Source organism: Calliphora vicina, chromosome 5 (genome assembly GCF_958450345.1).
Source record: "Calliphora vicina chromosome 5, idCalVici1.1, whole genome shotgun sequence".
In the NCBI taxonomy this organism is placed as follows: domain Eukaryota; kingdom Metazoa; phylum Arthropoda; class Insecta; order Diptera; family Calliphoridae; genus Calliphora; species Calliphora vicina.
This window is the reverse complement of record NC_088784.1, coordinates 112,298,205-112,442,383: the sequence shown is the minus strand read 5'-3', so window position 1 is coordinate 112,442,383 and position 144,179 is coordinate 112,298,205. Positions and strand designations below refer to the sequence as shown.

Below are 144,179 nucleotides of genomic sequence, written 5' to 3'. Positions count from 1 at the left end.
AAATGAATCATATCTGAATGTCGATGTCTCAAAGAAATCGCTATTTCAAAATTGAAATCCCCAATTTTGTCCCTAAAGGTTTGTATTTAAAACTTAAATTATATTTGGTCAATTCACAAGGTCTCTTATCATGTAATATTGTCATAATGTCCTAATATTTCACAATTGGTTTTATTGCTTTTCAAGCAAAACATTTCCTAAAATAATACTATTCTGTATGCTATGTTTATTGTGTTATCGTAACCAACTAGCTGAGACCTGTGCCGAATGCCTAAGAGTCGGTTAAACCGAGCTGCCGAGTCATGATATATTAGGACATTATGACATTAATACCGAATGTTACTATGTTGAGTTTAACAAGAAATGCATTTAATTATACCCTACACCACCATGGTGGGGAGGGTATTATGCGTTTGTGCAGATGTTTGTAACGCCCAAAAATATTAGTCTAACACCCACCTTAAAGTATACCGATCGACTTAGAATCACTTTCTGAGTCGATTAAACGATGTCCGTCCGTCCGTCCGTCTGGCTGGCTGGCTGTCCATGTAAACCTTGTGCGCAGAGTACAGGTCGCAATTTTGAAGATATTTCGACCAAATTTGGTACATATTACTTTTTCGGCCCAAGGACCAAGCCTATTGAAACTGGCTGAAATCGGTCCATTATTTCACCTAGCCCCCATACAAATGTCCCCTCGAAATTGGACTTTATCGGTCATAAACGTTTAATTTATCTATGTATCTACACAAATTTCGCTCCAAATAAGTTTTATATATACGAAATTCATGTCACCAAATTTTGTCACGATCGGTCCATAATTAGTCATAGCTCCCATATAGACCCGCTTCCGAAAATCACTTTAACGTGCATAAATCGCTTAAAAATGTTGGTATACACAAAATTCAACATAGTTAACTTTAATATAGACATAAATCACACGACCTAATTTTATGGTGATCGGTCCACAATTGGTCATAGCCCCCATATAAGGCCCACTTCCGAAAATCACTCAAAAATATAAATTATTGATATTTTAAAAGAAAATATTTTTACTCATTTACTTGGTGTTGGGTATTATATGGTCGGGCTTGACCGACCATACTTTCTTACTTGTTTTTTTTTTTGTTAAACACTTGCAACACACAATACCTGGCATAACCACGTACGACAAGCATTTTGCATATATTTACCTCATTGTCAATTTTACAAAAAGTTGATTCATCGATTCTGGAAAATGTTGGTCCTTAGTTAAAGATTTTAGAACATTTGTAATCATTTTGGATTTAAACGAGTCGGTTACATACAAATCAATATGGATCTAATTTTCACATATCGTTTATTTCAATCGAACAAGTTGTTTAGAAGATATTATTTACTTTGAAACCTGCCAAAGAATTCTTAATGTTTGTTTATTCGATTGTTTGTATGAATTACGGTTTATAACGCCTTGAGAAATCAAGAATCTATCTTGAATATCGAAGAAGAAGATTTAGTTATCACTTTAAGAGTTTTTAAGAGTTTTTTAATGCAAAGTTTCTTGTGATGATCCGTAGAACGAGATGTGCCTTTGTACATTATTTCGGTCCCCTACAATTTGTCTCACCCTAATATGTAGGTATTTATGTATGTGTAAGTGTTTACATATGTTCATACTTACATATGTATGTTAAGCGTGTACTATGTAAATATTTATGTTTTTAGTTTTTTTTTTGTCTAGTTTGTTGTAGTTTTTTTTTAATATAGTTTACCTTTATTTTAGATCGATTTTGTTGTAGTTGAGTAATATTGATTTATTTTTTCATTTTTATGACATTTAGTAGACAGTTGGATTTGTTTTAATCTCAATGGATGTATGTCTCTATATAATAAAATAAATCCATATAAGGTTTATACACTCATATACTTATAAATACATATGTATGTATGTATATGTATATAGGTATACATAATACAGTACATAACCATTCAATAAGTATTCAGTTCGGTAATAAATAAATGATTAATACCTTTCTTTCTTTTTTCTTATTTACTATGTAGTATTGTTTTATTTTATTACTGAATTGTTTCGGTTTTTTTTTCCTTTTCATATTATTTTCTATACTTTATACCAAGAAAATACACAATTTGTATGTTTCAAAGTTTCTCCAACTAAATGAAAATCTTCATTTGTATTGTAAAGAATGTTTTATTTTGCTATTGATTTATTAACTCGTACAACATTTTGTTTATCTCGGCTTTGTTAAATCTCAGCAAAGTTGAATAGAAGGCTTTCTTCAGTGAAAATTATAAAAATTAATTTGAAAATTAAAGCCATATTCACAATGCTAGCAATAGTCTTGTTAATTTTTGCACCGAATGACTTGATTTGACCAAATCGTTTGATTTGCTTTATGATTTCCCTTTCATATTTTTTACACATGAGCAAATAAAACGTTAAACTACTTAAAATCCTGCAAATTATGTCGAAGGTCTTCAATGAAAATTATATTTCGGTGAACTCGAATTTAGGTGAAAATTCAGAATTTGAACACATACAGAGTCGTATTATATGTGGAGCCGCAGAACAAAAGGTACTTTTTCGCATCTTGTCAAATATCGGTTTTTTGGTATTTTTATAATATTTGGATTGAAATCTTCTAGAAACAATCAAGTCAGCAAAATTTTGGGTTCTAAAAAAAATTGTGCTTACCAAAACGTACAATACTAGTATAAAACGAAAAAAAAAAATTATTTAATTTCAATGTGTAATTTGTTTATATATTAGATCAGGATTAAAAACATCCTTAACATTTAATATGGTGACTTATGACAGTTAGATGTATCTATTGATAAGTAAGAAACTTGTTAGCATTTCCAGGTTCATGCAGTTTTTAAGGGGGCGAAATAAATAATTCTCATTTTCCCAAAAATTTGAAATGTGCGAAAAAGTACCTTTTGTTCTGCGGCTCCTCATATGTATGTTAAATTAAAGCTTAATCTTGCTTAATCTAAAGCTTAAACTGGCTATATACTACCTTTTTCGAGATAGTTATTTACTTATATAGTTTTTTTTTCAATATTTTCTCCAAACATTCGCCTAAAAATTTGTTCACGTAATTAGCCCATTTTCGAACAATAAGCGATATGAAAACTTTCACTTGAACCGAGAAAGATGTAGTTTTTTAAAAGATAATTCAGAAAGTATTTGTGACAGATTTTAGTGTTTTCAGTTCAAGGGTTCGAAAGAATTAGTTTTTAATTCCATTTTCGAAATGAAAAAAAATTCTATCTCTTAAACATTACGCTAATGAATTAATTCATAGGCTTAATTCCTTTGTACTTCAAATGTATTTAATTCATTTATTTGTATCTCAAGTGGTTTCTAAAGTTATCTGGGTGCTCCCGAAATATTGTAATATATGGACATTAACTGCGATTTTCTTCATAATAAATAAATAAACAACTACTTTAGATATTTAAAATAGAAAACTTTGATATGACAATTTGTGAAAACTTTTGGCATTTTTATTTATAGTGAACTCAGGGACAAAATTGAACATTTTCTTCAATTTATTTCCAAAACAATTATCTGCTAATTCCATCATTTCAAATAAAAATGTTGATTACATTTTGAGCACCTGTCAAAAATGCAAATGTAATTTTATTATTACCCGTTTTCATTAAATGTATAAAGATTTAAAAAAAATGGAAAAGAGCTATTTAATCCTATACCAAAACAAATTTAGTTTGTAGGTGGAGGTTGTCTGTGGTGCTGAAAATAATATTTTATTTTGTATGGAGTACGAGCCGGTCTAATGTACACACACATTTCGACCAACATATGCGCTTGTGAATTTTGTTGTTATATCCTTTAACATAATTGGCAAAGGTATATGTAGTTTGTCATTCCGTTTGTAATTTCCACATTTCTCATTTAAGACCCAGTGGAGTCGATATAGCCATGTCCGTCTGTATGTTGAAATCAAATTTCCGAAGCCACCAAATAACTTACATACTCTAACGTGATTGATATATCAATATTATTTAAAATCAATTAATTTGTTTAAACAAAAATTTTTTCACAAAAATAATTTTTTTGTTTTAGTCTTCAATATTTGTCGCTACAGCCGAATATAGCACTCTTACTTGTTTTTAGTACAAGTTGTTAATCCCCAAGGACTTTTTGATAAAATACAAAGTTGAAATGTTCCGATGGTATTGGGGACACTTGTATTGAAGGTGTATTTTGTTGTTATTTATTTCTTTTAAATGCGTCGCGACATTAATTGTATGAATGACCTAAATAAAAATTACGTATTTATACATGCACACACTATAACACTCAATAACACACAAATAATAAAATATTTAGATTCTTGGGAAAACTGAAAACATATTACATTCATTAATACTCGCTTTGTATTGAACGTAAGAATCGAAGTGAATAAATGGATAATTGTAATGGATATAAAACATAATGAGACCAAAATAAATAAAATTCATTGACAGCCATCCATATAAGCACATACATACATACATATCTACTTCTTAAATACTATAAATGTCGACATCAATTTGCTCAAAATACATTGTACGTACATATGTATTATTTAAGCAAATTATTTTCCATTAGGCCATCATTTAAAGTCATTTCTGTAAGTTGGCAAAAGAAAAATAAAAGACAAACAAAATAAAGAAAAGTAGATTACGAGTATTTATTTTAAAAGTGTCAACACAACAAAACTTAAACAAGCAACAATTACGGTGCGAAACCCAACCAAACAGAAGCAATAAAAAGAAAACGCTCAACAGCCACAAAACATCGACAACCAACGCCATTACTAACACTTTAGTTGATAATTGTATTTAGCTTTATACTAGTGTGGTCATTCGAATAAAAATTATTCGAAGGAAACCGAGGAAAAAATTTAATTTTTATTCGATAGAATAAAATTTTTCTATTTTGAATAAACAATTAATTATTCAAACAATAATTGTCGATTAATCGAATAGTCGAATAAATGTATTTTCAAGTTAAAAAAAAATAGTTAATAATGTTATTACAAAATGATTTTCTAATATTCATTTTCCAATCGACATTGGACTAAAATAACAAGATCAGAACATTATGATATTTAATATTTAAAATTTAATATGAAATTATTATTTTTAGAAATTTTTTTTTTAAATTTCATTTGAGGGGATTCAAGTGACTAATGTTTAATAATGAGAAAAATGAGGTTAAAGTTAATTTACAATAAAAAATTTTAGATGCTATCTGGAATATTGCTTTTTAATTAATGGAGGTCCTGAGATATATTTTAATCTAACACGATAAAAAATACCATATTTTACATATACAAATACCCAAAAATTACCTTTGAAGTGAGGAAAGTGCTTTAATTTTTTTCAAAGTTCTGAATTACCTAGTAAGAAAACCACATAGACTCAATTTTTTTATTAACATTTTATTAAGAAAAGCTTTTATGGTTCTTTGTTACATTTTTTAGTCGTCATAATCAGATTCCATGACATCATCGGGGTCATCCTCACCTCGACTTTCTATTCTTTCCGGAATTTATTCCATTCCATCGTGAGGAAGTGCTTTAAACCATTCATGGTAAATTGGTGGTATATAGCAAAGATCCTGTAGGTTCTTGAATTTCTGGAATATTATTGTTTTGACGCTGTTTTTTGGAGGAAGTTGTGGTAGCAACTACACGACTCGGTCAACATTTCGAGCTTTCAGATTTAGTTTGGTGAAGTTTTCTTGCACATTCATTAGATCATCTTTGTATAATATGATCAGATTCAGAAAATTCGTCAATATTATTTTCAGATTCACTTATTTTTAATGATTTTACGTACTATAAACAATAAAAAATCAACAATTATTAATATACTCGATTCCATTATTTTATGTTACTTTTTCTTTTTTGGAAAATAATCCACAAAGATATTTGAAACAGGTGTTTTGAAAACAAGTGATGGAATTAATTGCTAGATTTTAGCTGATCACTCATCTGAATTCACTAAATCAGTACATGTGAAAAATGAGTTTTAATATTTGCTTAGAGTACAAGGGGTTTAAGTGCTCATGTACCCCTTGTTCTCCAACCGAAACAGGTATTTTAATGACAAGTGCTAGAATTGGTCGCCATATCTCGCTAACGGATGAGAATCCCACATTCAACTCTTGTGCTATGAACTTCTCTGAACTTCACCTACTAACTCCATATGTTAACTCAGTTTGAGAAAAAAGGCACTTGAACCCCTTGTGCTCTAAGCCCCTCATATTAAAAACTAAATTTTTTAAATTTATTAGTGAAAAAATTGTTAGACAAAAAAAATGTTTTTTGGTGAAATAAAATTCTGGTTCAAAAATATTTTTCCCGTTTTTGACCCATTGTAAGTCGGACCTTACTATAGCATTATATACGTCGTTGCAAAGGTCTTTGAAATATCTATCATTATATATCCATATTGTATCGATTTTAAATAGCAACCGATGTATGGGATATCTTGATGTTTTAATCATGTATGTAGGTTATATGGGGGCTACGAAAAATTGATTTCAAAATACAGGCGGTCATGGCTATATCTCTAACGATCCAGAATATATATACTTTATCGGGCGAAGGATATAATTCAATAAAATTTATTTAAAACCAGAAAATTTCTAAAAAAAAAATACAAAATTACCCCATGTTTTTATAAAACGTTTAGCTCATTCAAATCTGATTTCGACTTTATTAAAATAATTTTACAATTTTCTTTATGTCAATTGAAAATTATTAAATATATGAAAAAATTAAAAAATTTTGAGATTTTTAGAAACCTAATTTTTAACACATTCGCTTAGAAATTCGTCAATTTTATAAAAACAGCCTGTTAATACACGTAAATATTAAAGGCATTATTCATGAACAATGTTTAAATTTAAACCACGTTTTAACATCAAATTTTGTATGGAAATTTAGCTTTAAAACATTGTTCAAATTTGTTTATGAATATGGGGGGTGAAAAATTGTAACATGTTTAAACATTAAAAAAAAGTTTTTAGAATTTTGATGCCAAAATATGTTTATTTCGTTATCATAATTCCAAACGTATTGAATTTATTCCCTTAAGAATACATTCTTTATAGAATTAATTCCTTTATGAATTATTAAAGTTTTCTTTAACTCAAATCCATTAAAATGCTGAATGGTTCAAATTTTCTTCAATTTAAATCTGTTACAAAAAGGTTCAAGAACATTTTTCTTAATTCATTTTCAGAGGTTGAATGAATACTGTTATGAATAATTTTCTTTAAATAAAACATTTGAATGAAGATAAAGAAATAGATTTGAGGAGTGAATTAAGCTCAAATTCAATAGTCATATTTCATATTTTAGTAAAATTTGTTAATGTTGTAATCATAGGGTTTAATACAAAATCTATTGAAAAATAAATGTATACATTTATACAAAATCTCGATTATTCGAATTATTTTTATTCGCAAAATAATCCTAATAATAATGCTAGAAATATTTAGCTATTTCTAGCATTATTATTATCAGATGTATATCTGAAGACTAATTAATATTTGCAACTATTTGTTGTTGTAGTTTTAATATAATAATTTTTCTTTCAATAAACTAAAAAAGAGAGTTTCAGTTCTTCTCAAAAATACAAAATGATCTTAAAAAAAAGTATTTCGATAGATTTTTAACTCAAATTAATCCATAACTAACGAACGCCAAAGAGGCGTACTTTCCATTTTATAACCCCAATATACAATCATACTATTTTAAAAGTAGGATAAACTAAATAATAAAAAAAACTCAAGGTAATTTATTCTAGCCTTAAAAATGTGTTGTTTTGTTTTTTACTTACTTTACAAAGAGACAATAAAATTTCAAGGAAATGCTCACATCCTTGTTCAAAAATTCTTGTGAACTTGTTTACAGTTGCAGACAAAACAATCATGGCCAACAAATATTTGAATAAACATTGTATTGAGTTGGATTTTAATTTATTTGAAACAAATGTCATTTATTTGACTAACTTTAGACGAACATTTTTGTGAATTAAGTAAGCATCAATTATAGTTTGGGGACAACGATAATTACCACCTAAACAGGAATAATAATAATAATAAAAAAGAAATGTGTTAATAAGTATATACTGTAATGAATTGTAAAGGAAATTTGTTGCTGTTGTTGTTTTAATGGCGATGTTTTATTGTTCCTAAAACAACAACAACTGTTAACATTTCGCTGATACATATTTATTTAAATACGAGAAAGAAAACAACAAAAGATTTTGGGAATTGCAATTGGATGGAAATTGCATTTCAATTAGAATTATTTTTATCAATCCAACACTTATCAGGCAAGTAGGTAAATCAACAATATAACAAACACCAAGCAGGTGGATAAGTTTATACAATAAATTAAACAATTAAAATCAAAACCCAAATTACGAGATTAAAGAGTAAATTTCAGTAAATTAAAATACTTGTAAGACAAAAACAATAAAAACACAAGAAAATATCAACAGTCGTGTATGTCAATCACTAACTTATTGTCCTTATCATGATAACGAACACCCACTTCGGTCTGTCTCCTGGAAATAAACCCTACTCCAGCCACTGCTACTTATGTATTTCTAAAAGTTTTTAAGCAAGTGACAATTTCTATTGTTTATTTTATTGATTAGATATTTAAATGCCTTCCACGTTTCATTCTTCTCCTATACACAGTTACCCAGCAGTTAAGCAAGTTGTCAATGTATCCCTTATACAATAGATAGTAACCTAACTTGTCTAGTTGGCTGATTCCAATTAATATATTCTGTGTCATTTCACACATATTTTATGCATCCCATGTAATTGACTTAAAATTGCCACTTAAGTGTCTTCAAATAACCGAGAGTGTAATCACTTAAACAGTTATTTTGTACTTCACTTTAAAAAGTAGTTATTTTAACCACAAGAAGTAATCTATTGGAGAGTTGTCGGAGGAAGGTTTGTTTACATGCAATCGGTTATTGGACTGTCAAAAGATAGGAATGTCATTTTAACTGACTATTTCAGTTTGAAATAACTAGATATGTAGCTGATCAAGTAACCAGTTAGATAGCTAGTAAAGGTAGAGTCACACATGTCAAATATTTGACGAAAAAGACGTAATATTTTAATTTTTTTATTTAATGTCAAAAACTCCTTTTAATTAGGACAATTCAAAACAAATATTTAGTTTAATTTTATTAGAGGCTGTTTGATCTTACAAAACACTTGTAAGAGTAAACAACGTCAAACAAATTTGTGCTAAAACTAAGTGATTTCGCTTTTTTAAGTAAATATTTGCCATGTGCGACCGTACCTTAAGGTAACTGACTCTACATAACGATTATGTGAATGCAATGCATCATTAACTACTTTGGACAAGCTACCAGACAGTCTCATTGTATCCCAAAAGGGTCAATTGACCGCCTGCTTAGGAAATGCAAGTCTTAAAATAACTAGTCACGTAGATAGTTATGCAACTAGCTGTCTCCTTAAATGATAGGTAAAATCACTAGTTCGGGACAGTCTCCTAGTACTGCTTGGTAGTTGTACTTTCATTTATTTTCCACTCTCTCTCCACGACCTCTGTGGCTAGTTAGACAGACGGTCAGGGAGTCAGTTGACGAATCTGTCTAACCGTCTGTCTGCCTGTCACTCATTTTATTATAAATATTTAATAAGGGGTTTCCTATCTTTATTTTCTTTTTGTTTTCTTATGTACTTATACACTCATACATATTATGTATAGATGTATGTATGTATGTATGTATGTATGTATGTATGTATGTATGTATGTATGTATGTGTGCATGTGTGCATGTTCATGTCTAGATATGTACATATATATGTGCGTTTGTATATGTATATATACCCTGCAGTTCAGTGAACTAGTTCCGCTACGTCGAATTAGTTAGCCACTGAGAACTACTACTAGTGAATTTTCAACCCAAGGGCAACATTGCTGACTGGTGAACTTATTATCATGGAGATGGCATTGCAGGTGTCCGATTTTCTCAATCTGAATAAAACTTCACTATTAAATTTATAACAAATACTCCAGCATTTGAGTAAAAAAGAAAAACAAATATAAAATAGCTCTTATTTGTTATTAAGAATTTCATGTGGGTCTATTCTCAATTTTTGCATTTACTGTATCATCAGTGAGTACCAAAATGCCAGCATTACATGTGGTCATCGAATTTAGCTAGTAGCTAGTGTAAGGTTTCCAATTGGCAATTTTCAAACTGCTGGGTACTTTTATTTAAAATTAATTGACCAATAATATTGTTAAACATAAATGTATCCTGTTAATGTTATAACTTTGTATTATAAGTTTATTTCATTTTTCCTTATGTTCTTTTTTGTGTTGTCTTTCTTCATTTTCTAGTTGTTGTTGTCACTGATACTGAATATTGATAAATTGAAGTAACTTAACATGTGCGACGTAATAAAACAAATTTTCACGTCACGTCATTAATTTAATATGTAGATTGTAGGGAGACATTTGTTGTTAGCACAAGTACAAATAAATATGGATGTACATATGTATGTATGTTGTACAATGTACATATGTATATTAGGTTGGCCACAAAAACTAAAATCAAAGTTTAATTCATTCTAAGATACCGTTTTTGAAATTGTTGGTTCTGGCGTTAATATTTGTTGAGCTGGATTCAAGAATAAAAATATTTGAACTTTTGTATTTTTTTGCAAAAATTTTATGGTTTTTAAATTTTGAAATATATTTAAAATAATTAGTTTAAATTAATACGTCTCATGGAATATGACCGAAACAAGGTTTTCCTTTTATCGAAATTATTCGAATTTTTCAAAACTTGCGAGTATTTATTCAAATAAAATTCGAACTAGATGGAATTTCGAAAAACTGAAAAATCGTTTCTTTTAATTTATAAAGGTGTCATATAATGTCAAAATTTAGGAAAACCTTAAAATTTTGTAAAAAAATTACAAAAGTTCGAATATTTTTGAAACTTATACGAACATTTTCGATACGGCGTTGGGAGCACCTCTCAAAGACCTTTCACATGATATCAATATTTCATATGTTTCCTTTGCGAGAAATATGAAGAAAAATCATTTAAAAGGATTATTTTATCCCAGGACAAACATTTTGAGAAAGGTCTCCTCAATCCAAATAAACATTGACAGCTTATTTTCCCTCAATACAAACGGGGGCACCCTAATGTATAATTGTTTATATATTTAGTTTGTTTGCTTATGTTTAACTTAAAACTATAGGTGTACATTAGATCGGCTAATGAAATGAAAGTATTTTTGAAAAATATTTGCAGATGAAAAAACACTAAAGTAGAATGGTAACCGTATCAAAACTGCCTTTACATAAAAAATTAAAAGCATCCAAAAATTATAATTTTTTTTTTCAAAATACCCATTAAAACTAACTTTTCGAAAAGGTACTTCATTTGAATTGGTGACCGGAGTATTGTTTTTGTGAGACACTCTAATCTAATATACAATATCATTATATAACTATAATAATGAATAAAGAAAAACTAATTGCTAATTATTTACAATTCTAAGACATGAATTATGCAATATAATTTAGACTAATTAATAGACATGTGTGGAGTCGTTTTCCACCTTAACACTTGACATTTAAAGAAATTTTTAATTACAAATAATTTGCTTAATTGAATTTTGTTTTTATGGTAAATAAAACAAATAAACGTTGTCTAAAGTACTGATTATAACTATTATTCACAAAAACTAACACTTACAATTTAAAGTTTTAAAAAGTGTAATATCTGTAATAGTATTTCGTTTTAAGGAGTTAAAAAGTTTGCTTTTCAAATCCGCGATTTTATTTTACAATTTATAAGCACAAATCGTTGTATTTTGTAAATTGTTTTTTTTTAATTTCTAAGCAAAATCGTATCCACAAAAATTTATATCTACATACATACATATATATTAAGTCTTGTGGTTCCTAAAATGATCAAAGGGCCACAACGAACTCTCTCCATTCTGTTCCTTTTGATGTTATGTGTATAATTTCTCTCCAGCTTAGGCCGCTTTGAGTTATTTCAGATCCCAGTTGACGTCTCCAGGTGTGTGAAGGGCGTCCAACTCTGCGGTTATTATCATTTACGATTGAGAATCTCGATATGGATTGGGCGATTGCGATTGTCCAAAATTGTTTAAGAATTCTTCGCAGACAACGGTTGACAAATAGCATTAATACCATGTGATGCCATGTTCCAAGAACTAATTTCACGTTGAAAATCGTAATCGTAGGTCATCTCAAGATTGCAGTACACTTCCACACTGGTCGTAAGATGCCAAATTCACCAAAAAAATGTAGTTAAATATTGCGGATTGAATAAACATTTTAGCTTAATTTCGATTATACATATCGTCACCTAAAATGCAAAACAACGCATCATCAACAAATTCGAAATTGATTTTATTACTGATTACGATTCTCTACATCGCACAGTGGATTATATAAGGTGTATGCATCTCATAAATGATTTTTGTAAATGATTGAAATTAACCATAAAACAAGAAACTATGGTCGGTCAAGCCCGTAACAGAATTTGGTGACATGAATTTTGTTTATATAGACTTATTTGGAGTGGAATTTGTGGAGATACATATATAAATTAAACATTTATGACCGATAATTTTATCGAAATATCTTCAAAATTGCGACCTGTACTCTGCTCACAAGGTTTACATGGACAGCCAGCCGACCAGCCAGACGGACGGACGGAAGGACGTCGTTTAATCGACTCAGAAAGTGATTCTAAGTCGATCGGTGCACAGAAAAAAATATTTCCTAAACCGTTTCAATTCAAATATATGTATATCATATATTGAATTTAAAGTTGTATTTAAAGTTCAACCAATAACGAAAATTGTATATTAAATTGTCAAAATTATCAAATTCAAAACTCAAAATTCAATACACAGAAAAAAGTTTCAACATAAATAGTATGATTTGATTTCATTGATTTCAATTCATAACATTTATAAATAATTTCTTAAATATTAAGATTTTTTCATATTTTATGTTTTAAAATTAAATCTAGAAGGCTTGAAAAATATAATTTCATTTTCATTTATATTTTTTTGTTTTTGAAAAATGTTTGAAATTTTCCTTGGAAAATATTTTATTTATTTTTATGATTTTCAGCCACAAAATGAGCAAATATGCGCGAAATTGATTAAATTTTTTTAAGGGGATGATATGCTTAATGTTTATGGATATTTTATTATGTTCAATGATATTTTTTAAGTTTCAGATATTGTTGATTCATCTTAAAATATTGGCCAATATATGGCTACTAAACAAATATTTTTACATTAATTCATTAGATAATCCAATTATAATGCAACTTATTATAAAATATTATTAAATTTATGAAAAAAAAGCAAAAATTTCCGTCATGAACAATTTTATAATATTTATGAACATGTTCTTAAACTGAATGAAAAAAGTTTGGGAAAAAAAAGTCAAGTTCGATTAATAATATTTATTACAAAATTCATTCCAATTATGAATTTTTTTTTTCTGTGTAGAAAATATTGTTTTTGAGCACATGAATACTTGATTCAATTACAGTACGGGCTCGATTTGTGCAACTACCTATTATTGCAACTGACCGATTAGCGCAACAGCCTATTTTTTAGTCTTTATAACTGCAACTTTTTTCAAAAAACAGACGCGATAAGTGCAACTTTATTTTTTTTCATATGTAATATTATTCAGAAGTTATTCTATTCTCTTCTCTATTTATTCTGGTTGTTTTTTTAATCAGAAGCGTAATACAAAACTATTTGCCAAATCATAGGCACTTAAAAAATACTTTCACGACGACACTGCTCTCATAAAGAATTTTGGCTGTTTATTCAGTTATTTTTTATTAAAAGATTTATTTACACCATTTATTTTTACTTTGTTTTGTTTAATATATGAATTAATTACTTTTTGTTAATTAAGTTGCATGTTTTTGTTAAAAAAGAATAAAAAATAATAGCGTATATAGTGGTTGCTTATTGCAACATTTCGAATATCGCAACAACCTCAATTTCCTTTCGGTTGCGCAAATCGAGCCCGTACTGTATATTGAAACCAGTTCAAAATGTGACAAATGTTTGAATTGAAATATAATTTTTTCTGTGTGGGTGTTAGACTAATATTTTTGGGCGTTACAAACATCTGCATAAACGCATTATACCCTCCCCACTATGGTGGTGTAGGGTATATCAACTTGTATCGTAAAGTTAAGATGTCAAGCAATTATATCAACAGAAGTATTCGAAAATGGCGACAGAATACACTACTTTCCACTTTAAACATTTGGGGAGTTAAAATTATACCATATTCAACGATGTATTTTTAATATTTATAATTATTTTTTTTAGAATTGTTATACCTAGATGGAAAGGGTATCTTGTCCAGATTCTATATTTTTAAAGAGTTTTGTAGATATTGTTAGCAGGTTTGAAATTTATTCATTTAAAATATATAATGTTGTTTTTTGGCTTACCTACGCAACTTTGACTAGGATTTTAATTATTAGCGCCGTTTGCCGCCTATCTAGTTTTAACATAGAATTAATGTTTAACTTATTATCTAAAATATTATATATCAAAATTAGCTGCTTTTTGCTGCCTATAAACAAAAATCAGAAATTTAAGAAAAAAATATGATAGGTTATATAAATTTATAACTATATATAAAGTAAATTTAGTTCCTAACAACACAGTGTTTTAACTTTTTTAACCGGATGAAAATTGTAAAAGTTATTCAACTTTTCATTAACACCTTTTATAGTATTTTCTCCCTCAGCGCATATGCATAAAAAAAAAACAAAAAAACTAATGGGTCAATTATGGATGGCAACTGGCAGCATTATTTTCTGTTGACAAATTGTAACCAGAAATTTGTGGTTGCCCTCTGGTCACGCAACTGAAGTTCGGTTGCCATCCATAATCGACAGATAAGTATAAAAAAATTGTTTGTACAATTTTTAATTTTTTTGAAAAAGTTTAATATCTTTCGCAAATATAAACCGATTTTAACAAGTAATGTCTCATTTTTGTCTATATATCATTATCTTTAAATTACTGTGCAAAAAAAAGGTTTTCATAGACAAAAAATTAAAATAATTATTATAGAATTTTAAATTAAACTTTTTATAAAAGCTTACATAATTTCATGAAATATTCAGACATTTATGAAAGATTAATTCAACGTCTCTCCATAATTGTTTAAAATGTTGAAATCGGTCTAAAAATATGTGAGTACTATTACTTTTATACAAAAACTAAAAAAAATTAAAATTTTTTTTTTTAATAATTCGATTTTTATGTTTAAAAATACATTTAAAGCCTAAAGTCCCATCTATTCAAAAAAAAAATCTTCATCCATTCTAATATTAAAGATTTTTGATCCGAAAATTACTAAAATTTTCCACTGTGCATCGTGTGTACAAAATTTGTTTACTATTTTTTTACTATCAAAAATAACCAAGTTTTAAAATAATGTGTCATTTTATTTATATTTTTATTTTTGGCATACAAATTTATATTGATTATACGTAATTTTGGTTATAGAAAACAACAATTCAAAATAACGTAAGACACATTGCATAAAGTGAGCTTTGAATAATTTTTTTCTTAGTAAATATATTTCTAGTGTCATTGTAATTCAGATTTGAAAGTTTTGTTTCAATATCTCAAGTAGTTTCCACATTTTATACCGTTTTTTGCTTCTCCTATAAACTTATGAAAAGTGCTGTTACGTTATTTTGCATTTTAGGTGACGATATGTATAAAATAAAATAAATCGAAAAAAAATTTAAATTAAAATGTTTTTATGTACAATGTATGTACATCACAATAATTTAGTTAGTCATGTTTAAATTAAATTTTACAAAAATAGTCTGTTAAAAATATGTATTAGTGTAAACAAAACATAAAAACAATTAAAATTTAAATTATATATGCATGTGTTGTATGTGTGTGTGTGTGTGTGTATGTGAGAGTCTATACATATAGATATTACATATACACATACATACTATTTATTTACCTAAACCAAAAATAAAATTAATTAAAAATGAGACAAGAAATTCATCAGTTGTTTTAATTTAAATACAAAAAATGTTGGTTTTCTTTTTAATGTTTGTTTGTTTTTAATTAAATTTTTAAATTAAATTATTTATATTTCAAGAATTTTATTGCTCATTGTCCCTACAAAATAATATCAGATGAGTATTCATGATAAAGATACCTGATACGATGTCAGAAAAGTTGACATTATTGTGACAACTTAACCTTATTATACGAGTAAACGAACAATGAATGGATGAAGCTCTTGTGGTAGAGGCTGACAATGCCAGACGCAACACTATTGACAGGAATGGAAACACTATTTTAAATATAAATGAAACGAAAATGTTGGAATATAAAGAGCATTCTGTCGACATTGCCATTCCTAACTAGTTGCATTCATGCCTAGGATGGAATTTCAATACGCAAAATATACTTCTTAGTACACGGGACGAAAAGATAATATAAAGTTCTCCAGAATTTCGAAATTAACTTAGTTACCGCTAAGCTATGGTTATTCCTAGAATACACATCGTTTTTTTAAACAAAATATTTGGAAAAATAAACAGCCACCAACCAACAAGTTTTGTAGTAAGAATAGTAATTGCCATGTTGATACTGCATGGGTCCGAATATCGTATCAACCAAACAGTTTATTCCTGTACACTTGTACATAATGAAAAACTATATTTTTACTATTAACAAATAATTGTTTTACTAACATACATATATTTAGAGTTAGGTACATGTTCACTAATACTTGTTAAGAGTTAGGTACTGTTGTAAAAGAGTAGGACTACTTGTGAATACTTTGTCTGTTACCAGGTTTAGTGGTCACTTTACTAACCACCTTTTCTTTTTTGGTGAATTTGGTGGTGAATATTTAGATTTTGAATTTTGTCAATTAAAATTTTTAGATTTTAAATCAATTTTTGTAAATAAATTACTGAAATAAAACGGAAAAATTCTAAAGCAACTGTGACTAAAATATGTAGGTTTTATATAATGTATTTATCTACATAAACTGTTATCTACGACTGTTTCGTACTACATAGATTAAAGATAAGATGCAAACTGTTTCTTTAATCTAGTACGAAACTGTCGTAGGCGTATGACGTTTACGCCAACCACGATAAGGGTGATTATGTTTATAAGGATGCCGAGTGTACTCAATGAACATTAAATTAAAGAAGGTTGGGAATGTGTCTGCAGTCTTGAACCCGGCGTAGAAGAGCATTATTAGGAGCAAGTCGATCTGATGATGGAGCACGTTAATGACTTATCTACCCAAACTGCTGTATTGGAACTAGGGTTTTATTTACTACCCGATTCCCGGGATTTTTAGTCGGGAATCCCGGAATTAAAAACTGACGAAAATACGTAGAAAACAAGTTAGATCTCTGTTTTTTTTTCACCAAAAAACAGTCAACAATTTTTTTACAGTTTTTTGCTTATATCTTGGCAAATGAAAATTTAAAAAGAGAATTCATTATTTATAGAATTTATTTCTTATTGAATCATTCTAATTTCTTTAAATTTCTTCTTTTAATCCATAACAAAATAGCTTCAAAAATTTATTAAATGATTAAATTTTTCTTCAATTAAAGGTTTAACACAATTTTTTTCAATTGATTTTGTAAATGATTTGATTTAACAAAAATTTATTCATTCAAAGTTTGAATAAATTCTGTTATTAATTAACTTTTAAATTAATTCAGTTTAAACAATGGCTTTGGAATGAATCTAAAAATTAAATATTAGGAATGGATTTATGGAATGAAAGGCTGACATTTTTTAATTAAGGATTAAGATTTTAGTGAATTAAGCTAAAATTTTATTAATTAATTCGAAGCTCTGATATTTAATAATTATAACACTAAGTTTTTATATAAAATTTGGCTATAATATTCCTAATTTACAGTATCATTATATATTTCGGGAATAGCCGGGTACCCGGGAATGTAAATAAAAATTTCCCGATTCCCGGGAATCAAAAAAGATAGGGAAATTAAAAACCCTAATTGGAACCAAAATGGTGAAAAAGTTGTCGATTGGAAGACAGATAATTATTTTTAATGCCAGCGGCCACACAGTGGAAAATGTTGGTAATTTTTGGATCAAAAATATGTATCTTTTGAATGAATGAGTATTTTTTCTCTGTTGAATAGGTGGGACTTTAAGCTTTAATTTGTATTTTCGAACATAAAATCGAATCATTATAAAACAAGTTATGAACGGTTAAAAATACATTTTTGATTTTTTTTTAATTTGGATATAAGAGAGGTGAATGTTTCAGAAAAATGGTAACGCACTATTTTTAGTGTCCGACCCGAAAGTATATTCGTCATTAAAATTGAAAATCAAATGCCGACTCGTTTCAACATACACATATTTATATCTACAAATCTAGACAAATTTTGCATTAGTACTTTTAATCTTAAAAAAGTACTTTTTTTTTTGAAAACCATGTATGTACTTCAATAAATATGCCTGCAAGTGATAACCGTCATTTAAGAGTGATACATTTCAAACGACAAAAAAAACTTGTTTACAAGTTCTCATTGAAAGAAAGTTGTTGAAAAACTAAAACTTTAGTATTAGAAAAATAAATAAAAAGTTCTATTGTTATAATGTCAAATAACTACATCCATATGTACATACGTATGTATATAGTATAGTATATAATATTTAATAAAAACAAAAACAAAAGTAATATCTAAAAATAATAATAATCTATCAAAATAAACAAACAAGTGAGTTGAATAAATGTCTGTATGTTATTCAATTTATTGTTTTTAGAGGGAATTTGAAATGTGACGTACGAGTTTTTTTCATAATTAATTCTATATGAAATACAAACATACAGATATTTCATACGCCATTACGATAATATTTCAATCATATACATATATAGTATGCATACCTGTACATTAGATCGTATCAACCTCCAAAATAAAAAAATTAAATCGCTTTTATAGTCACCTGCTTGAAATGTCGTGAATTGAAAATTTGGACCGATTTTTTACTGGTTTTTGGGTTATTTTACTATTAAAAACTTCCTGGGAATGAACAGATTTATTATTACACTATGAGACAAAAAAAAACTAAAGTAGAAATACCTGGAAAGTAATACTATTTTTCTGATAGGCTTTATCGAGTGCAATAAGAATATGTTTTTGAAATTTGCAAAACAAAACCGATTTTTCATACTTTTAAGCACTTATAAGCCATTAACTAGCTGATTCTTAATCAATTTTAATTTCTTAAACTGATTTAAAAAGAAGAAACTGTGGCCTTTCCAATGCTATATATGTATATTATTTAAGTATTTTGACAAAATTTGTGTGCATTTCTTTAGCAAACATATTTTTGTTTTTATTTTTTCACCATTTTTCAACTTTGAAGATGATTTTACATAGTATTTTGTAAAGGAATCGTACTATTTATGCATTGATTTAAAAAATAAGTTTATTTATGCGTAAAGTTTCTTCTTTTTAAATCCGTTTAAAAAATTCAAAACGATTGAGAATCAGCTTAGTTAATGGCTTATAAGTGCTTAAAGGTATGAAAACCCGATTTTTTACCCGTAACTCAAGATTTTGGAGGTGTTTTGCAAATTTCAAAGACAGATTATTATTATTATACTCGACAGCACCTTCCAGAAAACTTGTATCACTTTCCAGGTATTATTTTTTGTCGCATAGTGTTATTTATCAGAAATGGATATTTATTAATATCGAATTTTGGGCACATAAGAATATAAGAATATAGACGAATATGATTAGCTTAGATTAGATTAGTATAAAACTAATGAAGTTCTTAAATTTATTGTAAATGTGTCAAAGCTGTCATAATGTTTTAATAATATAATAAAAAACACTGACAAATCGTTTAATAATACTGGAAAAATGTCCATTTAATGAGTTTATATTTCTTAGTTTAACACGTTGCAAATTAGTGATGCAAGTTGTGAAATTTTTTGTTGCTTTATAATAAATAAATAGATAGAATAGGACAATTATACACAATTAAATAACATTATTATTTGTAGTTGAAAGCATTGAGTGGTAATTGAATTAATTTAAGTTACAGGGTTGTGCAGGATGTCGCCGGGAATAGTGAGGCTATAATACTGGATCGCTTAACGCCTGGAACACAATATTCAATCGCAGTTACAGCGGTATGGCTGGGTAAAAAATATCGCAGTCGTCAAGTTATATTCAGAACATTAGGTAAATAAATAAATCAATCTTCTCATATATTTAATTTATTCAAATATTAAAGCACAATTAATCGAACGCATATGTCAATGTAATAACGACACTTTAAACTAATTACATATGTGTAAATGACATAAATGAGTAGGAGAGAAAGAGAGAGAGAGGGCAATGGGACACAGCTGACACTTTAATTTCACGACGATACGTTCGAGTAGTTGTGCCTTAATTAATTGTTAATACTTTTATTTGTATTTTTGTTTTTGTTTATTTTTTTAACTAATAACAAACATATGGCTAGATTTGCCAAAAGCATTTACACAGGATTTAACAAATGTTGTTGGGACAGGCCTCAACAGTGGAATAGGCTTAGGAGGAGCAGCAAACTTTAGTGGTCGCTCGAGTGGGAATGGCAGTGAGGATGGTGTCACCTCCACCGCTACCAATTCATTGTCACATGGTACACACAGGGAATTGCCAACGGTATGTAAAAGTTACAATTCTATTTATTTATTTGTTTGTTTGTTCATTTGTTTATTTATTTATGGTTGTGGTGCTATTTAGAGTGCGTGTCGTTTTTATTTATTATAGACATACATACATATGTACTACATATATACATACATATATGTATATACACACTGTGCTGCAAAAATGAGTCAGTGTTTATAAAGGTTTTAGAAAGTTATCAATAAATTTTCGGCGCCTTTTATAAATTTAAAACAGTTTTTAGTTTCATACATCATTGAGTATGTACTCTTACCCCCATTTTCTCAATATCTGGGGGGTTACTCTCTATTGCGATGCGAAAGAAAATTGGTACAATTGGTACCCTTTATTGCGTTTTTGCATCCCACAAAAATTAGTTTAAAATGTTTTTATTTACAAGTTTTGACATTTCATTTGTCATTCTTCGATATTGTTTATTTTGTGGTGTCAGTATAGCTTCTTTTTGCGAAAGCGTTTGCGTAGACGATACAGAGTACAAAATTGTATTCTTAACGCATTTACCTTTCGCATCGCAATAGAGAGTAACCCCCTGGTTATCGTTTTTCGTAACGATAAATCTCCAATTAACATTTCTTTTGTATGAGAACTGTCAGTTTATAGTCACGATAAAAAATAACCAGAGATTGAGAAAATGGGGGTTAGATAACTAAGAACAAGACATCTATTTTCCATTTTCACAAAAGCTCTTGTTTTCGAGATATGCCGTTATTTATAAAATGGAGGAGGTTGCACAACATATATTCGCGTAACTCGAAAACGGGTTAGAAAATTTAATAAACTAAAAAAAATCCGAAATTCCGTAATAAAATTATCTATAAGTAAGACTAACACTTTTTTTATTCAGCGCAGTCGGTTTAGAAATACTAGGATCATCTGGTGGCCACTTTTAAAATGCATTTTACCACTTTTATGGAAAGAATTTTGTTAATATTTTGTTATATTGTGCACATCTAGAGAAAAAACCTTTTAAACCATATATGTTTCATCAATATTGGTGGACAATAACATACTTAAAAGTGTACCACAAAAAAACGTGTGCCTTATTATAAAAAGATATAATTTTTTAGCAAAATTTCGATTTTATTTTTTTAAACGGCACAGTATAATTAATCACAATTTAGAAGAAAGCCGTTGGAGACTTATAGGTTCTTTTTGGGACTTAGCATATTTTCTATTACTTTTTCTTTTAGTGAAGAAGTATATTTTCTTAAAACATTTCTTCGTTTTCTGTCTGTTTTGATTTTAAGTCTGCAAAGGAGCTACATTTTTGAAATCAATATTCGAGATTTTAAAAAATTTCAAAATCATCTTCAAAAATTTATAATTTTCTTTTTTTTTGATTGAAATATAATGAATAAACAACCAACAATTAAAACATGTTTGACGCCATTTGACTAGATAATAATGTTGCAAATTTGACAAAATCAAATGAACTTTGCATACCGCTGTATTGTAACGAAATAATTGTAAACTTTGTTTACGTAAATAGTGTATTTTTACAAATTTTTAATTTTTATCACCTCAATTATGCTAACGATTAAGGTAATTACCTTACTTTTGCATTAAAATCTAAATTTTTAGTAGATGTATGATTTTTAATTTTATAAATTATGATAAAAGTTTTAAAATTGGATTTTTTATTAGATGAGTCAATGCTAAGTATCTGAAACGATAAAAAATTAAGAAAAACTATTTGAATCTCAATAACAATCATGTTTCTATGTAAAAATGAAGGTATATTATAGTCGATTTAAATAATTCTTAAAAATGTTTCGTGGAAGGAAATTCCAAAAATAAGAAAAATTATAAAATGCTAGGGATTCTTTTACGTGTGACACATATTTATGGTTTTTCCACAAATTAACCGATGTAAAAAGTAGTTTCTTGTTTGAGACTATTGAATTGTCAAATAATGATTAACTTTTCCTTTATCTAATAGCAGACACTTAATGATTTATGAACTAAAAACTGTTATAAATGTCTAAAATGCACTTTCAAAATCGATTGACAATTTCCTAGAAATCTTGCCTCACTTTTGCACCACAGTGTACTTATTTACAATATACAGATGATATGTGACGGTTTAATAATATTTTCTTCACTGTTTGTTTTTTCCTTCTGTTTTGTTTTGTTGTGTTTGTTTTTTTTTTTTTTTAGATACGTGGTGTCGAAATTGGTATCGTACTGATAGTTTTAATGGTTTGGGCTGGAGCTATTGCCCTATTTTTCAATCGTTGGGGCAAAATACGCATGCTGTTGCCTTATCAACCAGACTACAAGCATGAACAGTTGAAAGTACCCGGTACGGGTGTCTGCAGTGGAGGTGTTTGTAATGGCCAACATTCTCATCAGGTATGAACGAAGTAAAAATTAGAAAATAAACAAAAACAAAACACATTCCATACATACATTTCACACATACATACATATACATATCCATATATACATTTAAACACATTTCAAAACTAACAAACAACTGCATACATATGTATGTATGTACGTACATATGTATTTATCTGACTACATATGTATGTACATCTACTTGCATATTTACATTCATCACTTCCATATAAATACATAAATATGAATCGTACGTAGTAGTTACATATGTACATCTACTCAAACACATTCTTCCTTAACCTTTTGTGAACTCATTCAGAAACATTGAGCAATCAGCAAAAATAATTGAAATGTCTAAAGGGGATTTGACAAAAACACACGAATATCTATAGCAAAAAAAAATAAAAAAATATAAAAAAAACTACAAACTAGAACCATAGCTGCCAGATTTGAAGATTTATCATAATTTGTATTTTTCCGATGACGATTTAATAATTTTTCTTGTGAATGTGAAGATTTTCTGCATATTCTTATAAAACTACTCGATAGCCAAAAAGAGCTATCGCACACAAATATGAGAAAAACTTTAAAATCGTACGGTCAGTTTTCGGAATATTTCCAGGAACGTCGAATGGTTATGGTTTTAAAATTTATGAAAGTTCTTATCTCTTATCATTGAATATCATTTCTTATTTTAATATGTAAGAATGTTTACAGGATTTTCTAATGTGCTGTGGAAATTTAACATGTGTTTTGTTATTGTAACAAAAACAAAATACATGAAAAACGTCCACTCAAAGCACTCGATCGCTATAGAAAAACAGCACATAATTCTTATTTTTCAGTTTAATGTTTTTACTACAGCTAATGTATTTAAGTTTTTGAACAATTTTTCCATTAAAGTTGGGAAAATATTAAATATTTCTTAAAACATTCAAATGAATTTTGAATTTATGACAAACAATTAGTTTTTAAAATTAACCCCTTTCGCTTCTGATGGGTTAAAAATGAAATTTGTATAAAATTCCACACTACGCCTTAAATGTGACTAAAGTTATGAATAATAATGAAATTAATAACTATTCGCTTTAAAATAAACATTAAACATTTTTAGCATATTGTGAATTTTTTTAAATTTGTTTCCAAAATTAAAATTATTTTTTAAATAAGCTTCGACAAAAGCTACAGGCATTTAACTGAAAAATTAAACATTTTATAAACATCCTAAAATATTAAAATAACAAACTTTCATAGATTTCAAATTCCTAAACTGTTTTTAAAATATTTAGTTAAATTCCATGTTCTTGAATCTGATCTGATGATCTATTATGTATTAGTTAGTCAATTTTTGTGCAAAATAAAATTTAGATTTTGTTTGCAAATGACTTAATAAATTTATGTAGATTTGTTTGCTATTTTCTAACAAATTATTCAAAATATAATGACAGTGGTAATATGTCACCAGAGAAGAATATAATTGTACATGTTTACTGTTACCATTTCAAAATGTTTACAAGTTCTTTAACAATGTTATGATAACTGTAATTACTTATACGATTCACATAATTGTCGCAATCATATATAAGATTGTAGTAAATAAATATATGTTTATAGCAATCATGTTCATGCATAAATTTATATTGTACAAATGTTTTAAAATAAAAGCTAAAGAAGATTTGAAAAAAATACCGTATTTTTAATTCATACACCCAATACAATATTTGTGAAAATTTCACAAGCGGTAATGTTTTTCATATTTCAGATGCCTTAAACTCTTACCTCCAAAGACAATATTCTAAAAGTTCAACTCCTCCTTTATTGACGATCCAAGTTTCAAAGGTTTCAAACACTTTACACGTTTTTTTTAACAATATTATGGTCAGTGTTATTTCGTACATGATTGCGGTAACCATAATATGTTTAATTAAGTATATGTTTGTGGCAACCATTTGTATGATATAATACTTCATCATATTGTGTTGTTCTCATACTCTGAGAACAACATACATATATAATGATTCATCATGAACATGATTGCCATAAACATATACTTATTTACTACAATCATATATATGATTGTTACAATCATGTGAATGGTAAATTCAAACATATTATTGTTACCGCAATCATATACATAATAACAGTGACCATAATATTGTTAAAAAAAAACTTGTAAAATGTTTGAATTCTTTGAAACTTCGTCAATAAAGGATGAGTTGAACTTTTTAAAAAAAACTTGTAAAAATATTTGAAATGGTCATGGTAAATCTGTATAACTATGTATATTATTTCTCTGGGTGCATGACTTAGGTTTTTTGTATCTCAGTAACGCTTCTATGCGTATTTTATTCCAATTTTTACGATTTTTTAAAACTAAAATGATTTTTATTGAATTTTTGATCGGGTAATTCACGATTTTCTTCTAAATTCATCTGGCAGCCTTAACTAAAATATTTCCTTAGAGTTTGTTCGTTGTTCTAGTGTTAAGGTACTTACTTCCCGTCCAAACATGTACATACATCCATACTTATATGTAAGTCTTGGAGAGAAACAACAAAATGCCAAAGAATTAATACGGTTACTTAACTCGGTTTGTTTGTTTTCTTTTTTTTTTTTTGGATTATTGTTGTTTGTTTTTCATTCAAGCTCTTATAATAATTTCTATCACATCATTCAATCACAAAGTTTTCTTTCGGTTTACACTCAGTTTCAGTTTCAATTTCAATATTTGATTTGTTAAACCAGCAATAAACAAACAACAAAATCTCTATACACAAAACAATATCCAAAGGAATAGGAAACAAATTTAACATAAACATTAAATCGATTGATTCTCCGCTACAAAATCCAGTTGAAAACAAAAAGAAACATATTTTCAAAATCCTTAAAAAATATTATGATTGGTGGCTTGATTTACTCTCTGCCATATTGCTACAGAAAAACTTTCGCAAAGTCTCTTACCTGCTACTTCTTGACTCTTCGGCTCTCAATTATGTCTTGAAGTCATAGATATATTTTTTTGTATTTGTACTTTGTATTTTACTAACTCAACTACTTAACATATCGTCACCAAAATACAAAAGCTTTAACTGACATTCAAACAATTTGGAAGTGTTTTAAAATGAAATAACTTTTGCGACTGTGATCATATAAAAGCCAGTACACTGTTAATGGAACTGACAAAATGTTTATCGATGACTTAATATAGAAAGGTCGTATCTCTTTTTTTTACAAAATCGAGTTTTTTACATATTCTGGTAGACAAAACTCAAATAGACCTCCCTTAAAAAATTCAGTTTCCTATGTTGACGAATAATAGATTTATAAAAATTATAAAATAGCGCTAACTCATTTAAAAAATCGTTTGAAAGAAAAACCCCTAACTCATTTAAAGTTGAATGCATATTTTATAGTTTTTATTAAAACAAACAACATTTCTAAAAATATTGTTTGATATATTACAAATTTTTAGTGGATTTTTTCAATTTCACTTTCTGATATTATTGTGTTTTATAAAATATCTTTATCAAAGGTTTTTCATACCTAATTTTTCATCCTTAAACTGTGATATATTTTATAGATTATATAAGGTTAAGCTAATTTGTTATTAATTTTTGAAATACTTATGTAAAATCTCATAATTTGTAAATTTTAAACTTGAAAAAGTAATTTGAATAAAGGAAAAAATATATAATAATAATAATAATAATAATAATATTATTGTGTTTTTTCCTTCTCCTGTTAAGTAACTAAAAGTTGAGATACGACCGTTCTATATTAAGCCATCGATATCATTTCTGTACTATTGCCAACGTACTGGTTGGTTTTAGGTGTTTGGGTTGTGATTTCTTCAAATATTTAAAAAATATTAGCTTAAAACACTTATTTTAATACAATTTTTGCAAGGTGTGTAAATTATTTGAAATGTTGTTTGGAGTTTTCAGCATTTTTGGTAACGTTATCTGAAGTGAAATTCAAGTACAATAAGATTTACTTACTATTATCTACTGCTACTGCTTACCTATTATTGCAACTACAAATACTAGAATTAAGTATTGAACAGTCAACTAAACCAAAACAAATACCTCTTCTCTTGTTTTCTTTTTTCCCCTTCTATTCCCTGCTCTTCTTTTTTTTTACTTCTAGAATTTACATCACGATTTGTTCGTTAAGGTACAGAAACAAATACTTAAAACGTCTTTTTTATAAGATACTTTTTTCTACCACTTAATTCTTTTTTATCTCTTCTTGTTAGTGTTCATTTTTTTTTTACTAGTCTCTTGAAACAAATTTATGTTGAACCAAAAAAAAAAGATTATGTTTTTTCTTTGGCTAAATTCCTCCATCTCATTATAAAACCTGAGCAAATTTTCGTAGTTTTTATATTTAGTTTGCATGATAGTATCTAGACGCCAAGGAATCATTAATTTTTTTTTTCAGCGTAACAAAAATTTGCAATTCTCCAAGTCAGCAAAGTACTCTCTATATTCGTGCAAATTGTCTACTTTAAAGACCATTAAGTAAAAGTCAAGCAAAACATTAAAATGGATGAAACGAAAACCCATAAAATTACATACTAAACTATGTATATCGAATTATGCATCTGTGATCTATGATTATCATATTGTTATGATCCCTGTTAGATTTTCATATATCGTATGGTTAGTGAAAAATGTTAGAATGAGTAAAAAATACACTGTTAGGTACATTCACATTGTCACAATATTTAATAAAAGTATGCTAAAGAAAAATTTAAGTTTGAGCTTATACCTAGCTACCTGCAAGCAAACATTAGGAATATATATTAATTCCTGTTGTTCCTATAAGGAGCATAGGGCCGTAACTACATTAGGAATAGCAGTAAGAAATTCAAAAATACATTACCAGTGTTAAAGTGAAAGTTTATTAAATATGAAGCTTTTGTTGAAATTAATTGAACTAATCCTTATTACAAACGGAAAAATATGTCGCGTGCTAAATCATAATACAGTTTGTAAAAATGAAATCAATGCAAACATTTCAATCGCTTTTTGAAATTATGGTCCAATTCGTTCATTTTTGCATTTTTCTAAAGGCTCGTTCGAGATCCCAATGCTTATTGCTAATACATACATTGAAAACAACTAAGGAACATACGTTTTTCCTTAAAACTTTTATCCCAAGTATTATTTGACTTTTTTTTATCAAGTTACCTTTGAAAAGTATTTCAGTTATTATGTTTAGTGTCAATTATGTTCATTGGTTGTTAGACGGATTAAAATGAGTGTCGAGAAAAACGTGCGTACCAAAATTATAAAATATTTTCAACAAAACCCAACAAAAAGTTGGTCAAACATTCAAAGGTCTCCCGTCAAACTGTTTCCAATGTTATTAAATAGTATCGGGAGAACTTGTCCGTTGATAGAAATCCTGATTCGGGTAGAAGGAATGGTCCATATGATGTTTCTAAAGTAAATAAATAGAAAGGATTTTCAAAAGAGCTCTCAACATATCCGGTATGAAATCAGCCCGGTTAGCTCAGTACTCGGACTATTTGATACGAAAAGTTAAAGCCAATGTAGGTTTAAAAACATACACGGTTCAAAAAGTTCCTGGCATGAACTCTGCTAAAAATTTAGAGGCCAAAGACAGAGCACTGAAATTGAAGTCAAGTTTTATAAAAATTTCTGTTCTGGCAAATTTTCGCAGAGGGAATGTTATAGAAAAGTTTAGGACCCAAAAGCAGAAAATTTTCCCAAAAAGTTCTTGATATGCCAAGCAATATGTAGTTGTGGCAAAATAGCCAAAGTAGCCAAACATTTGTTACAAAGGGCTCTATAAATACCGAAATTTACATCAAGGAATGTTTACAAAAGATGGTGCTTCCACTCATAAGACTTCTTATTATGTCCACTTATTTTTGGCCTGAACTGGCATCCTGTAACTATGGTAAGAAAGGGCTTGAGTGGTACAAGAGCAATAATATGGTATTTGTACCAAGAGAGGCAAATCCTCCAAACTGACTGGAGCTAAGGCCAATGGAGAGATATTGGGATCTTGATAAAAGAGAACTGAAGATCACAAAAAAGGTGTCCAAAAGTGTGGTAGATTTTAAATGGAAATGGGCTACCTGTTTGAACAAAGTGACAGAAAGCTCTATAAAAACTTTAATGGAAGGATTTCCGGAAAAGGTTCATATAAAAATAATATTTTTGTAAGTTGTAATAATAATTTCAATCAAATAAACTGTAAACTAAACTGTAAGTTTAGTGGTTTCTTTTTTTATTAACATTTACATATATGTTAAGATTTTTTCGATCTCACTCCTTTATCAACAAAATCTATCATTTGCTCTAAACATACTGCTACAAATGTGATATCGAAAAAATGTCAAAAAGAACAAAAATTTTAGATTTCTTTATTTTTTTCACTTCAAAGCCTTCACTTCCCCCCAAAACCGAAAAGTTTAATATAAAATGGATATGGTTTAATGATATTTAAAAATTTCGAAAATTAAAGACCATATCTTAGATAAATTAGAGAAATAAAATGTACAAATTACAAACTGGTGAACGACTTTGACACCCAGTATCTCAACTCGTGTGCTAACAGGGTATTCACAAATTTCATTTTCTGAAAGTCTATGTCCTCCTCTACGATTCATTTGTATATAATTTTCCAATTGGACGAATAGTTTAGCAGATACAGATGTATTAGCACTTTGTTTTGATAGACCCCACTGTGCTCTTCTTTTAAAGGTCGTAAACTTTTCATATATGTACATGCTTTCACTGTTAAGTATCTATTATAACTAAATATGTATTGTAATACAATTTAAATAATCAGAAATTAACCGGTTTTTATAAGATTTAAATCATCTTAAGATAGAATGAAAGAAACCTTTAAAATAATTGTTTGCCGACCTCCTTATTCTTCCTAAAGGTCATAAGTATTTATAATGTATGTATGTATGTATATTCGTGCATAATTAAATTTATAAAGATAAATATGTATGTATGTATATTAATCCCAGGGTTACAAATACATTTTGGATACCACCATACTTAATGCTATAACAAAGACTCATTCACCAGAGAAAATTCCTTTATGTAAAACGGCACAGTTTTTCTTTTGTCATAAATGTTTATACACCCTTTATCCGAGGGTAGGTCAATAAGTTAGCGACTTTATGAATTTCCCGGCTCATAATTGAAAGGGTAACACTGCTCCTCCTGCCAACAAGCTTCTGTAAGTTGACTCCTGTCAGAATTTGAATAAGCTGCATCACTTAGTTTGTGTTTGACAGCCATTCATAGCAGACTAGCTTGTGACTGCTTATCTTCTTATTAAACATTATTTTTAGCGGAAAAAAAGATCACTTAAACCAAGGCAAGGTTTGATACAATTAATACTATGGGAACTCTGCACCATAAATTTCCCATAGTAAAAGTGTTTTACTGCATTTCGTTGTGGCCCAATTGAGGTCTATACACACGAAAAGATTGAAAAAAAATCACAATATGGTGTTGGCTGATTGGAGATTGAAAGTGCGAGATTTAGTATGAGAATGCTTTCCGTATGATGCCTGCCTCACAAATGCGTACACACATGTGCAGTTTCCATGGCAAAAATCCATGAATGAGACTACGAAATGCTTACTCTTCTGCTTTATTCTCCGGATTTAGCCCCGAGTGATTATTTCCTGTTTCCAAACCTGAAAAAATGTCTCGGCGGAAAGAAATTTAACTCCAACGATGAAATCATCTCTCATAAAGTACCTATTTTGATTACCTCAACAAATTGGAGAAATTTTTTATCCAAAAACCTGTGTTTCACTCAAAAATTTACGGACTTTTTGACCCGCCCTCGTATACATAAAATAAGCCATTTCACTTGAAATGAAAATTCATGAAACGACAAAAAAAAATATACTCAAATGCAAAGAAACTTCACAGGCATAAATGTTTAAACTTGACGGTTGTATTTTTAATATTTAAAAAGAAAAAACGCGAGAAAGAAATCATATTTAGGTGGCCAATGCCAAACATATGGTACACACTACACCAATTCTCCTCACGGCCCTCAGAAATTCCTAATTATATTTTATGAAACCAAATCTAAAATGGTATATTCTATTCTATCTTTATTTATTTATTGGTTCAAAAAGGTAATTTATAGGATTTTCTATACAAAAATATAATTAATTAGAATTAATATATTTGTCCAATTCACAACCTAGTTGTATGTTGTACGTTGTATGTTACAACTATTGTGGCTGTGAACACAAATTTCGGCAAGTCGTAAGTTTACCCTACCGAGCCTTGACAATTCCAAACGAAAATGATAAAAAAAAACACTCCAAAATCTATTATATTATATAATAGCAAACTGATGTGTGCATTGTGCAAAAATGCAAACAATTGACAAATATTTAAAACAAATTATCGTTTTTCATAAATTAAATAAATCAACTGATTTCAGTGTTACTGTTTGGTTGTTATTTTACACTAAAATTAACAAATTTGTCTGTTAATGTATAAATATGAACTTTTGGTATTAACTCAAAATTTTAAAATTTTCAGTAGAGGGCAAAAACTGTTTGTGATTACATTTTAAGAGAATTTGAAAATCCGAATACATCATATTAAGCAAATTCCATTTGAAAATTGCTAAATAAATCTATTTTTTTAGTTAATACCATTTTTCTCAAAAACTCGATATTTTTTTGTATTATTTTATCAACAAAACAGTATCAACTCAAAATACAACCAAATTTAAATAAAACAATTTGATTATTTTTATCTTGAATAAAGGCTCAATTCAAAATAAAACATTTTTTATGAAAATATACGATGTATTTCTATTTAAATTTATGTATTAACTCAAAATAATACCTTTTTGTTGATACAAGGTAGTCACTAATTATCACGAAAATGGTATCAAATGTGGTTTTCGAGATGAAAGAGTAATCGCAATGCGTTGATTTACAGTAGATAGATATTGATGTTGTTAGTTGATTTTTTGCAAAAAGTGAATTTTTAAAAATTTTGAGTTAATACAGTATTGTTGAACGAGTGTGATATGTAAAAATATTGTAGTTGTTGTAGAAAACATTTATATAGAAATTATCAACAACATTTGTACAACTATTGTACATTCAGACGACTTACAACTCATACGACTGTACAACGTCAGTTGTGAATTGAACAATTGTATATAAAGTAATAACTTCTCACAGCCTACTGTCGTTCAGTTTCAGAACAAATGATATAAATGATGCCCAATGTAATAAAAAATTCCAGTTTTAGTACTTCTAGGAGCTACAAACGTAAAAACAAATTCTTAATAGTCTCATCAACACTCGTGTAGGGTATGAAAACAAAAAGAAAATAATTGTACAAAACTAAGATTTTACAGCAACTGAATGAAAATGGTTTTAGATGTTGATTAATTTTTGTTTATGCTTGGACTGTGGTTTTGTTTAACAAATTTACTTAATGGTCTTGCACTGCTCTCCTCTTTTTATTTCTTTAATTTGCATACATAATTTCTTCATATATAAATTTCTATAGAATTTAAAGTTACTATGATGTTTGTAGAATGAAAGTAATGGCATTTAGTATTTTGTTGAAATTATTTAAGTTAGTTAGTTTTGGGCTTAAAATTAATGTTTCATTAAAATCGCCAAGTATTGGAAAACTTTACTTTGACCTTCACGATTTAAAGGTTAACGTTTTCCGATTTTAGTTAAACTTTCAAACTTTGTATATTTAAAATTACCTGGACTATACTATTATAATAAGATTTACTTAAAATTCATAACAGTAAAGAAATTTGGCTCATTCGCCAAAATATGGGCAAAAAAAAAAAATTCTCGAAAATTGCAAAATTTAAATCACAGGTACGGAAAAACTGTAGGAGTTATTGACAAATTTTTTTCGTATTTTAATTCCCTATTATAATCACAATAAATTCTAATGAATGATTCTGAAATTTGTTTAACAAAATTTTTAAAAATTTGAATATGGAGATTTGAAACTGACGTTAAAAAAATTAAATTTTGCTGTTCATACCTGCGATTAGTTTAGCGGTATTATACGAAGACAAAAACTCATTTACAAATTAATACGGATATATTTTAGGTAAAAATTAGCTTTTATTTCAATATTTCTAAAAATATGTTAATTTTGTTCCTACATTTATTGTTCTAGTCGCCTGAGACACGTTAATGGTCTGGGGAATTTTTAATAACTTCAACACTTTTTATCCAATTTGTGTCATTTATATCTCATTACAACGACAATTACATACACATTTCGGTTCTTTTGCATTCAATTGCAAAAGTAAAAATTGTTTTTTCCCGAATTTTAGCGATAATACATTTTGTGGGTTATTTTGACCCAATGGAGATAGATATAGTGTTAATATCCAAAATATTTTTATTACTATAATTTTCATTAATATAAATAAATCTACATATTTCCGTAAAATAATGCAAAATGTTAAGGAGTTTCACAAAATTATTTCATATAAATAGTAAAATTTTGCATATATCTGAACTTTGACATAGTGTGCGTCCCGAAATCGTTGTCTGATTTGGCTCAAATTTTCAGTACTTAACTTTTAGACCTAGTGTCACTATATTCCATCTGGCACACTTTGAAATCTAAAAAAAAAAAACAAATCAGCTGTCATCCTAATAATACATGCATATGTCTCTTATCAGTCATATTTTCATGATATCCTAATATTTCACGACTGTTAGACGTTTGGGGCAGGTCTCTGCTGATTGGTTACGACAACACAATAAACACAGCATACAGAATAGTATTATTTTAGGCCATTTTTGGCTTGAAATGCAATAACAATATTTTTAATTTAATGTGAGGACATTATGACAATATTACATGATAAGAGACCTTGTGAATTGACCATATACATATGTATGTTTTTAAAAAGTTGTATTGGTTTACAGCTATAAATTTGTTTACATTTCCTGAGCTCACATAGTACCCGTATACATATGTGAGAGAGTAATTTGAAAAATGTGAGAGTCTGACTAATTGTTATACATATGTACTACTCTTTCAAAAACATTCATACAATATACAATGGGTGCTCACAAACTAATAAACAAAAAGTGTATTTAATACAATTTACACGATATAAATTGTTGTGAATTAAGCAAATATTTTGTTTATTTTATATGAACTAAAGAATTAACTTTTGTACACACTTTCTTAGCTTGGTATTTTATTATTTTACGAACATTAGTTTTGTTTCAAATCTCAAAACTTAAATCTTTTCTTTCGTCTGTGGTTTTATCAACAAAACTTAAAAAAAAAATCTTACAGAATTCTATTTTCTATTGCCAAAAAAGAACAATTGTTAGAACCTTTCTAAATTTGTGAGTATGTAGTTCATTTGCACGTTTTCTTTTAATATCCAAAACTGAAACATTCTTAATGTAGTAATCGTCAATAAAAAAAAATGATAGAATACTAAATGTCGCTGAAAATATCATTAGTACTCCTACCCAATCTTAATTTTTTAAATTTGCTAATTTAACGCTTTAAAAAAAGTATACATACATACACATATGTATGTATTTAAATTTAGATATGTAGTTAAACCAAATTTGTAATATTATTTAATAAAGCACAGTTTATTAAGCTTTTATTATAGTTTAGCTATTTAACTTAGCTTTAGTTAGCTCCTGAATGAAATGGTTAAAAAATATTTAGAATTAATTGAAATTTATTATTTGTTTTTGGTTTAATAATAAATAACTAGAAATCCACTACCTACTTATCGAGATTGAATTTCGTATACCTTCCACTAAGAGAGATATTTATTAAATATAGCATAATGTATTTGTTTATTAAATAATGAGTCAAAGTGAATATTGCAAGACAACATTTTAAGACACATTTTAAACATTTCGATTTATTTTGGGAACATATTAAAGAAAATCTAGTTGCATTAAAGAAACCAAAACTATTTTTAAATTTTGTGGCCCGGCTGGTGGAGGATATACGAAAAAATTAAAAGAAAAACTGAATGAAATTTTGTACAAACTTCGCGTTACACCAACCAAACGTGTACGTGGTGGGATTGATTTCGTTTATAGTGATTTTTTGTAGTGCATTTAGAAGCTTATTTTTTTTCTTTGTATTGATGTCCTACTTTTTGAATTTTTTTTAAAAAAAAACTTTCTTTATTCTATTGTATTGTTAAAATTTCCTTTCTGAGATGATATTACAACAATTACAACTTCTTCTTCTATTTTACTCGAATGTTTGTTTCTTTTTCTTTCTGTGGCTATTTCCTCTACTTTTTTTTTTTTGTTTTTTTTTTTTTGTTTTTGCTCATCTATTACTTGATGATTATTACGAAATCTGTAGTGTATACCACGGTGTGAAGGGTGTGGCATATTCGATCGCTGTTTTCAATATCCGAGGCGTGAGTTGGAACGCGATTGTGGATGTCAGTTTGCACTTTTACACAAGGCCGACGTAGAAAGCTAGCAACCAGCAATTACCGATGGGGAAGAAGTCTCGCCATCGGAGGGATATCGTCGTGTTGAGAGTATTGACAGTCAAGCAATGGCGAATAGTTCTGCATTGAACACACCTCATCACGTACACACAAGCAACATGAGTATAAACACAAACCGAGAGGAAACATTCGCTCTAAGCGATAGAGAAGCTGACGAGGTACTTAGGGAGGACGAAGATGAAGAAAAAGATCTAATAGAAGCCGACTATGGGCGAATGCCTGGTGGCAGAGGCAAGAGTGAGCATAGAATGCGCCAAAAGAAATATGCCACACAACGCAGTATACTGAAGAATTCCCAAGACAATACAACCACAACAACAGAAGATCTAGAACTGTTAGAGGCCAAAAAACAAATAATTTTACGCAGACGTAGACTTTTCAGTCACTATCGCCAATACCAAGAGTGGAGACGTAGACAATTTAGTTATGATCCCTGCTACTATCGTGCCATTCCACCACCAGTAGCACCCACCATTTGTGGTGGGATTGGTGGTGGCGTAAGTGGTCCGATTACTAGCGGCATTGGTGAATATTCCATACATGCTAGCAATCCGAATGCATTCCGTCGTCGCCGCCAGTATCGACGACAATATTCATGTGCTGAACGTTCGCGAGAAGATTCGCGTGAGAGTCGTGACTCTTCACATTTACCCAAGTGCCACAGCATGGGTGCCAGTGATACGATACGCACTGATTCAACTACATTAAATCATACGAATCCCACGACCGAACGTCACAGTGTAAGTCGCTTTTCGAGCAACCACCTATTTAAATTCTTTCTCTCTATGTAAATCACGCAAAATCAAGTCAATTCAAAATCAATTCATAACGTTTGGTCAATTGTGTCTGTGTTGTTTGGTCCCTAGAAAATCAATGCAAAATACCTACATATAATAATTGTAATCAAAATCAATAAAATAATGTGTGGATTATTAGCACAATTAATTAATCGTTACAGATAAACAGCACTTATCACATGTTTATAAGCACTGGAAATTGAAATGAATTCAAATTTTGTAATAAACTATTCGTTCGCTCGTTCTATCGATCGATCGTTCGTTTGTTCGTTTGTATATTAAATATATTCGTTATAGTATTTGTGTTTGTCTCCTTCCTGTAGTACATATTTTGTTTGTTTTGTTTTTCATTAGCCGAAACAGATGGAGCCAAAGTTCAAAATACATAGAACAATTCTATAAATACATATTCACATAAACTTTAGCATTTAATCCAACATTTATCAATTCAAATGTTTCGTACATAAAAATACTTGCTGCATATAAATAACACTTGTACTAACTATTCCATTGCGTATAAAATTTCGCTTGTTTAGTTTTCACGCACCCTCACACTCTCACTATCTCTCTGTCACACACACAAACTGTCACAATAACAACCAACACATATGCTTAAGTACACTACATGTATAAACAAAGCCACCCAATCGAACCACCTCCACCACCATCACCATCCACCTACACAAACAAATTGTGATTTGTCTTTTGCTAATGTACAATGAGCAGAATGTTTTTTTATTTCGTAATTTTTCCATTTTCATTTTATCTCTACTAAAAAGTTAGAGTCAATGAAATTAATTTTATTGCTTCTTTGAATTATCCAAAACAAAACTAAAAAAAAAACAACTTAACTACAACAACTACTGCTTTACACCAATCTTCCTGCACCATTCCAAATTATCTTTGCCTGTTTTCTTCTAATTATTTTTCTTTCAAATTCCCCTATAACTGAACACGACATTATCAATTTAACTAAACCTTTACTACAATATATAGAAAGATTCATTCATTCAAGACTTATTACACTCAGCAATTTACATCGTTGCTACACTGGCTACAAAAAAAAACAAAAACCGTAAAGGTTTATCCAGAAAATTTTAAATCAAAAACTCTGTACATATGTACTGTCATATACCAATAGATTCGTATTGACGTGCTCTTTCACAATCTATGGGTGATTTTAAAAATGATTATTTTTCAACCGGAAAATAAAAGTTCGCATGAAACACTTACAAAAAAGTTTTAAATTGCCATCATAAAAAAAACTCATTTGAGGAGTTTTACAACAACAACAATTTGATAATAGGAATCAAACAATAACAAATTAAAATCCCACTTGATTTTATTTTAACGACAATTTATTCAATTGCAATGTAAGGGGATTTACAAATTGTAATGATCTGACCAGCAGCAAGCTATAGGTGTCAATTTACATAAAATGAGTTTTATTTTCTGACGGGAAAAATAAAAATCCCAAAAAATTATTTTTTTTTTTTTTTTCTGACGGGAAAAATAAAACTCATCAAAGGATTTTTTTATGATGGCTTGAATATTAACTGTTTCAGGTGGATTTTTATTTTTAAAGTCACAAAATAACTGTTATAAAATATTTTTTTGCATATCACTTATAACAGTTACTGTCCCTGGTTTTATGATCGCGTAACGTATGTTTATTATTAAGTTATAATTAATATTACTCATACGTCCATCTGCTAAATGAGCAAAATAAGTATAAAGGAATACATAATACATATTTATCATTGATTTCCTTCTTTGCAATTGTATTTTGTCAATTGAGATCAAGATAAGAAGTTATCCTCGTATCGTAAGTCAATTTTTCTCCTCAATATGTAATTCGATTGCAGAAATTAATATGTTGCAATTTACACAAAAAGAACGTCTGTAATTTGTTCAAATAATAATATTCGTTTAGCTAGTTCAATTAGTTTTACTATTTTCGAATATTTTGTTTACTTTTTATATTGAAATATTCCAAAGCTAGTAAAAATATTAAAAACTAGCCAGTAAACAAACAATGAAATGACTTGCAACCTATTTTATGAAGTAACTTAAAAATTATGCGAGATAAGCCATTTGTTTATTATAACAAACGACAGCATATCGATAAGTATTGAAATAACTTCATGCCAGTCAAAGGTAATGCAGAAAAAAATTAATGAGTGTAAAAAGCAAAGAGCTAATTTGAGGTTAGCTGAAACTTATGCGGAGTGAGTACTGACTCACTCTGAGCTCACTACATTGAACAACTGAATAGCTTTATGTGCTGTTTTTCTATAGCGAACGAGTGCTTTGAGTGGACGTTTTGCATGTAATTTGTTTTTGTTACAATAACAAAACACATGTAAAATTTCTACTCAAAGTACTCGTTCACTATAGAAAAACAGCACATTAATTTCTGATTAAGTTGACTCAAAGTCCGACAGGGAAGCTACAGAATATTTAAATATAAATTCAACAAGACCACACACAGAGAAAAAATATAGTTGTACATACATATATGTTTACTGTAACCATTTCAACATTTTTACACCTTTATGTATATGATTGCGGTAACTATAATATTTTAAAGTTACGATTAACATGATTGTAGCAATCGTATACATGATTGTGACAACCATTTTTATGATGATGGATTTAACAAATTGTGTTGTTCTCCGCTTATAATCATAATCTGAGAACAATATATTATGATATATTGATTCATCATGAAGTTTAGTCGTAATTTTATTAATACAGTGAGGACTCGATTATCCGTGATTCGATTATCCGGCAACATCAATTATCCGTGAAAGAAAACGAAACAAATTTTGGATCGATTTCAACTTTTTTGCATCGATTAACGGAATTATAGCAACATTTTCTTTTCGATTATTTTTGAACAACAAACACAATGTGAATAAAACGAAAAAGGGGAATTCCCCATTCGACACTGAATATATTTGAAGACAGTTTATGAACTGTCAAAATATTCCACTTTTAACAAAAAAGCGACATGGAATTCACAAACTTAGGAGACAAATCTTCAGCTGATTATATATAGCTGCCACAATTTTTGTGGGGAAATTTAGATGAATTCATATTAATAGAAAAACTCAGCAATGAACAATTTATATAATTTTCCACAAAATGTGACGTCTTTGATGCAACCGATAGATCAGGGTGCAATATGGAGCTTTAAATGTCATTATTGAAAAACTATAGTGCAAAAACTATTCACGTCACGTCAGTCAATAGGAATTTAAGAAGACGTTTAATATCAAGAAAGCACTGTTGTAAATAAATAATGCTTGGAACGCTGTTAGTTCTGTAGTTTTGAAAAATGCGTGGACTAACTTACTCTGCCCATAAAATGAAGGCGTGTGGACATATGTACCAAATTTAATAAAATCCTTTAAAAAACTACTCAAAATTGGTACTCAATTAACCGGGAAAATTGATTATCCAGAATCCGACCAATACGGATAATAGAGGTCCCACTGTATTATAAAATGTGTAACGGGAAAAAAGACGTAAGCGACTAAAAAAACGGATATAGTGTATACATATATGAAGTTGAAACAAACTGCATCCTATATCTCAGATATAATAATACTTATTTATTAACGGAGTTTTAAAGAAATACCATGGCCTACTCCAAAGATATTTAAAAAAAAATGCTCTTCTGTAAAATTTAGTTTTTGTCGGTTACGTCTTTTGTGCGAAAACGACTTGATATAATTGCGATATCGAATAGTGATTTTTTTTTAGAATATTAGCAACATTTCGATTTCGGCCTTGGTCGATCGGTCGGCTTAAGAGACATTCAAATCATGGAATTTTGTAATCAATATAATCTATAAACAACAACAAACAACTTTATTCCAGCAATTTATTTATATTTTCGGGGCGGGAAAATAAAACGTTGTTCACATTCCTTGCCCTTGATATTATAAATACGAAAGTCTTTCGATGGCATATTGTTAGAATTGAAATACAAATTTTACTATTTGAATCAGAATGTTTGAGGATCTGAGAACATAGACATTGTTGTATACATAATTGAATTGATGTTTGTTTGTCTTTTATGAATCCTATTGTCTTCTGAAAATATGAATAAATAAAGGAAATAACAACAATGACAAATTGAAGAAAATTATCTAATTGTTGTGGGATTTATTGGTTGCATAAACCATAGGCTGATTTCTGTTGTACTTGTAGTGCTAATTTGTTCAGATTTCTGAAAAGCTTGACCTTGAATTTAAATATGAATACAAATATTGAAAAAGTAATTTTCTTAAATTTTCAGCATACAGATATAAAAGGTTGTTAAAACTTTTTTGATAAGCCAGAACGAACATACATATATATTTTTTAAAATATTAATTGCTATTAGTAAATACACATTTAACGCATTATAAATATTGAGCTTTTGACTTTTCTTTTACATCTTTTGTTAGTGGTATGTACAAATAAACTTTAATATTTTCATTATTTTATTTTTTTTTTAAATAAAATAAATACACTTCTGCTTATGTTGAAATTATCACTTTTAGGCTTTTATTATTTTGTGTTTGTTTAATTTTGCTCAATTTAACTAAAATCATCACACCGGAATTGAAAAAAATGGTTAAGAAAATAAAAAACAATTTTTAAGTAAAAAAACTACATAAATTGTACTTATTTTTTGGTATTAAGTTTTTGTTTATGTCCATAGATTCATTAAAATCTTGTCTCAATTTTTTGTCCTTCCATTGTTCTCTTCTTTTTTTTCTTTTCTCTTACAGTTTGATAGCAGCGATTGCGGAGCACTCGCCTATCAGCCTCTACATTGTAGTCGTGTAAGCAGCATTGTTTTCAATTACATACATACAAGCATACACTTATTTTACTTTACTTTATGTTTTGTTTTTTTTTTATTTATTTATTATTTTATTTTCTTTTAATGTTTTTATTTTTGTTTCTGTTATTGTAATTGTGTTTGTGTTTGTGGATTCGTTTATGTTTGTTTGTGTTACAACAGTTACAGTTATAATTGTAATTCAATGTTTGCCTTTTATTGTTTTTATTAAGTTGAATGTTTTGTTGATTTCATAGCTGTTAATTTTGGATTACGATTAGTAATCAATTAGATTATTTTTCAAAAATAATTTAATTGATTATATAATTCTCTTTAGCACAATTTCTGATTACTAATTGATTACGATTACAAATAATCAAAAAATAATCAAGATTACTTGCGATTACGAGAAAATAATCAAAAATAATCAAAAGTAATCTAAAAATAATCCGACTATTTTCAAAGACTACTTTTGATTATTTTAGATTTAGATTACTTTCCAAAAATTTTGCATTTACAGCGAATATGAGTAAAAAACAAATAGGGGAGCTATATATTTTTATGAAATATTGAAAATATAGACTTCAGGAAGTTATTTACAAAATTTTAATATTATGGAGGACCTGCAAGGAACTGAAAGGGACCTGGAACCGATTGGTCAGCATCAGCCAAAAGATAAAAAACTCATAGATTTTTGTTTAAAATTTATTAATGTGGCCATAGCCCCCATATAAAGTTCATTTCAGAAAATCACCTAAACATCCATAAATAACTTAAAAATATGGCTAGCAAGTTGAAATTCGAAACAAAAAATTTCAATATACATATATAAAAATCGCTATACCAAATTTTATGATGATCGGTCCATAATTGGTCATAGCCTCAATATAAGAATCACTTCCGGAATACACATTAACCTACACAAATATCAAAAAGAATATTTAATTTGTTAACATTACACGTTTCGCACAACATCTATATATAAATTACAAACTCGGTTGAAATGGTAACAATGGTGAGCCTATGGAGTGCTGATTTAAAAATATAAGCTAGTTTTGCTATAAAATTCTGAATAAAATCAAAATAACTTGCTAACGGAGGAGATAGAGATCTTCCACAAAAATTATCCCCATAAAATTTCACAATACACTGACAATACGAATTCTTTCAATAGGTCAAATGTATGTGTCTTGCTCTATCGCTTTAAAAATCCCGGTTCGTGTCCGAATGTAGGCGGCCTGTTATTGTTTTTATTTTTTCACGTTGTAAATGCAATTTTTGAAAATAAAATGATGTAAATGCAAAATTTTTGGAAAATAATCTAAAATAATCAGAAGTAATCTTTGAAAATAGTCGAATTATTTTTTGATTACTTTTGATCTTGATTATATGTAATCGTAATCAATTAGTAAACGTGCGAATCATTACTTCACCTTTCGAAAAAAAAAATAATCTAATTACTAATTATGATTAGTAATCATTATTTAACAGCTATGGTTGATTTTATTGAATGTCATCAGTGGGGGGGGCTTTTATTGTTTTACTTTGTGGGGTACTTGGAGCAAATTTAATTGATCATTATTATTGATTTGATTTGAAATTTTCAGCACTTCCACGTTTTTCAAGAGGAACACTCGACATCGATATCGGAGCGCATAACACGTAGTCGCATAAATTCAGCCATTTTTGTTTCATCAGAAGGCCGAGGATTTGATTCAATCGAATTTTTGCGACGACATGGTTCACAAAGTGTTTTGTGCCGCAAAGCAAAAAGTGCCGAGAATATAACGGACAATGGTAGAAAGGTATACAAATTAAATACAATTAACCGAGTAGGTTTTTGTTATTAATGCAACTGTGTTGATTTGTGTTTTACAGAAAAGTTTCGCTGAAAATCGCCAGTGGCACACGGATGACAGCAATGGCAACGATGCGCAACATGATAATGGCATCGAGATGCATGAATGTTCCAGAAGTGTGGAGAATCACCCGGTAGCATTGCTAAAGACAAATGTTGAAAAGTTATTGGCAGCTACAAGCGTGTTAGGTCATTCAGCAGCAGTTACCACTTCCAATAAAGTAGTGGGTAGTATATCAATAGAGACGCCACCATCTCACATAAGAGAGGAGCAACACAATGCCGTGGCAATATCTGTGCCACCAATACCGCCTCCATTACCCCCACCACTACCACATCCTACATTGAGTTCAGCCAAAACGGTTTCATTAAACTCAGCTTCCCATGATTCTGCCGACACTGTAGAAGAACTGGTTTCAATACCATTCGATATAGCAGCGACAATGTCACCAGCGATTCATTCAATTCCCAAGACATCTAAAGTCCTGGTGCGCCAACGTTCATCTACAGCCTCGCCGGTTCTATCATCTGCGCACAGTAGTCCCAAAGCATTAAAATTGAAATGCATCACACCCAAACTAAATAATCTACCGATGGTTTCGGTGTCAGGCCCCTCGCCATCGCCATCCGATGAAAAACCACCACCTGGTGAATGCTTGTAACAAATGGTGGCCGAAACATTTATTTAAAATTGATAAACATCCCTGCATCGACCAAGTAGATAGCAAATGTTTAAATAGAAATGGAATGGAATCGAATTGACAATTTGTTGAGTAATTAACAAAAAAAAAAATAAAACGAAAATAAAAATCCGGGAGGGTTATTATACATGCCATAGACAGAACTTTCAAAGCTTAGACTTTGTCTAAAATTCACAAAATTAAACCAATCCTAATTTGTTATTGTGAAAATTACTATGACAGTGTTGGGTTATTCAATATTTTGTCTATGGTATTGTAATATACACACACACACTTTTATAGATATTCTATATACAAATTATTTACAAATTTTAAATTCTTGATGTCTATTTATGTGTATTGAATTAATATGTGTTTTTATTTATTTATTAATATTATTAATTATAATAGATAACAATTAAATCTGAAATCTGCGAAAAATCAATTGAAAAGGATAATGATGGATCTATTGTGACAGCATTTTAATTGTATTGATTTCAAAATACACACATTTTAATATGTATTTCTGGACATTTGTGCACCTTAAAATTTGCATTGATTTATTTTGTTACATTTCAATACAAGATATGGAATAGTTTTTTGCAAAAATAACAGTAACTGAAAAATAATTTAGTCTTTATGGTCCATTCAGAGGAAAAAAAAAGTACATTCTAAACATTGTTGTCCAAATAAGGGTATATCGTACGTGACATAAAATAAAAGTGATTTAGAGGTACATACATGTAAAAATATGAGATCTTCTTTTAATTTCTTACTCTAAACTAAATATTTCTCATTTACAATCTGCCATATTTAAATAAAAGCAATCTTTGGATGATTTTATAATAAATTTTATTTAACATCGTTCGTGACATAGCGTACGTGACCGATTTTTTTCTTATAGTAATAAAGTATATATTCTATAAAAAAAAAACAAATAAAAAATATATTTTCGGTTTCAGAAAACAAGGTGATAATAGCAAAAAACAATCAGAGTATAAAATTCATATCTTAGTACATACTAAATATTAATTAAATTAAAAAATTAAATATAGACAGTTTATTTTTACTTTAAAAAATATTAATAAACACTAAATACTCATAGTCAAATTTGAGAATTGTTTTCCTATTCAACTCATCTTGAGTTTCAAGGGTTTTTATTTTACCGGTCGTGGTTGACACATTCATGAAATTGCCCATTACATACATATATGCATAAAGTGGTGAAAATATGCATTATTTTAGCTACCACTCAAATATGCAGTCTTCACTGACTTCTAATTACATACATACATATTTATATTCAAAAGAAATTTTCTTAAAATCACTTTTCAATTTAATTTGCAATTCTATTATACATACATACATTGAATAATTGGCAAGACATTTGTACATGTCTTGGACTTTACGTCATCCAGTTGAAGCTTTCTTTTAAAAACTTTTTTCATGTCCTCTTTTCATTGTTACAAAAATCTTGAATAATTCCAGACATTTTTCTATATAAATCAGAGGTAAATTTACAGAGATTAAAAATATCTTGAAATAAATACTTTTCAAAACAAAATGTGAAATGTCGTTGATGTTTCAAAAGAAATAACTTATTGGAAAACTTGATTTTTAAAATATCCGTTTCAGCCAATAGTTTTTCATTCGATGTTTTCAATTTCAATCCTCCTACTTCTTCTGTAAGTAGTGACAGGGGGGAAACAAAAATGTTCGACAAGGCATTGCTTCTTACCCTTGTTCAAAATTTTAAATTCGCCTTGTCTTTTATCGACGTTGAAATCTCATTCCGCCGAGACATTTGTTTGGAAACAAAAAGTAGTCACTCGGAGGTTAATCTGGGGAATAGGGCGGAAGAGGGCCATGGAAACTGCACATGTATGTACCCCCTTTTGTGCACCCGATTGTGAGCAAAAGCGGCATACATCTTGCGGAAAGCTTTCTCATACCCAAGCGACCATTTAAAATAAGCAAACACAAACTAAATGACGCAGCTTGTTCAAATTTTGACAGGAGTCAACTGAGAGATGCCTGTTGACAGGAGCAGTGTTGCCCTTTCAGTTAAGAGCCGAGAAATTCAAAAAGTCGCGGACTCGTATGTTTTTAATCGAGCATTAGCTCATATTTAAGGAAAATCTTTGGAAAATGTAAGATATCTATTGTTCAAGGACAATTTTCTATATCCTGTTTTATGAGAAACAGATTTCTGACATGTATACCAAATATTATTGAAATCAGAAGAAATTGTTCGTTTCGTCCCAACAATTAAAAGTGTAAATAGTCTGAATTAAATGTGTTTTTATTTGAATACGTTTATAAAACAAAAACAAATGGTCAATTACTTTTTTATTATATTATAAAAATAGTTGAATGCATAGATTCAAATTGTTTAAATAATACATTAATTTTTAATTTTATAGCCTGATAAATATACATACATATGTATATTAAAATAACAAAATAAATAAATGTTCCTTCCAATTTCTATTATCTACAATTTTAAATAAATGTTTCGGTTTATCTTGTCACATAAAGGAGATATTCCTAATATGACTCTAACTTAAGAAAGAATACAAGTTTCAAATATAAGAAAGAAAGCTTTAATGAAAAATAAAACTGAAAATCGATTTTAATTAAAAATTCAAAAATTTATAAAAAAAAAAAACATAAATTAGTTATAATAAAATTTATAAAATATACACACACCTTATTACATACACGATTTAACAATAAATTATTAAAATATGAACACAGGTACATATGTAGTATGTAGTATGTATGTTAGTGTACGTACATATCGCCTATTTGAGATAAGACCGTCATGACGCAAAAATTACTAAATTGCGGAATCAAAAATAAGAATTCAATAATAGAGATATGTCTATTCTAAATAAGCTTCTAAATTATCGCTTACATTTCTAATTTATTATTTTGAATTATGGCGGTATTGTCGTAATTAAGAGATACTATCTACGTTTTTATGGCCCAAATGTTGTTGTTAATGTTCCAACTGAAATGAAAGTACATAATTATTTTTTTGTTTAGTAATTTATTGCTCAATTTTTTTCAGAAGCATATCTATGTATTAACATAAAAATCCCTAAGAGTAAGTTTTCGCCAATGTTTAATTATTGAAATTTTGTATACAGATTTATTTGAAATTAAATTCACACAGTATTGCTGATACTACTCGAAAATTAGTTTAGTTCAAAGTTTAACTGAATTTTTCAAACTTTCATTTTAGTTGAGAATACTGAATAAATTGTTTGTCACCATACAAACGGGCCATCCTAATGTACATACATACATACATACTTAGTGTTACATACACATAACAACAGTGTCAGTCAAAACATTTTGAATAAAATTCAACATTATTCATTGTTTTAAGTTACAATCTCAACTCTTGCCAATGATGAAAGTTTTGAATCCAAGAATATTCCAATAGGATGTTCAGTCAAAACAGTAATAGATTAATGTCCTTCAACTACTACCTTAAAATAACAATCCCAGATGATATGACTTGAATAAAGTCAACAATTTCAGTATTTAGAACTTTCTAATTTGTTCCTACTGACAGATGATGTATGTCATCATGTATTTCATATGGCAATGGTTCAAAACTTAACAATTTCTCTAACAGGATTTATTTATCCTAGGTCTATATCTGAGCAATTTTTGTCATGATAAAAAATTATCAGGTATAGACAAAATTGTTAGTGATTTTGCTCACACTACTTTGTCTTGACAACAAACGTCATAAATTGAAATGATAAATATTTGTCAAGTATAGACTGGGGGTTATTTCAATATATGAAAGTCAAAAATTTATATACATATCTATTGAAAACGGGATTTTAGTTATAAACGAGATTAGATAATTAATTTCAAATATGCCTAAATTACTTGAGATTTAAAAAAGAATAAGAACTATGGAATTTGGTTTCTCATCAAAATGTTTTGACCCAAACTATATATGTAGATAAATAAAATTTAATTAAACGAATAGAAATGGGCCAAAATCTTAAAGTAAAAAGCATATCACACAGAGTTATTAACGAATATGGCACAAAAGCAAAGTACACTCTATTAAAAACCAAAATACTATAAGAATTATTATAAAGCTGATGGGAATAATTATATCAACTATTTTAATGTTAAAACTAAAGAAAGCAGAGACCAACCAAAACTTATGTAAGTAGGAATTAAAACAAAATATATCTATGTACTATATTAATTTATAATAAGAAAAGTAAATAAATAAATATAAAAAAACACATTAAAAAGTGTAAGAGAACTTTTAGTTTAGACATTATATTTTTTAATAATGTTTTACAATTATAATATGTAGACAGTGTAATAAATACAATTGTACTCGTATGAATCCTTTTAAACTCAAACAAACTCCCTTTATCAAGGAACAATGGTGTAAGCTTTACTTTAAAAAACTATTTACATACATACTTACATACATACATACATACATATATAAATACATATGTAAATACATATATACTACATGCAAAAACCAAAATGCTAAATTTACATTTGCATAACCGCAACAGGTTGGGACGATATGAACTTGATAATAATATTTTAAATTTTTTTATGGGAATTTATAAAATTTTTAGATTTTTGCGATAACTATTAATGGAGGGACTATTTATTATTTAGAAAACGCAGAATTTGTGATCATATTTTTCCAAAAACCTTTATTAATATTTATGATCAGTATACTCCGGAAAATCATCATGAATAGATTGACGATTGAACCCCAGAGTAAACAGGGGTGACAATTTTGAAGTTTCAAAAAGCCAAAATCCGTTTTCTAAGAAAGTTCTCATGGAATGAGTAAGATATAACAGGTTTTGGTACCTAATTTAATGTGTGTTAAAGTTAATCGCTATATGTTACATACAGCAAAAATATAAACAAGAGGCAGTTCTGAGAGAAAGAGAGAAATATAAAACTTGGTTATCTTCTGTCTCGTGACACATCTTTATACTTTGTGGATTGAACACGCTAACAATTATCCAAATAGACGATTCAGTGATATAGATAAAAAGAAAATAAATCTGTAACTTCTAAACAGTTCGTCTGATTTGAATGAATTTTGACAAAGAGTAAGTGTTGTCGAGTTTTAAATTTGGTCCTCATGGACACTCAAGGGGCGCGGCCAGGAGTCCACAAAGTAGGACACCACAAATATGTTAAAATTTTAAAATTAACTTTTTCTTCGTGTGTTCCTATTTCAAAAAAATTACTTATACAGAATCTCTTCGTCGAGCTCTATAAAAAATCTTGTCGTAGGTATCAATTATCTTCGTCAACAGCAGCCGCTGTGGTCATATGCCCGAAATCATTTTCAAATGTTAATGCCATCTTTCGAATAAAAAATAGTTTTGATTAAAATTTACCTTTTTGTGTTATTTATTACAATTTCAAGTTCTATCGGTCTTAAAAAAACGCCCTTTAGTTAGCAAAAAGTTGTTAAAAATTAAAACGGTTTCGGTTCTGTCTAGCCGTATGTTAAATTTGATATAATTATCACCAATATACAGAGAGCCTCAAAACTGGGTAAACACAAAAAAATTATTTGATTATTTTTAAGATAATCACAGAGAGCCTCAAATCTCTGTATGTATATGATCAATTAAAAAATAATTTGAATTATTTAAATACACTGCTGTCATTAAAATTCTCTTGCAATTGTATCACCCATATTTCCATTATTTTTTACTCGGAAAATAAAAAATAAGAACAACCTGGAGATAAAGTACTTAACCAGTACTTATAACCTTTAGTAATACCCTTGGCAAGTATAGAGGAAACAATAAAAAGCATAGCATTATTATCGTAAAAAAAATTAATTATTTTAATAATCCTCATTAAAGGGCCTCAGAATATTTCCATGGGCACACATAATTTGTGGTCAATCGTCTCACTCTTATGTACAAACCCAGCAAAAAACAAGAACTTCCATAGAATTGAAAAAGAAGTAAAATTCGAAAAAAAAACAAGAAGTACTTAAATTTTTGTCTGTGTATAGTATGTATGTTTTATATAAAATGTATATATAAATTTGATATAATAACAACTAATATGTAATCTAATTTATAAAAATATATGTATATTTGAATAATCTGTTGGAATAATGAATTTTAGATAATTATTGTTTATTTAAATTTGTATTATACACCGAAATAAAAATTCTACACTCAATGGAAACCTAAAGTACCAAATCTACTTATACATGCATACATACATAATCTACTCCATAATTATTCAAATAATTTCATATATACAAACATATAATCTTAAGTGGAATTGTAAATTATAAATTAGGGAAACAAGTATTTAAAAATAGAGAATTTCGATAAGGAACACAATCAAATTTCTTTAGGCATTTGAAGCGAATTTATCATTTGTTGAAAAGAAGAATAGATTTTAAATGTTTAATTTTCTTCAGTTTTCAAATAAGCGTAACTTAAAATTTATTTTCAAAAATGAACAAATATTTACTATTATAAAACCTTTTCCTGGCAATGAATTTGTTATTCAAAATTATTCTTTTAATTTACAGTATATATCAACAAAAGTATTTTGAATATATGTATATATTTTGTTATTAAAATTTAATAAGTTTATTTTTTCAAAACTATGCTCATTTTGAATTTTAGTTCCGCTACTGATAGAAGAATCCTTTAAGATCCAAATCCACAAAAGAATTACAACTTACAACAACTGTAACTGTACTAAAGTTAAAATAATTTAACAAAAAAAAAAAACGGGAAAAGTCCAAATCATAGATATGTACTAATTACTGCATACGAATCGAAGACAGTGCATAATAATATATCCTTAAAAACAACATACAATATTGAAATTATGCTTTTGACTTTGATATTGTAATGATGGTATTCTACGATCAATACCTTCTATAATTCATATATGTATGTTTAACGACATATCACCTAAAAATTCGGTTTCCAAATTTAGTCATACATAGTATGTATTACATACCACTATCATGTGGTTATGGTATCAGTGGATATTATAAAAAGTACAAACTTATGTCCTTTTAAAATAAATGATAATAACACGAATAAGTTTTCCTAAATTTCATTGATTTTATCGTATATAAAATATTTTTCTGATTATCATTGACAGTAGTCAATATGATAAATTGTACAAAAATTGCGAAAATGTCTGTCTTAAAGAAGATACGAGTGGATAAATTGCATAACTGTTTTTATATTATTTATAAATTACATGTTTTTTGAAAAACATTTTCTTAATTAAGTATTGTTTTATTTTATATACAAATAAATATTGTAATCATCTAAACTTTAATCTTTTCTAAATAGCTAAATTATCTACATATCTGAGAACTAATTTGAATATGCAAATTAATGTATCCTTTAGTAATTAGTTTTGACTTATTTGAAAATATTAAAAATATTTTTTTTTTTTTTTTTGTAACAATACATACATACATAATTATATATATACATGCATAAGTATCAGTATACATACTATATTAGATATATGTATATATTAGTACATACATATGTACATATGTAAGTAAATAAAAAAAAATATTTTGAAATGGAATTGTCAATTCATGGTCCAATTAAATTAACAATAAATGTTAAACATATAGTTTTAAAATTTTTATTAAAATTATTTGTTTTTGTTTGTATTAGTTAATAAGTTTTAAAATCAAATTTAAATCTTCTATAAATATTTGTGTCGCCTTCAAAAATAAAACAACAACCAAATCATAAAATACAAAAAGATGAGTGTTTTTCTTAAAAGTATCTACATATAACTAGCTGCCCCGGCAAACGTTGTTCTGCCATAGCTCACACAAAGTTTTAAGACTCCCACTATAATAGTACTCCACATATGCAATAATACATTTTTACTTTGTATGGGAGGTGCCATGCCCATTGTTCATATATAGGTCAATTGTGAATCTAAACCATCCAGGGACCCACTCAAACACACGCAACAAATATCATCGAAATCGGCCCAGCCGTTAAGGAGGAGTTCAGTTACTGACACACGTACAGAAGAATTATATACATATATGTATAAAGATTATCTTTCGAACAAACTTGTAAACAAGTATGTATTTGGGAGAAATCAAAAAAATTATGCACAGCCATGTAACCGTTTCATATCTAATTGATGGACAATATTTTTAAAGTATTTTTTAAATACCTTTGATGTTTACCATAAATTTTTTTAGCAACTTGTTTATAAAATAAATCACATCAACAAAAAAATAGTTTTTGCCCTGCAACATTTTCAAACTTACGAAATTAAAACAAAAATTTGTCCAAAAAAAAATATATTTTTTAAAAACAAATATGTATAACGTTTACAAGTGATCTTGGACAACTGCAGTTAATCCAGAGCTATAAATTTAATTCATATTAAAAATGAAAAGTTTAAATGAGATGCTATTTGTTTAATTAAAATTACAAATATATTATTACATAATTTAAAAACATCCATAAATCATTTTACAATTTATTTTTAATTAATATACTTACATTATAGTTATTATTTACTAGTAAATATGTAAATATACATTAATCAATTGTAAGTTTAACTTTTTCAAATATACAACAATGATTACCCTGATCGTAGTAACTGTTTAAAATTTGAACCTCTGGAATTCCATGTAACAAAACGTCCAATTCGTTCTCTTCAAAGACATGATAGTATCTGAGGAATGTTGGCTTTTCTCCATTTTGTTCATTTTGTGGCGCTTTAACTTTCCAAGGAACGAGAACATCTTGTTGTTGGAAAGTTGTGCGATTTGAGTGAACTGGTAGTGTTACCGGTGCTTCCTTAGCTTTTTCATCCATCTGCCGTTGGGTCTGTTGCCTTAGTTCATCCTCGGTTGTTTTATTTTTATTTATGGATTTATTTTGTCGTAAATACGACGATTTTTTATTGTCAGCAATTTGGTTTTTAGCCCAAACGTAAATTAGACCGCGGCCGGAAGGACGCAATATACGTACAAGTTCTTTAATAGCACTTAAGCGCCGATCTGCAGTAGCTAAATGGTGAATTACAGCTATACTTATGCATCCGTCAACGGAATTAGAACGCACAGGAACATGAAGGCAATCACAACGGAATATATTATATTGCAGCGATTTGCAAAGTTTAAGAAGACCATTACTGCGATCACATCCAATTTTTAACAAATCTGGAGTGGAATTAAGGTATTTACCATTACCACAACCAACATCCAGCAGAATGGATGATTGGTGGAAGCTTTTCAAAAACTCCGTAACTCGAGGCCATTGAGAATGACGTGTTTCACTAAAGTGCTCGGCTATGGTGTCATATACGTTATGAACATTCAGTTCCTCCAAAAGGGCGGCTTTATCGCTCCCAATGTGATCGGTTGTAGCTAAAGACTTCTTCATTAGTTGTGAATCACACAGTGTTGGGTATTTACACGAACATTGTCCATTTCGGAGTTTTCTAAATGTAAGTGATGTCCTTTTTGACCTCTTCTTAGTCGAAAGATTTCCATTTGTAGTCAGAACAACATCCATTATTCTGGGTGTTATGCCATGAGTCCAATCATACCTTGATTCTCCTGACATAATCAGCAATGATCTACGAGGCAGGAAGACAGAACAACGTTCTAAACCTTTTCGAAACTCCATAACTACATCGCCTTCCAGAGACAAAGATAGAATAGGATCTAGAAAGGCACTATGGGTATCAACATGTGGTGGTATTCCTTGACCAGCTTCATATGAATTTACCGTTAATTGATTCGGTTCTTTCCATTCAAACGATAGCCCATCCTTCTCACACATATTTTCTAATCTTTTCCACATAAAATTACATTCCGATGGTATATTTCTATCTAGTGGTTGTTGTGGATTAACATTATTTATGTCATAAAGAAATTCATAACCAAAATGTTTTACCCTTCGATGCTTTAAAGCCGCATCAATTGAAACATTGTCAATTTCTAAAGCATTTAACAGTTCACACTCCTCCATTTCTGTTACAAATTCATTTATCACTATTAGTCCACTGGGTAATTGTTTTACCCATGATGAATTTTCCTCCTCCGGCAGTTCTTTAAAATAACTTAAGTACACAACCGACTGGTTTTGTCCAATGGTAGCTAAACCATGCATATTATTTACTATGGAAACTGCATCACTAACATCGGCACATTCTAAAAAGCAGTAAGATTTACTTGGCAGCATAAGCAGCCTTTTGATATGGCCATATTTTTCCGCTGTTTCCAATACAAGTTCTTCGGTGAGACCTGTTGATAAACCTGCATTCAATAGTGCTACGTACTTCGTAGGCTCTTCTTTGGAAGCAACAATGTCACAATCTTTTTGTATAATGGCTTCACAACGTTTTTGTTTCTTGTCCAATTTGCGAATTTTATAATTTTGCGTCATTTTTCTAAAATTTCGGATTGTTTATATCTTCTTCTTTTTCCTTTGATAATGTGCTCTTCGGTGCTGCTCAATTGACATCCATATGATTGTGAAGATGCCACTCATAACATGATTTGACAAATAAAAAGCTACCAGATGTAGATTTGACAAATCCCAAAGTAGCAGAACATTTTTTTTATACATTTTTTAAACTTTTAAATACTATTTACCTTCGTAATTCAGCCACAAAGTATACAGAGGCGTCAAATTCGACAGTTCAAAAACACTAAAATCAGCGACATAAATCAAGATCATCGAAACAGCTTGCATTTGAATAATTTTTTTGGTGTTTATAGCTCTCATACTTATAAGCACAAAAATGTTAAAATTTTTGTCTGCTCTCTATTAGTTTAATAGTTATATGCATTTAAAGTCAATATATATAATAGTAAATTTCTCATCTATTTGGAATATAATCTGATCATAATGGCTATCATTGAATAGTGCTTCAAAATACCTTTAATATGATATATAATATGGAACTGTTTATTAATATTTTGAACCAAAAATTACTTTTTGAATTTTTATGACAGTACTTCAGAACATTTTGATATACAGAAAAAGTGATTTTAGCGAAGCCGGTGATCGATACACCCCAGAGTTTAAAGTCCCTTCGCACGGCCGAAGGCCGGCAATACGGAAAATATGAATATTAACAAAAAAAAAATTATAAAAATATAAACTGTTGCGGGGATCTTGATTTGTTCCTAAATACTATTTATTATATTTATATTAATACAATTTATTTAATTATTTGCTTTAATGGTTTTTAACTTATTAAAATCTAAAACAGAAAATTTCGTGTTTATAAATTTAAGATAATTTTTTTATTTAAGGTGGCGGCAAGAAATTACGTTTTGTCGCCATTCAAATTACTTTTTACGTGTTTTCGATAAAACTGAAATTGCACTACTCTTTTGTGGTTATTCCGAATTGGTAAGTAATAACAGGTTATTTTTTTATTGTTAGTTATGACGCAATATGAATAAACATTAAAGGACCACATAGATGAGTACTTCCATTATTTCAGACAATAAAGTAATTTTTAAATTTTACTGGTGCATAGATTAAAATAAATTATCTTTTAAATGCTTACCTTATTTTATATACATTCTTGCAAATGACATGCGTAAGAGTTTATCCTGTGAATTAGTACGAAGTATTGTTATATCATTTGTTTATTACTGCCCTACGCGTCGTCTCCAACTGCGATTAACTATAATTATTTCTGTCGACAACCATTTTGAAGTTTATCATGTCATACAATTTATGTCATTGGGAAATGTTTATTGGGAAGTCCAACAGATTCATCTGGCAATCTTTTCATTTGTTTACATTTTCCTTACAGCTGCTAAAAAAAAATTACAATGAGGCAAGTTTTTGTTTAGAAGTTTAAAATTGTTTTTTATAATTTGTAAATTTCTTTTTATAGTGATCCTCAAATGGAAGTTAATGAAATAGTCAATAGTATTTTACTAAAACAGCATGACACTTCTGCCAATTTAGATGACATTTTAAATAACTTAAGGATATTAAGGAATTTATGTGCACGTGGATGTAACATACAGTCCCAAATTGCATCAAATGAAGATTTCCAACAATTTCTTCAGAATCTATTATTTGCAAAAGCACCAAGTAACATCGATGAAAGTATTCCACAGTTACAAAAAATTGGTTGGCAATTAATGGCCAATATCATTGTAAATAACGAAGAAACACAAGCAATGGTGTGGCGAAATCATGGCAACAACATTTTGCAACAGTGTATGGACACTGAAAAAACATTGGACAGAAATGTAGATGTTATGTTAATGATAGTATACAATGTTATGAAGCCGACATCAGGAGAATCATTAGTTCAATTGCCACTTGTGTTGAAAACTATATTATTTGTTTGGCATTCAATATTGGAACAAAAATGTTCTCTTCAATTCGATTTTTTACATTTTATTTTTGAAGAATTTTTGGTTAAAGATGGTCGCAACACAATTAAATGTTATGCACAATTAACTACAACTGAAAGATTGACATTCCTTGATTACTTGTTAAATTACCTTCGCCAAGACAGTCCAAATGGAACAGTACACACTTTCATACTACAGCACATTTCTAAAGAGTTTAAAATCAAGTCCGATTGTATACTTCGCGTAGCATCACTACAGGAAGTTGATAAAATGAAACCTCAAGAAGCCTACGCTCTTCTACAGTGTATAGCATCAGCTTCAGGATCCGAATATTACTCGCAACTGTATGCTACCGACCACTCACTGTTCTTAAATGTTTCAAGTCTTTTACGCTGTTTAGTTTCAGCTAGCAAAGAAAGTTCAAATACTATTTTCTCACCTATGAACAAACTGGAGGAGGTGGCACCCACATCAACTGTTCCAGCAGATTACCAATCGGAAATATCATTCGAATTAAAAACATTACTTGTCCGCTGCATAGCCAATTTGCTCTACAACAATGATACAAACAAGGGATATTGTTTGGATACACAATTAATGCCAGCTCTATTCGAATGCACCAACATGGATGCACGAAATCCTTGTAAGTTATTAAAATACATATGTATACATAAAATACATACATACATATATTTATAACTAATTTTTTGTATGTTTAGTAATGAAGGAATGGAGCATACTGGCAATACGAAATGCTTGCATTGGATGTCCGGAAATTCAGCAAGTTATAGCTAATTTGACAAAACAGGGTCCTGCCCACAATGAAATACTCACCGAATTGAATTTAGATATGGGTTCGTTGCGAATTAATCCTGGTAAACAGTAAATTTAAATTGTATTATGGAAAACAATTAAATGATGAAAACTGAAGCCGCCGAATTTTTGTCTAACTGTCGTTTGCTCAAAAACAGGCTAACTCAAATAAATGAAAAACAAATTAAACAGCTAGAGTTGCCAAGCAATAATTTTATGAAAATAATATTTTGATCGGAAAAAAATCGAATAATCGATGACGTTATCTCAAAAATTCAAATAACTAAAAAAAAGTCGCTGAAAGTAGTCCTTCGATTTTAAAAAAAATATATTTAATTGCAACTAAGGCGAATTTATATAAACTAGGATCGCCTGCTGGCCGAAATTCGACCACTTTTATGGAAAGAATTCTTAAATATTTTTTTTTATTGTGCACATCTAGAGAAAAAACCTTTTAAACCATATATGTTTCATCTATATTGGTGGACAATAAAGTGCCCTGGTGACGATCAAATAAACACATCAATCACATAGTTGTGTGCGTGCAGTCGTTCTTTTTCGGCTACACGTACGCGTTGTCGGCAATGATTGATGAAAATCAAAAAGTTTTGATTTTTTAGTTGACGACTGATTATTTGATCGTCTCCTGTCGTGATTGACAATCAAATATCATTTGTGTTACGTCTCAGATTAACAAAAAAAAATTCAATTTCTCCGAGATTTTTGGTAATAATGAAAAAGTGCGGTGATTGACATATTTATTTGTACGTCTCCTTTAAAGCTTTAAGCATACGACACTCACACATATGCACTGATTGAAGGGTTTATTTGATCGTCTCCAGGGCACTTAACATACTTAAGAGTGTAGCACAAAAAAACTTGTGGCCTATTATAAGATTCGCCTTGATTGCAAAAGTATACTAAAACTAAACACATATGCACTTGCATTTTTTCTTGTGTATACAAAAATAAATAAAATATTTTTTTTTTAAATGGCCATGGTACTTCTTTAAAACTCCGTTAATAAATAAGTATTATTATATCTGAGATATAGGATGCAGTTTGTTTCAATTTCATATATGTATACACTATATCCGATTTTTTTGTAGCTTACGTCTTTTTTTCCCATTACACATTTTATAATATTAATAAAATTATGTTGGTTACGACTAAATTTTTTTATTAAAAAAGAGGAAATTTAAGTGTAATACATCCTAAGTTTTAATTAAGTTAATACATAATAAAGGCCTGCACAAGACAACATTTTGTAGAAAAACGTCTTACTTCAAAATTTGATGCTTTGTTTTGTTGTGTCGACGCGCACATCATGTTGTTCAATGTCATCGCGCCGCGAAAACCGTGTTGTACCATGTCATGCCTATAACTATTGATGATGCTGGTGTTATGTGTGGTAGCTTGAGTTGAATTGATGTTAACAAGTGTCGCATTGTTAGGCAGAATAAAATTGCATAGCAGAATGAAATTTTACACAACTGCTGAACAGTGAAAATCTGAGAACTATTATTATTTAGCATTATATTTTTTTTTTTTAAATATTTAGAACAAATAATAGGTATAAGGAAAAAAGTAATTCATAACCCAGCAAAAAATAAAGGAAGTGCATCTTTACATATGACATTTTAATCACATCTAAAGTTGCAAATGAATCTTTTCTACCTCTGAAGATGTGATTTTAAATATGGGTATTTGACACTGAATTATAAATATTTCGTTGATGTAATTGTTTCCTACATTTTTTGAATTTTATAAAATTTATTAAAACCTGTAAAAATTGTTATACAAACAATTTTTACATTTTTTAATCATTAAAATTAATCAACCATTGTTTCATAAATTTTATAACTAAATTAAAATCAGTTCATAAATGCTCAATTACATCTCTTTTTTTCTATTATTTATATTTCCATCCAAGATGCCAAAAAATATAGGTATCCACTACCTACATTAAAATAACACCTTAAAATCGAAATTTAATCGCATCGAAAGCATCGAATTTATTAAGTAAAAAGTTGTAAAAAATGAACAACATCCCTCCAATGACAAGCTAATGTAAAATTCATAGCTTTTTCACCAAAATTGGAAGTACATCAAGCATGCTATTTGTTGTGAAAATTCTGCATCTTCTTCCTCACTTTTTTTGCTGGGAATTGGAATGAATTTTTTAATAAATATTATTAATCGCACACGACTTTTTTTCCAAACTTTTTTCATTCAGAATAAGAACATGTTCATTAGAGTTCGTTTGTGACCATGTCACTTCATTTGTTCCAAAAACCCACATAAGAGGGCGCAAATCTCATTAAAAAAATTAAAGAAAAGGATTTTAGTTTTTCTAAACATGCACGACGAAAAGGCATTTTAAGCTTATCAAAACGGTACCAATATTTTCTTTCTATCATAACCCGTTAAAAAGTTGTCAGAAAAATTATGATACCCGCAATCAAATTTTTGAAATTAACTCTAATGTTCATAAAGATTATAAAATTGTACATGAAGGAAATTTTAGCTTTTTTTACACAAATTTGTTGCTATTTTATAATAAATTACATTACCCAATGATTTATGTAGTTCAAATATTTTTGTATAATATCCCAATATTGGCCAATATTTCTTGATGTATCGAAAAGTCTGAAACGTAAATAATATAATTAAAATGCAAAAATGCAGTAAATTTCGCCCATATTTTCTCATAAGAAAATTAAATATTTTCCAAGAAAAATTTCAAACATTTTTTAATAACATAAAAATATACTAATATGAAAATTTAAATAATTTTGTTCAAGCCTCCTAGATTTTATTTGAAAACAAAAAATAGGAAAAAAAATTCTGTTAAGTTACGCAATAAATGCATTAATAAATAGCCTCCTACACTTATTCTTCAAATCGTTGGGCAGTTGAATTTGTTCCATTGGAACATATTTATATTTTTGTAGCAATTATGCCGCGAAAGATTCAGAGACACTTCATTAAATTTAAACACGTTTGTACAACGAGTATAATAAACACATTTGTCTTTAATATCATTAAATTTGTTATAAACTTCACCGTTAACGATTTATACTTTAATTTCATTTGCTTTAATTAAACACCGTCTAATAGGCCAATTGGCTTTGTTCATGGAGTTTTATTTTATTTAGCAATGTAATTATTAAATGCCCCCTTAATAATATTCGAGCGATTGTACCTAAGTCAGAATATTTAAAATATGTATGTATGTGAAAAACATTACATTTTTAATTCCATTCCCTTTGCGTGTTGCTGTTAAGAAGGTATAAAGAACATAACATGACAAAAGCATCATGTGGCAATTGTCTTCATGTTAAACAATGCAGCTTGTGCAGGTCTTTAATACATAAGCAAACAAGCAAATTTAAGTAACATTTAATGTTTAATGGCAAAATAATTAAAAATTAAATAACATCTATTGTTTAGGCATCGTATTTTTATCACAAAGTAACTTCAAATCTTCAAACGGGCAAAATTCAAAATTTTCTTTTAAATTTCATATATTTTAAAAGAAAATTTAGACGTAACCGACACCTTGCTATTACAAAATTCATAAATAGAAAATAAATGTGTACTTACGTCTATTTTCTTTTTCTCGTAAAATTTAAACTACTATTACATATATCGTTACGAATGATGCTAATAGACCTAAATTATCCATTTCCATAAAAAATGAAAATCTAATAATCTCTCATAATTATAAGGACAAAAACGTTAAAATGTTTGCCCGGTCTGTCTTAGTTTAAGAATTATAGGAATTTAAAGTCAATATATACTAAATTTCTCATATATTTTTAAAAAATTCTGATCATTATGGGTATCATTGAATAGTACTTCAAAATACCTTTTATATGATATATAATATGGTACTATTTATTAACATTGTGAACCAAAAGTTCCCTTTTGAATTTATATGACAGTACTTCTGAAAATTTTGAAAAGTGAAATTTTGAAGCCGCGTTCGATACACCCAAGGGTTTAAAATCCCTTCGCCCGGCAATAAAGAAAATATTAACAGAAAAAAAATTATAAAAATATAGATCGTTTAGAATTTCATAAGGACACTGAATATATACATATGGGGGATTTCATGTCAAGTGAACCAACTTTTGAAATCGATGTCTTCCGATCGGGATGAAATTTGCACCAAGGTTAGCTCTATTGGATAGTAACTCAGACACAATTTTTCAACAACATCGGTCGAGAACTCTCTGAGTTATAGGGGGTAAAATTTTGACAATTTGGTCAAACAGGGGTTTTTTCTTATCCATGTAACTTATTACCTATTGTTCTTAGCAAAATGTGTTCCAAATAGTATAGATAGCTATTTCTTCGATCTTTCGAAAAAAAATATTTAAAAAAAAAAATAAAAAATTTTTAATATTTTTTTTTCCGAAATCAAAAACTTTTTTGACTTTTTTTAAAATAAGCTATTTTTTTTTATTTTTTTTTTTTTCTTAAAATAAAGTTTAGATATTTTCCTTGAACACCTACTTGGTCGCTTAGTGGGATGCGAGTGGGATATCTATCAAAATAAATATTTTGTAACTCAAAACATAAAATTTTTGACTTTTTTTGCAAAATCAAAAACTTTGTTGACTTTTTTTTTCAAAATGGACCCTTTTTTAATCTTTTTTTTTAGGTCAAACAAAAGCTTAGATATTATCCTTGAAGACCCTTTTGGTCGCTTAGTGGGATGCGAGTGGGATATCTATCAAAATAAATATTTTTTAACTCAAGACTTAAAATTTTTGACTTTTTTTTTTGCAAATACGATTTTTTTTCCAAATGGGCCCTTTTTTTAAAATTTTTTTTGTAGTCAAAAGAAAGCTTAGGTCCATTCCTTTAAGATATTTTTAGTCCCTTAGTGGGATGCGAGTGGGATATCTATCAAAATAAATATTTTGTAACGCAAGACATACAATTTTTTAATTTTTTTTTGCAAAATCAAAATTTTTTTCCAATATGGGCCCTTTTTTAAATTTTTTTTTTTGCTCAAAAGAAAGCCTAGGTCCATTCCTTTAAGATATTTTTAGTCCCTTAGTGGGATGCGAGTGGGATATCTATCAAAATAAATGTTTTAACACAAAAATTGTATGTCTTGAGTTACAAAACATTTATTTTGATATATATCCCACTCGCATCCCACTAAGCGATCAAAACCATCTTAAAGGAATAGGCCTAAGCTTTCTTTATAGCAAAAAAAAAAATTACAAAAAGGGCCCATTTTAAAAAAAAGTCAAAAAAGTTTTTGATTTTGCCAAAAAATCAAAAATTGTATATCTTGAGTTACAAAATATTTATTTTGATAGATATCCCACTCGTATCCCACTAAGGGACCTAAAATATCTTAAAGGAATGGACCTAAGCTTTCTTTTGACTAAAAAAAAATTTTTAAAAAAGGGCCCATTTTGAAAAAAAATTCGAATTTGCAAAAAAAAAAGTCAATAATTGAATGTCTTGAGTTACAACATTTTTATTTTAATAGATATCCTACTCACATCTTCCTAAGTGACAAAATAGGTCTTAAAGGAAAAGACCTAAGCTTTCTTTTGAGCAAAAAAAATTTTTAAAAAAAAGTCCCATATTGGAAAAAAATTTCGATTTTGCAAAAAAAAATTAAAAAATTGTATGTCTTGCGTTACAAAATATTTATTTTGATAGATATCCCACTCGCATCCCACTAAGGGACTAAAAATATCTTAAAGGAATGGACCTAGGCTTTCTTTTGAGCAAAAAAAAAAAAATTAAAAAAGGGCCCATATTGGAAAAAAATTTTGATTTTGCAAAAAAAAATTAAAAAATTGTATGTCTTGCGTTACAAAATATTTATTTTGATAGATATCCTACTCGCATCCCACTAAGGGACTAAAAATATCTTAAAGGAATGGACCTAAGCTTTCTTTTGACTACAAAAAAAATTTTAAAAAAAGGGCCCATTTGGAAAAAAAAATCGTATTTGCAAAAAAAAAAGTCAAAAATTGTAAGTCTTGAGTTAAAAAATATTTATTTTGATAGATATCCCACTCGCATCCCACTAAGCGACCAAAAGGGTCTTCAAGGATAATATCTAAGCTTTTGTTTGACCTAAAAAAAAAGATTAAAAAAGGGTCCATTTTGAAAAAAAAAAGTCAACAAAGTTTTTGATTTTGCAAAAAAAGTCAAAAATTTTATGTTTTGAGTTACAAAATATTTATTTTGATAGATATCCCACTCGCATCCCACTAAGCGACCAAGTAGGTGTTCAAGGAAAATATCTAAACTTTATTTTAAGAAAAAAAAAAAATAAAAAAAAATAGCGTATTTTAAAAAAAAGTCAAAAAAGTTTTTGATTTCGGAAAAAAAATATTAAAAATTTTTTATTTTTTTTTTTAAATATTTTTTTTCGAAAGATCGAAGAAATAGCTATCTATACTATTTGGAACACATTTTGCTAAGAACAATAGGTAATAAGTTACATGGATAAGAAAAAACCCCTGTTTGACCAAATTGTCAAAATTTTACCCCCTATAACTCAGAGAGTTCTCGACCGATGTTGTTGAAAAATTGTGTCTGAGTTACTATCCAATAGAGCTAACCTTGGTGCAAATTTCATCCCGATCGGAAGACATCGATTTCAAAAGTTGGTTCACTTGACATGAAATGCCCCATATATATACTTTTCTGCATTGTAAAAGGGGACTATGAGAACTGTCAGTTTATCGTCACGATAAAAAATAACCAGAGATTGAGAAAATGGGGGTTAGTAAAGAATAAAGTTTATTATTTATATTCAATAAACGCATAGAACGGAAGGAGAGAGTAAAATATTACTCTCTTTTCGCACATACGTGTGTTACAAAAACAAAATACATGCAATACATTCTCATGAATTAGGTTTCTGACAACAGACTTAGGTTTTTGGCTCTCAGTTACCTATCTAGTTGTTGTCTATGGTTAGTAATATAGATAGGTCAAAAATCGAGGTTATTCTATTCTTTTGCTTAGATCTAATCCATTTGTGAGCCGATTTTCTCGATTTTAAATAAGAACTGACTACCTATTTCAAATAGCAAAACTATCGGAAAGTTGACAGACGGACAGACATGGCTATATCGACTCCGCTATCTATAACAATCCAGAATACAAACACTTTATGGAATCGCAAATGAAAAATTTAGAAATTACAAATGAATGACAAACTTAGACCCGTTTCGCATTAGACAATTTACATAGATGCACAAGTATAAAACAACTTGCCGAGTACAAGCAAGTCTGTACACAAATTTGAAAAATTTTGTTCTCCTTAACACGACCTTACTACTGATATCAACAATTACATTAATTAATTTTAAACATGTAATCGAATTATACGAACAAGATGAAATCCCTTAAGCGAATTATTCATTATATTTAACAATGAAATAATTCCGACGATATGTTTTCTCATATCGCAATAAAATTATGAAATGTTTCTTTTGTTTTTAAGATATTATCATTTAATTCCACGAATTTTATTGTGAAAACTTTGCGAATATATTTACGAAATAAAATGTATTTTTGTATATCATTTACGTTTGATCTAGTAATTTTTACCTAGATATACATATACATATAAAATATAAAGATCTTTGATTTTTTAATTATGTACAGCTTGTAGCATTATGTACATACGTATAATGATAACTCATTATTTTAATTTATAAGCATTTTTTAGCATACAACCTTAAGTGTCCCACTTTTTAAAATTTAGTGGGCGTTAAACTCAAACACATAAAATACAACATACGCACCGAAATTGAAAAACTCTAAGATTTAGATATACATAACATGACTTATTTGTCATAAATTAAAATTATAGTATGTAATTATTTGCGTTAAAATATGTATTAAAAACATTTAGAAAACTCATCATAGATATTTATTATACAAACCTCCTTTCTAAATCACATTTCAATTTTATGTTTTAATTATAAATTTAAAAAAAAAAAATAAAAAAATCAAACAGATACGTTAATATACATATGCCTCATGTCTGGTTGCAAGACAGAAATGATATGAGCAAAAAATACTTGAACAACAACAGCCACTAGCTGTTCAATTTATGCGGCCACTTGTATTAACCTTAACAAGTGGTTCTAGTTTTGGTTTTTTTTTTTCAGTTGTACATGCCGCACTCAAATTTTGAACATTGAATGGCACGTAATGGTTCTTTCTCAATTAATTACAATAATTTTCTTAGTGATTTTTCTATAAAATTGTATTTATTGCATTTCGAAGAGAAAAGGTAAATTTGAAAAAAGGAATTAACAATCACTTAACAAGATCAAAACGAAACAACTTGTTAAGCGTACATACAAATTTGCAAAACACTATTTGTTTTGTTTAATCAAAAAAGGAATAAGAAAAATGTTTTGTGAAAAAGTATTTATAGCGAAATAAACAATTTGGCAATTAAATATTGTGATTTTATATTAGAAAATCACATTAGCATTCCATTAACGCCCACTACAAGTCAGAAAACCCCAACATGAGTGAATATTTTCAAAATATTGGACAGTGATGTGAAGAACAAAACAAAAAAATAATTCAGACATATGTCCACTTTATGACAAATGTGCACAAAAAAGTTTTTTAATTGTAGTCGTAGTAAAAAAAAACAAAAATATATATGTATATGTACATATCGAGGTACTATATTCAAAATCCCCTATCTTAGAAAATACCAGTTTTCAGGAGAGCAACAAAACTGTTTATTTATTTCGCTTATTAAGGAATATTGAAATCTTTCTTCTACTGTGTATTTTTAAATTCTAGATATAACAAATATTTAACAAATCGATAGTTATTTTATATTAATATACTTATAGAGAATTACATAAGCTAATGTTAAATTTAAACAATGTTTTAAAGTAAAATTTCCATATAAAATTTGATTTTGAAACGTTGTTTAAGTTTAGTTAAACTTTCCTGAATTTAGATTATCGTAAACAAATTTGTATTCCGGGGATATTACGCCTTTTAAATCTGTATTGAAAATGTATTGAAACCAAAATATAAGGTCTTCGGTTCAATATGACTTGTACATACATATGTACCTAACCTATATGATTTAATTCGAACAGCTGCATTACCGCAAACTATCAAAATGTACATTTTACATTATGCTACCACTTGGACGATAATTTTAATATGTATCTCGCAAACGATTTAGTCATTTTCATGATCAGCATGTCCAAATTAGTAGGAAAACGTATTTTGTAAGTGGAAAATATACAAAATATTTGAATTAAAAAGTAGGTCTTCGATAAGATATGGTTTTGCTTTCAGAAACATATTTTTTTTTTTACAAAAATGTCAATGAATTTGCAAAAAAATAATTTTCGTGAAAATCTAAGATAGTGGTTATTGAATATAGTCCCTCGATATATGAATGTGTAATTTTAGCTTTTTTCATATTCACACAATACTATTTTATGGTTTTATTATAGAAAATAGAATTGTATTTTTTAGGTTTCTTTACTTTTGCTTATTACACCTGCTGCTGGTATTGGATATTGCTTGCTGTATGGCACAGAAAGGTGTTGAGACATCCACATTGCGTGGGGCCTCGAAAACAAAGAAATAATATTATTGTTTGTTAAACGAACAAATCAAAGATCGTCGAAAAAAACATACAAACATTGGAGCATTTATAGCAGCAGCATTGTTTATGTAGCTAAAAGTAAAATCTATGCATGCTTTTTATTCTCATTCCCTCATTGAACTATGACGTTGTGCTCGCACAAACTATAAACATACCGATCGCCCGGCCGACCATCCGATAAGAACAAAAGAGATGTTCCTTAATTTCAGAGTAAGAAACCATTGTTGTTTTCATAAACATAACACATTTGGTATAGTATCTATGTATATTTGAATATTCATATGCATAAGTACAAGTATGGTTACACCTAAAGAAAATATACACCAAAATAAAAATATTAATATGTATCCGAAAGGGGCAGCAAGCAATATTGCTGAGATATTAGTCGATATTAGTTTCCAATCCATAACCATACTATTGTTAATTTTAATAGACATCTATCTGTACCGAATGTTTTCATTTACTAGCCTAACAATAAAATAAGTATGATCTAAGATCATAAAGTTTAGATTAAACTAGAACTATTCCGAAATGTGGTAATTGTTGCTGTGGAACGGACTAACTAGCGTATAAATATGAATTGCCCAAATTTTATTTATTTGTGTATTTATTTGTTTAAAATTAAACAAATAATTCAACATATTGTGTCTGCAAAAATTGTTCCTCGTCAAAGAAAATGTTCTGTGTACGACGAGTGTGTATCTGTCTGTGAATTTCGGTGGATATTACTTTGGCAAAATGAAATGTTTTCTCTTCTAAATATTGCGCCTAAATACTGCTGCTGGGGGTTTCTAGCCTATTAGCTAGTCTGACAGTAGCCTGTCATTCAGTACGATTTTGTTAGGCGACGTCTTCAAATAGTTAGAGCGTTATGTGAGTTTGTCAACAAACAACCAAAAACAAAGAAAATTAAATATGTACGAAACAAAAAAAGATTCGATCGCATTTCGAGATGTTAAAATTAAAATAAAATAAAGTTTTTACAATTAACAGAGCATCAAAATTAATCAAGCGCACGCACGGCAAAAACAAAACTAAAAAATCAAGAAGTGTGCTATTCCAAATTTATAACCGAAATATTCAAATTTGTGTTTATGTTTAATTAATTGCATAATAAAAATAGTTCTGTGAACTTTTTATGCTACTAAATACGAAAAGAAAAAAAAAACATAAATATAAAATTCATACTAAACATCATGATCTAAAGAAATAAATCATTTTCGAAATAAAAACTAAAGAACGTACGTATATGTACATACATATGTACATAAATACATATGTGCAATAATAAATGTTTTGTTTTTCTGCAAATATGTACCTACATACGGACGTTTGGATGAGGAAATATTAAACAAAAAGTTCTTTTTAAACATCAACTTAAATGTGTCAAGTTTATTTTTATGTACAATATTTCATCTACATCGTACATGCTTAAAACTATAAGTATTTGAAAATCTTTTAAATATTCAAAAGGCAAACATTCTTAAGTACTTTCATCTACAAAATTGTACATATTACATACCTACATACATATATACATATAGTAATTTCCAATAATTCCTAGAAATGAACCAAAACCACTCAATTAGTTTCAAATATGACATTTACTTAAAAAATAGAAAAGTGTTAAAGTATTTAGAATCTGAAAACTAAAAAAAAAAATCGTGGGATGTCATGAAAAAGAAACAATTCATTTTTAAAACAAAGCAAGGAATGATTGAGTATATCGTCACATAAAATTCAAAATAACGTAACATCACTTTTCATAACTTTATAGGAGAAGCAATAAACGATATAAAATGAAAACTACTTGAGATATTAAAACAAAATTTCCAAATCTGTATTACAGTGACTCTAGAAATATATTTTATGAAAAAAAACTAATTTTTTCAAAGCACTCTTTAAGTTATGTGGCTTACGTTTTTTGAATTGTTATTTTCTGAAACAAAAAAACCTATCATCAATATAAATTTTTATGAAAAAATAAAAACTTAAATAAAAATATTTTTTTTATTTTAAATAAAAGCAGTTTATAAATACATTTTTAATAGTATTATGTTTTTTTTTAATTTTAATTACTAACAACTACTTTTTTAAACTAAAAAAGGTTCTTAATTAAATTTTCATTAAGGCTGCTAAAAATATTCAATTGCAACAAATTTTTTAAAAAAAAATTAGGATACTACCTAAAATAAGGTAAAAACGATTTATTAATTATTTACTCAAAGCGTATACGTTATTTTGTTTAAGAAAATCATATACTTGATGATACTTTAGTTTGAATTTTGGTTATAACTTGGTTATTTTTGATAGTAAAAGTTTAAAATTTTGCACACATATGTAATATGATGTAATGAATCGTAATCAATAATAAAATCTCAATTCAATCAATTTCGAATTTTTTGAGGATACGCTGTTTTGCATTTTAGGTGACGATATGTATGTATGTAGATATACATATGTATGTAGGTATGACAGATTTAACCAAATGAAAATAAAGAAAATAGCAAAAATTCGAAAGGTATTTTTATAAATTCGAACAAACTGTGTAAATGAATAAATGGTTTGCAAGTGCACTCAATATGTTAAACAATTGTTTATGTAGGTAACCAGATCGTAATGCAAACATTTTTCAAATTGCATTTCTTATGTTTTTTTTTCTTATGTTTTTTTTTCTTCTACGGCACAATTTCCGTTCGAAACACGTATCGAATTCAAATAAAAAAAAATATTTTTGGTATTTTTATTACTACATACATATATTAATATGTACATCAATTAAAAAATCTGTTAATTGCAAATACATACATACTTAAATAATGATATACATTTGTAGTACATATCATTACATTACTTTTATTTTCGTTTAAACAACAATATTTGGATTGGATAGTTTGAGTTTTTAGTATTAATACAAACATTTTAAATTTAAACAATGTTTTAAAGCAAATTTTTATTTTTGATTTTAAAACGTTGTTTAAATTTAAAAATTGTTTATGAATACGGCCTTTAAAGTTCGTTTTACAGAAAATGCAGCGTGAGGTATCTACTTCGACCATTGGTCGAGATGAAGCTCGTAAGCCTTTAATGAAGGCGTATATGTTTCAAAGACGTATCTTGTTTTCATGTAGTTGTTTAATGGTTGTATCTTTAATATTGTGGATAATAGCAATTTCAACAGATCACTGGATTATCATAACCGGTGGTAAACAGGGTAAGTTAATATTATTTTATACTTAAATTTAATTCTTACTAAACTAAACCTCTTGCCTTTAGAAAAGGTAATATGCATAGGAAATGTTACCTATTTTCGGTCACGCATTAGATGAGCGATCTGTAGAGTGTTTAAAAATCATCCAAAATTTAAATAAGTATATAAATTGTTGACAATTTATAATAAATATACAATATATGTACATATAAGTATATACTGTACATACCAATATGGTTGTACGTACTCTGCCTATATGGATGTAGTATGAACAACAATGTATACATATATTTTTTGGATGGCAATATGCATAATGAAATTTTATTTGCAAAATTTCCCTGGGGTTTAGGAAAAATACAAAAAAAAGAAGAAACAATATATATTAGAGTGACAATCAGTTGTATGGAAAAAAGTTCTTGATAAAATTTTGAAGAAATTTTCCGATTTTTGTAAAACTTTCAGACCATATTTAAAATTACAAGGACTATATTATTATGAAAAGGTTTTACTTAAAATTTGTAACAGTATGGAAATTGGGCTCATTCGCCAAAATATGGACAAAAAAATAGTTTTTCTTGAAAATCGCAGGTACGGAAAAACTGTAACAGGTATTGACATAATTTTTTCATATTTTTATTCCCTATCATGATCTCAATAAATCCCAATGTGATGATCGAAAAATTCTGAAATTTGTTTAACAAAATTTTTAAAATTTGGAAAATGGAAATTCGAAACAGCCGTTAAAAAAAATATTTTTGTTGGTTATACCTGCGAATAGGTTAACGGTATCCTACGTATAACTCATACACAAGTAAATACGGATATATTTTAAATAAAAATTAGCTTTTATTTTAATTTTTCTCGAAATATTTTAATTTTTTTCCTAAATTTCTTGTTCAAGTGGCTTGAGGCACGACACGTTAATGGTCTGGCGAATTTGTAATAACTTTACCATTTTTTGCATTTTTCCCGAATTTTAGCGTTAATACAGTTTTTGGGTCATTTTGACCCAAAGGAGATACAGGGTCAATTTCCAAAAAGTTGTTTTTAATGAATATTAATTAATATAAATAAATCTACATATTTCTAGAAAACAATGCAGAAAGTTAACGAGATTTACCTATTTATTCCATATATATAGTAAAATTTAGCATATATCTGAACTTTGACCTCGATGCGCGTCCAGAAATCGTTGTCCGATTTGGCCCAAATTTTCAGCACTTAACTTTTAGGCCTAGTGTCACAATATTCCACCCGGCACTCTTTGAAATCTCTTGAAAATCTCTTGAATCTTGAAAAAATCAGCTGTCACTCTAATATATATTCATGTTAACGGTTAAAAATTGGTTGATTTACAAAATATAATATAATACATATGTATAACGACAAATTTCAGGCAAATTAAGGTTTATACAGTAATTTAGAATGTATGTACAATAGGGTACATACGATTCGAGACAAATCGGATAATATTAACACATGTAGAGAGGCTCCGACGTTTGGAAATGCGTGATACATATATGGGACATTTCATGTCAAGTGAAACAACTTTTCAAATCGATGTCTTCCGATCGGGATGAAGGTTAGTTCTATTGGATAGTAACTCAGACACAATTTTTCAACAAGATCGGTCGAGAACTCTCTGAGTTAGAGGTCAAAATTTGACATTTTGGCGAAGCACGTGTTTTTTCTTATCCATGTAACTTATTACCTATTTTTCTTAGCAAAATGTGTCCGAAAGTTGTAAGCAAACCTCACAATTGTATGAACAATTCGTCGCAACCTATTTAAGATAAAACCTGAAGGTCCAGATACCACCTCAAGACAATACAAAATCTGAGGCATTAAAAGAACAATCTCACCCTGATGCGTAAAGGTAAATACATATTAGTTGAGTAAATTCTTCGAAGTGTACCCCAGATCCTACCAGAAATCAAGTCAACATGACTCCCAAACAAAAGGCCACTATCAATAACAACACCCAGACACTTATGCCGGCAAACAAACTCAATAGCACTATCACCAAGATAAAAGTTTAAATTAGTAGAAAAATCTTCTCTAGAGGCAAACACAATCGCCTTAGTCTTAGAGGAGTTTATAAGCCTATTAGCAAAAGTCCATGTATTAGGATGATAGGAACACGTTAACTGGTGGCGCAATGAAGTTGCAGATTCGAGGTGCATTTAAAAGGGGAAAAAATATTTTTTTTTTTGGGTTTTTGTAAAAATTTTGCTATTAAATAATTTGCAATTTAATTTAAAATAATAGAAATGTATGCGTAATTGTCGTTCTAATGAGATATAAAAGACAAAAATTGGTTAACAAATTTTAAAGACATTAAAAATTCCGCAGGCCACTAGATATGTAGGAACAAAATTAATATATTTTTTTTGAAAAATATTAAATTAAAAGCTAATTTTTACTTAAAATGTATACATATTTACTTGTATTTGAGTTTTTGTCTTCGTAGGACACCGATAACTACACTACGACACTATTTTTTCAGAACCTGCGATTTAAATTTTGCGATTTTCAGGAAAAACTAATTATTTGGCCATATTTTGGCGAATGAGCCCAATGTCCTTACAGTTATGAATTTAAAATAAACCTATATTATAGTAGAGATAATTTTAAACATACTCTGAAAGTTTTACTAAAATCGGAAAATGTTAACCCTTAAATCGTGAAGGTCAAAAACTTATATATACCCTTGCCACTCATGGCGAAGGGTATAATAAAATACACAAAGCAATGAAACCAACACACATCCAAACATACGTATTGTTGCTTTTTTGTCAAAAACAAAATACGCAAAGCTTTTTTATCAAAGCTTGCAATAAATGTCTTTTTTTGATGAAATTTTCAGAGGTTGTCATATCTCCGTTATTTATGGACGGATTTTGTTGATTTTAAATAGCAAACTTCTCGAAAGCATGTCTGACAGAATTATTGAATATTTGGATCCCGAAGATATCTGGGGTCTTCAGAAAATTTATTTCAACTAACAGACGGACAGACAGACGGACATGGCTTAATCGACTCCGCTATCTATAAGGATTCAGAATATATATACTTTATAGGGTCGGAAAATTATATTGTGGAAATTACAAACGGAATGACAAACTTATATATACCCTTCTCACGATGGTGAAGGTTATAAAAACGAAATACAGTTAAATAGAGATATGTTTTATTTTTACTTCCAGTGATGGTATTTTGTTGTATGTAAAATTTTTTGTCCACGAGATAGTGCATTACAAGGCGAATTCATACAAGGTGGTATCAGTTCTACAAAAACAACAATTGGTCTTAAGAAATGTCAAAAAACCTAAATGAAAAATTAAACAAGTGATTAAACTTAATATAGTGTAGATAATTGAATAGTGAAGTCTTTACTTATTTATGTAAACAATAACGGCTATATGCATAAAAAAACCTTATTGTAGATTTAAAACACAATTTTGTTAACGAACACTTTAGCTTTAAAAACCATTTATAAAAGTATTGTATTCATAAAAGTTTGATAAAGGTACAATAACTAATGTACTGATTTTTGTCTAAGCTGGCAATGCTTCTCATTTATTTCCCCTTTTTTGTTGTTAGTGTTGCTTTCAATTAGGATAAAATATTCGTTAATTTTATTTTTTTCATTAATTGTTTTTAGTAATAATACATATTTGAAGATAACAACTAATTTTTAGATAAAAAAATGTATATCTGATTCTAGTAAATTTATATTAAGCTAAAATGTAATAATGTACAAACTTTTTATATAGTTTATTTCAATTATTATTTAAAGTATTCGAATGACGAATATTGTGAGATAAAATAAACATCACTGTTTTATAATTTGTTTTATTAATTTATTTTTATTGACATTTTGTTAAATTTTAACAAAATTTAATGAATTTCTATGTGGAAACACATAGTTTTAATTCCGGAGTGGGTATATTAGATTCTGTTGACCTTCATCCACAATGTTTACACATTTTATTACTATATGGCGTTGCAGGTTAAAAGTAAATACAAAAATGCCAATCAAACTCACTTGAGAACCTCATATAGTTTACTGCCGGAGGAATATCAAACAAATTCATATACTATTAAAATGGAACTTAATCGCCAGCGGAGTGAAAATTGTGTTTAGCAATTGCAATAGTATCATCTATTATTCCAAATTTATCTTTAAAATCCTCTTTTTTAAGATAAAAAGCAAAAAGAATTCCTTAAAGTAGGTTTAAAGTAGGGTCGAACCTACTATAAAATTTTTACATTTAACAATTGTTTATCAAAGGTATTTTAAGCTATTAATCGTTTATGAATACAACTTTATGAAAATTTTCCTGTAATTGGTTTATAAACCTTTTGTAAATGTTTATGCATATGGCTGTAAATATTTTGTTAAAAAAGCTTAGAATATGTAGATATTTAAATATAAAAACAAGCTTTGACAGTGGTTAGAACCAAAAACCAAAAAAAAATTATCAGCTGTTTGACTGACTCCACCTTGTATAAATTCGCCTTGGTGCAATTAGTTCATTGAGTTTCTATAAATGGGGGTTTTATAAATATAATTTTTAAAACTGTATTAAGTTTCGTTTAAATTTATTTGGTGGTGCTGTATATCGTCCCCTCAATAAAACAATAGTGTATAAGCATATACACCATTATTTTTTTATTGCATAATAAGAATCTACATAACTAATTCTACCTATATGTGGTTAAAATTTGATGAAATTCTACTTCCACAAAGTGGGTCAAAAGATCAATTGAAATATTACTTTTGTTCTAGATGTCTACTAACACAAAAACTTTAAACTCAATTATTTCGAAATGGCAAAAAAATTATACACTATTGCTTTATTAAGGGGACGATATTATCCATACTAATAAAATACTATAAATATTAATGACGATGAAAATTTTACAACTGACGGTCTTTTTTTAAAGGAATTTTTATACCAGAAACGAGGCGATTCTTCGTATCCTCTCATTCAGGACTTTGGAGATTTTGTCGAAATACAATAACTCCAACCGCTTTGCCGAATGCCAATGTTGTGCGCAACATTACTTCGATAGCATTTCAGAATCCCAGTGTTATAAGTGAAGCGAAAAATAATTGTTCCCACTTGGGTTTCATTAAAGATTTTAGAAATGAAATTGTCGATACTCCATTGGTTAATTTTTCGGAAGCGGCAAAGAGGCGTATGTTTGCACATTGGGTGCTAAAAGATGAAATGGAATTTCAGACATTTAAGAAAGCATTTCAGGAGTTAGAGCTGTCTACGCCGGAAGCTAAAAATGATATTGATCCAATAGATGCCGAGCCAATAGCAATTGATCCTTTAAATGTGCGCCATATAGAGGGAAATAAAATATTTGGAAAAGCTTTGCAAAAAGTCGTGATCAATGGAACCACCTATAACTTTGTAATTCCGGAAATGGCCCAGGCCGCCATATTCGAGGGATGGAGTGATAAACGTTACGTGCCACGTTTACTTTGGCCATATGCCAGAGACTTGGGAGTGCCCGCATTTGTGTTAAACGATAATAGAGTAATTTTGCAACTGATGCCTCCGTATCCTCCTAAAAAGGGGAAAATAGCCAGTGGCTATGAATATACATACCTAAGTAAGATATACATAAATATGTACTTGAATTTTTAAGATTTAATGTTAACTCGCCTTTTTCTTAACATCTATATTTAGGTCGTTGCAAATATATTGACATGTTCCCTAACGCCAATGAATTGCGCATGGATCCTGGATTCGATTGGACTTTAATGGGTGAATTATTAAATTTATATTTTACAAAGGCATTGAAAATAAAAATCTTTCGTTTTAGATTATATACGCTCTCAAGCTTCCTTCGCATGTATTACGGTATTTGTAATGTGTTTGGGATCGGTGTTTTCGTTTTATACGTTTAAAAATCCACGTTACATGTTCAAACGCTTAGCGGGTGGTATCGATTTAGTTGCAGCATCTACTGTCCTCGTAGTTTTGCAAGTTTTATTTGCGTCGGTTGATTACACAAAAGAACATTTGTTTTATGCCTATCCAGATGGAGCCGAATTAACGTAAGTTGTTTTCAGCATAACGTTCCACTAAAAATGGTGACTCTAAACATATAAGTATGTTCATACATATGTATTTATTTCAGGTATGGTGTTGGCGTTTATTTGGCTTGGTTTACATTTGCCGTCAATCTCTGCTGTGGTCTTTTGTTTATGTGGTACTCGGGTAAAAAGAAGGGCTCCAAAGCACCCACCGATGAAATTGCCATGGCTGATGAACCCACTATTATGGGCCGATGAATATATACATAAATATTATGAAAGAATAATTTTGTCCCAAACAAAAAGCACAGTTCCTCCATGGCTGTTTCAGCATTTTATGGTTTCTCTTATAAGTTTTTGTTGTAATTTTTCGATGTTGGGTTGAACAAGGACATAGGCTTACTGCTTATACTGCCTTTCTTTTGTAATACATACTATATTAATTTTTTAAGACAAATTGCGTTTTTATACAAATATTTAAATATAAATTCAAACATATGTATGTACATATATATGTGGATATGTACGTACATACGAGTATTGCAATATTCTTCAAGACTTGTTAATAATAACTATTATGTTAAACTAGCTGACCCGGTGCGAAGCGCCCCAATTAGAAGAAATAGTACTATTAAGTCTCCCTTTGTGCATCTAACCCTAGGTCTCCACGTAGCAATTTTTATTGCTAAGCTCAAGCAATAACGTCGGCAGAGCAACAGCAGAGTGATTGCTGATTGCTTTAGGTGGAGAAAACGTTCGTCACAAATACAAAATTTTCAAAGCGAGAAGTTCTATGAAAAACTGTGGTTTATTTTACGTTAAATGATTTTTTCACTAATTTCTTTGTTTTTTTGTTTGTTTTGGTTCTTAAATAAATTAAATATGGATGAATTAATCGCATCGAATCATAGAAAGAAGAAATTTTACATTAATGACAATTGAACTGACAGCTTATTGCTTAGCAATAATTGCTCAGACAATCAGCAGAGCAATCATTGCGCAATGGATTGCTACATATGGCAATTTGCGGTCTACACTCGCAAATTTCATTGACGCAATCAAATTTGACAATTGCAGCAATAAATATTGCTACGTGGAGACCTAGGGTAATTGTAAATGTCTAATTTCATATTTCTGGGTCCATTACTACAAAATATTCAGAAAGTACCAAAGTAAATTAATAAAGTAGCGACAGTACTACAACAAATACAACATTTACAAAAACCACAAGCAATTTTGTTTTTGGTTTAAGGTCTGAGCTGTCAAAGTTGCCTGTTGTTGTTTTTGCTTTTGGGCTTGTTGTATTTTTCGCCACAACAACCACAAGTGAATTGACAGATCAGACCAAAGTAAAAAAAATAGTCAGCTGTTCTACTGAGTCTACTTTATTAATTTACTTTGGAAAGTACCATTGATTATCACTTTTGAATTCGCGTTCACTAATCCACAACATTTCCAATGTTATCAACTAATTTTGTTTCTATAACACTAAATCAAGGCGTATTTAACAAGGTGACAGCAGTGGCGAAATGAAATAAATACAGGCGAATTCACTTATTTTTTATATATGGAGTTTGATATAATGGCGTTCCGGAGAATATTTTTTATATATGTAGTTTGACAGCTGTGCTCCCGATGGCACCTTATTAAATGCACCTTGGGTGACTGCGATGAAACAGCTGATTATTATTTTTATTCAGTTTGAACTGTCAATTCACTTGTGGTTGTTGTGCCGAAAAATACAACAAACCCAAAAACAAAAACAACTAAAGCAAAATACTGTCACCTACCAAGGTGCATTTAATAAGGTGCCATCGGCAGCACAGCTGATTATAGAAATAGCACGCACAAATGTCAAACTACATATATAAAAAAATATTCGCCCGTACGCCCGTATTTCAAACTCTATATATAATAAATAATAGGGGGGTCAGACGGCATGTATTGCTTGTGTATTGGGACATGTATTCGATACATATGGAATTCCATGTGTATGTCAAAATTCACGTTATACATACGATTCATAATTTCCACGTTCAAACGTACATATGTCATTGCATGTGACATAACCTCTATTAGTTTATATGTTTGTTGTTTTTAACAATATATTTATTTAAAACATTTTTAAATAACAATAAATATATTTAATGCAATGAAACTTATTTTGTTATGATTTTTCTTTACTCTTTCTTGTTCTGTTTTTTTTATTTTGCACTCACACAGTGTTGTTTTTCAAAATACAACACTGTTATACACACGAAAATAGAACATGCTCTAATTGCCAAAAATGTCACGAGTAATACACATGTATTTTACATACACAAAGTTTCATATGGATCACACGGTATGTATATGTTTACATATGGAAAAATGTCCCAATACATGGCACAAAACACAAGCAATACATGCCGTCTGACCTCCCTTTAAATACGCCTTGGTCACCTACGATTAAAAAAAAATAAGAACATCGCAAAATTTAGCATAACTGATTCATATTTCAATTAATTTTTTTTTCTTATGTGTTTTGAAAAGTATGCTGATCAACTTAGAGCGTAAAAAAACAGCCAAAAAAAATTTTTTCAATTTTTTTTGGTGAAAAAATTCGGTTTAAAAAATTTTTATTTACTTATCCCTCATTTTCTCAATCTCTGGTTATTTTTTATCGTGACGATAAACTGACAGTTCTCATACAAAAAAATGTTAATAGGAGGTTTATCGTTACAAAAAATGTTTTTAAATTTTTTTTGGTGAAAAAAATTCGGTTTAAAAAATTTTTTTTTACCGATTTTGATCCATTGTAGGTCCAACTTACTATAGCTCAGGGCACTCTTAGAATTAACTAAGCTTGCATAGGTAATTTCTTTTTATTTGAGACTGAAAAACTAAGTTTTATTATCTATGCCAATAGGTAATTCAAACTATACACTTTACCTAAAAACTATGTTAATATAACTATTGGAATTAGTAATTTGATGTTTGGTATCTTCTTCGATGTTGTTTTTGTTTATTTTATTGTCAATTGAAAATATTTTTGGTGCAAAAGGGTATGTATGAAATTATCTAAAATTTTAGTTATATTAACTAAGAAACTTTGCAAATGCCATTCTACCCTTGCGCTTAGTTAAATTTATACCATATTTTTAGGAAATATAACTTATGGATTTTTTTGTGTGTGGTATATTTCACAAGTAAAAATTTTGGTTAAATACAGATTAGAAAGATATTAGTAATAGGGTTCTATAGCTGAAACAAAAAGTCGACTTTTCGACATTTCGACTTTTACCGTTTTTTAAAAAGTCGACTTTTCGAACTTTCGACTTTTGGTAGTTAATGAAAAGTCGACTTTTCGAACTTTTGACTTTTTAGTTAATCGACTTTTTTCTACCAAATAGTCGATTTCGACTTTTTTCAGGACTTATAGAACCCTAGTGCGCACACAAAATTGTTAGCTGCATGAACAATTTGAAATTTTGTCAAGACGTAGGATTGTTCGAGCAATCGAAATTTTGCTGAAAAGAGTCGAACTATCGATTAAGTTATCTCAAAAGTCGATTAACTAAAAAAGTCGGACAAAAATATTTAATTTGGCACACTTGCATTTTTTTTTGATAATAAACATGTCAAATCAGTAATTTAAATTTGTTTACTATTTTATAAATTTAAATCTACATACATTTTCGCCTTGAAAGTCAAAAATAGTCGAACGGTATATTTTTGAACATATCAGGAAATAAGTCGTTAAAACAAACATTTATTAGCTGTAACTGTTCCAATGATTTTCTATGAAACTTTTAAAGATCGTTACTAATATTGTCGAACTTATTTAAATTAAACAAATATATTAGACACCCTGTTATTGCTGAAATGTGTGATCTGGCATCTCTTAACAGTTTGTTTGACAGTTCTTTGATATTGTTAAACACGTGTGTTTGTGTATTTTTTTTTATAATTTCTGCTGAACCATCTTTTGAAGTCCATTTTTTAAAGGAAATTATGGTTAAAAAATCGAATAAAAGAAAAAATTCGGGGCCGGTTGAGGAGCAAAAAAAAGATGTCGTTGTAAAGTCGGATGAGGAGTCTGAAAGTGATGACAAAATTGTGGAAGAGGTATTCATTGAATTGAATTTATTTGCTTTGACGATTTGTACATAGAATTCTTTAAACGTGTTTTTTTATATTTTGCAGGATTTATTACAGAATGTTGGGGAACAGGAGGGAGACAGCACAGATGATGAAGGAATAGATCAATCGTATTTGTCTGATGCTAGTGATGATTTGGAATTTGAGAGCGACGATGATGGTAATTTCAAATCAATAAAGTCGAATGGCAAGAAAGAAGTCGTCGACGATAGTGATGATAACGATGCGGATGGCGAAGAAGAGGAGGAAATCGATGATGCCGACATTGAAGATATTTCATCCGGCGATGATGAAGATGATGATGCTGAAGAAGAAGATGATGAAAGTGATAGTGCTAATGAATTAGAAGATTTGAAAAAAGCTGCAACAATAAAGGAAGACGAAGAAATTTTGAATAAAAAGTCAAAAAGTAAAATTGTTAAAAACACTAAAACAACGGATTCAAAAGTTGCTACTGCCATTGAGAAATTTGATGCCGAATTAAAAAAGGAAAAGAAACCTAAAGGATCTAAAAAAACTTCAAAAGTCGGTTCAGAAACTTACGAAGAATATGAAAATTCGGATACTTCGGATGAAGAAGATATTAGGAATACAGTAGGCAATATACCAATGCATTGGTATGATGAATATAAGCACATTGGCTATGATTGGGATGCCAAGAAAATTATTAAACCACCAAGAGGTGATCAAATCGATGATTTCTTGCGTAAAATTGAAGATCCTAACTTTTGGCGTACAGTTAGAGATCCTCAAACTGGACAAGAAGTTGTTCTTACTGATGCAGATATAGAACTTATAAAACGCATAAATTCATCTCGTGTTCCTAATCCAGATCACGATGAGTATCAACCATGGATAGATTGGTTTACTTCGGAAGTTGAAAAAATGCCAATTAGGAATGTGCCTGATCACAAGAGATCGTTTTTACCATCTGTATCTGAAAAGAAGAAAGTTGGTCGTATGGTGCACGCTTTGAAAATGGGCTGGATGAAGACCATCGATGAATTGGAGAAAGAAAAGAAAGCAAAACGTGGTCCCAAATTTTATATGCTTTGGGAAACAGATACCAGTCGTGAGGAGATGCGGCGCATACATGATCCCGTTTCAGCTCCTAAGCGTGATTTACCAGGCCATGCTGAATCCTACAATCCACCACCAGAATACATCTTTGATGAAAAGGAACAAAAGGAGTGGCTAAAACTAAAGGATGAGCCATATAAGCGCAAATTACATTTCATGCCACAAAAATTCTCTTCCTTGCGGGAGGTTCCTGCATATTCACGTTACCTGAGGGAACGTTTCTTGCGTTGTCTGGATTTGTATTTGTGTCCTAGAGCTAAGCGTGTTAAACTTAACATTGATGCGGAATATTTGATTCCGAAGTTACCTTCACCAAAGGACCTACAGCCATTCCCTACTGTCGAGAGTTTGGTTTACAGTGGACACACAGATTTGGTACGATCTGTTAGTGTTGAACCCAAAGGCGAATATATCGTTTCTGGCTCTGATGACAAAACTGTTAAAAGTAAGTTTTTGTTTTTATTAGTTTTTATTTAAAGATCATTTATCTTAAATTATGCATTTACAAATTCTACCATGTACATTAGTGTACATTCTTGATGACAATATTGGCTAAATTCTAAAATTCAAAACACATGTTAGATTGTTGTATTTGGCTGTGTCGAATGGAAAACAAAATGTAGCAATAGAAATGGAAGGAAATATATCAAGGTTGGCAACAGATACCGTTATTAATACCGATACCGATTAAATACCGTTTAAAATTGAGTACCGGTATTAATACCGGTATACAAATACCGTTTCCCCTAATACCGGTTCATATCGGTATCAATACCGTTATCATAACAGTATCATTACCTTTATCATACCGGTATCAATTGCAAATCAATACCGGTATCATACCAGTTTCAATACCGATATTATTCCGGCAAAAATTGTTGAAATTACATACAGAATTTAACAATTTCACAAGGTCTCTTATCATGTCATATTGTCATAATGTCCTAATATTTCACAATGGTTTAAAAATGCCCAAGAGTCGGTTAAGCCGAGCCGCCGAACCGTGAAATATTAGGACATTATGACAATATGACATGATAAGAGACCTTGTGAAATTGTTAAATTCTGTATGTAATTTCAACAATTTTTGCAAAATTGAATTGATAAGAGACCTTGTGAATTGACCATATGTATATGATATTCAATAATACCTTGATACACCCGATACTCATTTGATACTCTCAAAATATCTTCAGAGTTTTACATAACAGTATTAACAAGGCTTATTTAATTTGTACATTTAAATATAATGTTCTTAATTTTGAAATTCCAAGTATATTGGTAATTACGAAATAAACATCTAGGGAACAGAATTATATTTGAAAATTTCTTTTGCTTTTGTAATACAATCTGAATATGCTTGTATTTTTACCTCGATTGGCATTATATAAATACTATAACAAAATATTTTCTAGTTTAAATATTAAACATTTATTTAACACCCACCTAAAGTATCGATTCAGAATCACTTTCGATTAAAATTCGATTAATGAGGTACATATAATATTTTTCACGCAAGGAAACAGGCTGAAATCGGTCCATTATTTCACATAGCCCCATACAAATGCTCTCCCAAAATTGAACTTTATCGGTCATAAATGTTTAATTTATATAGATATCTTGACAAATTTTGACTTACTAAAGAAGCATTTTAATATTTTTGGTGTACACATAAAACTCAACAGAAATAAATTATAGACAAAAATCACACGATACTTCATACTTCCCATATAATGTTTTTGCTCATTTACTTAATGTAGGGTATTATTTCATACGTTCTTACTTGTTTTTATTGAATTAATAAATAAAAAATATTAATTACATATACACCAACACCCCGGTTTGCGTCGTTTCGAAGGTGCGTCTTTTTAACCCTCTAACCGGCCAATTTTATTTCGAGTTAAAATAATATTGTTTGAAAAAAAGAAATACGTTGGAATAAAAACAAACAAAGGACAAGTGCACGTTCTTGTTTATCACAATAAGTAAATTGTTTGTCTCTTTACACATATTTACCGTTATGACGGGGAAAAATAACCAAATAAAGCATTACATACATTTAACATTTTGTTTCAGTTTCCGTCGCATGGCTTCGAAGTTGCGTCGTTAGTCCTTCGATTTGCGTAGTCTTGATTTCAGTTTGCGCCCGCATGTCTTCGAAGTTGCGTCTTTTGTACTTCGTTTTTAATTTAAATACCGTTACCGATACCGAAATAATAAATTCAGATTTTAATTAAAAAATAAGAACAAAATCGCATAAAAAAATCAACAAAAATATATTTATTTCATTTACTTAAACACTAAAAACAAAATCGTTTAAACAAAAATAAACAAAAATATAATATTAATTCATTAATTACATAAAAAACTGAAAATTATCCAAAAAATAAGCTTGTTTTAGCTTATTTTTTAAGGAAATTCTGTAAATATTTATGATTAATCTGAATCACTGAGTAATTGTCTGCATCGTTTTGGAATTGTTTCAACGTCGCTTTCATCACTAGATGATATAATCATATTGTAAAATATTATTTTCATCACTAGATTTTAAAAAAAAACATCTAAAATTTTAAAATCTGTAAAAATTCTAAAAAAAAACGTTAATTTAAAAATCGCATAAATTTGAATCCGCATAAAACGAGACCTGAGTGTATAAATAAATGTAAACCATTATTTTTGTTATTTTCTGTATACAAATTTTAAATTTCATACCCCCAGTAACACGAAGTCTAGTTATGCCTTAACTAATAGTTATACTGTCGGTTAAAAATATTTTTGTATGAAAACTGCAGTACAACTATTATTTAAAACATAACCAGACTTCGTGTTACTGGGGGTTAAAAGTTTTAATGTAAAGCATCTCAATAATTTTCGACCTACTTGAAATGTCAATTTTCATGTTTTAAATAAATATTTTGCTGTTTTTGTCACATGGAGAAAATGTTTTTAGTTTTGATAACTGAATTTATCGCAATTCAAATGATTTGGTCTAAATTGCTGAAATTTTCTGAAAATGGAAAATCCCAATTGTTCTATTCGTTTCTCATTTTTATTTCAATTATCAGATTCTGAAAGATTCATGTCTGTGGTCATATATTATTGATGATTTGTAAATAAAGTTTTCAATAATTTATAATAATTATTAGTAGTAATAATAATTTAGTTTTATTTTAATCCAATAAAGGTTTATAATTTTTTTTAATATTCGATTGATCGACACATTTTTAAAATTTCATGCAGGTTTTATGTAAAACATGTTTTTAGAGTGCGAAAATTAAAAAATAAAAACCTGTAGGGCTAATTGGACTTGTTTTAAAATTTTTGTTTATATAAACTATTTTTTATTTGATTTTAACTAATTTATTTATTCGACTATTTGATGAATCTACAATTAATAATCGAATACGTTATACTAAATTTGAAAATGTTATATACATTTCAATAAAAAATATGTTTTTGCTCGTCTATTCGAATAATTTTTATTCGAATGACAAACCAATTTGTAAATGAAAATGTGGAATATGAAGAGTCGATATGTATGTACTACATTCATTCTTACATACATATGTTTATAGCACAGTGTAATGTGAAACAAAATCTTAATAATTTATTTAACTTATCTTTTTTTAGTTTGGGAAATTTGTACTGGACGTTGTATACGTACCATTGAAACTGATGATGTTGTACGCTGTGTAGCCTGGTGTCCAAATGCTAAATTATCCATTATTGCTGTAGCTTCTGGCAATCGTTTGTTGCTTATTAATCCTAAAGTTGGTGATAAAATGTTGGTTAAGAAGACGGATGATCTTTTGGCTGAAGCTCCACAGAATGATGCGTTGGAAAGTGAACGCATTAAGACGGCCGTACAATGGTCCACAGCCGAAGCTGATGAACAGGAGAAGGGTGTACGTGTTGTAATAACTCACTTTAAACCGATACGTCAAGTAACTTGGCATGGTCGAGGTGATTACTTTGCCACAGTTATGCCCGAGGGTGCCAATCGTTCGGCTTTGATACATCAGCTCTCAAAAAGACGCTCTCAAATACCATTTGCAAAGAGCAAAGGTCTTATACAGTGCGTGCTTTTCCATCCAATTAAGCCCTGCTTCTTTGTGGCTGTAAGTGAAATGTAAATGTAAAATGACACATATCTTGTTCTAATATCTAGTTTTCCCTTTTCTCAGACGCAACATAATATACGCATCTATGATTTGGTTAAACAAGAATTGGTGAAAAAACTACTGACCAACTCGAAATGGATTTCTGGTATGTCTATACATCCAAAGGGTGACAACTTACTCGTGTCAACATATGATAAGAAAATGCTGTGGTTCGATTTGGACTTGTCAACCAAGCCGTATCAAACCATGCGTCTGCATAAGAATGCTGTACGCAGTGTTGCGTACCATTTACGTTATCCATTATTTGCTTCCGGCAGTGACGATCAAGCTGTTATTGTTTCCCATGGCATGGTCTACAAGTAAGTTTTAAAACTACTTTTCACCTTCAAGAAATGCCCCTTAACGTATTGGTTTTTTTGTTCCTTTTTATTTTAGTGACTTGTTGCAGAATCCCTTGATTGTTCCACTGAAAAAGTTGCAGACACACGAAAAACGCGAAGAATTTGGAGTTTTAGATGTTGTATGGCATCCTGTACAACCCTGGGTATTTTCAACTGGTGCCGATGGCACCATAAGACTTTACACATAGATAATAAATACCTGTGTATATGTACTACCATGTAAGAACGTTTTATTTTAAGTTGTGCGTTTTCATTTATTTTTTTAAGATTAAAAAATACAACAAAACAAAATAGGAAACCAATATGAATGTCAAATAGAAATGAAATTATTTGTAAAAACGTAGCCGTGTCTGGAATTATTTTACCCTAAAATCTTTGCTAAATTTCAAAATAAGGCGCTAAAAAGCTTAATGTTATTGGCCCTTGCATTTACACAGTTGAAAAATCAGAAGAAAAACTTTAGCAGCTGTGAAAGCTTTTCACTTTTTTCCGTTCTTACTCTTCGTTCTCGTATACATAGTATGTATGTAGTACGTATTTATGTATGTATGGATATGTACATGAAACATTATTATTATTCTTTTACTCGCTGGAAAGTTTATAGAGTCGCCCCAATAAGGCTGTTTGCCCATTTACACACAATCCGACTTCAGTATGATTTTTCTCTTCCGTTGCAAACAGTTGGCTGGTGTACGTTTTTTAATGTCATCAAAAGGATTTTGAACAAAAAAAAAAAAAAAAAGAATAATATTTGAAAAATAAATACACAGATTTTAAGTGCTACTAAACGGTTGAGATTGAAGAAGAGGGGATGAAAAAAACCACTAAAATTTGTAAAAAATAAATTCAAATTCCAAAAAGAAAAAAATTTAAATTGTAAAAGGAAAATGTGCATTAATGAATTCTTAAATAAATGTGTAGTGTAAAAAGCGAATTAAAAAAAAAAGTTTAACAAATATTTTTTTAGTATATCGTAAATAAAAACCAAAGAAAAATGTATATTTGAGAGAAAAAAATATAAAGTTTATATATTTATATCTATCTATCTACTCGTATATCTATAAGTTTGCCTCTACCTACGTACGGTTTTTGTGGTTATCGAAACAAGAAAAAATCATGAAAAAATAAAGCACAGAAAGAAGAAAAAAATCTATGTAAATTTTATATCCCCGGAATAAAAAATAAAGTAAAAATAATATAGAATTATAGAGTAGTGGAATTTTTGGCTACGGTGGACGGAGGAACGTACATCTTACTGCCTCCTCCTCCTCCACATTCTTCCATTGAAAAAGATAATGATGTCCATAATGAAGTCGGTCGTTGCCATTAATGATCATCATCATCATCAACGTCGTCACCATAATAATAGAATCATAACACAGTACAACATTTTTCAGTTCATTGCTTTGGGACTCAATTCTGACAATTGCACGTGAAAGTAGCCCCAAGAATAAGAACTTCTGCGTCATTAGTTTTGTCAAGTTGGCTGCCATAATAATTTAATGACCATACGAATTTTTTTTCCTCAAGGTGGATTTTTATCACTTTTTCTATATTTTAGCACGGTTATATCTCGTATACCGTACGGAATATCTCTTTTGTGGCTGAAGCAAAGTTGTAGATATTGAATAGTAGAAAAAAAGTACGGAACATACCGAACCAAAAAAGGTGCACCCAGTGCCTTAAAAATCGCAAAAATGCCAATTTTTTAACCAATTTTTCACCTTTTTTGCTCAATAACTGGATTACAAATCCAATTATGAACCGATCACCATGAAATTAGGTCGTGTGATTTGTGCCTATATGAAAGTTATTTATCATGACTTTTGTATGTATACCATCATTTTTAACAGATTTATTCACTTTAAAGTGATTTTCGGAAGCGGGTCTTATATGGGAGCTATGACAAATTATGGACCGATCATAAAAGAATTTGGTACATATAATTTGTTCGGCACAAGGATGAAGCCTGTTGAAATTGGCTGAAATCGGTTCATTATTTCACTTAGCCCCCATACAAATGCCCTCCCGAAATTGGACTTTATCGGTCATAAATGTTTAATTTATATATGTATCTACACAAATTTCGCTCAAAATAAGTTTTATATATATAAAATTCATGTCAAAAAATTTTATTATGATCGGTCAATAATTATTCATAGCTCCCATATAAGACCCGCTTCCGAAAATCACTTTAAAGTGAATAAATCTGTTAAAAATGATGGTATACATACAAAATTCATGATTAATAACTTTCATATAGTTACAAATCACATGACCTAATTTCATGGTGATCGGTCCATAATTGGATTTGTAATCCAGTTATTGAGCAAAAAAGGTGAAAAATTGGTTAAAAAATGGGCATTTTTGCGATTTTTAAGGCACTGGGTGCACCTTTTTCGGGTAGGTATGTTCCGTACTTTTTTCCTACTATTCAATATCTACAACTTTGCTTCAGCCACAAAAGAGATATTCCGTACGGTATACGAGATATAACCGTGCTAAAATATAGAACAAGTGATAAAAATCCACCTTGAGGAAAAAAAATTCGTATGGTCATTAAATTATTACGGCAGCCAACTTGACAAAACTAATGATGCAGAAGTTCTTATTTTTGGGGCTACTTTCACGTGCAATTGTCAGAATTGAGTCCCAAAATCATGTGTTGTACTGTGTAATCAAGTAAATCTATTAAAGTTCAAATAATAATTTCTAATACAATTAAAAATATTGTGCAAAGTGAAAAAATCCCCAACAAACGAACGAAGGAAAATTTGGAAAAATGCGTTACGCACTCTTTTTGAATATGGCTGCTAATGTTTAGTTACTCTAGTGTTCTCTCCAAACAAAAAAATGTATGGAGAAGAAGTTTGCTAAATGGTTTTATTGAGGAAATAAATATTTGGCAGGCTGGTGGCTGGCTGGCTGGCTGCTGTTCTTAAAAAAAAAACGGAAAATAATCAAAGTAAAACACCTGCTTCATGCTCTCCAAATACACATTTATTTTTTTCTCTATCTCACTTACGCTCTCGCCATTACTTTCATTCTCATTCTCTTTATTTATTTTTTCTGAATCATCTCCCCCATCCCCCACTGTTAACCATAACGAGACTCTACTCGGAAAAGCTCTTTTTGCTTCATAGGCTAGAAGCACCAACGACAACAACAACAACTACAACAAATACCATCACAGTTCACCCCCTTTAACATACAAAAGCAACAACACCAACAACGAAAACAAACTCTAACCAAAACCACCCACTCAGTAAAACTTGCACGTACAAACATTTAAAGCATCTTGATTTTTGCTTCTTAGTTTTTTTTTATATTTTTTTGTTTTTCCTTTATTTTCGTCCAGCGCATGTTTTATGCGTTGTGGTCGGTCGGGATTTCAAGCTAAATTCAATTAAAATAAAAAATAAAAACATTAATACTAATTGTTTTTAAGAGAGTCTAGCATAAAATAAAGTATGCATAATAAAGATACAGCTATAATTCCAATATACATACATACATACATATGGATTTGAAAAACGTATGGACATATGTATGTACCTGGAACAGTTTTCTGAAGAAGTATGTATGTACATATTTAAAATGTTAAAAACAATCACCAAGGAAATTTCGACAATATTATTAAAATCATACAAAAAAATACATCCATACATATATGTATGTATATGTATGTTTGAAATGTAGTGTGAAAAGCTTTCGATTCTACTAAATGCATTTGTTGTTCATACACATCAAGGCGAATTTATACAAGGTGCTATCAGTTCTACAAATACAACAATTGGTCTTAACAAATGTCAAAAAACAAAAATGAAAAAATAAACAAATATGTATTAAAACTTAATGTAGTGTAGATAATTGTATAGTGAGGGCTTTACTTATTTATGTAAAAAATAAATATTTTGTTAATACGATTAGAATATGTAGATATTTAAATATAAAAACAAGCTTTGACAACTGTTAAAACCAAAAAGCGAAAAAAAAAATTATCAGCTGTTTGACTGACTCCACCTTGTATAAATTCGCCTTGATACACATTGCATTAATCTCTTACTCACCCACTCTGGATCTCTCTATTTGGCAACGTATGTATGTATGTATTTATGTTTCCTTTTTTCAAAAGTTAACAACAAAAAACAATAATTGTGCAAAAATGTTTAACTACAACAACCTCAATGAATGAATGAATGAAATGGATTTTAATGGTGTTTCAAACTGAATATATGAAAATATGTAGTACATATTTAAATAATAATAAAAATATATTACAACACAACAGCTAAGCAAGTAGTCAATGTATCCCTTATAGGCGGTGATTGTCACTAATGTCTGTATGTGCTCTTTGTAGTATGTACAGAGAGAAGTCTATTGGTTACTTTATACAACCCATGTAATCCAGAGTGAAGACAATTGTCACATAAGTGTCTCTAAGTTATCTAGAGTGTAGTGACTTTAAACATTTATTTTACATAACTATGTACTCCTGGAATTGTTCATTGGATATTGAAAAAAGCCTTTTTACAAAATATCAGCTCCAATGCTTGGAGTTCACAAGCTATTAACCACTATTTTCAACAAATGTTTATTTGATCTTAGATGGCATTTATAAAATCAAACAACGTAAAATAATATAGGTAATGATGTTGTATTTTAATATTTTCTAAAGTGATCCTGACCAATCCGATCGAAATTGGAATTGATTATTTATTTTTCTTCTTCAGAAAAAGTAATACGAACATTTTTCTTATTAGTAAGTATTATGTAGAACAATTCCAGTGGAAGTTACGATCAATAATCGCAAACATTCATTTTATTTTGCTGCATGCAGCCTAATGTTAATAATACTCACACATGTTTCAGTAAAAACAACAACAATAATACTTACTACATATTGTTAATATTACACAACAAACAAAACTAAAATTAAACAAAAAAATAAAAATAAATAAATAAATACCTACAATAATGAAAAATCTTGTGCTCCTAAATATTCAGTGCGGTGAGTGAGTGAGTGTGTGTATGTACATTAGACCCGCTCTTAAATAATAGATTTTATTTGATTGTTGTTTTTTTAGTAAAAATAATTAATGTAAAATTTGAGCACAATGGATAACCCCAGAAACCCAGAAATCGGTTGAATGTTGGAAAATTCTGTAAAAAAAATTTTGGAACCTAGAAAATTATATACCAAAACATGAAAGTCGAATCAAAAATAACCGAGTTTATACGCAAAATTACATATTAAGCAAAAACTACTAGTTTACTCACACTTCTTCTGGGGCAAATTCGAAAAAATGATACCGAAATTATGATGAAATGTACTAAATTTCTTTCTCGATGTAGAATGCTATAATCTCAAATAAGAAAATTACGATCAATTTTACTCGATATCGAGTGCTTTAATTTGGCCCCTGTGTAGAAAATAATTGTTGACATAATTTTTGTCATTAATGGTTCATATCTTGTTGGAAATCTTTCAGTGAACACTAGAAAGATACAGTGGCTCTAACGCATAATCGGACAAGTTTTTGTCTAATGTAAATGTGCTCTAAACATCAAAATAATAGATTTTTTTCGCTTATGATTACACTCCACATTCCAATATACATACATATCTAAAAATAACTAAAATTAACCCAGATATGCCGACGGCATGAGCTTGATCATTTTAAAAGTACTTTTATATTATTTTGGAAGCAAATGAGAAATAAAAAACAGTTCAATTAAAGTTTTTTAAAAATTTATTGAAAAAAGTGTTTTTTTAAGTCGTCCTATATATAGGACTATGGGGTCACAACAAAAAAACTAAAACGCAATAATGAAACTTTCATGCATATAACAATCAAGCTAGTCTTCATAAATATAGTATTTATTCACCTGTAAATGTACAAAATTTTACTTTCAGTACAAACGAGATATGTTCATAATGACTAAATATGTATATGGGCATTTTGAAAATATCACAAACTAAAAATTCAATAACTCAAAAATAGTAGCAAAAAATAATGCGATCACACAATCTCCCATGAGGTAGTGGTGAGTACTAAGTATGTGAACAACAAAAAATGATATTTTGATAAACGTGACGTATCCTGTAAACAAGAACTACATGTACTACATGTAGTACAGTCGGCATATCTGGGTTAAAATTTGTATAACTAAAACCGTAAATTTTTGCAGAAAAACCAAAATAACTCAATTTCTTGAGTTCAAGACATAATCGGACAAAGTAAAATAGGTATTCCAAAGTGTGTGACCAATATTTAGTTGCATGTCATTAGTTGTCTAGAATGGCCTGTAATCGCTTTATAATCGATTTCACCAAGTTTTGGCACACTTCTGTCTCTTTTGAGTTCCATGCTTCTAGTAAGGACTCTTCTAGCTGAACTAATGTGTTACTTTTTATTTCATACACTCTCCTAGATAAGTACTCCCAAAGACGCTTAATTACATTAAAGTCTGGAATCTGTGCAGGCATTTCCATTCCATTTGGGACAGTTATGGATCAACCAAAGCTTTGAAACACCTGATGGGGGCTCGGAATCGTTGTCTTGAAAAAAGGCAAAGTTGTTTGCGATACCAACTTTTTCGCACGTTGCTTTACATTTTGTTTCAAAATTGTGAGTAAAACAAATCTGTCCATTTTGCCTTCAATAAAATGCAAATTGCGTAATCCGGCACTCTACATCCGGCCCCAAACTATAACCAAAACATATGATTTTTATGAACAAGTTGTAAATTTGTTGGTAAACCACCGTAAAACACATTTTTATTTCCAGGTTTTGTTCACTAACGGAAATAATTTAATTTATATGGGTCAGATGGCAAGCTGTTTGTGTGGCGGAAATCAAAGGCCGAATTCCAATAGAAAAACACAAAAGTCACTGTAGTGGGCTCTGTTATAGTTTGGGGCTGGATGTAGAGTGCAGGAGTACGCAATTTGCATTTTATTGAAGGCAAAATGGACAGATTTGTTTTTCTCACAATTTCTCCTTAAATTTAGCATCAGTTAGTTTTATACACTATACAGATCAAAATATGTATGAAAAAATAAGGGCAGGTCTAATGGACATATATTCGCGGCGAGGTGTAGTTTTCCAATTCAGTAAAAACAAATAGAATTGAAATATGTACATATCGTCACCTAAAATGCACTTTTTCATAAGTTTATAGGAGAAGCATAAAACGTTATAAAATGAAAACTACTTGACTCCAGAAATATATTTTATGAAAAAAAAATAATTTTTTCAAAGCACACTTTAAGGTATGTGGTTTACGTTTTTTTGAATTGTTATTTTTTGAAACGTAAAAAACGTATCACAATATAAATTTTTATAAAAAAATAAAAACTTAAATAAAAATATTTTTTTTTTTATTTTAAATAAAAGCAGTTTATTATTTTATTATGTTTTTTTTATTTTAATTACTAACAACTGCTTTTTTAAACTAAAAAAGGTTCTTCATTAAATTTTCATTAAGACTGCAAAAAATATTCAATTGCAACAAATTTATTAAACAAAAATATGGATACTACCTAAAATAAGGTAAAAACGATTTATTAATTAATTACTCAAAGCGTATACGTTATTTTGTTTAAGAAAATCATACACTTGATGATACTTTAGTTTCAATTTTGGTTATAACTTTAAAATTTTGTACATATACATATATAATATGATGTAGTAAATCGTAATCAATAATAAAAACAATTTCGAATTTTTTGATGATACGTTGTTTTGCATTTTAGGTGACGATATGTATGTATGTATGTACAAAAAACAAGACTTTTCATCGACATTTATTTGTTCGTTTGCTTATTTATTTAAGTACATATTTGTTTTTCGTTTGTTTTCGTCCATTTCGTTGGAGTAAAAGTGGCAATTATTGAGTTAATGTTGTTGTTGTTGTCGTTAGTGCTCTTTCGTTTGGCAAATGTGCGTGTGTTTGTATATGTGTCGTGCCCGGGTAGTTCTAATTATTCCTCCCTCAGTCTCGAAAGTAACTACAAAACAACAAATTATTAAATAAGGTAAGTGAGTATTTGTTTAATTATTTATTTATTTCGTGTTCTTAGCCTGTTGGACTTTGAGTTAACTTCAAACTAACTTACGATCAATTAGAAGTGATCCACAAGTGACTTGAAAGCTACTGTAGCTTGTTAAATGTTCTTGGAATCAGTCTGAACTCTCGCACTTTGCATAAGTTTCAGCTAACCACAAGTTATGTAACTTACGAGTTAGCTTATTCTTAGCTTATTACTCTCTTTCATGTATATGTAGTTATCAAGATGAAGCCAAATTTAAAAAATAAATATCTTATACATATGTACAGTGGTGGTCACCAATTTAAGACAAATTATTGAATTTTTTCATCAACTGACTTCTAAGTACGTTAGAGCCAAAATAAAAGGACCTCTAAGGGTATGCAACTTATTATTAATGTTTCTAGTTTGGAAAAATCAGTAACACATATATGGACAAATATATGTGGAAATACGTTGACCCACCTCAGCGAACATCCGCTGTTAATAACATGATATGACCGAAACTAATGGAACTAAAAATACGAAATTTGGTCCGAATATTTTATAAAATATAAAAATATAATGATATAAATGTGAGAAAATATGTTTATTTAAAAATTTTGGTCAAGTTGTAGAAAAATCTTATGAGTTCGTGGTGAATATGTATGAATTGATACAGTCGAATAAAACACACTTGTCTGTTAAAACAGTCCTCATACATACATATTTGTGGAAATATTTGAAAAAATAATTGACAATTACATGGAATTTAGCAAACAATTTTTGTCTTAATTACCTGGCCACCACTGTATGTATCTGCATAAATTTTGAATTACTAAAAGTCAATTGTAAATGAGTTAGCCATAAGTCAACTTGATTTTGAGTTAGCTTATAAAAGTCCGACAGGATATGAACAGATACATGTATGCATTGGAATGAGTTCATATTCGTACACCACCCCATTACCTATAAAAACAATAATTTGTGCTACATAATTTATTTTGTAGGACAGTGTTATTAATGCTCGAGATTTTTAATTAAATATAAACATGTGCATCATTTTTGGTTCACAAAATCATATGTTCTAATATGATTTTCAAAACATTTCGGCTAAAGGAACATTTTCAAAACATCACTACTAAAAATACGGGTTTCTGTCTATTCATTGTTCTCGTTGTGATAAAATTAATGAACAAATATAAGAGGCCAGCCAGTTCATTGACTATACATATGTATGTAAAAATAATTTGAAAATCTGTTTTTATGTTTGCGATTTTAAGAATTTTCCAGAGATTTTTTTGATATCTTAATGGTATCGGAGAAGACCATAAAATTTAATTTCTAGTTCTAGGCGGAAACTGAACTGATTCTATTAAAATCTATATATGTACATTAGAAGTGCCCTTAAAAAATAGATTTGGTTTGGATGGGTCTTATTTTGTTCATTAGCAGTTAAATTAATGACTACAAAATTTAAGTGCAATCGGATAACTAGAAGACCTGCCGGAAATCGATTGAAAGTTGTAAAATTGGGGAAATAATGGTACTTTTTTCGATATCTTAAAAAAATTCCATATTTAAATACTGTTTTTTAAACATTTGCAATAAACCTAAGCATTGTTAGAAAGATAATTTTCTGTAGAAGCTTAGGTTTATTGAAAATGTTTAAAAAACAGTATTTAAATAGGGAATTTTTTTAAGATATCGAAAAAGTACCATTATTTCCCCAATTTTACAACTTTCAATCGATTTCCGGCACGTGTTCTAGTTATCCGATTGCACTTAAATTTTGCAGTAGTTAGCTTTAGCTACTAATGAACAAAATAAGACCCATCCAAAGCAAATCTATTTTTTAAGGGCACCTCTAATGTACATACATACATATATAAAAACAAGTAAGAAAGTATGGTCGGTCAAGTCCGACCATATAATACCCTACACCAAGTAAATGAGTAAAAATATTTTTCTTTTAAAATATCAATAATTTATATTCGTGAGTGATTTTCGGAAGTGGGCCTTATATGGGAGCTATGACCAATTATGGACCGATCACCATAAATTTAGGTCGTGTGATTTATGTCTATATGAAAGTTATTTATGTTGAATTTTGTGTATATACCAACATTTTTAAGTGATTTAAGCACGTTAAAGTGATTTTCGGAAGCGGGTCTATATGGAAGCTATGACTAATTATGGACCGATCGTAACAAAATTTGGTGATATGAATTTTGTATATATAAAACTTATTTGGAGCTCAATTTGTGGAGATACATTTATAAATTAAACATTTATGGCCGATAAAGTCCAATTTCGGAAGGACATTTGTATGGGGGCTAGGTGAAATAATGGACCGATTTCAGCCATTTTCAATAGGCTTGGTCCTTGGGCCGAAAAAATAATACGTACCAAATTTGATCGAAATATCTTCAAAATTGCTCTGCGCACAAGGTTTTCATGGACAGCCAGCCAGCCAAACAGACGGACGGACGGACATCGTTTAATCGACTCAAAAAGTAATTCTAAGTCGATATACTTTAAGGTGGGTGTTAGACTAATATTTTTGGGCGTTACAAACATCTGCACAAACGCATAATACCCTCCACACTATGGTGTTGTAGGGTATAATGAAATGGTCCATGTATGTAATGGCATCATTAATATTTTAAATGACATTTAAGGATTTACACTTCTCGAGGTACTTTATACGATTCCGTTTTAACAGAACCAAAGCTCTCAATGAGATTCAGAAACTATATTAAGACTAATGGCTAGTGAGGTGATTACTAGATCAGACAATTAGGTATCCAATAAGAACCTCAATCTCGTTCTCGATACCTCAGAAATATCGTTTAACATACATATATGTTTGTTCAGAAATCCATGTACCTATTTACATATTAAGAGGTGGAAATTAAGAAAGAATGTATTTTATGTAGAACGTCTATAATGTTAGGGGTAACATCGGTTTGAAAAAATAGTTGACTTACAAACCACTAAAAATCTTCAAAGTTATAGTAAATCAAATTAAACTTAACACATAACAATACAAATGTCCTCCCGAAATTGGACTTCATCTGTCATAAGCTCCTACACAAGACACACTTCCGAAAATCACTTTAACGAGCATAAATCTCATAAGAAAATACCAGCAACGATTAACCGTTAATCAGTTAATCTATTAATTTTGGACGGTCAACTGTTCGAATAATTTAAAATTGCCGATTTTCAAATAACAAATAAACCGATTAATTTATGTCGATTAACCGAAATTCCTTTTTTTTTTGCACTTTAACATATTTTTTTGTATTTATTTTTCTGTTTCAATTCAAATACAAATTAATGTGCTGTTTTTCTATAGCGAACGAGTACTTTGAATGGAAATTTAACATGTGTTTTGTTATTGTAACAAAAACAAAATACATGTAAAACGTCCACTCAAAGCGCTCACTCGCAATAGAAAAACAGCACATAAAATTACATATTTTTTCGAACATCCAAGAAAAATGTTTAGTGAGTCATATTTAATTTACATGTATTTGAAACTTTGTATTTGTATTTTGAAATGAGTCTTTTGTTATTTACTGAGATGTTGGATATTCTTTATCATGCTTTCGATTTCTCCAACATCTACAATCAGCAAGAGAGTTTTTTCCAAGTAAATTTTTTTTTATCATTTAAATTAAATTAATTTTTAAAAAAAAAGATTATTTCAGAAGATCTCACTATAATCCTAAAAAACTCATATATGTGTGTTTTGGATCTCAAATACCATATTTGCTATTATTTTTTTGGGTAGAATTGTTGTTTTATTCGTGGTTGTATTTTCAATTTAATATTAAACCCCGATTAATTATTTGCTCGATTAACCGATTAAACCAGTAACCCGATTAATTGAATACCGTAATAAGTACTTATGTACGTTGTATTTTTCATTTTAATTAAAGTCTTTAGTGATTTTCATTCTAGTAGTTTGTTGTTAACATTCTGGACTGAAAAATGTTTATTTTGAATATTTTTCAAATGAATCATTTAAACTATGTACATAATTTAATATGTTTCGCAAATTTCGTTTATTTAAATATTTTGCACTTAATATTTAAATGAAATTAAGGTGAAAGCACTTATTAAAAGAATAATTAACCAGACGAATTGAAATCAACAATATAAAGAGTCAAAAAGTAATTTTCTAAATAGAAAATGAAAATAAATTAATTGCACATTTCATACAAGTATTAAGTACATACATACATATGTATGTATGTATGTATGTATGTATGTATGTATGTATGTATGTATGTATGTATGTATGTATGTATGTATGTATGTATGTATGTATGTATGTATGTATGTATGTATGTATGTATGTATGTATGTATGTATGTATGTATGTATGTATGTATGTATGTATGTATGTATGTATGTATGTATGTATGTATGTATGTATGTATGTATGTATGTATGTATGTATGTATGTATGTATGTATGTATGTATGTATGTATGTATGTATGTATGTATGTATGTATGTATGTATGTATGTATGTATGTATGTATGTATGTATGTATGTATGTATGTATGTATGTATGTATGTATGTATGTATGTATGTATGTATGTATGTATGTATGTATGTATGTATGTATGTATGTATGTATGTATGTATGTATGTATGTATGTATGTATGTATGTATGTATGTATGTATGTATGTATGTATGTATGTATGTATGTATGTATGTATGTATGTATGTATGTATGTATGTATGTATGTATGTATGTATGTATGTATGTATGTATGTATGTATGTATATATGAAAATATGTACATTGTTAAACTATGTATTTCAATATTTATGATATGAAAAATAATGATGTCACATAGTGTATCCGTTTAAAATCCAGTAAAATGCATCTTATCTTTTTGTCTCGCTGGCCGTTATCAAAGACACTTCTTTCTACATACACAAATATGTTCATATACATACATATGCATGTATGTTTGTATTTATTTATTTGTATTTACCCAGCAGTTCTTGTTGACTGTCCCGAACTAGTGAAAATCACTTATCACTTAGGGTGACAATTATTTACGTAAGTAGTTACGGACTAGTATTTTAACACGCGCTTGCCAAGTAGTCAATGCATTGTATTCACATACCGGTTACATAGAGTCAGTTACCTTACTGCGTTACAAATTGGTTACTTGATCAGATACATAACTAGCTATTTTAACATGTACGGGTGCTAATTTATTTCAAATACATAGTCAGTTAAAAATACACCTCATAGAAAGTCCAATAAAGGAAGGCAGACTAGAATGTGAATTGGTTTAATGCATAAGTATGTATGTTTGCTAAGAATCATTCTAAGAATGATTTTTATACAGGCAATAATAGGTGATTATATAAAAAATTAAAAGTCATTTTATTAATGAAGCGTTGATATTCTGGGCACTGACAGTCTTACCCAATTTTTTTATTTGTTTATAATAGCATTTTAAAATATTTCCAAAACATCAACTTTCTAAAACTAATGAATAAAATTTGACTACGATGGTGTCCGATTTTAAGTGACATTCACTGTATGTATGTATATACAATATCCAGCAGTTAAGCAACAGTTAAACAATATCCAGCAGTTAAGCAAGTAGTCAATGTATCCCTTATAGACAGTAATTGTCACAAATGTCTTATATTTTGGTCATTTGACACGTGTGTGCACTTTGTAGTGCAGAGAGAAGACAATGGGTTACTTTATACATCCCAAGTAATCTAGCGTGAAGACAATTGACACTTAAGTGTCTCTTAGTAATCTGGAGTGTAGTCACTTTAAACGTTTTGTGAGTAATTCGTACAAACTGGTTTTATACAAAATTGTGTTGATATAATTCTCATACAGTTTATTTTTATTTTAGCTTAAGTATACTGATATCCCATGTAACAAAGCATCATAGTTGGGGGTAGTGCACTAAATGTTGATTGAAATCAGCATTGCACTATCACTCACTAAAATTGCAAAAAATTTAGTTTGCACTATTTTTTATCAGCTTTAGTGATAATGCTTATTTCTTAACTAGCACTAAAAAAAATAGTGATAGTGATAATTTTTTAACTATCACTAAACCAAGATTTAGTGCAAAAATCTGCACTACAATTAATTAGTGTAAAATTGTAACCTGCAATCAAAAAAAGGCTGCATTAAACATACTATCACTAAATTTTCAAAAATGAGTAGTCATGAAATTGTTGAATCCAAATTCGTAAAATAAAAATTTTAAATATTTTTTGTTATTTTTAATGAAATATTAGTTTTAAGTTTTAAATTAGTGCACAGAAATAAACTTAAACCATTTTGAACTTAGAAATTTTGTATGCACTCAAATTAGTGCATACAAAAAAGTTGCAATAAACTGATGATTGCATTTTTTTAAATCAACTAATTTAATTTTGAGTGCAAAATTTTTTAACTCACTATCACTAATGTTTAGTGAGGCTGCTAATTTTCAACTCATCACTAAATATGAACAAAATGATTGCACTAATTTTGCACTATCACTAAGTATTAGTGCAAACTGCAAAATTAGTGCATTACCCCCATCTATGCAAAGCATGAAGTCAATAGTCACTTTAGTGTCTCTTAGTAACCTATGGTGAAGTCACTTCAAACTTTTTTTGTACTGCACTTTATTTTACCTACCAGAAGCATTGACTACTTTCGATCAGCTATCAGATAATTACATTGTAATCAAAAGGGTCTATTGACCCCTTGCTTAGGACATGCAAGTGTTAAAATAACTAGTCAAGTAGCTGATCAAGTAACCAGTTACAAAGCTAGTAAATTAACTGACGCTATGTAACCAGTATGTGAAGCCAATGCGTTGCCTACCTTGGACCAGCTATTAGACAGTCCCATTGTAATCAAAAAGATACAATTGACCCCCTGCTTAGGACATGCCCATTAGACATGCCCTTGTTCGTTAGTAGCTAAAACTAACTACTGCAAAATTTAAGTGAAATCAAATAACTAGAACACGTGCCGGAAATCGATTGAATGTTGTAAAATTGGGTAAATAATGGTACCTTTTTCGATATCTTAAAAAAATTTCATATTTATATACTGGTTTTTAAACATTTTCAATAAACCCAAGCTTTTAGAGAAAATTATCTTTCTAACAAGGTATAAAAATGAACATCGAGTTAAAAATAACCAAGTTATTAGCATTTCCCTACGTCACATATTCAAGAAAAACGACATTTTTGTATTATTTGCTCACTGTTTTGCATGCAAAAGTTGTGTAAACAACTATGTCAACAATAGAAATTCGAGTAAAATATGAGTAAACTTGCACTTTTTGCTCAATATTTGGTCAGATAAAACTCGTATAACTTTTTTATTTTTCATTCGAAATTATTGTTTTATACCTTGTTAGAAAGATAACAAGATAACTAGAAGCTTAGGTTTATTACAAATGTTTAAAAAACAGTATTTAAATAGGGAATTTTTTTAAGATATCGGAAAAAGTACCATTATTTACCCAATTTTACAACTTTCAATCGATTTCCGGCACGTGTTCTAGTTATCCGATTGCACTTAAATTTTGCAGTAGTTAGTTTTAGCTACTAATGAACAAAATAAGACCCATCCAAAGCAAATCTATTTTTTAAGGGCATGTCTAATGCCCATGTTAAAATGACTAGTCACGTGATTATTGAAGTAACTAGCTCCCACCCTAAATGATGGGTAAAATCACTAGTTCGATAGTGTTTCCTAGAACTGCTGGGAGAATATACAATATACATATACGTACACATAATGCAAACAGAGAAATGTAAACAGATATTCATCCATAATATTGGACAATCTTAAAATCCTGTACAGTGGATGTGTGTGTGTGTGTGTAAATGTTTGTTTGAATGTGTTGATGATGCTACATCAACAGTTTGTTTGCTTCATCAAATTGTACATCAGCAATATTCTCATTCACATTAAATGTTTGTGTTGCATGACACACAATCCACAAATAAAAAGATAATACATAAATACATATTTGATGTATTAAATGTGACGTTTAAAAATAATCTTATCTTCTAGCTGCTTGATTGGTTTTTAACTCTTAACTCTTTCGTTTATTTTTCAGTCTTTATCAGGAAGTTTTAAAAACTGGACGTTTTATTTTTAAATTTGAGTTTACAAATGTTTAATTTTCTATTAAATTCATTCATTATTGATCTAAAATAAAAAAAAAAAACAAAACATTATATTAGTTTAATTTGTTTTCAATGTTGAGATTTGAGTGAAGTAAGTTTGATTCCAATATTTTGTTTAATTGGATAGATAATAGTAAATAATTTTCATAAATTAACAAAATATTGGAGAAAATTCTAAGAATGCTACAATTCCGTAAATATGTTTTAAACAAAATACATATTTGGGTAAACAACAAAATATACAATTTTTTTAAATAGTCGCAAAATAACATACAGTTATAGATCATTCGTAAAATAGTAACTAATTTTAGTTTGTACACATTCATTCGTATGGATACTGCTTCACTCAAAAATAACTTGGCAAATGACCTAGTTCAGTTTGTAGGTCTAGGAAAGTGTATAACAAAATGGTCATTTCAATTTTTAACCGATTTAAACAAAATTTTACTCAGAAGGACACTCACCGGCTTTAAGATCATTGTTGTCTAAAATGAAGATCTGAAAATACATTCTTAATATTTCAACTATTAAGTTTAAAAAAAATTTGATATGATTTATAAAATCTCTACATATTTATGTATATTAATATATGTAATAGTGAAAGAATATACTATACATAGTATGTATGTACATGCAAACTCCTCGTACGTACCTTTTATAAATCGGTTAAATAAAGACCGAGTTTCAATTGTTTAAATTTGCGGGTCCAGAAAAATTTTAAAATATCTCGGAAATTTGTTTCCAGTTCAACTAAGAACTGATTTGTGCAACATGGATTGTCTGTTATGGAATCGCCGGCATGTTTACCACAACTTAATGCTATTGAGAATATGTGGGGATTGAGTGCATTTGGTTGTCAATTATTTTAGTTTTATTTCAATCGAATGTAAGTTAACATTTTTTTTTATTATTATGCGAGTGATCGACAATTGCGAGTACATAGTACTAATCAATGATACTTTTTTTTTTGTTGGCTTAAGTGACCTTATAATTTTGACACTCACCATATCCAAAAAAGTTTTAAAGAAAAATTAACTTGGCCATTTCAAAATAAACAGTTCAAATGTGAATATGATTTCAATGAGTTCTAATAGTATGTAGTTCAAATTGACTAATTAAACACAATTTGTTGTCAATTTGTATGCTGCAGCTGTGAGTAAGCAGAATTGACAGAAGCAACAGTAAGCAGTAATAGTAAGCAGTTGTGGTGGAGGCAGGCAAAGCTTAACAATGCTGTCCTCTCATCGTTGGCAATTATGTAAGTGATGATGCTTGCATTGGCTTGAAAACTAAAGTGATGATATTAGTGGTGATATACATACATATGTAGTACGTATGATGACGACGATAATGATGATGGTGATGATATCGATATGATTGTATGGTGACAATATTGACAATTATGACCATACAAAAGTGGACATTGAACAATCACTACCATATGCTCATACAGCTCCATCTGATACAACAAATAATGGCGACAAGTGCAAAAATAATAAAACCAACAACGACAACAACAGCCACATCCACAGCAACAGCAACAAGAGCATGCATGATATGAAATCTCTTTCATTTGCAATTGATTCAAGTATGTACTCCTCATACATGCCAGCACTTACAGTGTATAACAGTAATGTAGGTCTTCGTCTACCTACCTACCTACCCACCTAGCAATCTGCACTGATTCCAACAATGGAAATATTGTCTGCTGCTAGTGGTGGTGTTGGTGTTGGTGGTTAATGATGACAATGTTCGTGTTTGTGATGCTAACGATGTACTTTAATAAAATGATGATAGAAATAATTGTTGTGCTGTTCATGATATTGCTTTTGACGTTGCTAGTAGTGTCAGTGCTGGCATAGTTGTTGCTGTTGCTGTTTTCATTATTGTCCATCCATCCATTCAACCAATCATTGAGATTACTTACTCATTGTTGTTGCTGTTGTTGTGCTACAAGTTCTATGCATTGCATACAGACATATGCATATACGTACATACATATGTACATTTGAATATTGCCGTATTAACTTGTTTAGCATATTTACAGGTGCTCATTTGACACTTCCTTGTCTGTTAAAGGACATTTTCATTATCACATTTACACGTTCCGTTATTTCATATTTAATATACATACATACATATGTACATACTACATACATATGAACATTAGCAAGACCCTATTTGTAAGGAGTTAAGTAACGATTAACCGATGTACTCATCTAATATAACAATTTTGTTGGACCAGATAGATGAATGATTTTAAACATTTTATTAAAATTGAAAATAGGGTAATTTTTCAAGGTTTTTATAATTTTTTTTTTATATTTCTCGCAAAGGAACTTTGAAATGGACTTTCAATGCTGTTTTGTTCATGTTACTTACAAAATATTGCTAACATCAGCACGGAAAGAAAATAGGTTTCTAAAAATTCAATTCTAATTGGAAGTATGGTTTATAATGAATTATTTATTTTAAATAATTAAGCGACATTTTCGCATACACCGTAATCGGCACCGAAAACGAAATTCCATATATTTGCACCGAAAAAAAAGTTCGTTTCAGAAATCGGCAACGAAAATTGGGAACGAAACGGCAACGATCAGTAACGAAAAACCTGTCATTTGAGGACGGAACGAAAACAACTTCAAGTAGGTTGTTTTCGGTGCTGTAGGAACGAAATTATTTTAATTATTTTTTTATTTCAAATTTAAAGAAATCAATATGAATAAAAAAAATAAATTTTCTTTATTGGAAGAGGAAAAAATAATAGATTTTGTCAAAAATAATGAAATTCTATTTAAAGTGCGACATCCAAAATTAAAAAAAATAATTTCGTTTCGGTTTTATGAAACTGAAACGAAAACAATTAAGAAACGAGAGGGTGCACAGTGGTATGAGAAAAAAAGATGTAAATAAATCTGTAACTTCTAAACCCTTAGTTCGATTTGAATGAAATTTCACATGCGCAAAGAGGAAGTGTTGTCGAGTTCAAGTTTTGAATTTGCACCTCATGGGCCCACCAAGTGCGGGGCCAGGGGATCCCGAAGTAGGACACCTAGGGTATGTTCAATTTTAAAAATATCTCGTAGCTATCAATTATCTCTTATAGCTTAGGAGATATTCGATTTTGAAAATTAAATTTTCAACATTTTTACCCAGCCTACTCCAATTTTTTGATGCCCGCGGTTCCAAATATTTCCCGATTTTCTCCATTTTTCTTTTATAGGACTAACAACAAATGTACATATGTATATATCAAATAAAGAAACTAATTTATTTGCCACGTAAAAAACATAAAGTAGACATGTTATATATCAATGGATAGGGGATTTTGTCTATTTTTCAAAAATATATGTATATAACTTTTGACAATTAAAAAATTCAAGGAATAATATGACAAAAATTGCTATTTATTTAGTTTTTGAAAAGACACACATTTTTCAATTGAAATTAAATTTGTATTTATGAATATTTTCTAAAAAAATTTTACTGTTATATAGATTTTGCCATTTAAAATAGAAAACTAAAAACAAATTTTGCAATTTGTAGTCAGGAATCCCGCGATGCGATTTGAGAATTTTTGCCATAAAGTTGAATTTTACATAAAATATAGCCGTTTTTTGAATGGACGTAGTCCCCTCGATATCAAAAATTACCAATTTTTTTTTTCATTTTAAATATTTGATGTAAGTTAGTTTTTCAAAAAGTATAAATTCATTATACATCCTCTTATAATTTTTTTAGATAACTTAAAAAGAATAAAAGTACTTTTTTCCCAAAAAAATAACGAAAAATCGCCTCTTTTAAATTTTTTAAATTCAAATGCATGCCACTTTGGACTCAGTCATGACCCCAGTTTAAACAATTCTTTCTTTATTTCTTATTTATACATTTGTTGTTAGTCCTATAAAAGAAAAATGGAGAAAATCGGGAAATATTTGGAAATATTTGGAACCGCGGGCATAAAAAAACTGGAGTAGGGTGGGTAAAAATGTTGAAAATTTAATTTTCAAATGCGAATATCTCCTAAGTTATAAGAGAAATTGATAGTTTGATAATTGATTCTATATATGTAATGGTTTTGAAATCGGAACACAGCCGAAAAAATAGGATCGTTTTAAAAATTTAAAATACGGTCAAAATTCAAAACTTAAACTCGACAACACTTCTTCTTTGCGCGTGTCAAATTTCATTCAAATCGGACTAATGGTTAAGAAGTTACCACTGTGCGGTGACGAACACCAACGCATTTCAGTTTCAGTTTTCGTCGGCGCCGATTACGGTGTATGCGGAAACCCAGCTTTATATGTAAAAATTTAAAAAAAAACCTCAAAAAATTACCTTTTTATGCTTTGATCCCAAATACTGAATCCAGTACAAACATTTTGAGAAACGGTATCTTAGAATGAATTAAACATTTATTTTAGTTGGGGACATTCAAAATTAAAACGGTCGACAATTTTGGGATGTCCCCGTTTGTATGATGGAAAAGCAATGTGAAAATAAAAGTTTAGTTTTATTTTGTAGAGGAGACCATTTCATAAAATTTTGGATCTATGGATAAAATGGTACTTTCTTATTTTTTTTTCATATTTCTCGTTAAGGAACTATGTATGTTATTGAAATATTAGTATCAAATGAAAGGTCTTTGAAATAGACTTTCAATACTGCTTCGGATTTGTTCGTGTTACTTTAAAATATAGCTAACATTAGCACGGGAAGAAAATGGGTTTCTAAAAATTCAATTCTAATTCGAACTAAGGTTTATAACGATTTAATTTTAACTACATACATAATTAATTGAAATAATTATATGTACATTGTACAAAATTTAAAAAAAAACTTTAAATTTTTGAAAAATATTATTTTTATCCTTTTATTTTAGTTGGGAACATTCACAACATCTTTTTGGGTGACCCTAATACGAGCATATGTATGCACGTATTTAGGTACATACATAGTTAAATTAGTTTGCTTCTGTAAATAATATTAATTTTATTTTACAAGTGATTGACCTGAATGTATCGTTTCATTAAACCCAACAATTTTTACAACATCTGTCTTCAATAAACATTAGACAATAAACAAAATAAGTCAACACATCATTTAGCCAAGTCTTAAATAATATACTACATATGTATGTATCGCCACCTGAAATGCAAAACGGACGCAACAACCAACAAATTCAAAATTCAGTTTTTAATGGATCAAGACACACGTCTTCACAAATTTTTAGCTTTCTATATATGAGCAATTCCACGACTGAAAAACAAAAACCCTTGAAACTTTTTTTCAAGATGATTTGAATAGAAGAAAATAATAAAATGTTACTATGTGAAAGTATTTAGATCATATTACAACATTTTAAACACAAAAATAATAGTTTAAACTGATTATATTTAATTTTTTAATGTTTTAGGTCTGTTTTAGGCTAAAATTGCGGCGAAAACTAGGCTCCTCCCAATTAGCTTGTAGTATGAAATCAATTTGACTCTTAATTGTTTTTTTGCTATTGTCAAATTGTTTATTGAAACCGAATATGCATACAGTGAATGTCACTTAAAATCGTACACCATCGTAGTCAAATTTTATTCATTAGTTTTAGAAAGATGATGTTTTGGAAATATTTTAAAATGCTATTATTATATTGTGTGTGCTATTACCTATCAGAAAATTGGGTATTATTTTAATTGCCCTTATCCACAAATAAAAAAATTGGGTAAGACTGTCAGTGCCCAGAATATCAACGCTTCATTTAAAATCGTAAAGGCACTAAAAAATAGCAAATGATACCCTACAAAGTATTAGGATTATTTAATATTAACATTTTTTTTAATTTTTAAAGTTTTAATTATAATTTAATATAATTTTACGAATTTAAGTGAAATATGAATTTTGTGATGTTCTTTAATTTTCATCAATATTTTTTTAACGAAATGAAGTTTTGTTAACTTTTTTGTTGAAATACATATTTTTTGTTCCAATTAATAAAATGACTTTTAATTTTTTATATATTCACCTATTATTGCCTGTATAATTTCATAATATTTAAAAAAAAAAATATGTTGTACGATTTTTAGTGACACTCACTGTACATATATTTTCTATTATTTATTATTTTTAGTTTTTGCATACATATGTATATTTACAGAATATATGTATGTATATTGTTTTATTATAAGAGAAAAATCTGTCACGTACGGTATGTCACGTACGATTCGATATTAAATTTAATTTATTATAAAATAATCCAAAGATTGTTTTTATTTAAATATGACGGATTGTAAAGGAAAAATATTTCGTTTAGTGTAAGAAATTAAAAGAAACCATAACGCCTCTCTTTATTTTTATTAATTTAACTTTAAATTTTATTATGTTTTTTGTCTCTCCTGTAAAATTTTAAAAAAGTGTTGATAGGCCCTTTTGCATTTTATGGTATGTAATAATAAATGACTCAATTGATAAATCAGTATATAAGGATAATGAAACATTTTGGAGAATGGTTGAAATAGAATTCAGTTGGTTTGTATTTATTTTTTGGGTTTCGAAAAAAAAATCAGTGACAGAAATCGATAGACCATAGAAAAAACTTGCTAATCCGAAATCTTAGATTACTAATCTTCTTTCACCTCTTAATATGATGTTCATTTAAAAATAAGCATTGAAACTTGCAATATTTTTTCATTACAGATTAAATCCAACATAAATTAGAGTCACTATACTTTGGATATTTCTATTGAATATATAAAATCATGATAATACTTCTAGGCTGAAAATTATATGGTGGCATTAGGAATTCTCGAATAGCAAATTTTTTTTCATAGAAACTCCAACCATATTGTTTTAAATTTTTATAAATAAATCTTTTTCAATTGGTTTTGTTAAAATAAATTGCAGTTTTTACCGTTCGTTTTGCTCTCGACACCAATGGGCAAATAATATTGTTACAGAAATTTTATATTTTAATAAAGTAAATATATGTACATTAGGGTGGCCCCGTTTGTATGAAGAAAAATTAAGGTATCGATGTTCCCGCCTAAAATGAAAATTTGATTCATTCTAAGACTACGTTTTGAAATTTTTTCGTCCTGGGATCAGTATTTGGCGAGCTGGATCAAAAGATTAAAAGGTCCTTTTTTGAGGTTTTTTACATTTTTTCCATTTTTCTTCAAAAGGAAGTGGTACAATTTGGTATTAGAAATTTAAAAAAAATTTTAATTTAAAAATTTTCGACAAAAGTTTAGTTTTTTTTTAATTTTTTCATAGAATTTATTCAAATAAATATGTATGTATATGAAATTTCTTGATCATAAACATCATGTAATTTCACCGAAATGGTTTTTCTTGTAAAATTCAGTCCAGTTGAATGTTTATTCAAATTTGTTTAAACCTAATTTCATCCCTATCTGACTATCTCTGTATACTCAATTCATAGTATACTATGTAATGGGCATCAAAATAACTCATATGATACCAAATTTACATATACTTCCTTTGGAAGAAATATGGAAAAAAGGTAAAAAACCTCAAAAAAGGACCTTTTTATCCCTTGATCCAGCTCGCCAAACATTGATCCCAGGACGAAAACATTTCAAAACGTTGTCTTAGAATAAATCAAATTTTCATTTTAGGCGGGAACATCCGCAACTTTAATTTTGGGGCCACCGTAATGTACATATAAATACATAGATATACGTATAATTTTGAATAATTCATATGATTCAGAAAAACGGTTAAAACTTATTTATAAAAACCCCCAGAGCGATAATGTAGCCCATAATTGTTTATGAGGTTTTGGTGGAGGTTTAAATCGGATTTCTATGAACTCAGAAATATTTATTAATAAAACCACAGAAAATTGCTTGTAGTATTGCTCTGCATCACATTATGTTTAAACATGTTTATGCGGTTTGAAAGAAATGTATTAATTTTAGCTTCTAATCATTTCGTTTCAGATAAATGTTTCATTATCAGCAACTAGAAGCACAACTACCAAAAAGAACCAATGTTAAATTTTGTATTTCCTAACGCACCAAACCCTACAAAGTATTAAGAGACCCAATCGGCTTCAATATATGGCTACATACATATATTACCTAGAAATATAAATAAATATTTTTTATTTAAATTTAGAAGCATAAGCAATAAGCCAATCTAGTAGCTTAAGATTAAAAGACTTAAACAAATTTAGGTGAGCAAATTCACTTTTCCAATGGCTAGTTAATAATTTCATTAATTTCCGTATTTTTTTTTTGTTTCCTTTAATCGTTTAGAATGTCTTGTACAGTATCAGAACTGCCGTCAGGATGTCGTTTGCGCGGCATGAGCTCATCGTCACAACAACAACAACAACACAATACAACCAACGCTGGCAGCGTTGGTGGCAATGGATCTGGTGGTGGTGGTGGCGGAGTTAGCAGTAGTGGAGGAAATGGTCGAAGTAGTGGGACTGTAGAGGTTACAAATACGGGAGGCATTCATATAGGAGGCATGTTAACTTCAACAAGTGCAATGGGAACAACGACAAATAGTGGTTTAACAGATGCAACAACCCCACTTCAACGTCAACAACAACAACAATCACAAAAGCCATGTTGTTTTTGTTGGTGTTGCTGCTGTTCGTGTTCGTGGGCTAAATGGTAAGTCTCTTTCATTTTTGGTTGACATATAGCACAGCCAGTTCAAAAGTGTCACAACTCAAAATTTTAATTTTTCAGAAATCGAAAATAAATATGTACAGTGGATACTTTTCCAAATATTCCATATGAAGTCCAAAATTTAAAATATTTTTTTAAAATAAATTTTTTTCTTTAGAATTTTATTTGTATAGTTTTATTTATATAAATTAACTGAAGAACACACAACATAATTAATTATATTCTGAAAAAAGGGAACAAAATTAAAAATATTCACTATTTCGCTACTGACAAAACAATGGAAACTTTTAAACTTCTGCAAGAAAGAAGTGTAAAACGAAAATAATATTTTAAAGAACGATGTAAAAAGCATCCTGTTTACAGTTATTTTATTTTTAAATTCTGGCAATTATTTACAATTTCTTTTTCTAAGTTTTTCGCATAATTGCTTTTTTCAAAGTTAACGAAAATGGCAAAAGTTAAGATTTGTGAAGACTTAAAAAATAAAATAATTAACGATTTTAAAGCTGGTTTAAAACAAAAAAGTATCTGTGACAAATATTCAATAAATAAATCAGCAGTTTCAAAAATTATAAAGAAATTTCGTGAGACCGGTTCTGTAAAAACTCAACATTTATGTGGAAGACCTCGTAAGACTACTCCTAGACAAGGTAATTTAATAGCGAGAGAGTTCAAGAAATTCCTAAAATTAGAAATAAGTACCCGAACAGTTAGTCGCAGGGCAAATCAGGCTGGTCTTGGTTGATTTCGTCCTGTGAAAAAACCACTCATTTCTAAAAAGAACCGTTATGCTCGTCTACAATTTGCCAGGGATCATTTAAACTGGTCGATACAGAAATGGAATACTGTCCTCTTTTCCGACGAATCCAAATACAATTTAAGAGGCAGTGATGGGAGAACATTTATAAGACGACTAAATGGAAAAAGATTAGATCCAAAGTACACAAATAAGACTGTAAAGTTTGGCAATATTATGGTATGGGGATGTTTTTCAGGGCAAGGTATGGGCCCAATTCATATTATAAAAGATACCATGACAGGTATGGGATGCAGAACCATATTAAACGATGTTATGTATCCATACGCTGAGGAAAATATGCCCCTAGTTTGGAGATTCCAACACGACAACGACCCGAAACACACCTCTAGGGTTGTAACCGAGTGGTTACAATCCAACGAGGTACGTGTTTTGAAGTGGCCTGCCCAATCGCCAGATCTCAATCCCATAGAAATCTATAGGAAATTGTAGATCGTAAAATAAGGACCCAAAATTACACCAGGAAGGAAGATTTATCGGAGGCGGTTATAAGGGAATGGCAAAATATTTCAAAGGAAACCCTTGACTCTTTAATTGGTTCAATGCAACCCAACAAAATATTGAGTTATTGCAAAGATTAGACCATATTTGTTAAAATAATACCTACGTTTCCATTGTTTTGTCAATGCCATAATAAAGAAATCTTTTAATTTTGTTTTCTCATTTTTAGAATTTATTTGGAAAAGTTTCCATTGTTTTGTTAACCATTGTATATACCAATTGAAATATTCCATTTTTTTTAGCCACAGTTAACAACAACAGAATACACTGATATCTTTTGTATAGATAAACAAGTGTTTTGTGCATAGCATAAGCCTAAAATTCATTTTTCGGATTTATATAACCCGACAAATTAATTTTGAGTTGTGTCACTTTTGAACTGGGTGTGCGATATAAATAAATATCCAATCTGTTACGAAAATAGATTTGCAGTAATGCGCAATCATATGCAGGAACGATTGCCAAGATTTTTATGAAAATGGTCTAGGTCTGAGTGTTTAAATATACATACATATGTATACGATTTATTTAAACTCTAGATTGTCAAGATATATTGAACTAAATATTGGAAGTTTAGTGCTTTAGAATTACCAGGAAGGTTTTCCATTACTGTCATAAATGATTTCAAAGCATTGAACTGGATTTCATTCGTTATTTCACAAAAGAGAGTCAACTCAAAATTTTTCAATTTTCACTTTTTGCAAGAAATCTTCTGAACTTTTATGCAGAACTTTGCCAATAAATTGAAAAGCTTAGAATGAGCAGACTTTGGTAAACAATTTTTTTAACTGGGTCACAATAGTCTGTAAAAATTAAAATGTACAAAATATTTATTATTTATCTCTTAAAATACTCAAAATGCTGGAATCTTAACATACATGTGTAAATCAAATTAAAATTGCATTTTTGTTGAAAACATGTGACTTTTTTCGGTTCCATATACATAAATCTGATTAACCTAATGTACATTCTGAATGTTTATGATGTTTTTGTTTGTATTTTTTTTATTTTTTTTCATTTAACTTCCGCTTGTTTATGTATTTGTTGTTGATGAATGCGACTATTGTTGTATTGATACGATTTGATTAGATTCGTTTTATAGATGGATGAGTTTTATTGACAAGATGTTGCTTTATACCTATTCATACGGAAAAATACATACATATGTATGTACTAGTATTAGACCTGCCCCTAACAAATTGATTGATGCGTAAACAAGATGGCACTTTTTCAGATTTCATCAAACATTAAGCTACATATTTAAATAATATTTTTAAACGCTTAAAAACGTATCTAGCTAACAAGGTATAAAATATTAATTTCGAAAATAGCAAAGTTATACGCAATGTTATATTAAGCAAAACCTACTAATTTACGAATATTTTACCCGCACGTTTGTGTAGAAAATAGTTGTTTACACAATGTTTTATATGCAAAAAAAAATGGGTAAACTATAGTAGTGTTCGCGTACTTGATAATTTGTAATAATTTGTACAAATTATCACTGGAAGTTACGGGATTCCGTTCGTTTACTTTTAAAAAACTTGTAAGGAGAGAGCAAGATAGTGTTAAAAGTGACAGTTCGTAGATAGAGAACATGATATTTTTTACTGGACAAAAAATATCAACATTAAAAAATATGTTTAAAACATATGGTTGCAAATATAAACAAAACTAAAATGTTGAAAATTAATTAATAGAAAAGAAAAGATGAAAAATAACACAAAACAAATGTTTTGAATTGATTTATAATAAAATACAACTTATTTTTACAAATTGTTGTTTGCGTACTTTTTTTGTAATTTTTCAGATTGAGAGTAATTTATTTTTACTCACTCAAATAAAGTTACTGGATAATTTTTACTGGAAAGTACGCGAACACACCTTATGTAAAAAATGTTTCAGTTGAATATATGACGTGGAAAAAGCTCATATATTGGCTACCTTGTTAGAAAGATAATATTTACCCAATTTTACAACTATGTATAATCGATTTCCGCCAGAGGTTTTAGTTCTCCGATTGACCTCAATTTTTGCAGCAGTTCGTTCGCAAATCTATTTCTCTAGGGCAGGTCTAATGTGTGTCTGTATGTAAATGAAATACAATACGATGCTCCATGAAACGGATTCAATAACAAATACATACATATTTCTTGATGTCGTATGTATAAATATGTTTGTATGTATAAGATTTTGTTTACACAATTACTCATACATATACAGTTTGGAATAAAACAATAGATTTACCAATAATTTGTTCAAATGCCTTAAGATGCCTTAAGACATTCAGCAAATGTTTCGTTCATTTTACATGACTTTTGTAAGATCAAATCACTATGTCAAGCATTATGTACAAGTACATAACAACGATAATGTACTGTGGTAATTTCATATACATACGTATAAAGTTTGTTTAATCAAATACCTATGTATGTATAGTATACACATTTGTTCAAATAAATGTAAAATATGTATGACATTTTCACAATAATTTTGAACATAAATATTTTTAATTATATCAATTTGTTGCCGCCTAATAAAACACACATCATTGTATGTATGTGTTTTATATTCCCACCCAGAAAACATTATTTGCCAACGTATCTTTAAACTTTAACAGAATGTGAACAAACTTGTCTAAATTTTCTTCTGACACTTGAGAGATTTTTGTTTCAGACTTTTCTCCATAGATAAAATGTTGTTATTTGATGAAAATGTTTAAAGTTTATGTTTTTATGTACACTTCTCTATAGAACTCTATAGAGTATAATAAATAAAAAATATGTATGTAATTTCAAACCAGAATTGTAATATGTACGTACGTAGTCTATTTTTACAAAAATAAAATCAGAATATTCTGAAAATTTTCTGATGTTTGTTCAGACTTCTATTAGAAATGTCGTATAAATATAGAATGTTTTTTAAAATTCCTTTAGAATTTCTCTAGGTATTTAGCTCAGAACTCGTACAGAATTCTTTTCGATAAATCTGAAAACATTTACGAATTTCCCCAGACAAAGACCGACATAGGATACGAAATCAGCCACTTGTTCAGACTGTCTGTAAGCATTCTGATCGAATTCGGAAAAAAATGTATAGTGGGTAGATAATGACCATCGCACACTTATGTGCTGTTTTTCAATAGCGAACGAGTGCTTAGAGTGGACGTTTTACATGTATGTATTTTGATTTTGTTACAATAACAAAACACATGTTAAATTTTTACTCAAAGTACTCGTTCGCCATAGAAAAACAGCACATTAGATATCGGTTTTTTTTAAGGAATTCCAAAATATGTAGAGATAAAAGATAAAAATGCGTGGTCTCATTTGTAAATATTCTCTCTCTCTCTCTCTTTTAGCTTTTTCTTTACACCAGCGCGCTACGCTGCAGCGTAGTCATACATAAAATATTTTTCTTACCAAATGTTCTATTAACCAAACTACCAAAACCTAGCAAATTTTAAATATTAGAGCAACTCTATCAAAGGTTTGAACGAATTATTTTTTAATTATGTATTCAAAATACGGTGCCAAAATGGCACATTGAGCTCTTAAACTTTTAAATATTTTCAATAATAACACTATGTGCTACGTCATAAATATACATATATACAATATAGCAATTCTGTTTTATTGGAGTCAGTAGAGTTTGAAAATACTGATACATAGTTTTTCTCGATCACTTCGTTTAGTACTTTTTATTATTAGAAATTTAGTGTAATAACGATAAGTGAGTTTCCAAAAACTCACTTTTTTTAACGTATTTTAATTTTCTTCACGATATAAGTTGTAAAAGATTGAAATCCTTTTTTTATTTAGTTTAATAAATTTGAAAAACATAAAAATATTAATGTTTTAATTTAACCAAGCATTAGTTTTTTAACATTTATTATCATTTTTAGCCCTTTCTAAAAGCCTTTTTAGCTATATACATTTTCTAGGTCTGGTCACACTGCCTATTATACATTGGGTTAAGCATATAAATTTAAATTACACATACTATATATAAATACACATAAAGTATCAACACTGGTAGTTATTATCATAGAGATAGAGCTGAAACACTCCTGTCAAACACCTAACTCATTTGTCAGAAACCTAAGTCTTGAGAATGTATTAGTAGAAAAAACTATGTGAAAACAAAAACAACACTCGTATGTGTGATTATTTTGAGTAATATTTTTGTTTGAGTTTTTTTCTAGTTTCCGCTCGTTGTATATTTTCTCTATGGTTATTATATTATTAAATAAATGCTATGCAAAGAATTACTCACACATCCGTGTATTCTTATGGAATTTATTTTGTTGTTTGAGGACCCTCCTCGCCTCATTAAGAAGCTTATAAACTTCATATAAAAAAGTGTTTTTTGTTCACAGCACTGCTTGCACCAAACTTGTTTATTAGGATAAGGCGGTTGACGATAATATGGTTTAAAAGCTTTTCTAAAAGCTTTTGAGTAAGTAACTCCTTAAAGTCAATGTTGCCAGCAGAAAGAGAATTGTAAATTACACATGGCTGAAACTTTTGGTTTACAATGAGATTCACATACTGGTTACATATAGTCAGTTACTAGCTACCTTACTGGTTACTTTATCAGCTACATAACTAGTTACTTCCGGACACTAAAATGACAATTGAATTCACTCTAGATTACATGAGATATTAGTATACTTAAGCAAAAAGAAAATAATCTGTATGAGAATTAGATCAACACAATTTGTATAAAACCAGTTTGTTCGAATTGCTCACAAAAAAACGCAATACAAAATAAACGTCTAAAGTGACTACACTCTGGACTACTTTGAGACACTTAATTGTCTTCACCTTAGCTAGATTACATGGGATGTATAAAGAAACCATTTGATTTCTCTCTGCACAACAAAGAACGTGTCAAATGACCCAAAATACATATATAAATGACAATTACTGTCTATAAGGGATACATTGACTACTTGCTTAACTGCTGGGTACCTATTATATATACATGAGCTGCACATACATATAAATTACCCCCTGGTTATACCTGATAAATTTTTATCATGATAAACTTCAAAATAGTTGTCTAAATAAAAAATTATCAGATATAGTCTCCATTTATTAGTATTATTTCTTCGCTATGATATAGACAGGGGGTTAAAGTTACACACAATATGTGTAATTACCAGGCCAAGGATTTCTATGCAAATGCATGTTTGTAGTCAGTAACTCAAAATCACTTTTGACAATTTATCTTTCCGAATCGAAGAATTTGCAACAAAATGGCATCGATTTGTTGTTGCATATTTTGTTATAAATGCATATTTTTCCATTTTATTATTTATTTTCGTTTACAGTCGGATCTTAAAGTATGATAGATTAATATTTTTGTCTCGGGAAGATCAATGTTTTGCTCTAAGGGCCATAGATCTCAAGTAACCCGTTCTAGTATTTATCCATCAGATCTTTCTTTGTTTCTGCCACCCTAATGTCTGGAAATTAATGTTTGCAAGAAATCATTAAACTTTTGCTAACGAAGTAATTCGATAATACCTGCAGAACAGTCTTCATTTACCGTCCGATGTAATGAAATCGTGTCTTTTTGTCAAAGATAATTCGACAAAATTTGGTACAATCTTTTCTATTGCTCCAAGGACGAAGTCTGTTGAATTTGGTTAGAATCGGTCCGTTATTTCTCCTAGCCCCCATATAATTGCCCTATCTGAAAATAGTGAAATTTATATTTTTTTTTTATTAATAAATATATTTCAAATAAAAAACTTGTTTTTATTGCATATTTTTGTCATTTTTAGTGCATATTTTCTGTCTTTATAGTGCATTTTATAAGCGCATATTTTTAATTTTTTAGTGCATGAAAATCCTTGCCTTGGTAATTAATTACACATGAAATGGCAAGACTCACTCATTTTATTAAATGGCAACACCGTGCATAAATAAATACATACATGGAAAACTTTCAGTCAAAACTTTTTCTCTCTTTTAATCATATGGTAAAAGACATTTACAAACTTACAAGTTTAGGTGGTAAACTTTTACAATAAAGCTTTTACAAATTCATTCATAAAAGTTACACGCTGTAACGTAAATGCGTGGAGGAAAAAAATTTAAATCTTGGTAAACAATTGTGCTAAAATTACTCCTATTTACGATATTTTTTTTTGTTGTAAGTGGTAGCAAAACATAGATTTTTCTGTTATACATATATGTATGTACCATTGTAGAATTAGCAAGGTACAATTAATAGAAAGTATGTTCTCAATTATACATTCCCTATAACGTCAAACAAAAGAAAATTAAAAAATATAAAAAAAAAATAATTGAATTTAAATTTTTATTACAAAAATCTACTAATAATTGAAGAAAAACTATATTTTTTTAATAAGTGTGTATAATTTCAGTTAAAACGTAACAAATTTAAAAAATATCGCGGTAACAAATTAAAAAAATTAAGTGATTAAATACATAGTTTGACGTTTTAGGGGTGAACATTGGAAACTCTCTCTAATAATTGTACCTGGTAAACTGATTGTACCATGTGTATGTACATATTGTTGTTGTCATTTAAATATTTTATTGACATTAACATACTATGTATGTATGTCATTCACACAAAATTTTTGTGCATTTCAAAGTCACAATTGTTAGCAAGTGTGGCTGTTTTTGTATACCGCTAATAAAATATAATAATAATAAAATAAGCTTTTGTTATTGTTGCTGCTGTTGCTATTGCTATTACCGCTGCTGCTACTGCTGTTTTGCAAATAAATTTGTATTTATATTCCACATACGCCTGGTTGAACCGATTTCATTTCAGTTGTATTTTATCGCTGTCGTGTACAAGTTGATCTCATCTTTTTACTGTTTTCGCATTTAAAATAGTTACAGTTTGTTTCATTTTACGTTTTGTGTTGTTTCCGTTTTCTTTAACGTTGTATTGGACAAACAAAAAAAAAAAAAAAAAAAAAAAACAAAAACACGTTTATTTATTGAATTTTGTGGTTATTTGTGTATGTGTGTTTGAGAGTTTGAATGTGTTTGGAATTTTTGAATTTCTACAAACAGTTTTTGATTGCTGTTGGCTTTGCTTCTTTGCATAAATATTTAATAAATGCAGATGTTGGTCAACAAATGTACGCCATGACATGTGTTCTTAAAAATGTATGAACATGCAATTATACTCAAAATAAATTTTTAATAAACAATATGAATAAAAATTAAACAGAAATTGTTCATAGGACAAAATCCATACATAAAGTACAATTAATATAAAAGTACTGAATAAATATCAAGTTTAAAGTTTTGAAAAAATATAAAAAATCGGAAATTTATGAAAATCAATTATTGCCACCATTACGCTATAATTAGATCTAAAGAAATCTAAACGAATATATTCCTGCATTTATGAATAATATGAAATTTATAAATACAATTAAAATTAACCACAATAGATTACGCATAAAATCTGAATACTAATAATAACTTGTATGCACGATTCATGCTTGGGAGTTCTTTATTAAAATAACCAACTAACATAAGTGGTAATTAGTTTATTAGCATTCAACTAAAAATAATTTTAGTTATTTGTTTGGCATTCAGCATTTTGTCTGTAATGAAAATTGTTTTAATGAAACTGTTTCCTTACTACCTACAATTATTTGAAAATTTCATTTCATTACTTATCAAAAATGATAATGATAATTTAACAAAATGCCACTAGCATTAAATCGTAGTTAAGTTTTTTGCATTAGCATTGTTCTCAGGCAATGCCAATTAAAAATGTCCATCAATGGTACGATTACAAATGTCTGATGTATGAATTTAATTTAATATATTGTACATACATATATACACATGTATTTGTTTGTATTTCATTTAAAAGTAATCAATTAACCTGTTACATGATTAATCATATTAATACTTATATTGTATTGTATAAGTTAGTGCTGATATTGAACACTTCCGCAGCAGACCTCATTGAATGCATATTTCTATACGTTTACATAAAACCTAACGATATTTGATATTTTTCAATTAATTTATTAGAGTTGCGTTGAAACAGAATGGTTTTCGTTTAAACAAATATTACAAATGACCTTAAGTTATACAGCGCTACAAGAACACGAAATAAAAGTGCTCAAGTGATAAACCTATTTTAAATTCATTCTTAGCAAAAGTTTAATATACTATTTTGTTAATTACACAAGCTGTAATATTCTTTATTTAATAAAACATAAATAATCGGAAATGAAGTTCAATAGAAATGGAAATCTTAATTCAGAATTAACAATTATTAGCATTTTATTATATATTAAAACATTTCCAACAAAACAAATTCTTTCTTTAGCTTCATTAAAAAGCTCTTATTTGAATAGAATTCAGCTTCATTCAATTAAATCATAATGGAATTGGTTCATAATAATACATAATCTTTCACTAGTTAAATATTTTTGAATTCAAATCTAATACAAATTTTTTCTTCATTCAATTTGTTTTTAATCATTTACAATACAAATTGAAACAAATAAAGAAAATGTCAATTATTCAATAAATTGTTTAAATCAATTTGTAATGGATTTAAATTAAATGAATATTTCAACAAAGAATTAATTCTCATAGGAATGAACTCAATACATTTAAAGTACTAAGGAACTAAAGGTAGGGTCACACATGGCAAATATTTGCTCAAAAAAGAGTAACCACTTTTTTAGCACAAATTTGTTTGACGTGTTTACTCTTACACGTGTTTTGTAAGATCAAACAGCATCAAATAAAACAAAACAAAATTTTTTGTTTTGAATCATACTAATTAAAATAAGTTTTTGAAATAAATAAATGAATTCAAATGTATTTTCATACGTCTTTTTCGTCAAATATTTGTCATGTGTGACCCTATCTTAAGCCTTTAATGGAACGGTTATGATATAAAATTTAATTTTGAACCTTTGAATAGAATAGTGTCGGTTTTAATTTTGCGGTTCTGATTTAGGACGTCTTCTAGAAAGGAAGAGACTTGCGTTCGGTCGAAGGAAGAGAAAGAAATTAATATAAATGAAATTTTTTTTTTTTTTAATTTTGCACCTTTTTCCAATAGTTTTGGTTGTATTTTAGTTTTAATTTCAGAGCGATTTTCGATTGGGTAGTTTTGAGAGGCTGCTCTTCAGTCGTTCACAGTTTAAAATCTTCATATTTTTATATCCGTCACCATGAGTGTTAAAAATATACATAATGGTACACATACAATTTTCCAACGGTAGCAGATATCTGACTGACAAATCTAATAGCAATGTATCAGATAAACTTTCAAGAATTTTAGTATCACAAATCAGCAAAATCGGTTTACAAATGACTGAGATATGATAAGAAAAACCATGAAAATGCTTATTTTTGTATATAAATAAGGAAATGTAAAAAAAAAAATGTTTCTTACTTAAATTTTCCCATATCAGATTTGTAGCACTCAACGGTTTTGTTTCCAATATATTAGCAATAAACATGGTATCCCGAATAAGACAAAAAATAAAACTTGTTTTTGAATGCCTCTAGAAAAATGAAGAAGCAGCGAATTGGAACATAACTTATTAAATATTTTTATTTTTTTTTATCTTAAAATTCTATCAATTGAGAGTTGTCTTATTGAAATGTTTGCATTGATTTTTGTTTTACTTTTAAACTTAAGTATGATTTGTCAAGCGACATATGTATGTTTCCGTTATGATTGTAATACCGATTTGTCAAAAAAAACTTCGTATATATTCGTTTTGGACTACTATATGTACACAGAGAAAACAGATTTGTGATAGCAACCGAATTTGTTGCCAATCGAATGATTCGGTTGCACACATAGATTTTTTCAGTTCTAACAACAGAAAGTCAGTTTTTAAAAAGGAAGAATTTCAGCTGAGGCAACCAAACTTTAGTTACCCCTTACAAAATATTAAAGTCACAACTGTAAAATTCGGTCACTAAGATAGAATCATTCGATTGGCAACAAATTCGGTTGCTATCACGAATCTGTTTTCTCTGTATAATAATAAAACACATAAAACAATTTGTGTACAATTATTGTTTTCCAATGGATATGTGTATAAAAAAAAAAACATAAAAAATCTGAAATAAGATACGCTTATGATCGCGAACGAGACTCACTTTGAATATAAAAATAAAGTTTTTTTTCGTGAGCCAGTCTAACATACAATACATATAATCATTAATTATTACCATCATTTTATTTCTTAAGATGTTTCAAACAGTTTCGTTTTTTTTATAATATTTTGTCAAGGTTTATTGTCATTTTTTGCCTTTAAAAAGTTACAACTTTAAGAACATAATTTACATACATTCGATAATAATAATAATAATAAAAAAAAACTAAAGAAAAAGCTTCCTTAATAGTTTTTATCAAGAAAATACAGACGTGCACACTCTATACACATGCTATTTATAATCACTTACAATTAACATACCTACATACAAACATGCTATTGCGGCGACATCGCCATTATGAAACTTATTTGGAGACACTAAAATTGTACAAAAGAAACAAACAAGTTTTGTACTCTTTTTAATTTTAGTTGATTTTTTCCCTCCATTTTATGGGGGAGGGGGTTTTGTAACTGTCATATACATTGTATGTTTGTATGTATAAATGGCATGTCCTTGCACAAATTTGGCCCATAACTACTTTCAATATTACCGATAAATTATGTCGGAATTAAAAAAAAATAAAAAAAAATAGAAAAAAATACGACAGTGAAAAGAAACGTGTCGTCGTCAGTAGTACATACAGACATATTTATAGTTCAAGCAAAAAGGGTCACAAAAACGAAACCCAACAAAAAATATATAAAAAATAAAGAAATGAGTCAAAGGGACTCCATAAAACGCATACATATACATACATACATATGTATGTATAATTTTTATGAATACAAAAACAACAATTGCCGTTGCGTGGTTGTTGTAAGTAACTATTTAGTGGGCTGCAGCGACAAAAATGTAAAATAGCACAAGGCTGCAGCTTAAAGAAAAGCGTGTTTTCAGGTCTACTTGTACTTGTGTAGAGGTGGCTCATATTAATAATTACGGAACATTTCTCTGTTTTTGAGGCTTCATCAAACATAATTACCAGAATTTGTACGTTGTTGTTGTAGTTTGTGTTTTTTCTAATTTTTTGTTTCTCCTTTAATATACTTTGCATGTAGAACCATAAAATATCCTTTTGGCTGTTTGGCCTCAGAGTCCCTAAGCACTCATTTGCCTCATGCCACAACGCTCAATCACACACACACACTCATGTACATATGTAGGTATGTATGTATACATATATTTACATTAAGGTGTGTGTAGGTTGTTGTACATGAATTTGTGAGTATTTTTTGTTTCCACTTTTCATTACATCTGACAAAGAAAGAAAATTTATTGTGTAAACAGTTGTGCTTTAAATAACAGCACTGCTTTTTCGAGTTTAAATTATAATAAAAACAGTCGAATTAAGAAAGCTGAATACCGAAATATGTACTACCAACACGTACTGTAACCATTTTAAATATTTTTCAAGTTTTTTTTTACAATATTATGGTCGTATATATACTATATGTAATTATATGATTGCGGCAACCAGAATATGTTAAAATTACCATTCACATGATTGTAGCAATCACATATGAGGGGCTTAGAGCACAAGGGATTCAAGTGACTAATGTTTAATAATGAGCAAAATGAGACTAAATGTAATTTACAAAAAAAATGTTAGCTGCTATCTGGAATATTGCCTTTTAATTAATAGAGATCCTGAGATATATATTAATCTAACACGATAAAAAATACAATATTTTACATATACAAATACCCAAAAATTACCTTTAAAGTGAGGAAAGTCGCACTTATACCCCTTGTGCTTTAATTTTTTTCAAAGTTCTGAATTGCCTAATAAGAAAACTTCATAGACTTAATTTTTTTTATTAACATTTTATTAAGAAAAGCTTTTATGGTTCTTTGTTATATTTTTTTAGTCGTCATAATCAGATTCCAAGACATCACCGGGGTCATCCTCACCTTGACTTTCGATTCTTTCCGGAATTTATTCCATTCTATCGTGAGGAAGTGCTTTAAACCATTCATGGTAAAGCAGATCCTGTAGGTTCTTGAATTTCTAGAATATTATTGTTTTGACGCTGTTTTTTGGAGGAAGTTGGGTAGTAACTACACGACTCGGTCAACATTTCGAGCTTTCAGATTTAGTTTGGTGAAGTTTTCTTGCACATCCATAAGATCATCTTTGTATAATATGATCAGATTCAGAAAATTCGTCAATATTATTTTCAGATTCACTTATTTTTAATGATTTTACGTACCATAAATAATAAAAAATCAACAATTTTTCCATTATTCCATTATTTTATGTTACTTTTCCTTTTTTGGAAAATAATCCACAAAGGTATTTGAAACAGGTGTTTTGAAAACAAGTGATGGAATTAATTGCTAGATTTTAGCTGATCACTCATCTGAATTCACTAAATCAGTCCATGTGAAAAATGAATTTTAATAATTGCTTAGAGCACAAGGGGTTTAAATGCTCATGTACCCCTTGTGCTCCAACCGAAACAGGTATTTTAATGACAAGTGCTAGAATTGGTCGACATATCTCGCTAACGGATGAGAATCCCACATTCAACTATTGTGCTATGAACTTCTCTGAACTACACCTACTAACTCCATATGTTAACTAAATTTGAGAAAAAAAGGCAAAAAGCCCCTCATATATGATTGTAGTAATTTAGTATATGTTTGTGGCAATCATTTGATTGTAGCATTCACTTGATTGTAGTTAGCAGATATATGATTTAATTGGGTGTATGACTTAATAATGTGGGATTTACAATAGATGGAGTTTCCTTTAAACTCGGTTTTTGTTTTTAATAACATATACATATGTACATTAGGCCAGGTCGATTTGTATGGACGATCAAAAAGTAAAAAATCATATAGCAGAAACGCAATCGAAATACGGAAAATTCTAAAAAAGTTTCCTCAAGAAACCATAGGTCTAAAATCAAATCCTATCCAATAAAAAAACTATTAAAAAAAATATATAAATATTGAAATATCATTGGATAAAAGACGAAATGCGCAAGATAGGATTTGATTTTATACATATGGTTTCTTGGGGAAACTTTCTTAGAATTTTCCGTAGATTGCGTCTCTGCTATACGATAATACCAACCCTAATATTCATATTTAAGGATACAAATCTGTAATTTATTCTCACATAGTTATTGAATATTATAATGTAAATAACAAAGTTTTTTTGCTTCGATAATGTCGAATTTTGTGCCAAGAAAGCGTCATATGCGGAACCGAACTTAAGGTGAATATATTCCATCGGTTTCAATGTGCGAGTGATGGTTTGTTCGGTTCAGAAGTGGTGATTTTGACACGAAAGACAAAGATCGCCCGGGCTAGGTTTGAAGGCCAAGAATTGAAGGCAAAATCTTTGGGAGCTACTCAAGCCGCATTTTCAAAACGTTTACGAGCAGCAGGCTTTATACAAAAGCAGGGAAATTGAAGCAGAGGGACCTTGAAAAACGTGTCCGAAATGATGCTTGAAAGCTATAAAAGAAAATGATTTTTGCTCCCAATCATTACTTGCGATAAAAAATTTAAAATCGTAAGATATCGATTCGGCCAACCGAATCAGTATTTGAATTGTCAGTATTTGGTAGGAGCAAACGCGTCCTATCTATTATGAGCTGCTGAAATCTGACCTGATCATCAATGGTAACCTGTGCCGAATGAAACAGATTCTAAGGCACTAAGCCACATGTTGCAATACCTATTAAAAAGTATTTAGAATGAAGTGGTTGGGAAGTTTTGCCTCACCCGCTTTAGACCGAGCCCCGTCCGATTACTATTTATTTCGATAGACGCAGAACGTTCTCCCTGGGATACGCCTCACATTGGAACAGGGTATCCGATATTGGCTTGATTACAAGGGGACACTTAGTGACAATTGACTCATCAACAGATTATTTCCGTGAAGTCACATAAAAGTTTAATGTGACTTCACTCAAGATTACTTACTTGCAAATACTAAAGTGACAACTTAAAATTTCTTAGAGCAACTTTATAAAACTCATTTATGTATTGGTTTGTCAGCTGATCTACTTTCATTTCGCATTGTAATAATTGAGGCTAAAGGGTTACTTTCTCATTGTGGCCTGATTTAAAATGTTGAACAATTTAAACACATACATCCGATATTTTAGTCCCAACTGTGGGCCTATAATTAATATGCGATTCATTTATTTGTTTGTATAAGGATTATTATGAGATTATTTCATTTTCTTTAGGAGTATGTGCTTAAATTTTCTATTATTTGGTTACGTTGTGTTTGTAATTGCTGTACTAGTTTCTAGTTTCAATTGAAATTGTAATGAATATTTAATTAAAATGTACCTCTACAAAAATAAGTGCAAGAAAAAAGATGAATACACAAGATTTCTTCTTTTAAACTTGGTATCCATCCATGAAAATGACATGCCGTAATTAACATTTAGTCATCTGAATTTTGTCTATTTTTCATGTTGTTTTAGATGTTGTAGTTTGTAAATACAAAATGTAAAAGTGCAATATTCGGCTATAACGATTCTTATGTACTCTTCATAATATTTGTGATTTTGAAAAACTTTTTTGGAAATTGTTTTTTTTTATTTTTTTTATTTTTGTAGTGTGTGAGTAATTGTGCAGTTAATAGCATAATAAAATTTATAATTTTCTTTTTATTATGCATTCCATTGAAATCTTCCTGAACGTCTAACGTATTGCAGTTTTCTCATAATAATTTATTCATTTGTGTAATTTCGATTAGTTTGTAGCAAAATACATTGATCAATCCCCATTAACTGACAAAGATTCACCATTCTCTTCCGCTCTCTGCTCAATTATTGTATGTTTTGACAAAGTCAAAACTAGAGTATCCAAAACCGAAACCTAAAACCGGCAAACCGGTTTTTCATCTTTGTAAACTCTACCGGTTTTGGTTTTTTTAACTTTTTGGATTTTTTGAAAAACCGGTTTTTGTAAGACGGTTAACCAGTTTTAATGAAATATTCATCTTTTCTAAAGCTCAATCAAACATATTTATGAAAAACTTTGATACCATTTTTAAAAATATTGATTAATTTTATAGAAAATTATAGCATTTGACAATATTTAGTAAAATATATAAAATAATTGCATAAATTTAGGCTTTAAAAAGTCAAAAATACTAAATAAAAATTTAATTTAAACCGGTTAACCGGTTTTTTTGAAGACAAAACCCGAAACCGTTTAACCGGTTTTTAAAAGACAATAATCAAAATCGGTTTTTTCAAAAACACACTTTTACGGTTAAACCGGTTTTTCAAATTTGCCGGTTTTTTGGACACTCTAGTCAAAACCAAAATCTCGCTGCTGTTACATTTTCCAAACAAAAAATAAAATTGAACATCAGAACGAAAAAACACAAAAATATTCAAGAATCTCAAAAATGTGTATTTTTTTCACATGATTCAAAAAACAAATAAATTTTCGTCTATTTAACAAAAACTCGTAAAAAAAAGTAATAAATAAAAATGCCCAAACTCTGGAGAAATATTTTCTATCTCTGAAAGATGTAGTGGAAGCTAAATTAACAACAACAACAGCATCAACAAACTAGTAGACGAATGAAAATCCAAAAAGTGTTTGTTACTCGTATGTATGTACGTACGAACGTATATGAGAACAAACAACACCTCATAAATTCCAAAATTAGATTTTGACAGTACAATTTAAGCACTCGATAATCACACATACAAAATAATTTAAAGACGCGATATTTAAGAACCGATAAAAAGGAACGCACACACAAGGGCGCGCATACACAAATAATTTGCCATAATTAAAAATTGAATTAAAACAAATAAACAACAAAACAAAAGGAATTAATATGAAAACAACAACAATGATTAACTAATAAATACCAAAATCATACAGACATACAAACATACATACTACCGTGTAAATAGTATGAACGAGTATCGATTGAACATACATGTAAATGTAAATGTATATTGTATCTGTGTGTGTGAAATATTTAAAACATAAATAGAATAATACAACACAACACAACCAAAATAATAATAATAATAAATGTTTTACCACAATTTGCCAATCGGACCATTTGAAGACATTAATTATTAAAACTCTTCGAAAAAGTAACGGAAAACTATGGCAGAACGTTGGAAAAGTGTTGTGTCCAAATTAAAGCACAGGTACGTACGTACATATGTACATTTGCAACAGTGTGAGTGTTTTTGCATTTCCGTATTCACTTATTTAGTACGAAAACAGTTTATAATCCTTCCTTCCTGACCAACCTAAATACATACAAAACATTTACATATTCGTAGCTAAAGGTTAAAAGTTCATATTTAATTTAATTAAATATTTTTTTATATTAAATATGTACAACCACAATTATTCAGTCATATTTTCTGTAGTCATAAATCTACTACTACTAAATATTCACTTCTGGAAGCCAGGAATCATGACTTTTTCCGGGGAAAAAATTTGATTATTTCCAACCTCACTCTCTTATTATATTTTTTATGTTTTTAATTCTCTGTTTTTTTCGAGTTTTCCTAAATGTTTTCCTCACCTCAATAAAAAAAAAACATTTGCGCTTGTTTGTATGTATATTAATGTACACATACTATATATGTATGTGTTTGTAATTATTAGGCTGGCACTTATTTTACACTTTTTGGATTTACAATGATCCCAAGGTCTAAATCTAACTTTTGGGCAAATGAATATGGAAAAATGTAAATGCGTTTAAAAAACAAACTATTTTAATTACAATTTTTATTTAAGGGAATTTAATCATCAATTTGAATTTAATGGTCTGTAACGGTTGCTTGCAGCATTCAATGTTTATAAACATTTCCACCAATAGAACCTGTTATTAACATTGTTTATAAGTAGATTATTCATGAGGCTTCTATAAGATGGCGCTGTGAATATAAATAGTAACAGCGGGTTATGAGAGAGTCAGTATATCGTAGACGCAGTTGCATCAAGTAAATTATAAATTGTGTTTTTAAAGTGCAAGTAAAAAAGAGTGACTATTTAAATTGTTGTGTAAATTTAGTACTGATCGTTTTTATTTGCAATTAAAAGAATATGATTTATTTAAAGGAAATAAACCACTGTTTTTAAGAAATAAAAACGTAACAGTATTATCACGCCTCTAATCAAATAGTATTAAAAACCTTACCTAAAAAATATTAGAGCAACATAAACTTATTAATAAATTATTCATTTCTTTTCCAATGGTTTATTAACAGTAAATGTTAACGTTAATAATAAATATAATGTATAATGTACATATTTCCAAACTAAAAAGGGAAGGTTTACCATCGACAAAATTTACATTCGTCAACCAAAAAAAATTTAAAAACCATCGATACGAAGGGAATACAGAAATTACGGCATAATATCGAAAGGTAAATCTATGTGGAGTCAATATTTATATACACTTCACCATGAGTGGCAAGGACAGGCACGGAACCAGAGGGGTGAAACAGGGATCCCGCCCCCCAAAACCGAAAAGTTTACATATTAAAAGGAAAAAAAAACAAAATGTAAAACAAATTTTAATTTTCCCCCAAAATGGTTGACCTGGGCAAGGGTATATATAAGTTCCGTTTGTAATTTCTACATTTTTCATTTGCGAACCCACAAAGTATATTTATTCTGGATCGATATAGCCATGTTCGTGTGTCCGTCTGTATTTTGAAATGAACTTTCCGTAGCCCCCAAATAACTTATATACATGATTCATACATCAATATATCTATCCGCTATAGACCCGGTTCGACCCAAAAATGGCTGATATAAGGAAAAAACCAGGACAAAGTCCTTTGGAACAACGTATATAACGTTGGACCTAAAATGGGTCAAAATCAGAAAAATAAGTTAACCGGAATTTTTTCACCAATAAATTTAAAAATTAAAAAAATTTAAATTTTGAAAAAAATTTCTTTACCTAATTTAAAATATAATTTGGTGAAGGGTATATAAGATTCGGCACAGCCCAATAATTACCAGTTATTGTTAATTTAGCTTAATTCTGTATCCATATAAACATTTTTATTTTTATTAAAAAATAAATACAAAAATTAATTCTATGTTTACATATTTTTATTTTATTTGGTCAAATTTTACAAATTTTATTTAAAATTGCGATATTTTCAATATTTTGCAAAAAAAATAAAATATAAACATTTTCTGACATCATTAATCCATTGTTGTTTACGACCAAAAAATCATAAAATTTCATTCTCAATTTAAATTCTAAATTTTCAAATTTTTTTAAACGAAATTTTTTTTAAATTCTAATACATGCTAAATAAGTACTAAAAATTAAAATTTTAACGGTTGTACCTATTATAGCCCGATTTGAATTTTTAAAATTATTTATTTATTAAAGATATTGTAATTTAAAATTTTTAACCTTTTAAGGGCCACCCTAATGTATGTTATTGTTTTCGCAAGCGATGCCCCAAGTAAACATAAACAATTTCTTCAGTGAATTTTAAAGCAGCCATTAATTTATCAAAAAAAAAAATAAAATACTTATGAAAACATGCAAACAACCCAGCAACAAAAAACATCTTAAAAAACTATATTTACCACACAAAATATCTGTGTACATATAAATTTATTCCGAATCGAATGTATGTAATCAGAATAATAAATACACTGATAAATGCTGCATCGTATAAATTCACAATTAGGTTTTGTGAATACCCCTAAGAAACGCAGAAATGATACACTGCTCCAAAAGATATAAATAATTTCTGAACAGATAACATAAACCAGATCACAATTAAATATGTTCTAAAATTCTTAACAAAATAAATTTTAAGTATAAAGACATCCATCCTGTAACAATTTTAATATTTTTTCAATACACGTGATAGATATCCCACTCGCATTCCACTAAGCGACCAAATAGGTCTTAAATAAAAAGACTTAAGCTTTCTTTTGAGCAGACATTTTTTTTTTAAAATGGGCCTATTTTAGAAAAAAGTTAGATTTTGCAAAAAAAAAAGTCAAAAATAGTATGTCTTGAAGACATCGATTTCAAAAGTTGATTCACTTGACATGAAATCTCCCATATGAATTATGTAGCACAGTGTTGTTAATAAAGTATGTAAATGTTTCTACACAAATTACGGATGTTAGTCCTTTTTGTTCAACACTAAATTATTTAGCTGTAATTGTATTAACAAATCGTTATTACTAATTGCTGATAAGATTACTTTTGATTGAAAAATAAAAATAAACAAAATTTCTATTTACATACATTTATTTATCAAACAACAAAAAAAAAAGCGTCAAAACAAACCACTACCTACTTACTATGTGATATTATTATTATTATTTCTATTAAACAATTTCTATATTCAATGATGATGTTATCAGAGACTAAAACAAAAATCATTTTTCCTTAATCGCATTAAATCAATAACAGTACACCATTTCTAACCACGAGTTCCCAACACTTTCCTTCCTTCCTTCCACCTTCCTATTCACAAAGATATGTCCAATATATAGATATGTTTTGTTGTTTATAAATTCATAAGTGTGTATTTACAGCCAGATCCTGTAAAGTATTCATTATTATTATTAGTTGGTTTTGTAATAAATTATTTTTGGCAACAATTAAAATTGTTGATTGTTAATTGCATAAAACTAAAAAATTAATTTAATTTAATTAAATAAATAATTAGAAACTATTTTCATTTTCCGTTGAGAGGGATTCACTCTTTAAAGATCTGTCCATGCTACACTGATTGATAGAAATAGACTTAATGAATGTGTTTCACTTCATACACACTAGTACGAAGGGTCTACGAGTATTGAACAATTTACTCCAATCTAACTTATGTACACATCCATATTGATATCGAAGTGATACTGAAAAATATAGGGAAAAAAATACATGAAATTGTTGTTTTTATCTGATAAAAGAAACATTTAGCCAACACCATCATATCATCACATCAGTACACACTTTCTAATCAGATTTGAGTACGAGTACTTACACAGTGGAGTTCGAAAAAATATATCATTTTGTTTGCCTTTATTCTTTCAGATATCCTTAATAATATCTCAAAAGGCAATCGTTAATATTTTTAAATTTCATAACTTTAACAATATATGTACATAGTTAAGCATGAAGAAAATTTTTTTTTAAGAATTTGTAAAAAAATATTTTGTAGTTGCATATGGGCAATTCCATATCATCGTACGTGGCATTTGTACGCCTATAGAGTGGAAAAGATTTTGCAAAAATAAGAGTATCTGAAAAATAATTTGGTCTTTATGTTCCATTCAGAGGGTACTATATATTAAAATAATAAAAAGTTCTTTCGAAATATTGTTGTACAAAATATTGAGCGAAATAAGGGTAAAACAACAATCAGAGTCAAATTCATTTCATACTACAAGCTAATTGGGATCCTAGTTTTCGCCGCAATTTTAGCCTAAAACATACCTAAAACATTAAAAAATTAAATATAATCCAATACTTAAGCGTAATAAAACTGTTCTCGTTAATAACATTATCCAACACCAAAGATATGCAGATGTTCTCATGTAGCAGTTCTGTTTTATTGGAGTCCATGTAGTAATACAAGTAGTTTTCCACGATCGCTTCGTTTTAGCGACATCATAAATATTTACAGAAAAAAGAGTAAAAAATTTATTTTTTTTGCGAAAATTTATACTATCTCCATTTGGATAAATGTAATTATTGTGCGGGATGCAAATTCAGATAAAAAAGTCCGTGACTTCAATGGCAAAAATCTATGAATTTGTCTAAGAATTGCTACCTCATCCGCCCTATTCTCTGGATTTAGCCAGGAGTGACTATTTCTTGTTTCCAAACCTGAAGAAATGACTCGGCAGAAAGAGATTTGACTGCAACGATGAAATCATCTCTCAAACAAATGCTCGACAAATCTTATTTTTTTTTTTGAAGGTATACAAATATTTGGAGAAACGATGGACAAAATGTATAGAGCTCAAAGGAGACTATATTGAAAAATAAATTGGTTTTTTATTCAAAAACCTGTGTTTCACCAAAAAGTCATGTACTTATATTTAGCCGCTCTCGTAGTAAAGATATTTATTGAGGTTATAAATGTATATTTCAGTTTACAAAACTGTAAGTCATAGAATAAATACATAGAACGGAAGGAGAGAGAAATGTCAATGAAAATAAATTAAATTAAATCAAACCAAACTACTCTCTTTCAGGTTTTTGACAATCTATAATGTAAGCCCTTAAAATATTTTAATGCTCAGAAGGTTTTGGAAAATTTTCATTTGACACTAATTTCCATGGTAGATAAATGATCTATACTAAACTTAAATTAAAAAAAAAAATTTTTTTTGCATAAAATTAATTTTATCTATCATTTGAATTTTTTACAGGTATTTTAGCTTTTTTTTTAAATTTGGATGAAGATTTCGCAGTAAAAACGGTGTTTGTGCAATATGACGCCACACAACCTCCTTAAACTTCTGTTGAATTAAACTGTTGCAAATTTCAATATCATTTAAATGCTATTTTCAAAATTGTATTTGACTAATCTATTAAAACATCAACACATCGGGTATGATTCCAATTAGGTAGCTATTGGAAATTGAAAATATAAATTACAAATCGCTCCATCATAAATGACTGAGAGAAAAATATATTTAATTTAACATTTGTTAAATTCTGGATGCACAGATTTGTCAGAAATACTTTGTAGAGTATTTTTTAGCTGCAATTTGTTTCTTTTTATAGTTTTGCGTATTGTAAAAACTATTAACAATTACTTCGGTTTTTGAGTTTGATTTATTTGTGCTATTGTATTGTACATAACTGCTGGCATTTAGATACACAGTCGTTTCGTTCACTTTAGATAAGACAGCCAAATAGTACACAGCGAAAGAGTGGTAGGGAGGAAAGAGGAGCGGAATAATCAGATTGAAACACGGGAAATCCTAAAAGCTAAAATATGTTTTGATTTCCATTACAACATTTGAGTTTTCGTGCGGAAAATGTGTAGTGTGTCGTTAAATTAAAGTTAAAGTTTAACAAAAATCCACATAAAGCCTAAATAGACAAAATAAAATAATGCCTTGGTTTTTCTTAAATACTGTTACATTTAAGTGCGTATTGAAATTTAAATTAAATTTGAAAACAATCTTCAATAAGCTTTAACTTCTTTAATTATTTTATTCATTTATTTTGCTAATTTTTCCCCTTTTTGCACTTTTAGTTTGGCATTGAAAAATGCAGAAGACAATGCACCTACAAAACGTGATCCAGCTAGTTCTGATTTATTATTAGAAGGAGAACAGTAAGTTTGTATAATTATTTTGTATTTTCTCAAATGTAAAAAAATATATACATTTTGTAAACAATTTCAGGCCTTCGTTAGAAGAAATACGTAGTTGGGGACACAGTTTTGATAAACTAATGAAAAGTCAAAGTAAGTATTTATCTGGAATCATCATCGAGAAATGTACATAAATACATACATACATACATTATATTAATTTAGTGTACATATTATTCTTTTTTGAAATGATACTAAGATAATTATTTTCTTACATAAAAATCCAATTTAGAAATATTCATTAATAAAATATATTTGTAATATAGTGGTTATATGGGGGGTAGGGTCAATTATGGACCGATTCTCACAAAAGTTGATAGAAATATTTAGGTTCATATAAAACTTAATTATTGCTCAAACAGTATTCCGGGGGGACATTTGAATGGCTGCTAGCTGAAATCATGAACCGATATTGACCATTTTCAATACCAAACAGCTAGCTCATTACGTTTGGGCCCTATTGCGTTTTCAACAGACAGACGGACGGACGGACGGACATAGTTAGATCGTCTTTGAATTTCATAAGGACCCAGAATATACTATGTGAAAATATTTTGATGTGTTACAAACGGAAATCAAACCATATTTTTTGATAAAAACACTGTTTTTAATAGATACTGAAGTTTTATCCATTAGAAATTCATTTAATTGTCAAAATTGTCTGTAGTTTGTCTTGAGTTCTTCGCAACAAAATAACAAGGGTTTATAAAAAAAAACTTGTTTAACCGATTCAGATCATATAGACCTTGCTCAGTACTATGTTCGAATTCATATTCATATATCGAGTTACCTTAATATAGAAAGGCCCTAACTCGTGTTTTTTTCTTGTAAACCAAAATTTTCATTTATTTCGATAAATAGTCCGCTCATATATCATATTTATCCAAAAACTCTCGAATTAAAAACACGAGTTAGGGCCTTTCTGTATTAAGGTAACACGATATGCACGTACATATAATAAAAACAATTTTTTAAAGTTTAAAAAAAATCTAATTTTTTCGTGAACAAAACTTTATGCTGAATTTTGTGTGTGTACATTAGGGTGGGTAGATTTTTTTCACAAAAAATCGTATAGCAGAAACGCATTCTACTGAAAATTCGAAGAAATTTTCCCCAAGAAACCATAAGTCTAAAATCAAATCCTATCTTGCGCATTTCATCTTTTATCCAATGATATTTCAGTATTAATTTTTCTTTTTTAATAGTTTTTTTTTATTGGATAAAAGACGAAATGCCCAAGATAGGATTTGATTTTAGACCTATGGTTTCTTGAGGAAACTTTCTTAGAATATTCCGTAGATTGCGTTTCTGCTATACGATTTTTTTACAGTTTGATCGTCCATACTATTCAACCCGGCCTAATGTACATATATAAAATGGATCAAACGACTATTTACGTTGTGAAAAATTTTATTAAATTAAATTTAAAATTACGAGTCGTACTTTAACCACAAGTTGGTTGTTGGACCATTAGTTTTGGTCGTTACTAACATCAGCGTTTTATTCAAACTCTGTGCTACTTATGTACATTTTCGGCTGATTTGGGTTCCATATTTATACATACATACATACGAAATTAAAAATATCTATGTATGTATATTTTTTAAAATTTAGTTTTTCTCACACCAATTTCAAATGTGACTTGTTTTGACAGTTCTGGTGAGAAACTTTTCGCAAAATATTGTTACAGAAACACTTTTTCTCACATCCTTTCAATAATTGCTGGAAAATTATTTAAATGACAGATAATTCTCGCAAACTCAAGATACAGAAACACTTGTGCGAGAAAAAACATATTTTGTTTCATTTTACACTGTTTTTGTTGCAATTCAATCGTTTCATGCGGAAAGTTTTTCGATTCGAGAAATACAGAAACGGGCTGCAGGTTTCAACCAAACTTAACATCATAAACCATATAAGTATGTGTATAGGTTTGGTTGAAATTGGTCAACGCGGCAACAAAAGTAAGGAATAAATCCCTTCCTTTTTTATGGATATAGAAGATTATTATTATGAATTTTTGCAACATGCTTTAATATTTATCATTTATTTATTTCTTTCTCTTCTCCCTCAGGCGGTCGTAAAGTATTTCGTGATTTTCTACGCAGTGAATTTAGTGAGGAGAATATACTTTTCTGGTTGGCCTGTGAAGATTTAAAGAAAGAAATCAATGCTGAGGCAATTGAGGAAAAGGCTCGCCTCATTTATGAAGATTATATATCAATATTGTCACCCCGCGAAGTATCGCTAGACGCCAGAGTACGAGAGGTAGTCAATCGCAATATGGTTGAACCGACATCACATACATTTGACGAGGCTCAAATACAAATTTACACACTAATGCTCAGAGACTCATATCCCAGGTAATTCATCACAATAAGTACTTACTTACTACATCCATAAATAATTGAAATTTTTTTATGAATATTAATCTTTAATGATATTTACAGATTCATCAATTCCCAAAAGTATAAAACACTCGCTCAACTGCAAGATGGCATGTCCGCATCGGGCTCCACAGCAGACAGTCCTACTTAAATGTTGCTGAAAACACAAACTGTAACTGAAACTGAAACAGAAATACTGGAGAAAAACATGGGAATCAATGTCACTATACAACACAAAATGATGATCCATAAGGTTGTTGCTGCTTAAATACAAACTAGAAAATTTTAAATTTCCTACACCAAACACTCCCCTCTCCCTTCCAAACCCGCAAAAGATCAAAAGCTGCAAAAAAAGAACACAGAACAATGGAAAGAATTTTGTCAGGAGCAAAACTAAAAACTAAAACTTAAAAAACAAAAAAAATATATAAAAACAAAACATAATTAAAGCACAAATAGAGCAATATTTCCAAATTTGTTTTTATTTTCGTTGTTTAAATTTTAAAATACTTTTATATCGAATTGATCACTCTAGAACCAAAAAAAAAAACCAAAAAACACAAAAAATTAACAAAATTAGATTTATAAGCGCAACAATCGTATTATGCATTTTAAATGTTTAAATAAAAAAATAATAATAATTAAAATAGTTTTTATAAACTGCTTATAAATCGTAAACATTACCAAAATATTTCTTTTTTCTTTTCATTTTGTACTTATACACTTTTATATTTTTTTTTTTCTTTAAGTTTTACAATTTTTTATTTCCTTTTTTAGCCAATAATTCTCTAGTCAAGTTATTTAAATTTTAATTTAATTTAAGAAAACAATAGATTATTTTATTTAAATAACCACAGACATACCAAAAAACATCTTAATTTAAATACACTTAACCTAAATATTTTCACTAATCAAACAAACGATCACTCATATTTCATTTCATTTCATATCATATTATTTTATTCCTGATTTTTGTTTTAAATAATTTTAATTAAATAAATAAAACAAACAAAAAAACTATTTACCATTTAAACAAATTCAAAGAAAAACAAAACAAAACAAAAGAAAACACACATTATATAATTTTTAATAACTAACTAAATAACTAATTAGTCATACTGAATTAAAAAAAATATATATTTATTAAATTAAATAATTATTAAAACGTTAATATAATAAACATTTTCAATATAATAATAATAATAATACTATTGCAAATACACTAAATAATATTAATTAATTAATTGAAACAAAAAAAAAAAAAAACAACAAATTACACGAGTATTTAGTTTTTAAGATTTTTTTCTTTATAAAAACCAAACTTTAGTCAAATGAAAACCAAAATAAATCTCAAAATCATACCAAAAACAAACAAAAAACAAAAACAACTGACAAAGAAAATATTGAAAAATATAAATAAAAAAAAACTGTTTTAAGTTTAATATCGATAATAAAGTGTTCATTTTTATTTTACAGTCTTTTCAGTCGTTTGAGTTTTTAATGCAACCACTATGAATGAAGTTTCCAAGTTTCCAAATAGGTAATAAAAGGATTTCTATACCTTGTGATACATTTATGTACGACTATGTTTAATGATTCGAATCCTTAAGCTTTTGATAAATTTTCAAAGCCCTGCAAACGATAGTAAAGTGAGTGATACCACCTGGTTAAAATTTTGATTTTTTAACATCATACATATTTTGTAAAAGAAATTTGATCAAAGTTGGGACATCGACACGTTTCTTTCGGTCCATACAAGCGGTTTCAACATAATCGTTGTTTAAGTAAGAAGAATTGATAAGTAGATTAAATTATATTTCTACTGTTTTCCGATAATACATAATTAGTATTATTTAATTAGAGAATATAACAATTTCATTAAAGTGAATATTTTAAATGAAAAAATTTACACAAAATCGCATGATGTTCTAGAGCAAGTGAAAAAATATGTCAAAAGACATATAAATAAGCTATCAATGAAATTCAAATATTTTCATTCAAGTTAAAGCCTATTTAGATTGGCTACTTTTCGTGGGAACATTTTCAAAGAAAATAGAAATAAAATCGCAGAGATTATTTCCCAAGTGTAAATAGGTTCTTGGTACAAATATATAAAATAATTAGAAATTTTCAAAAATAAATATTCGCTAAAGTCCCGGTTCGGTTGCTACTTACATTAGGGAAAATCGGCCCATAAATGACTGAGTTATAAGCAAAAAATCACGACTATGTACCTCGATTTTTTTATCTATATCTGGATTACTCAGACATTAATATAGACAATATCGATATGTAATGATAGACATTTCAAAGACTTTTCCAACGTCGTATAGTATTTTGTTAAACCCATTTTTTTGCATCAAAATTTTACCATTAAATTTTTTTACACAAAAAATGTCTTTACAGAAAATTTGTTTTCACCAAAAAATATCTTCAATCTTTATATACAGTGGTTGCCCGCTATTTATGACAAATACTTGAATTTTTTTCATCAACTGAATTTTAAAGGGTAATCAATTTATTATTAATACTTCTAGTTTCTCAAAAATGTTCGGAAAAATCGGTACAACATATATGGACAAAGATATATGGAAATACATTGACCCACCTCGGCGAACATCCGATTCGAAGTTCGAACAGTGTAGTAGTTTTAAAATTGTAAAAATGTTTCAGCAACATGTTGCTAGTAAGGATGTTGCAGCAACATATTGCAAGTACGGATGTTGCAGCAACATGTTGCTAATATAGATGTTGCAGCAACATGTTGCTAATATAGATGTTGCAGCAACATGTTGCTAATAAAGATTTACTAGATGTTTCAGCAACATGTTGCCTTATCATCTTTTCTAGCAACATTGCCTTAACATCTATATTAGCAACATGTTGCTGAAACATCTATATTAGCAACATGTTGCTGAAACATTTATATTAGCAACATGTTGCTGAAACATCTATATTAGCAACATGTTGCTGAAACATCTACATTAGCAACATGTTGCTGCAACATCTACATTAGCAACATGTTGCTGAAACATCTTTATTAGCATCCTGTTGCAGGTACATGTAGGTAATATAGATGTTTCAGCAACATGGTGTTAATATAAATGTTTCAGCAACATGTTGCTAATATAGATGTTTCAGCAACATGTTGCTAATATAGATGTTTCAGCAACATGTTGCTAGAAAAGATGATAAGGCAACATGTTGCTGAAACATCTAGTAAATCTTTATTAGCAACATGTTGCTGCAACATCTATATTCATGTACCTCCAACAGGATGCTAGTAAAGATGTTTCAGTAAAGATGTTGCTAATGTAGATGTTGCAGCAACATGTTGCTAATATAGATGTTGCAGCAACATGTTGTCAATATAGATATTTCAGCAACATGTTGCTAGTAAAGATGTTTGAGGACCATGTTGCTAATATAGATGTTGCACCAACATGTTGCTAGTAAAAATGTTTCAGCAACATGTTAAAGCTTACTGGCAACATGCCGCTGAAACATCTCTTCTAGCAACATGTTGCCTTAACATCTTTTCTAGCAACATGTTGCTGAAACATTTATATTAGCAACATGTTGCTGAAACATCTATATTACCTACTTGTACCTGCATCAGGATGCTAGTAAAGATGTTTCAGCAACATGTTGCTAATATAGATGTTGCAGCAACATGTTGCTTATATAGATGTTGCAGCAACATGTTGCTAATATATATGTGCAGGAAAATGTAGCTAGTAAAGATGTTTCAGCAACATGTTGCTAGTAAAGATGTTTCAGCTTTACTAGATGTTTCAGCAGCATGTTGCCAGTAAAGCTTTAACATGTTGCTGAAACATTTTCACTAGCAACATGTTGGTGCAACATATATATTAGCAAACATCTTTACTAGCAACATGTTGCTGAAATATCTATATTGGCAACATGTTGCTGCAACACGTTAACTTTCAATATGTAGCTGCAACAGGATGCTAGTAAAAATGTTGCAGCTACATATTGCTAGTTAACGTGTTGCAGCAACATGTTGCTAGTAAAAATGCAGCAGATACATGTTGCTTGTAAACGTGTTAAAGCTACATGTTGCTAATGGATATGTGTTATATATCATTGTTTTCAAAGGAAAAATGCAATGTAAACATGTTTAAAAAAAATTTTGAAATACATATGTTTAAATGCCTGTGTCAATCATGAAAATTTTGAAAACATATTTATTTTAGGAATAAGAAATATGTATCTTATCTATAGTTAATTGAGCCTGAGGTTACTTTTATAAACTGTTAAACATTATTTCCTTAAGATGCTACACAAAGTGTAGCGAAATGTTGAATATAAATAGAGAACCTTGTATTCGACATACATACTTTTATCCAAAAATAGAGATATTCGTAGTTTTAACCTGGCGTTCACACATGCAAGTAACTGAACGTTTGCACTAACACAATCACTATGCATGTGTAAATTTGCACAATTGTGTTTGTGCAAAAGTATGAATGTGTTGAATTTTTGCAACTGTTACTTGCATGTATAAACGCTAGGTTAGCTAATGCCGATTTTGTTAGCAATCAGTATGTGCATATGTATGTACATTAGAGTGCTCCAAGATTGTATGACCGAAAAATAATAGTCTTCGGAGCATAACATTAACCTATTCTAGTATGGACAAAACATTTTGACTTTTTAACGACAGCTTCAAAAATAGATTTTTTTTTGAATTTTGTTAAACAAATTTTCGAGTTTTTAGATCATCACTTTGGCATTTATTGAGGATATAAAGGGAATAAAAATTAAAAAAAAAAAATTTTAATCTAAAATTTTTGTTTTTGTTACTGTGATTTAAATAAAGACGATTTCGGTAAAAACTTGAGAGAAATATATCTTAAAATTCTACATTTACAATAATGGTGCCACTAGGAAATTTTTTTGAAACGGAGTACAACGTGTTTAAAAAATTTAAACTTATAATTTTGTTTATACCCATAATCGGTAAATTTTTTGTGAGGTAATCTTTATGTAAAAATCATGATAACTTCGGAAATAAAGGCTCTTATATATGACAATATGTTTTTTTTTATTAAAATTGAAATAGCAGTGCCGGATAATTGAATTAATTTTTTTTTTATTTTCTTACAATTAAAGTACAATTTAGTTAAATATGCTGAATTTATTGTATTTTTAATGTTAAATATAGTTCTTTTCATATAATTCCTGTTTTAGTGGGTCGCTCAATACATAGCACCATTGCTTAGCGAAAATTAATTTTAAAGTTATAAAAAATAAGGAAAATCTTTTCCATATATTGAACTTTATAACAAACGCTACTGAATAGAAAGAAAAAAATAGAAACTAGGAACTGCAAATGGAAAACTGCACCTCAGGACCATCGAAATATCAGATGGTCAGAATCATCAAATGCAATCCATTTAATCTGTCAAGCAAATAAAAATGGAATGAAATTTAGAAGTTATTGATATGACTGTAAGGAGATGATTTCTAGATGCAAACTTCACAGAACGAAGTCCAAGGAAAAAGCCACTATTAACAAAAATACATAGTCGGCATTCAGCGTTTGGAGTACGCTGAATGCCGACTGGTTTGCAAGCAAATATCGCAATATTTTGTGAACAGACGGGTCTAAACTGGTTTTATTTGGAAGTTTAGGCTGAAGTCAATATACTAAAAAAAGTCCAAAAATATTTCAAAATTTCGTGGTACTGCCATTATCTTGTTCGCAACTGTATAAGTTTGTCATTCCGTATGTAATTTCTGCAATATTAATTTGTGACCTTATAAAGTATATACATATGGAGGTACATATATTCTGATCATTGTAGATAACGGACATGATTTTGCGATATCCGTCTGTTCGTGTCTTTAGCTATTTTAGTTAGATGTGAAACATTTAAGGTATATTTATTGTACAATACTCCATACAAATTGCTTAAAAACTTAGCTTTAATAATATTTTCCATTTCAGTTTCAATATTATTAATTTTTGTGTTAATTTTAATAAAGAGAAAATGTTTAACATCGAAATAAATTTGTAAATAAAACTAAAACAACAAACATTTATTCATACATTAAAATTGTTAAAAAAAAAACCAAAACAAAATTAATGCCAGCAAGTATCTTAAGTATAAGTATAAGCTGGAGTAAGAAACAGTAGGTAGTGTATAAAACAGTTTTGAAATATTTTTTTAATTAATTTTTTTCTTTTTGAAGTAGATACCCACATACACACTTACTTACTTACTTACTACATACATGTTAAAACAATATCTAGCTTTAAGTATGCCACAATCACTGCCAATTCACACTCAATTCACACAAATAACTCATAATTTATACCTTTCGTTAGAATTTTTACAAATGCATATTTTAATTTTAATTTTAATTTTCACTAGTCACTTAAAGTTTATAATTTATATTTGTTTTACTCATGAGATTTCTTTAAGTGTTAATTGTAAATGGTGTTGAATATAATACAGATCTAGGCAACATTGTACGATTTGGAGCTGAAACTTTGGAAGAGATTTTCAAGTTTCATTGTATGAAAACACAAACTCAATACAAAGTTAAATATAGAATTGGAAATGTTGAGCTATTTCTAATAAGTATTGAACACACAGACAAAGGAATTGATTTATAAGAAAGCGTTAATGTTGTTGATTTTTCTCAGTGTACCTTATAAATTCCTGTGTTGTGTTTTAGTTATTAATATTCTAATATTATTTTCATAAAATCTGATTCATATGTAGTAGCATGATATAATCTAAACCGATCTGAATAAAAGATACATAAAAAATATATTTTTTCAATTTAAATATACATACAGACTTATTTAGCAAAAAATAAATATCTAATAAACATTCGATAAAATATTATTATGTAAATTAGTTTAACAATATTTGTTTTGTACAATAAATTTTCTCTGTTCCCTGCAAAATTTCATTTATTTCAAAAACTTATTACATTCATACTTAAGTATTTAAGGCTAATAAAACAAAACCATAAATTATAATTTTCCAGGCTTCATTTAAGCATACAATGAGAACAAAAAAAAGGATAAAAATAAATAAAAAAAATAATATGTAGTATAAATATAACTAGTATAAATAAACTTAATAACTTTTGACCATTGAACCATACATTCTACTAATGATAATTAAATGCTAAAGCAAATAAATTTAATTAAAACTTAAATGAAATACACTAATATTTAAAGAAAACTCTTTTCAAATGAAATATCATTTAAGCAAACAATTTAATGAAAAGACAAATACATTCAATACACAAACATATTTACTGCATACAT

General features: G+C 29.0%; 6 protein-coding genes across 12 annotated transcripts in view; 5 read left to right on the top strand and 1 right to left on the bottom strand.

Moving 5' to 3' along the window:
* The window catches only part of LOC135961696 (uncharacterized), a 63,858-nt gene extending 15,659 nt beyond the window's left edge, over positions 1-48,199 (top strand). Inside the window, exons 3-8 of one of the 4 annotated variants that reach the window (XM_065513240.1) lie at positions 20,227-20,366; positions 20,653-20,834; positions 23,019-23,213; positions 41,320-41,373; positions 42,980-43,177; positions 43,251-48,199. In XM_065513240.1, the coding sequence (XP_065369312.1) occupies positions 20,227-20,366; positions 20,653-20,834; positions 23,019-23,213; positions 41,320-41,373; positions 42,980-43,177; positions 43,251-43,892 (1,411 nt within the window). In that variant the 3' untranslated portion in view covers positions 43,893-48,199. Of the gene's footprint in view, positions 1-20,220; positions 20,367-20,652; positions 20,835-23,018; positions 23,214-35,642; positions 36,479-41,319; positions 41,374-42,979; positions 43,178-43,250 lie in introns of those variants that run through there. The other 3 variants (XM_065513237.1, XM_065513241.1, XM_065513242.1) reach the window with 3 other exon arrangements.
* A 4,185-nt stretch (positions 48,200-52,384) lies between these two features.
* LOC135962071 (alkylated DNA repair protein alkB homolog 8) lies at positions 52,385-54,420 on the bottom strand. The gene has a single exon (XM_065513808.1). It carries the CDS (start codon positions 54,368-54,370, stop codon positions 52,514-52,516), a length of 1,857 nt encoding a protein of 618 aa, XP_065369880.1. The 5' UTR covers positions 54,371-54,420; the 3' UTR covers positions 52,385-52,513.
* Positions 54,421-55,823: 1,403 nt separating this feature from the next.
* LOC135960343 (ataxin-10) lies at positions 55,824-58,323 on the top strand. The gene is made up of 2 exons (XM_065511613.1): positions 55,824-56,956; positions 57,033-58,323. Exons 1-2 carry the CDS (start codon positions 55,852-55,854, stop codon positions 57,197-57,199), a joined length of 1,272 nt encoding a protein of 423 aa, XP_065367685.1. The 5' UTR covers positions 55,824-55,851; the 3' UTR covers positions 57,200-58,323.
* Positions 58,324-67,523: 9,200 nt separating this feature from the next.
* On the top strand, positions 67,524-76,597 carry LOC135962240 (uncharacterized). 3 transcript variants are annotated; one of them, XM_065514058.1, is made up of 6 exons: positions 67,524-67,651; positions 69,806-69,992; positions 74,940-75,620; positions 75,698-75,775; positions 75,834-76,068; positions 76,152-76,597. In XM_065514058.1, the coding sequence occupies exons 2-6, from the start codon at positions 69,809-69,811 to the stop codon at positions 76,303-76,305; spliced, it is 1,332 nt and encodes a 443-aa protein (XP_065370130.1). In that variant the 5' UTR covers positions 67,524-67,651; positions 69,806-69,808; the 3' UTR covers positions 76,306-76,597. The 3 variants fall into 3 exon arrangements, with proteins under 3 accessions (XP_065370130.1, XP_065370129.1, XP_065370131.1); XM_065514057.1 differs by having other exon boundaries at positions 67,564-67,651; positions 69,794-69,992; XM_065514059.1 differs by having other exon boundaries at positions 67,641-67,695.
* A 3,417-nt stretch (positions 76,598-80,014) lies between these two features.
* Positions 80,015-86,132, top strand: LOC135960284 (ribosome biogenesis protein BOP1 homolog). Its single transcript, XM_065511528.1, has 5 exons — positions 80,015-80,154; positions 80,233-81,712; positions 84,898-85,385; positions 85,452-85,747; positions 85,824-86,132. Exons 1-5 carry the CDS (start codon positions 80,041-80,043, stop codon positions 85,975-85,977), a joined length of 2,532 nt encoding a protein of 843 aa, XP_065367600.1. The 5' UTR covers positions 80,015-80,040; the 3' UTR covers positions 85,978-86,132.
* A 2,338-nt stretch (positions 86,133-88,470) lies between these two features.
* Positions 88,471-137,478, top strand: Dhit (Double hit). Of its 2 annotated transcripts, XM_065511861.1 has the most exons (8): positions 88,471-88,754; positions 93,792-93,830; positions 109,981-110,216; positions 110,299-110,664; positions 134,361-134,441; positions 134,512-134,573; positions 136,555-136,843; positions 136,931-137,478. In XM_065511861.1, the coding sequence occupies exons 4-8, from the start codon at positions 110,300-110,302 to the stop codon at positions 137,016-137,018; spliced, it is 885 nt and encodes a 294-aa protein (XP_065367933.1). In that variant the 5' UTR covers positions 88,471-88,754; positions 93,792-93,830; positions 109,981-110,216; position 110,299; the 3' UTR covers positions 137,019-137,478. The 2 variants fall into 2 exon arrangements, with proteins under 2 accessions (XP_065367933.1, XP_065367934.1); XM_065511862.1 differs by lacking the exon at positions 93,792-93,830 and having other exon boundaries at positions 88,736-88,754.
* Positions 137,479-144,179: the final 6,701 nt, after the last annotated feature.

What these genes read in the sequence shown, in the direction of transcription:
- LOC135960343 (XM_065511613.1), top strand. Translation starts at nt 55,852, where the DNA reads ATGGAAGTTAATGAAATAGTCAATAGTATTTTACTAAAACAGCATGAC. An exon ending in CATGGATGCACGAAATCCTT is followed by an intron (nt 56,957 to 57,032) that starts GTAAGTTATTAA and finishes TTGTATGTTTAG; the next exon opens with TAATGAAGGAATGGAGCATA.
- LOC135960284 (XM_065511528.1), top strand. Translation starts at nt 80,041, where the DNA reads ATGGTTAAAAAATCGAATAAAAGAAAAAATTCGGGGCCGGTTGAGGAG. An exon ending in TGATGACAAAACTGTTAAAA is followed by an intron (nt 81,713 to 84,897) that starts GTAAGTTTTTGT and finishes ATCTTTTTTTAG; the next exon opens with TTTGGGAAATTTGTACTGGA. An exon ending in TCCCATGGCATGGTCTACAA is followed by an intron (nt 85,748 to 85,823) that starts GTAAGTTTTAAA and finishes TTTTTATTTTAG; the next exon opens with TGACTTGTTGCAGAATCCCT.
- Dhit (XM_065511861.1), top strand. Translation starts at nt 110,300, where the DNA reads ATGTCTTGTACAGTATCAGAACTGCCGTCAGGATGTCGTTTGCGCGGC. An exon ending in TCGTGTTCGTGGGCTAAATG is followed by an intron (nt 110,665 to 134,360) that starts GTAAGTCTCTTT and finishes TTGCACTTTTAG; the next exon opens with TTTGGCATTGAAAAATGCAG. An exon ending in CTCAGAGACTCATATCCCAG is followed by an intron (nt 136,844 to 136,930) that starts GTAATTCATCAC and finishes TGATATTTACAG; the next exon opens with ATTCATCAATTCCCAAAAGT.
- LOC135962071 (XM_065513808.1), bottom strand. Translation starts at nt 54,370, where the DNA reads ATGACGCAAAATTATAAAATTCGCAAATTGGACAAGAAACAAAAACGT.
- LOC135962240 (XM_065514058.1), top strand. Translation starts at nt 69,809, where the DNA reads ATGCAGCGTGAGGTATCTACTTCGACCATTGGTCGAGATGAAGCTCGT. An exon ending in CATAACCGGTGGTAAACAGG is followed by an intron (nt 69,993 to 74,939) that starts GTAAGTTAATAT and finishes CTTTTTTTAAAG; the next exon opens with GAATTTTTATACCAGAAACG. An exon ending in CCAGATGGAGCCGAATTAAC is followed by an intron (nt 76,069 to 76,151) that starts GTAAGTTGTTTT and finishes TATTTATTTCAG; the next exon opens with GTATGGTGTTGGCGTTTATT.